Source organism: Rhinatrema bivittatum, chromosome 13 (assembly GCF_901001135.1).
Source record: "Rhinatrema bivittatum chromosome 13, aRhiBiv1.1, whole genome shotgun sequence".
In the NCBI taxonomy this organism is placed as follows: domain Eukaryota; kingdom Metazoa; phylum Chordata; class Amphibia; order Gymnophiona; family Rhinatrematidae; genus Rhinatrema; species Rhinatrema bivittatum.
The window spans coordinates 23,670,151-23,814,329 of NC_042627.1; the positions used below are offsets into that span (position 1 = coordinate 23,670,151).

Sequence of the window (144,179 nt, forward strand, 5' to 3'; positions counted from 1 at the left end):
TATGCGCATACCCCCCCCCCCCCCCGAAAACCTACCCCAAACCCCCCCTGCGCGCGCCAAGCCTATTTTGCATAGGCTTGGCGGCGCGCACAAGCCCCGGGACGCGCGTAAGTCCCGGGGCTTGCATGGAGGGGTGTGTCGGGGGGCGTGCCGCGAGTGACGTGGCGTTTCGGGGGCGGCGCTGCGGGAGTGGTTTCGGCCCGGGGGCATGGCCGCGGCCTCCAGACCAGCCCCCGGACCGGACCTCGGAGCGCTGCAGCCAGCCCAGCGCGCGCAAAGTTACACCGACAAAGGTAGGGGGGAGGTTTAGATAGGGCCGGGGGGGGGGTGGGTGGGTTAGGTAGGGGAAGGTGGGGGGAGGTGGGGGGAGGGCGAAGGAAAGTTCCCTCTGAGGCCGCTCCGAAATTGGAGCGGCCTCGGAGGGAACGGAGGCAGGCTGCGCGGCTCGGCGCGTGCAGGCTGCCGATTTTGGGCAGCCTTGCGCGCGCCGACCCCGGATTTTAATGGCTACGCGCATATCTTTTGAAATCCCACGTACTCTTGTTCGTGCCTGGTGCGCAAACAAAAGTACGGCGCGTCCCGTGGCTTGCACGCAGGTTTATAAAATCTGCCTCAAAGAGCCTAATACCAAAATATAGGAGATATCTTCTCAGCAGTAAACCCCTCAGAGTTAGGCAATGGGTGAAGGGTGAAAAACACCTTGCACCCCAAATGCCAAACAAAGTAGCCAAAATCAGCCACTTTGGGTTAATCATGTGTGCTGTGAGGGCCCTGGAATATCACTACTCTGGGGTTTACCATTACAGTGGGCCCTCTCGATCCGCAAGGCACCATGAGTGTCTGTTAGGCTTGAATGAGCCAGGCTTCCAACCACAGCCCTAAATCCCTGTCTGGAATAGAGTCAGGAATCCCTATGAGCTGCAAATTGTTCCTGCATGTCCTGTTTTCTAGGTCATCTACTTTAAACTGCAGTGAATCGCACTGAGATTTCAACTGCTTTATGTCGCATACCACGGAGGTGGTCTTGTCCTCTGCATCAGAGATCCACTGTTTGCGGATTATAACTGCTGCTGAATTTGAGCCACATCAGAGGCCAACGGGTCCAGGTTTTCAGCAGCGGCAGAAAGATCAGGTGCATTGTCCATCTCGGCACTGCCCGCCCTTCGCCTTGACCTTCTCCGCTTTTGCCGCCATCATTGCGGGTAAATAGCAAGGCTTACCATGCTCCGTCTCTCCCAGCTGAGGGGAATGTAAGGTGGTGAAATCAAAGCAGGTAGGCAGGAAGCCCTGCAGAATGAAGGAAAGGAAAGGAGAGGGGGCCCTCGGCGAGATCTGTTAGAGCATCTGCTCTCCCTCACTCACATGACCACCCCCTAATCATTTTAATTAATAGTTTATAGACTTCTCCAGAAACTTGTCCAAACCATTTTTAAACCTAGCTGGTTAACTGCCTTAACCACATCCTCTGGCAATGAATTCCAAAGCTTAATTGTGCATTGAATGAAAAAGAATTTGCTACGATTTGTTTTATATGTGCTACACACTAACTTCATGGAATGCCCCCTAGTCCTTGTGTTTTCTGAAAGAGTAAATAACCAATTCACATTTACCTGTTTTACTCCTCTCCTGATTTTATACACTTCTGTCATTTCATCCCTCAACCATCTGTTCTCCATGAAGAACAGCCCTAACCTCTTTAGCCTTAGCTCATAGGGGAGCCGTTCCATCCCATTTATCATTTTGGTCACCCTTCTCTGAACCTTTTCCAGTGTATCAATATAGTTTTGGAGGTGCAGCAACCGACCAGGAGTACACACATTATTTAAGATGCAGAACACTATGGAGCGATGCAGAGGCATTATGGCATTCTCCATTTTATTCACTATTCCCTTCCTAATAATTCCTAACATTGTTTGATTTTTTTTTTGACCGCAGAAGCACACTTAACCGTTGATTTATGTCTTGTCCACTGTGATGCCTAGATCTTTTTCCTGGGTGGTAACCATTAATTTCCATATTAACATCATGTAACTACAACAGGGGTTATTTTTCCCTGGGTGCATCACTTTGCACTTGTCCACATTAAATTTCATCTGCCATTTGGATGTCCAATCTCATAAGGTCCAAATGCATTTTATCTCAATCCACTTCTAATTTAACTACTCTAAATAATTGTGTGACATCTGCAAATTTGATCACTTCACTTCTCTCTCAAGAATCGCTTCATTAAATTAAGAAAACACATAGCTGCATTCATACAACTAAGCACTAGAGGGCAGCACTGTTGCGTGTAATATAAAAGTCAAGTTTGTTACCATTTGGGGGTGGTTTTTTGTTTTCATAATTTAGTGTTGTACATTTCCAAGATTGTCAAAGAAAAATGGACTTCTGGTCTTTCAACCAACCAAACTAGAGCCCTTCTGCTGGAAAATTATTAGTTTAAATAGCATGTGTTACACAGCTGCTATCACCTGAACTGTCATGCAGTTACTCTTACTGGTTCCAGCATAGTGCACACATGCGTGAACTAGGATAGGATGATTCACCACTTTGCCTATTTTAATCATTTGTTTATTATTTGGCAATTTTTATTTTTTTTAAAGGTCAAAAGTTGCAAATGAAGCCTTCCTGTTTGACTAAATGCACATATGGCTAACTTCAGAGCTTTCTACTCTTTCGGCAGGAACATTTTAGTTTTGGCGCAGACCTGATAAAGGGAATATAATTGTGAAGAAAGGAGTGGTAAAGTAGGTTAGCCACCCCTGGTCCTGTTTACTTGCCTCTTCCAATGGCTCTCTCACAGTTTGTGCTCTGGCACCTCCCTCCTCCCACAACTGAGGACTCCACAGCCCTAAGGGCCTGCCCTGCTTGAAAGTTAAGTTGCAAATCCAGCAGTTACTCCAATAAAAAGGTATTACCTACAGCTTATTTACTGTTAGATAATTGGAAATGCTAGCATTAAATCACTTCTAGAGCATTACTCGACATCATCACTACTGTCTAATAACACATACAAGACAATCCCTGCTCCATACAGCTTGTCCTCTTTACAAGATCATCAATAAGGGCAAAAGACAATTTGGGATTTCCTAGCAAGTAGACAGATGGACTCAGGACCAGTGGGTTATGCACCTCTGCCAGCAGATGGAGACAGAACAAGCAGATGTCACTATCTCTATCTATATCTATATATCTATATATCTATATATATATTCCTGCAGCAACAGCAGCCCACCAGTATTCTCCATCTCCATGCATCTCCCTATGAAGATTCTCCCAAAATCTGAAGCAATTATATTTAAAAAAAAAAAAAGCCCCACTCTCCTGCAGTGATACCAAATGGCCCCTCCCCCACCTTCCTGAGGTGATTTCTGTGGGCCCTCACGTATGTGCCTTGGGCCAACAGCATGGACTTATCTGATTGTACAGCTTAAAGGCAGCAGGCTGCAAGAGAGCATTAGCCACACAGTCGAGACCACGTGACCAGCTAGACCGGCCCATCAGGGGAAGCCCGATAGGCCAATCCACCCCTGCTGATAGGAGAATTGAGGCCACTCTCAAACAAGTATTTGAAGCAGTGGCAATGACAGTGCAGATAGCTTCCTGTTGTGCCCTGGTGGTTCTCTCTTGTCTGCTCCTCTCTCAGGAGGTCGATGAATCTGGGGTAAACTCTAGAGCAGTTTAGTACCCACCACTGCCTTTTTAGCAGATGCAGACCACGATTTGGTCCATACTTCAGCTAGGGGAGTGGCTTTGGTAAGAGTGGCCAAACATCAATTATGGCTGCGGAATTGGTCAGCCAACACAACCTCCAAAGCTAGTCTTACAAAAGGTTCCCTCTTGTTCAGGAGCAAGATGGAGAAACTGGCCCGTAAATGGGGCAAATCCCCAGTTCCTTGGTTGCCAGAGGATAAGAAGTTGCAGAGCCCCTTTCGTATGAGGGGTTGTCTTAGGAGTTCCAAGCAGTTTCTGATAGGTTGTGACCCTATCAGAAGACTCAGCCTTGCGGTAGGGATGTGCAATAGGGACGGATTCGTCCCAGTCAGGATTCAGATTTGTAGGGCCCCAAATCCGTTGCATCCATTCTGGGAGGGGGGGCCCGCTCTGTTCATATGTCAAAAATATTCAATCCCCCCAAAAAACCTCATCACAACCTTTTAAAGTTATCTACAAGCCCTCACCCTCCTGAACCCCCCCCCCAAGACTTGCCAAGATTACCTGGTGGTCCAGCAGGGTTCCTGGAGCAATCTCCTGCACTCGGGCTGTCAGCATTCAAAATGGCACCTATAGCCTTAGCCCCTGTGACATAGTAAGGGCAATCGGCACCATTTTGAATACCGGCAGCCGACAGCCTGAGTGCAGGAGATCGCTCCAGGAACCCCACTGGACCACCACATACTTTTAGCAAGTCTTGTGTGTGTGTGTGGGGGGGGGGGGGGGGGCAGAAGGGTGGGGGGCCTATTTATTGGTGATCCATTGTATTCATGGGAGTTCGCCATAAGTTTCGGAACCCCCATGAATGCAACAAAGATGGCATATATGTTGTGAATTCAATATGTCAAAAACGACCGCACACCCCTACCTTTTGGCAGTTGTCAGTCCTTTCATCCCAGACAGCCCAAGTGGCAGATCCTCCCAAGCCTCACAATGAAGGTTTGCTGACCCACTCTTGGAGACAAGAGATAAGGGGAACATGTCTGTCTCAGAGGTGGGTCAAAATCATATCTGATCAGGGGGTCCTGGAGGTGATATGAGAAGGATATGCGTTGGCATTTTGCAGTGTTTCCCAGAACATGTTCATGGTGTCTCCTTGCCACTTCCCACAGAAGAAGCAGGCAGTGGAATCTATCCTGTCAAGGATCCTCAGTCTGAGGACTATGGTTCCAGTGCCTACATCTCAGGAAAGTATGGGGTGATATTCCATTTGTTTTGTTGCACCCAAGAAGGGTTCCTTTCATCCCATCCTGGATCTCAAAGGAGTCAATCAGCATTTGTAGGAGACTCATTTTCATATGGAAACCTTGTACGCTGTGATAATGGCTGGAGGTAAGGGGAATATCTGAGCTCTCTGGATCTGTCAGAGGCCTACCTCCATATTCCCATCCAGTTTGAGTACCAACATTTTCTGCATTGCGCAGTTCTAGGGCATCATTATCAGTTTCAGGCAATGCCCTTTGGTCTAGCCACTGGTCCCAGAACTTTTTCCAAGGTTATGGTGGTAGCAGAGTTGAGAAAGAATGGGATCCTAGTGCACCTGTGTTTGGACGACTGGCTGATTCAAGGCAAGTCTCTGGAAGAGAGCTGCCTGGTGACCCACAAGGTGATCTCCTGTTGCAGGAACTTGGTTGGGTAGTGAACTTAATCAAGAGCAGTCTTCCACCTTCTAAGTCATTAGAGTAGCTGGGTATTCAGTTCAGCAAGGTAGGGCAAAGCTTTTTCACCAAAAGCTCAGATTCAGACGTTGGCACAGGTGAGTCTTTTGGTGAACACTATACACCCAACCGTGTGGTCCTATCTTCAGGTACTCTGTTTGATGGCGGCAACCCTGGAAGTGGTGCCATGGGCAAGAGCACATATGCATCTTCTTCTGCGCTCCGTGCTGGCTCGTTGGGACCCACAGTCGCAGGACTATTCGGTTCAGCTCCAGGGAAGTTTGTTTGAATATGTGACAGATGTGAAAGAGCAATTGTTTAAGTGAGAAATTGCATGTATTGTTTGAGAAATGAGGGATACCGGTTGTTGATGTGATATACTTCAATTAGTTGGCAGGCAGTGCCATGGTCATGTGATAAAATATGGTGATATCCATAACATTGTGACATCTAATCTATGTATTAAATTGGGAGTAATCCTACAAGTAAGGGGGGAACTGATATTAAAGGTGTACAAATACACATTAACCTACGGTATTTTGAGACATGTGAGAACAATGTAGAATTTGAGATTTGCTGCACTTTGATGGTAATTGTGTCATATAGTGAAGCATTGTCTTCAAGATGTGTTTTATTTTTAAATGTATGAATGTGGGGTGAGTGGTATAGTGTTTTTATGTATGTTTAAGCTGTTGTAATAAATTTGTGTATTTGTAGGAATATTTCCCATTTTAAATGCTATTTAAGTTGGGAACAACATGCAATTTTCACCCAGTGAGATATTGTTTTACCTAACAAGGGCAAGGTGATGCATATAGGGAAAAATAACCCATGCTGTAGATACATGGTTAGGTTCCATAGTAGGAGTTACTATACAGGAAAGAAAAAGAGATCTGGTAATCTGTTGATATTACATTGAAATCATTGGCTCAATGTGTTGTAGCAGTCAAAAAAAAAGCAAATGCTATTAGGCATTTAGAAGGGAATGGTAAAGTGCAGAGGATGTCATACTGCCTATAATCACTCTATGGTAAGATCACACCTTGAACACTGTGTGCAATTCTGGTCACCGCATCTCAGAAAAGATAGTTGCATTGGAGAAAGTACAGAACAGGGTGACCAAAATGATAAAGGGCATGGAGCACCTCCCCTGAGAGGAAAGGCTAAAGAGGTTAGGGCTATTCAGCTTGGAGAAGAAACAGCTGAGGGAGATGATAGAGGTCTACAACATCATGAAAAGATTTGAATGTGTAAATGTGAAACAGTTATTTACTGTAATGATACAAGGACTAGGATGTACTCATGAAGTTTGGAAGTAGCATGTTTAAAAACAGAAAATTGTTTCACTCAATGCACAATTAAGCTATGTATTCCTTGCCAGAGGATATGGTTAAGGTAGTTACTATAACTGGGTTTTAAAAAAAAAAAGTTTGCATAAGTTCCTGGAGGAGAAGTCCATAAACTGCTATTAATAGGGAATAGTGCTTTTTGCTAGCATTAATAGCATGGAATCTATTTAATGTTTAGATAATTATGACTGGCCCTGTCTGCTGTTGGAGGATACTGAGCTTTATGGACCCTTGCTCTGACCTACGATGGAAGCTCTTGGTGAACCTATATAAAAGCTTGTATAAAATTTTTGTTACTCCTTCGTGTTAATTGCAGTACATTACTTGTTATTTTGCATTTCTCTCCTCTTTCTTATGTTTCTGGCTACCTCTCGGCCTCTGTTCCTTGCCCCTCCCCCATTTCCTGTTTTATGTACTTTCTACCTTTTTAGTTCAAATGTAAACCGGTATGATGTTTCCTACTAATGTCTGTATATAAATGCTTCAAATAAATAAATTTCTTATCTTATGATAGTTTTTGTGTCTATTCTTCTTTGGTCTATTCCTTAAATTTCAACAGTTACTATAGATTAAAATACATCAGAAGTTTTGAAATACAATGAATTAGTTTAATATAACAGATTAAAAAAATGTTAACATTCAAAATGGAACATTGTGATCTACACTTGAATGAGCAATAGTATAAACAGATCAATAAATAAGAGGAAAAAAAAAAGTCTTACTGGAGTCAAAAAACACACCCATAAATGAATGCTTCTCTCAACCCCAAAGTAGTACCTGTTACAATTTAAAAAAAAAAAAGTAGTGATATTCCAAACTCCAGGCCCCTCACATACCCAGCCTATTCAATATTTGTAAGAAACTAGGCCCCTAACAAGCATTTTTGGTTTTTACACATTTATATTTCCAAGACATTCTCATAATATGTTGTAGAGAATCCACTTTGATACATCAGGTTGGACACTCATTGGCTACATGTGGAGCAAACACCTAGCAAAATATTACAGTGGCATAGTATCTGAAAGAACCCCCTCAAACTGAGGCATATTAGAGAGAATTGCGATAAAATCTTAGGGTGCATGTAAAAGTAGGTTCCTACATTAGGACACTTATTCAAGGTGGTATTGAACATCATTAACACTTTTTGGGCCAGCTACTTTGTTATCCTTAATTCACACATTTCTGAATTTGTGACATGTTGCTTAATTTACCTGTAAGGCCCTGTGGTTTAGAAGCAGTTAGTATTCAAGATTGTAGGATTTGAACTGTACTCTTTACCTCATTTTATCTTTCATGGTCCAGTTACCTTTCCAGTAGATGTTACAATTCACCTAAAAACATTCCTTTACTTTTTAATGAAAAGGTCTTGTTTGAAATCTAGCACACATTTTAAATGAATCCAATTTCTTTATTAATAATTGTGAAACTTCAGCATTGGAACACTATTCTAGTGTGAGGAAGGATGAGAAGTGTTTCACTTTACTGATTCTCATATCCAGTTCTTTTATAGTTTTCCATGCTGTAGTGGACAGAAGAGAACCAGAGAAGCAACACTGAATCCAAGTCTAACTCTCCTCAGATACTTTCTGGGAAAGTTTGCTTAACTGTAAACCGGGTGCTCTGTAGACAGGATAAGTTAGCCACATGTGGCTAAAATGGATTTTACTGAGAACATGCTGGAGCTCCACACCACTCTGATAGTGGAGTATCTCAGTATCTTCTAGAGCTTGGGCTTTAATTTAGCATTTTTATTGCCCCTACCAGGGTCAAAAGTCCCCATCAAAATGGATTACAAATAGTAAACAACTTCAAGGCAAAAACACAAATACTCATGTCCTAACTAAAATCCCTAATACAGAACCCAACATATAAAACTATCCACTAAAAGTAGGGCCTATAAGACAAAATCACCCAGACCACAGCCCAATGAGCATGAAATATTCTAACAGTTTATAAAACTAATTGCTCAGACTACCAGGTTTTCAATTGATGTAGAGCCACAGCTAATCAGAATTTTTTTTAAAGGAAGAGCATCCCACCCTATAGGAACAGAAAAGGTATAAAGCTTAACATTTCAGACTGAAATTTGACAGGCATGTAAAACTATTCAAAGAATCTCTCAATTTTTATAGATGACATGGTCACTATCACTTGAACACAAGAATTAGAATTTTAAATTGAATCTGCATAGACAGTCTCAACAGTAGAGGCCATTCCCAGCAAGCACTTGCTGATCAGCATCCTCCATCTCATTTTGCACAGACTATCTGCTTTAGCAAGGTAGTTACTCTCCAGTGAGGTGGGCAGGCAGCAAGTATGGTTAAGTCATCCTCTCTACCCTCTTTAAACCATAGCTAAAACTGAATCTCTGTTGCTTGTCCAAAAATACCTCAGATGTCAAGACAATGGGTCAAAAAGGTGAAGCTGGACATTGGGGTTAGAATGGGGTTGGGTCTAGAAGGGACCTGATTTGACAGTACTTGCTTTAGAGATGGGTAGACCCAAGCTCACCCAGAGCCCATCAAGTAATCAGATACCACAATCCAACATGGCCTGGAGCTTTGGGGGGGGGGGGCGGGGGAGATAGAAGTGACATTAGCATGGTGCATTGCTGCTTCCACCTCCCCTCTCCCATCCTATCCATGGTACATCTCAGCTGGGCAGATTGGTGATGGGGCAAGGGGGGGGGGGGGATGAGTACATCTGGGCAATAAAGGGCCAAGACAAACTGGCCCTTTGATGGAGCTGGTACTTGCCCACCCTCTGCCAGTAAGCATTTCACTAGATCTGGATGGCATCTTGGTTGGTTCTATGGGGAATTACAGGTGTTCATTTAGCATTAGATAGTTTGGAATGTCAGCTAGTCATTGCATGTGTAATATTTATTATTTTTATATACCAACATTCGATCTGAGATATATCTGTTCACAGTCAGGTATAAAAACTTAGATTGTAAGCCCTTTGGGGATAGGGAAATACCTACAGTACCTGAATGTGAACTCCTTGTTACATGAATATAGTGTGTATATATATATATGGCATAGAGCAATACTCCTTGTTACATGCATATAGTGCAGACATCAGCAAATGTTATGCAGTTAGGGGCTGATGCAATACAGTGCGCTCAGCCAAGCACACTGTATAACCCACCGGATGTGGGATTAGCACCTATTTAATGCACATCCTATGCAGAGAGAATGAGTTAGCGCGTATCACATGCAAATGCATGTGAATGAGCCTATTACTCATTCACTCTGAATGCAAAAAGATAAATGTGCAGACGACGCACATTTATCGCTCAGATATTGATGCCTGACTGGAGCAGGCGTTAATAGCTGAGCACATTGAAAAGTACAGAAAAGCAGAAAAAATGCTTTTCTGTACATTGAAGAAAAAATAAAATAACTCTGCAGACCACAAGAGTTATGAAGACAGACACCAGTAAACACAGCCTCTGTTTTCATAACCAGCATCTACCAGTAATAAGAACATGCCATACTGGGTCAGACCAAGGGTCCATCAAGCCCAGCATCCTGTTTCCAACAGTGGCCAATCCAGGCCATAAGAACCTGGCAAGTACCCAAAAACTAAGTCTATTCCATGTTACTGTTGCTAGTAATAGCAGTGGCTATTTTCTAAGTTACCTGCTATTAAGTTAATGGTCTTCTCCTCCAAGAACTTATCCAATCCTTTAATGAAAATGGCCACCCATAAACACGGCGGCCATTATTACTGGCAGACAGGCAGGTTATGAAAACAGAGGCAGAGTTTACCAGCAGTCTTCATAACCAATAGCCACGGTGGTTCTCATTAGGAAGGAGGCGCTAAGATCACCCAACTCTAGCACCTCCTACCTAGTGAGACCCCCTAATTTCCATATTGCATGGCACCCCCTTTACAGGTGCCATGTGTGCATTAAAAAAGTGGGCACTGAAAAGTCAGCATCTGCTTTCAGCACACATAATTGCATCAGCCCCTTAGTGAATGTATGGACTGTTGTCACAGCTTGGGGGAGGGGCAGGTACCCAAGCTGGTTTTGGGGGTTTCAAATGTGATGCAGGGATCATGGAAAACAGCATCAGGGTGGTGCCTTATAGCTAATGGCCAGGCATCAGTACATTTCAGGAGTGGGCCCCCCTTTGCTTGGGGCTAAGGCAGAGAGCCAATGGAGTGCCACCTTGCTTGGTTCACAGCAGGCACTAGCCCAGTTGGCTATTTGTGGGTTGGCTCAGGTACAGGTGTTGTAAAGTTTGTCTGCTGTTCAATAAAGCTATAGCCTTTTCATCCACATAATGCTCTGGGTGGTTTGCAGATATTCATGCTTAATGTTTGTGCTACTTTAAATGGATGGGGCAGTCACATTGTCATAGCTGCTAGCCTTAGAGGGAGAGCTGTCTGGTTTTAAGCCAGCATTGAAAGTTTGCACTAGCCAACTAACAAAGTTTCAACACTCACATTTCAGTACAGTTCACAAGTTGTTTCCCCTACCTGCCCAGTTTTCAGTGGCTAAAAGTTTTACCTGCTTAGCCATGGTAACATTTTCAAAGGCTTTAATCTTGTTAGCTAAGTTTACTTAGCATGGAGATCCCTTTGAAATTTTAGGGGTGCTAGTGCTGGAAATGGACTATTGAGCATAAATGCACATGATCTAGTTAGAAGTGAGAAAGGACAGGATTATCTGAGAATAGCTCAGACACTTGTAACGTACCATTGTTCAGACCTTACCTTTCCACAACCTGCACTATATTCAGTGCCTTCATTCACTTAGCCTCCCCTCATCTTGTATATGTACACATGACCTGTCCTACATTTCATGTACCTGAAGCATAGACAGGGCCTTGAAGTTTCATACCTCTATGAAGTGGTCCTTAATGTGCCACCCACCTCATTTTTTCCACACCTAACTGCTACTCTTGAAGATTTTCATTTGCAGGGTTGTCCTAACTTTCATAAAACTCATCCTATACCAAGGAATTCTCAGCTCTAGTCCATTAGGACTGCACCCAAATGCAGTTGTCAGTCACCAAGCAATGCAAGTTAATCTTGTTCTTAGCACATAGATCCAATGATTCATTGTGGATATCCTGGAAGCCAGACCAGTCATCCTCCTTGAGAACCCCTGTCCTGGATCCAAAATGGGTGGTGTATAGTTTAAAACCCTAGTAATTATTCTGTGATCAATCTCTATCCATTACTTATAGGACTAGTCAAAGCACAAGAGTCAGATTATCCCCCCTCAAGAGCAGAATACGGGTAGAAGATTGAAAAAACTTTCATACCAGGCAACTTCCTTAGGTTGGCATAATTATGGAGAAAGTTACTTGCATGCATGCATATAGAATATTGCCCTGTCATGTTGAGGCTTTGGTATTAGGTGAATTACATATCGGGATATTCCATTTTGGCCACAGACTCTTCTTGAAGGGATGCATTCTTTCAATCAGGATAACAGAAGACCAAAACTACATTGCTAAGTAAGGCAAGATCAATAGTAGCCAAGTGGAAATTAATACAGGGTCCAGGCAGTGAACTGTTCAAATAGTTTGAGTGCACCAATGGAAAAACTGCCTAAGGAAAAAAAAAAAGATTTAAAACCGGATAAAAATTGTCTGAAGAGATCTTGATATTTTTCCCATGAAAATTTTTAATTTTGGATGCTGTTCTATTTATGGTATTTGCTATATTTACAGCTTTTCTTCCCATGGATGTTCATTTTGTACAGTGCAGGGGTAATTTTCAAAGTGTTAAGACAAAAGTAGAAGTTACATAAGTCAAGTCATAGGTATGATTGCATGCTCAGTCCTGTAAAATCCTGGAGTATATGCATACACAGTCTCATGTGTAAATTTAATCAAAAATGGGATGTTCAGGGTCCCTAGGCACAGTTTGGTATATTACATACTAGTATTTCAGTTAGGGGGTGTAAAAGCATGCTTGCCTATATCCTAATTGCATGGCAGAAATTTAAATCCGGTCTTGTCTGCATTTTTTGGGTGGGAGGTGGTCTTTGTGAAGAGGGTGCAAGCCCACGTATACTTGCATACTTTACTGCAGTTCACACATGGCAGCAGATATTTTAAACACACAGTGCTTGGGGTTCATGCATAAAGTGTGCAGGTACTTCTAGAATGTGTAGAACCTTGCCGCTCCCTAACATTAAAAGGGAACCTCTAAATGTACTTTTAGGTCAAAGTAGTATTTTATAAAACTGCAACTCTTGCCAGTTTATAAAATACTCTGCAACACTCTACATAACAAGGACACTGCTCGTTATGAGGATATTTGTGCGGGCGCCGATCCTGAAGCAGTCTTATGTTCTGACTGCTCCCCTATGGTCTGCTCCCGTGTTTTATTCTTTATTATATATTCAAATCCGTATTTTATTTAGTTTTTATTATTTTACTAAAAAGTCCGCTGCCCAATTCCCTCGACAGTCTCACCCGTGTAGCAGACCGACCCTTCACCTTAAAATTGTTTAAATGTTTATATACACTTGCTGAATGAGTTTTAACAGCTAGATCCCGTGAGGTTCAGGACAGGTCTGCCAGCCCGACACGGTCCATGTTTCGGCGGTTGCCTGCTTCAGGGGCTGCGGGGACTGGACTGGAACCGGGACTTTCTATAGACCTGTGGATACCATTATTATCTCTTAACTAAGTAGAGCACTCTGGGTGCTCACACCGAGGATCGCAGGGAGACATTGTGATTGGCCCACGGTTTGACGTCAGAGGGTTATAAAACAGCTGTGTAGAGAGAGACGCCGGATTCGTAAGTGAAGGCGCCGCTCACAGGAATGAGATCACGGAGAAAAAACAGTGAGTACTTGATATAGCTCAAGATTGAGGTATCGAGATTTTCAAACAATTGTGCATGAATTTCTTAGTTAAGAGATAATAATAATGGTATCCACAGGTCTATAGAAAGTCCCGGTTCCAGTCCAGTCCCCGCAGCCCCTGAAGCAGGCAACCGCCGAAACATGGACCGTGTCGGGCTGGCAGACCTGTCCTGAACCTCACGGGATCTAGCTGTTAAAACTCATTCAGCAAGTGTATATAAACATTTAAACAATTTTAAGGTGAAGGGTCGGTCTGCTACACGGGTGAGACTGTCGAGGGAATTGGGCAGCGGACTTTTTAGTAAAATAATAAAAACTAAATAAAATACGGATTTGAATATATAATAAAGAATAAAACACGGGAGCCGACCATAGGGGAGCAGTCAGAACATAAGACTGCTTCAGGATCGGCGCCCGCACAAATATCCTCATAACGAGCAGTGTCCTTGTTATGTAGAGTGTTGCAGAGTCATTGCACAAGGCAACGAGGTTAGTTGATATATAGTTTATAAAATACAGCAGAACTGTATCCTCATCTACATGTAAATGCTGATTTACATACTTGAAAGTTACAATTTTAGTATTGTAATGAATAGCATTAAAGTTACAGTGCAAGCCATACAGTTAAGGTTCACTGTGACTTGAGCTTTGCAATGCCTCTAGCTGTCCTGCAGTTTTGGTGGGCAGGTTTATTTGAGGACAGCCTGTCTGGTGCTATACAGGATTGGGGAGAGCCAGACCAAAATGACTACTCTTGTAAACAGGCAAGGCAGAACAAGGTAAAGACAAGGCTGAGCTGCTAAGTATCAACAATGAAGACAAGAATTTGGAAACAGAAGGCAAGTAGTATGGAAAAGTCAAGGAACAAAAGCTAGTGGCCCGCAAGCTTCCATTTCAAAGTCTCACACTATAAGTTGTATTTTCAATATAATTTAGCCCAGTTCTTGTAAATTTGCTGTCATCCATATGCAGGTTTATAGAATAAAGTGTCCTACAAATCTATCATTTTTCTATCATGATTTGGGAAGGAGATAGTAAGCACTTTGGGTGTTTGAATTTCAAAAAGGAGAGATCTGCTCTGAAAGTTTGCCATAGAAGAGATATTTCTATATATTTCCTGTGTATGAAGCCAAGGGTGTGTAAACTGGGGAAGAGAGCCTGCAGAGGGACCCAGTTGCTGTGGAATAGTTGTCAAAAAAGTGATACTGTAAGAGGTAGCTGCCAGAGCAATTGGACAGTATGGAGCATAGTAGTGCACATCCCTTCTGGCTTCCTCAGCAGAAAGGGGGACGTGGGAACAATGGGATGTCAAGTGGCCCGTGCTTTTGAAAGTACATTGCATACAGCTGCATGGGCCTGAGGAGAGGTGGCCCCATGCCCACTCTGCTCAGTAGATGGAAAGTTGCATGCAGCAATAAGGATTTTTGTGGGGGAGGAATGCCCAGCCAGGCAAGCTCAACAAGCCTGGACAGAGAAAAAGCAATACAGTTTAGCTAACCCAGGCAGATGAAAAGATGGTATGGCATGGCACATGCCAGTGTGTGCATTTGTATCTTTCAGCAACTCAAAGCAAAACTGGCAGGCATTGTGGTTACCTGGTTGCTTGGCAGCTGACCAAGAATTCCAGATTGTGTCTCTATTGGTGGGGGTGGCAACCAGTTGCACAGATGGAAGGCAGAAGGACTGCAGCTAAAAAGTTCTCACCCCATATTAGGCCACAGCAAAATGACTTCTGAACTAGTATCCAGAAATTTCAGTGAGCAAGTCTTGTTGGAATGAAAAATGGTGCTTCTTCCTGCAGAGTTGAATAGATTTTTTACTAGCAGCAGATGGTGCAGCAATGGGTGAGAAACTTGAGTGATCAAAGCTGTTATCAAGTCTGAAGACTAAGACCTATACCTATGATGGTGAACTCCAATCCAAGTGGCACAAAGGCCAAGTTTTCAGGATGTCTACAATATGTATGAGAAAGACTTGCATAAAATTGAGGCAGCACATGCAAATCTCAAGCTTATTTGTTGTAGATATCCTGAAAACCTATAGCCTGTTTGTGGCACTTTAGGGGGCCAATGCAAAAAAAAAACCACTGAAAGTGCCATGCAATATTTAAATTAGAGAACACATTGTCAAATAGAGGTACTAGGGTCGATTGCTTATCCCTAGTGCCTGCGAGCAGTCAGCACCTATCTGCCGGTTAAGAAAACAGATGCTGAATTTATCGGTGTACAGCCACAGGTTCGGGAACCGGATGCTTAACTGGAGCATCTATTTCCTGAACCTGACCGCTAGCACTTAATGTTGTTGCGATATTAAGTAGGAGGAACTAAAGATTAAGGAGGATGTACAGAAGAGCAGTGTTTTCTGCTTTTTTGTACAACTTTTGGGAGTGCTCAGAAATTAACACCTGCTCTAGGCAGGCGTTAATTTGAGCACAAAAGTGTTTTGGATGCTCATCTTTTTTTGCATTTCAGGTGTGTAACTAATAGTGCTCACTGCTCATCACATGCAAATGCATGTTGATGAGGCTAATAGTTTCACCGCACATTGGACACGTGTTGTGGAGGCGCTAATCCCATTACATAAGGTGATTAAGTTCCACCTACATAACCTGCATCCAACTGTGGGGGTTAAGCAGTGTGCTCTGCCCCTAGGACTGGAGTCTGCCATCACTGACCTATACCTTACCAACCAATCACTGAGCAAATCATTTAGTCTGTCTGAACAGACTAAATGGCTTTGTGGGGTCGTCCAAGTTCGTAGATTGCCTTAGTATGAAGGGACATTGATACTCAATACCAGCTAGTGGGGAGCTTAGCTTCAGTCCAATATCCCAATAATGCTAGCTTAGTGCATTTTAAAGGCAATAACTTAAGTGGGAGCATCCAGATTCCCTGAAAGCTTGCTGATAGAACCCTTTTGCCACTTTACCATTAGCCACAAAAGCTTTAGTGCACAGGATTTTTGTGGTCATTTCATTCTGCTCTAAGTCCCATACTTGCTAACCTGCTCCCTTCCATGAAATTCCCATGCCCTACACCTCCCCCTCACCAAATCTCAGTTAAGTGTGGGCCTAGGAAACACTGTCACAGCTTCAGCAAGAAGTTTTAGTAATTTGGATATGCTGCCACTAACATGTCTGCCAAAATGTACATGTGTATATTACCTTGCACTTCAGTAGGCAGTGGAACAAAAAAAAAAAAGACAGGGAATTTTTGCATTTCATATACATATATTATCCAGTTTCACATTCTTCTAGGATCAGAAACATAACTCACTGCAGACTTAATACAAGCAAGAGCCATGGTTGTAGGTAATACTTAAGCACTTCAACAATAGAATGCGAACAAAAAAAAATTGCACAAATCTTTTATAATACGTTATATCCAACAGAATAGTTAAGAATCTAAATCTTTTCCTTCATAGGCTCTAACTAAACATTAACTTATCTTACAGATTACAGTTTTTTAATAATTAAATTGCACACAAATGCACACATTCTTTGATGTATAAATATTTCCTTATTACACATGGTACAAAAATACTCGTACTTTTGTTCTGTATTCCCATAAGGATGGCAGATATTTGGCAAGACTGGAAAGCTCTCCAAATCAGGATGTGGTGGGATGGAGAGAGACATCTTTTGACAAAATTAGATGGAACTGGAAGAAAAACTAGACTTTAACAGGATGAGAAACACGAATCAAGAAAAAAAAACCAGTGCATTTAACTTTAATTCCTCTAGTCCTACTGCAAACAGGAGTCTAGTATTTAAAAGCCAAGTCTTCACAAAAGCAAGATTTTTAAAAATGATCAATAACTAGACCAAGACCTGTTACTATGGTTGCACAAGCACTAGAAGTTGAACACAGTTTAATTCATGCCATAAAGCCATCATGCAAAGCTGGTGATTTGTTCTCCAGCAAAAAAACTGCACACATTTGGAGGGACCTGAACATTTGGTAGGCAGAAATGCCTTATCCTGCACCAGTGTCTTGGTTAGGCAAAATTGCTGCATTCTGCCAGGATTTCGCCTCAGACTAGGCTTCAGTTAGTGGAAAGCAAGAATCTGTCAAGAACATTTGTTTACATTAGGAAATTCAGTTCAAGTTGGGCATAGATTCAGTTTCAAGGAGATTTGAACAGGAGAGTCTACCACCCTTTATGGGGAGAAAGTGAGGTTATGGCACAGTTAGACACTGCTTGGTGCCTACAAAAGTTGAAGAATTGAATAGGGGTTCATCTCTGACACATCACTCCATGGAGACAAATGAGAGAACAAGCCAAGAAGAGAATCTAAAAAGAAAAATAAAGTTTGCTCATTATGCATTAAACGGTGGTGCCCATCTGAGATTAAGTGCTTACATACTGAACTTTAAGTTGTCAAGTGGGGGGGGGAAGAGGAATATCACTTCTGGTCTTTGCCCAATTCAGTATTAACTAGACCTGCCTACAGTCAGTTTTTGACAAAAGTGTGACACCTGAATCCATATGATCCTTGGTTCCTGAATTATAGACTAGTCCATGTGAGAGGACAGAGCAACATGCTCACATCCAGGAAGTGAGGGAATAAACTTGCCTCTGAGGAATATGAGAATACTTATTTACTTCTTTTCTATACCGACATTCATGACAAAGTCATCTCACACCGGTTTACATCAAACATGGGTGAGTTACAAACAAGGGGGCAATAACGATAATGTAGAACTTAAGCAGGGACAAGAAACTGGGAGAGGGTTACCAGGGGTAAGGCGATAGGAGAGGTTAGGGGTGGAGGAATAACTAAATGACAATGGTTACAGGAAAAGAAATACTTATGCGAAAATAGTCATAAAGAGAAGGTAACTAGAGCTAGGGAGAAGGAGGGGGTGGAGGGAAAAGGGAGGAACACAAGAATAGTAATAATGATTACAGCATGATGCTAAACTGATAACTACATTGTGAGTCAGTGAGTATACCACAACAGTTTAAGGAAAGGCTTGTTTGAATAGCCAAGTCTTAAGTCAGCATTGTAGTTTCCTTGCTGCCTGGGAAGAAGTGAATGAAGAGGGTAAAATCTTATGATCCAAGCCCCCCCCCCGTTTCCTATGGCAGATTTTTCAAGCTTTTCAAGCAATTAGCTAATTTTGAGCAGATTTTTCAAAATTCTGCAATTATGGCAATGTTTGCATAGATTTGTTAATTTTGATTTTTACTTTTAAAAATTCAGACATTTGTGTCCTGATAAATTTGGTTCTTTACCAGAGAAAAAGGTATCTTAGGGATGAGGACTGGGAGGAAGGAAGGAGAGGAGGGGGATCTGGAATGGGGAAGAGGAGAGGGAAAGGAGATCTCAGGACAGAAAAGGAGCAGCAGGGGTAGAAAGAAGGGAGGAGGATAAAGAATGAGGTAGAAAGTGTATTATGGATGGGGGGAGGAAGAGGGAAGATCCGGATGGGATAGGGAACACAGGAAGCCACAGCCATCCATTCATACCCCTCATGCTCTCTCTCTCCAAAGTCTGATCCCCTCAACACCCCAGTAGCCCCTTCAGTCCTCCCATTCACATCCTGCACTACCCTTCCAATCCCACACCCACTCCAGCCTGCCATATCCTCACTTTCACAACTCTCCAATGCCCCCACACTCACCCTCCTGTTAGAAGAGGGTAAGATGACTGCAACCTTGCAACGACTCAGGCTACATCCTCCTCCTGCTGCTACTACTAGGGCTTTGAAACACAGAGGTTACTATGGACATGGTTCAAAGTGTGACTTAGGCCTCAGCAGCTGTCATCCTCCTCGTCCACTCAGGAGGGTGAGTGAGGGAATGGGGCAGTAACAGGGGTGGGTGGGCACCAGAAGGGAATCTGCCATCCCACTGCCACCTCTTCTGCTTCTGGGAAGAGGGCGTGAGTAGAAAGAATATGCTATGTCCCATTGCCAACAATGCCAGCTTTCTTCCTGTAGGACCCAGGTCCTTGGTCTCCTGTGGTAGTTTGGCTATATTGCAGGAGACTGGAGGCCCTGCTTATAAATGCATAGAACATAGCTTAGCTATAAGTTCTGTTATCAGTCTGCATTAATTTATTCTTACCTTCCCCTCCCTCCCCCCCACCCAACAAAAATAGCCCAACATTAATGCATCAAGTAGTACTTACTAAACAGCTTTAGCAAAATTGACGAGATTTCCATCCTTGCTGCGTAGCTTCGGATGGAGAAGGATACCAGCGCATCTGCAAGAGATCCAAAGGTCTTTCAGTATTGGACAAAGCTTAACCAACAGGATACAGGCCTTTATACTTTGCCAACTAAAAAGATCATTAAGGTGATGTCACTAATATGAAGACCTTAGTAACCTGTACTTGCAACCTCCAGACTACTTAATTTTTCATGCCTAGCTACTTTTCACATTTCTCATGGAAGCTCACGAGGTGGTCTTTGACCCATGTCAGAAAGCTCTAGAAAAGTCAATTAGATAAGTGTTATTGACACCTGGGCTTTATATTCCATTTTCACTGCATGTATAAATTAATTTTAGCCACATACCCAAGTATTTACAAACTTGATGTAGACTTAAGGTCTCATTTTCAGTGTCCTAACATTGGAGACCATGTAACCCTATTTACCTCCCTCCCCAGTCCCATATCCAGCATTACAAGTCAATTAAATAAAAACTACATTTTAATGCTTTGCCAGACCTTTAATTGGTCCTGCATTTCCTTTCCTATAGGATGGAATTTCTCTAGTTCTGTATTCAAATATCCCCCCTCCCCCAAACCCAGTGCATCTTGGTATTCTGTTTCTAACTAAGCCTGCAGACAAAATAATAAGTGTTAGTATAAAAAAACTGGATGGGGATGAAAACCCCAAAATGAAATTTTGATCCTGCCACTTACAAAATCATCCATTGGCATTATGACAAGCAGAATACCTGCTGGCTCAAGGACTATTTTTGGGCACAGCATGAACAAGATGTGCTAGGCTTAAAGAAAACTGGACTGCACATGCTTTTAGCCTTATTAATGTTCATTCGACATCAGTAGAACCCATCATTTGTGGCATGCATTTAGAGTAAATTCTGGATGTTGATCAATGTTAGTATATTGCTTGCTGGTCTTTCAACTTTTTGCACAAATGGGCTCATGGCTCCCATTCTCCAAGTGAGGAACATGCACTAACATACAGTGGAAAACAATGCAGTGTTAATGGTGAAAACAGTGTTAACTACCCTCTGCTGAAGATCAATATTTGTCACAAACCAAAATTACATGGTCTTTAGTAAGGAAGAATTTAGTAAGGAAGAATTTTCCAGTCACTTTTTCTGCATGTTCATCCTCTAATTTGTTAATGTGAGCTTGTCATATACTAGTAAGAGAGCCTGATATGCTTGGAGGAGTTGGGTTGCACCTTCAAATGTTTCAGCTGGAGCAATCCAGATTGAATCCCTACTGAGCTTGTTTTCCCTAAAAAGAGAAAATCCATAAAGCCATGAGGCAAAGCCAAAACTTGTTTCAGCATGTTATAACCACCCTAGATCATGGTCTATAATGGTAGACTATCCTGGTTTATCTTTTGTAGATATTTGTTCAATAAAAACAAACTGCATCCTAGTAACTGTGCAGCATGCAGAGAAAACCCAAGTCTGGATTCTACCCCTCAGGCCAGCTGGGGGGGATCTTGCAGGGTGATGCTCACAGCTCTTGAGTGAGGGAGTCTCAGTCATCTGCTGGCCCAAAACTCAGAGTATGTGCACTGTGCTCCCTCGCCAGTGAGGACTGTTGCTACAATAGCTGGATGGGAAACCCCACATTTGCAAATAGAGTTCATAGTAGGGGTGTGCATTTGTTTGCAACATGCGCCATATTTGTTGTATTCGTGGGGGGTCATAAAATGTATGGCAAACCCCCACGAATACAATCACTAATGAATAAACCCCCACCCTCCTAACCCCCCCTCAAGACTTGCCAAAAGTCCCTGGTAGTCCAGCGGGGGTCCTTGAGCCATCTCCTGCACTCGGGCTGTCTGTATTCAAAATGGTGCCGATAGCCTTTGCCTTTAATGTCACAGGGGCTATCTGTGCCATTTTGAATACGGGCAGCCCGATTGCAGGAGATTGCTCCAGGACACCCGCTGGACCACTAGGGATTTTTGGCAAGTCTTTGGGGGGGGAGGGGGTTTGTAGTAAATTAAGTTTAAAGGGTTGGTATGGGTTTTTTTTTTTTGGAAACTAATACATATGTAACTAATGAACAGATCGGGGTCCCAAATACGAATACCGAATGGGATGAATCAGTCCCTACTGCACATCCCTAGTTCATAGCACCTCAGCTCTAGTAGGTGCCAATTAATCTGGTAGGTCAAAGAACACTTCCCTGGTATCACAATGGTTTCTGGAGCTTATTTAGTTACAGCAATCCAGAGTTTGAATAATGTAGTGGCAAAGATTTGTTTTAATCCATAAAGGAAGTAAGTTGCAGTTAAATTTGTAAAGCAAATTGGAAGATTGTGTAAGAATATGCCCCTCATAAGTGTGTAAAAAAAAAAGAAAGCCAGGGTCCTGGGTTAACTGTCAGAACTGAATTTCACTGGGTAAGCAAGCACCAGTGCAGAACGCAGAGTCCAAGGATAGAGAGCAGGGGTTTCCTTCAAAAGTTTAAAAAACAGGACTCCGCCTACCTGACTAAGCGCCCTGCCAAATTCAGGCGTTATATGTATTCCTCTGTTTCACTGCACTATTTAGTTTATTCTGTCATGCTGCCCTTTGCCTCCGGCTAACCTAGCCCCCAAGTTAATACCTCCTTGTTATATGTAACTTTCGCCTCTGGTTAAATGGTTGATTAAGTTATACCCCTTGTTACATGTAAACCGATCTGATATGAATTTTATTCATGAAGGTCGGTATATAAAAGTGTTAAATAAAAGTTAACTGGTGCTAGTTCAAAATCAGCACATTCAAGACAATGCTGCAGGAACAGTTATACGGTTGTTACTGCATTGGCTGGGAAGGGTTATGCGTAAGTTATCCAATGTATTTTTGGAATTCAAATCTTTCCAAAACTTTGTACAAGGGTTATGTACACTTTTTTCCTGCCCAGGAGTCATTTAATGGGCTTTTTGGCTAGACATAAGATTTGATATTAGTATTATACATCTGGCATATTAAGGATATTATATGCTCAGATCATATAGTATGTTAAATTCAGCATACAACAAAATGTAACTACATTTTTCTTTGAACTTAAAATATAATCCACCTGTTCTAGGCAGATAGTTCAATATAAAAAATGAAACCAGCTTTAAAAAACAGAGCCAACAGCACCCCAGCTTTAGGGCAAATATTCAGTTATTCACAAAAGAAACCAGATATTATGGGTAAAAGTGGAATATAAGTATCCATTTACATTATCAGAACAGCAATTAAACTTTCCCCCAGGAAGCAGTCTTCCAGCCAAAATTAAGTAATCACATTTATATTTAAAAGATTTTCAATAGGCCAACACATGCTCATGGTTGCCATTTCATTACAATTTGTGTCTGCGTTCCATAGCATCAGCCTCACCACAACACTTCTAGATATATCAGCCTCTAGTTGCAGAAACTTGGTCAAGAGCTCCTGTCTATAAATTCCAAATATGTTCCCCTAAGTAGCTCTGGGATTCCTGCAAAGATTACATTTTGAACCTGAAGAGAGCAAAGCCACCAGACAGCAAACTCTGCATATAAATGGCTAAACCAGTGCAAAATTCATCTGACAGGATGTGAATCCACCTTAAATCTTCCAGCACTGCTCTTCTCCTTAGGACTTCAGTGTAGTCTATGTACAAGTTGACAAATGATATACAAATAGAAGCATCTGAAAATGTCAAATAGTTCAATGTTGCAAGCAATTTCTCTCAACTCACACTCCAATTAGTTTATCCATCCTTCCTCATTAAAGATAGGCATAAATGTATATTACTACCTATTGCCGTCATAGCCACTCCTAGAATTTTGGTAGTGTATCAAACTGCCATTGCTATTGTATGTGCCCAAAGCCTAGTCAGTGCTGCTCTGATAATTCCTTTAATCAGTGTCCACTGGTATTTCATAAAACACCAATTGCACCTGTAATCCTACAGTTTTATAGGAGCTCAAACCAAGTAACCGGTCACAACTGATTTGAGTTCATATTCAATTGTACTTTCAGGAAGGGTTTACCGAACTTTGGAGTAGCAAGTCATAGCTATTGTAGCCAGCAACCTGGCATTTTAATCTATTTATTGTATGTTGGGCAGCCTTGCCAAATTCATAGCATGTTATGTAACTGAGCAGTTAAGGGTTATTGGATGCGTGCAGTTCTACCATGCTGAACATAGGCAGCTGTATTATAAATGACAAAAAGGAATTGTAGAATTTGACATTTTAACTGGGGTCACTATCATGTATTTTTTGTAAACAAATCTTGCTGTGCTGTTTTATGGTAGAACTTTAGCTTCATTGTTTCTATGACTAGTCTAGCTACAGCAATCCTTCCCCTGCCCCAAGACTCCCAAATTAATTTAGTAGCTCTGCATCTCTATGAACAGTCCAATAAACTGCCTCACCAGGAGAGGGTACTAAAGCACATCTGTTTGTAAACCTGTTGGGGCTATTACAACAGCAATGGTTTGGGTGTTTTGGCTATGAAGCTTTCTAATAATCTGTGATTCTGTTGACGTACAACTACTCTCCAGAGCAGATTAAAAAGGAGAACCGGTGCCAATTCAGATCATGTGGTGCTGTAACAAAAATAGCAACATCTGTTCAAACTTTAAAGAATCCAGTATCACATCTTTAATATACAACCCTAATATGGCAAGCAATTTTAGGCCGCAGAAGCCATCACATCACACTTCAGTACTAGAACACTAAAATAGACCTGCTGCTTTCTGTTATATGAACCTCCAGATCAAGAGCAGCAGCAGTCGAAAAGTAAAATGTTTCCTGAAGGAGAATGCACATGTGCTAGGTTTTTTGTCTTTAGGGCTGCATTTGAGATCAGACAGTGCACACTGAAGAAAATTGGGGCAATGTTCTTCTAATCAAGTTTATACATGAGATAGCAACCAGATATGTAGGGCAGCTATCTCGGCACCTCCCTTCCCCACAACAGAAGGCTAGGAGGTGAATCTGCTGGTTGGCAACCCCTTAGCCACATCCTTCCCCGAGTGCAAGTTTATGATATCCAAGTACATCCCCCCCAGGTGTTCAGGATGTTCTGGTCCATGAACTTTTAGAAAGTTATATACCCATCTACTTATGACTCCCAATTACAACACTTCTGCCAAGATTCAGCCACAGAGAACCAAATAAATGGCTGATTTAACAGTTTAGTGAGAAACTAGGTAGGAGGCCACAAAAAGGTAACTGGGAAAGTTTGTAAGGAAGTTTACCTAAATGTTAGATACTGGTGTGTTTTGTTTTTTTTTAGGGAGAGGGTGACCAGACTTGAGTGCACATGTTCCAAGACCTGAACAGAACTGTGCTCTGTGGGCCCCAAGCAAAAAAAAAAAAAAAAAAAGAAGTTGGTCATTGCTGGCCCAAGTTCAAAGCAAGGATAAAAGGAAGGAAAAGTTAAGGGGGTGAGGGAGAAGAACCCTGAATAGTTATGAAGACTCATGACACCAAAGCTCCAGTGGAAGAGGGCAGTTTACTGAGCTGAAGACACTACTGGGCCAGAAAGCAGTGGGCTATAATATCCAACCACCTTATTTGAGACATCGAAGTGTTTTAGTGGAAACATTAGGACCCAGACAATCATATCCTCCCAACATGCATGCTGGAGAATCTACAATATAGCTTAGCTACAGTCATAGTTATTGTAAGATCATTTTGCTCATACCTCTTCCCATTCAACACATCCCCTTCCCTATTTGCACACCATTTTAAGATGTCTTGTGCCATTTTAATCTACCAAATTGTTTTAATATCCTTGATACACAATTATCCAATTATGTCTTGTTAGAAGAAGGATACCAGTACTAGTCCTGACATTCTATAAAAATGAAATAGAAGATGGTCAGTTTGTGCACCTATTTAGCCATATTAGCTGGGTGAAAATTAGGAATAGTGTGCTTTCCCCTCTGGCATTAGCCAGCCTTGCTCTAGAGATGTGTACCAAGCCATTAAGTCAACTCCCTGCCTACCCTTTTAATAATGCAGGCTCTTTCTAGTTAAAGTATTCCATTTGGGCTAAAACTATTGCAGTAGCAATAGACAAACTGCAAATAAAAGGGCAGCTAGCCCAGTAGGGAAAAACCCAACGTAACGCAAAATGTAATTCAATAAACCAAAGTGTCAACTCTACAGTCCAGTGCAGATTTATTGGAAGTCTTGTCCAGGTCTCTCCCTTTCTTCCTCCCCTTAAAAAATAATCAAATGAACTGTCATTGCTCCTTTTCCTTTCATCTACTACAATTTTGTTTCAATGAACTTATGAAAATGTAGCCATCAGGATAACTGAAGTTGGCACAGGTGCGAGCATTTCTCGCACAGAGGTCGGAGAAGAGGCCATTCACAGACCCAGTGCAGCCAGCATGGGTGGATTTCATATGATCATGCTGCCAGACTGCTACAGGAGTCATTTAAAGGCTTAAGCCTCTTGATTTGGTAGAGGTCCTAATGTAATCAAGTGTTAACCCTTCCACATAAGGTTTGTCTCCACCTAAATGCCAAGACACCACTTGGCTGATAGCTTAGATCCTATGCCAATATTTCAGTCAAGAAAAAAAAAATGGATGTCTAATTTTTGTATTTTTAAAGAAAAAAAAAAAAAAGAGTTAGTTCATACTGCAGTATAAGCCTATACCAGAGGACATGCAAAGCCCAAAACTATTCTTCTGTACAATGTGGGGCGTGCTTTTACAGTCTGCTACAGTGGCATGTCTTTAGGCATCCCTGGGATTGGTATGCTAAAGGCAGATGAAAGCAAGGAGAAAGAATTGAACTCTCATTAGTTAAGACTGATAGTATCTAGCAGGAACTTGCTGGTCTGGTCTGAACACTGGTATCTGGATGATAGTGTGCAGGAGTAGTTTAGTGTTTAGAGTAGCAGGCTAAGAACCAGGGAAAACAGTTCAAATCCTACTGCTCCTTGTGACCTTGGGCAAGTCACTTCATCCTCTGTTGAAGGGAAATACCTACAGCATCTGAACATAATCTGCTCTGAAGTGTCAGAAGAGGTAGAATATAAAATTGTCTTTACTAGATTGTAGACTCAATGGACAGTCTCAACCCCATGAAGTGTCTACAGTGCTGCAAAGATATGGTATTGCCATACAAAAGATGGCAAAACTAAACCCATTATTAGATCCTCTTTATGAAGTTGTTGATTGCTGTTTTGGGAGTGAACACTCACATCCCTGTAGTATAATTGTACTGTGCTCTTAGGGGGCACCTGCCAACTGATAAATGGAGCACAATCATAGCAAAGATGCAACATTCAAATTCACTGCATATTAATACAAAGCTCTGTTTCAAAAGAATGCTTCCAGGAAAAAGATCTAAATATAACATGCCATAAAAAGAGATTTGAGTGTATATGGTCTAACTACAGAATCTTAGTTTCACAAATCATGTCTATTGTAGAAGCTTAAGAATAGTATTTCAAGGAGGCCTATCTCCCATCTTTCATAAAATGTTTCCATATTTGCAGCCAGAAGCCTCATTAAAAGCTTATGGAAAAATTGAGTGACTTAGACAAGAAATTGTTCTTACAAGCTCTAATCAGGAGGTCACACTAATCACAAATATACCATCCTTCCTACAGGATAGTATGCTGTGCTTGGAAATTCTAGATGGGAGTTTGAATCCTGCTACAAAATCCACAATTTATCCCATTTATAAATACTAAGCACAGCTTTCCATTTAGTTTTGCAGTTAAGTTTGAGTCTCTCAACTGATCTTAACAGCAAACAAATGTCATTTCAAGTAATATGGTTTTTAAAGGCAATTAAGATAACTGTCAAACTCTGCAGTCCCATTCTTGCACTTCTAGACATTTCAGCAGCCTTCGACACCATAAATCACAACGTGCTCCTTGATCGGCTATCCGAAATCGGTATCACTGGAACCCCCCTCCACTGGTTCACCTCTTTAAGAAACAGACAATAAGAAGTTAGAATAGGCAACCAAGAATCCAAAGCATTCAATCTACAAGGAGTCCCAAGGCTCCTCACTCTCAACCCTATTCAACATTTATCTTCTGCCCCTCTGCAATTTTCTTTCAAATCTTGGTCTCAATCACTACATATATGCAGACGATGTACAAATAGTCATCCCAATCACAGACTCACTACCTAAAACCATAAAAACATGGGAAACCTCACTTGCAGCCATCAGTAACTTCCTCTCCAGTCTCAACTTGGCACTCAACACTGCAAAAACAGAAACCTTAATAACTCATCCACTGAACCAAGTCAACCCCAACCAAAGAAACAATCCCCCTATCGCAAGCCTTACACCTCAGCTTCCTCAAAACTCAATCACTACATCTCAACATGCAAGAAATCTAGGCGTCATCATAGACTATCAACTCAAACATTTCATTAAGAATTCCTTCAAGGAATGCTACTTCAAACTGCAAACTAAAAAAAACTGAAGCCACTCTTACATTTCAACCATTTCCCAACAGTACTCCAGTCCACAATTTTCATAAAAATAGATTACTGCAACTCTACTTTTTGGCCTTCCAAAAAACACACTCTCACCCCTCCAACTGCTGCAGAATGCAGTTGCACGCATTCTCACAAACACGCGCAGGAACGAACACATAACCCCTATCCTCAAATAATTACATTGTTACCTATCCAACGCATACATTTCAAAACCCTCAACCATAATACACAAATCCTTACACAACCCAGCTATGAAGTGGTCATACAGCACCTTCTTCTGCAAGACAGACCTACTCAATCACACTATCTAGCAACTCTAAACATTCCTACATCCAGGCTCACCCATTACACCACCAGGGAATGCGCCCTATCGATTGCTGGCCCCACTCTGGAACTCCTTACCCGCTGACATTCACCAAGAACCCTGCCTACAAAAATTAAAAAAACCCCCAAAAACATGGCTTTTCACACAAGCATACTCAATTACAAGAATTCTACTCCACAGCCTACAACACATACCACCTAACTCCAAGCCCCGTATTTACGCACGCCCACCACACATACCCAAACAATTCAACACAAAGTAGCCTCCATGCAAAAAACACACTAGATAGACTAACATATGGGAGGTGTTTAAAGTACCACAGCCCTAACACAAAATTGTAGCATTCCTGATTAAATTGATACCTAATTAGATTAAACCAAATCTCTACTTACATGCCATTCCAACGCAAAGCCTATTGATAAATACACCAAGTGATACTCTACCAGGATCAGTTTGGTAGAGCCTGCTATGCAAACTGTTAAATTGCCATTTTAGTTACGCTGTAAATATTGTAAGATAACCGTGCTTAGCAGCATAACCTACCAGCTACATGTTGCATGTAAACTTAAAAAATGTCATTATAGTTACTCTTGTTAAACTGTTATATTGGTTACACTGTAAAGCACTGTTGCTGATCACTTATTTGTAAACCGATCTGATGTCCAACAACGAAGGTCGGTTTAGAAAAACCTTACATATACACATATATGGCTACACAGAGTACTATTATATTTTATAGCCTGCATGTATCAGGTATGTGCAGATTATGAAATATGCATGTGTCCATACCCCAATACTCTTCCTATTTTAGGGACATTTTCCATGTGAAAAGCTTGCTTGCATAAATCAGTTTTATATTACTTTCTGATGTATGTGTTATTTTAATTTTTGTGTACTGTTGTAACCCACCCTGAACTTCACATAGTGTGGGATATAAATATAATTAAATAAAGTTGATATATTTTTAAAAATAGTGTAATTTACTTCCCCCCCCCCCCCCCACCCACCACCAATTCCTCAACTAATCCTCCTCCAGGTCGAGACCCTGCTAGTTCTTCAGCCAACCAGTTAACAGCACACACTGGGGTATATAAGTAACCCCTCTTCCCAGGGACAATAGGGACCCATGGGTCACCCTTAGCACTCAGGCTTAGGGAGTCATCTTCCTCTCCCGCTCGACGAAATCCAGGCCTTGAAAAGAAGAAACTGTGCAACAGCTAGTCTGAGACGGTACCATCCCTGAAGTGTTATACAAACAACTTTATGGCCTCACTGGGTGGCAATCTGTACCCAGGGATGGGGTTACAGTCATTGTCTAAAAATCAAGCTGTGCAACAGTGGTGAACTGAGATCATGCTAAGAAACTAGCATCATCAGTGGAGTGGCCTCAGGGATCCATCTTGGGTCCATCTTTTGTTGCTTTTGTAAGAGGGGCTAGCAGCTAAGTAGTATCTTTTTGTTCCAGATTTCAGCAAATAAGATGAAATGCAAAACATGAGTCTTGCATTTGGGGGAATGCAATCAAGCAGGCAGGCAACTGAAGGATATTAAGTCTTTAGGTAACACCATAATAAGGTGGTGCACGCCAGCGGTATGCAGGCCTGGATTTACACACAAGTTTACACCTAAAGTGGCAAAATCTGGAGCTGTAAGGTTCCTGCCCCTTCCAGACCTTCCAATTCCATTTCTCTCCCTTTTGGGCCGATAGAGTAAAGTCCGCGGGAGAGCGGGCATTCGCCCGCTCTCCTGGTGCACGCACAGGACACTCCTTTGCGCACAATTCAGTATTCAAATTAGGCCCAGCGGTAAAAACAGGCAAAAGAAGGTGCTAAGGACACTAGCGCGTCCCTAGTGCCTCCTTTTGGACCGGAGTGGCGGCTGTCAGCGGTTTGACAGCAGACGCTCAATTTTGCTGGCGTCGGTTCGAGCCTGCTGACAGCCACGGGCTCAGAAACCGGACGCCGGCAAAATTGAGCGTCCGGTTTTTGACCTGACAGCCACGGGCCAGCTTCAAAATTTTTATTTTTACTTTTGGAAACTTTTGGGACCTCCGACTTAATATCGCCATGATATTAAGTCGGAGGGTGCACAGAAAAGCAGTTTTTACTGCTTTTCTGTGCACTTTCCTGGTGCCCGAAGAAATTAGCGCCTACCTTTGGGTAGGCACTAATTTCTGAAAGCAAAATGTATGGCTTGGCTGCATATTGTTTTCTGAATCGCACGGGAATACCTAATAGGGCCATCAACCTGCATTTGCATGTTGCAGGTGCTATTAGGTTCGGGGGGTTGGATGCGCGTTTTCGGCCCCCTTAATGAATAAGGGATAACGCTAGCGCGTCAAAAACGCGTGTCCAATAGAGGGTTAATGCGCTGCGGAGCGCACTGTACTGTATTGGCCCGTTTGAAAAGTCTCCAATTGCATTTCCTATCTGCAGGCCTGACTCCATCACCACCTCCCCTACAGACCTCAGATACCTGATCCCTACCCTGCCTATAAAGCTCCAGCTGCACTGAATAGAAGAGGGCAGCAGGGCCCAAGTCAACGTATCCCACACCTACAAGAACCAGTGGCCCTGCTGCTGGGCTTCCAGTCAGAGAATTAAGGGTTAAGGAATTGGATTTTTAGGTCAGGGAGGAGTGACCGTGTCTAGAGGCAAATAAAGACATTTGTTACCATATGGTGATATTTATCTTCAGAAATAAAGGGATAACATCTGTGTTAAACAAGTCTTCATCTAAAGGATCTGTTTCCCTGTTTTGGAGCAATCTCTCTATAAGGATAGACTAGAGGCAGTTCAGGGAGGGCTACTGAAGTGAGAGATTAAGGCATAATCATGTCTATTTACCCGGTTTTATACCAGATTTTTCATTCAAAGTTACTTCCTCCACCTCCAAAATCAGATCTCTGTAGATCTCTACCAACAGCATTAGGTTGCCAGGAAAAATTCTCCCCCATAATCACTTTTATGTGTACCATGCAACAGAAAATGTGGTAGATGGGCATGATTTCCAGCTGACTGAAATAGTTGCATTTCCCATCCCACCCCCCCACCCTTTGTTTTTTAAAGCCATCTGGAATTTGTTTTTTATCCTACCAAACAGCTGAGTGGGAACAGGAAACTCTTCATTTGTCAGCCTGTGTAATGCTCTTTAACCCTGGAAGCTTGCCTCAACTGGGAACTTAAGCAAAAAAAAAAAAAAAAAAAAAAAAAAGGCACTGCATGCAAGATTCAGGGCACAAAAATCGGTCTCTAACCTTGCCTTAAACAAGGATTGAAGGCTCGACAGTAACCAAAGGCTCAAATCCACAAAAAACTTACTTTGCATGTGATTAATATAAAAATGCACAGCTTCCAGAAACACTGGTAAACAAGTTGGAAAATAGCTTATGTTTGAGTGCCTCCTGCATGCTAATCTCTGCTCTTCAGTTCCACTCCAGACAGGATCTAGTTTTAACCCTAGAAGAACTTCCTGCTCATTATCCGTACTCTGAATGGTTCCCTCTCCAGATACTGGCTTTACTGGAGATTAAAAGTGTAGGGCCATTTAATCGTTTGGTAGTTAGATCAGCATACTGTTCAGTCATGGTTAGGTTCCAGGACAGATGTTTCTGAAAGTTCCTCAAAAAAATAAAGTTACTAGACTGCATTCTAGTCTCTCAACTCTGATAACAAAAATGTACAATAAAGACTATAGAAATGAAGGCGAACCGGGCCCGTCCCGTGTTCGCCGAGGGTAACACGGGATCGGGCAGAGGCAGGGCGGGCGGAGAGGGAGAGCTAGGAGCAAAGGGGGCCAATGGCAGTGCAGCATTTTTTGAAAGGCTGCACTGTCATTGGGGCAAGGGAAAAGGAGCACGGTGCTAGATGGGAGCAGCCATTAAGGGATCGGGCAGCGAAGCAGGCAGAGGTGTTTGCTTCCCTCTCTCCCGCCCATCAGTTCTTTTGTGTGTTCTTTGCTGTGGTGGTTGTCGCAGTAGGCGGAAACCCGAGCCATATTTGAGTGGTAAGGGTGAAGGGCACGTTGCTGGGGGGGGTAATGCTCGTGCAGTTTGGGGCTGCTGCACGAGAAGGCCTAAAGAGCAAGGGGGGGCCGATGCTCAGGCCGCAAGCTTACCCTCGCCGACGGCGTGGCGGGGTAAGGAAAAAGGGGGGGCTCCGAGCTGCTTACCATTGGGCCGCGATGGTAAGTGAAGAATGGCACGCGGCAGGTGGTGGAGGTGGAGGGAGTTAATTTTGGAATATTGTTAAAAGTGGCTCGGGTTAGGTTTAATAAACTGCGGCCTTATTTGTTATCCCATACAGTTGTCATGTCTAATTTGTGGAGGGTAAAGGGAGCAAAGGCTGAGTGCCTGCCTGTCGACAGGTCACGAGTACCTGTGTTAAATATTGAACAGCATTATACAGCTGATTGTTACCATCCTACAGCTACTAGAATCTCAACCAGTTTATCTGTCCAAACAGTGTTTACCATTTAAAAGCACATGTGATGCCAACCACCCTCTTCATAAGGCAGGCAAGCTCAGATGGGGAAGATTGATCTCAAATATGGGCCTTAATGGAAGTCTTCTCCTTCCACCCCTCTCCAATTGCAAGGATCTACCAGCACCAGTCTCTTGAGTTTCTGACTCAAGCATTGCACACTATGGGAAGTTGCTACATTAAATTACAGGCCAGGTATCTTCAGCAATCAGCTGCAAGTTTAGGAATTTTGCCTACCAGATGGTTTCAGTTGAGGGCTGTGTTTTGTTTGAGATGCAGAAGATGGATAAGATTCCTCAGTTCTAATTTAAAAGGAATTGTGCAAGGTAAGAGGCAGTGTGAGGAAAGTTTCTCCTCATTCCTTTTATATAGGACAGATGAGGGTAAAAAGATTGCACAAATTAAGGTTCAATAGCAGCCTCAATGAAAGTATCTTACAGATTTCACATTACCCTAACAATAAATGATCTCATGTGATTTAGCACATAATTGGGAGGGGGAACACTATAGGCCAATTAAATTATTGTCATAGCTGAAAAAAGTTGCAGAAGCTTGTGGTACATAAGAAGATAAGAAATTGCCATGCTGGGTCAGACCAAGGGTCCATCAAGCCCAGCATCCCGCCTCCAACAGAGGCCAAAACCAGGCCACAAGAACCTGGCAACTACCCAAACACCAAGAAGAACCCATGCCACTGATGCAATTAACAGCAGTGGCTATTCCCTAACGGGCGGATTTTCAATGTCAGTTCAACACTGCAACCATAACTAACAGTCAGCTGTGATCACTATCAATGCCCTCTTCCCCCTCATCCCCCAAAGACCCCAATCTGAAGCAATAAGTGAGCCATTAGTGGATCTTAAAAGGCAGCAGCTTTATTTAAAAGTTAAGCTACCACTTTTGCATCCAAGCCAATAACATGTCTAAGAACATAATTGCCATGCTGGGTCAGACCAAGGGTCCATCAAGCCCAGCATCCTGTTTCCAACAGAGGCCAAAACCAGGCAACAAGAACCTGGCAAGTACCCAAACACTAAGAAGATCCCATGCTACTGATGCAATTAATAGCAGTGGCTATTCCCTAAGTAAAATTGATTAGCCATTAATGGTCTTCTCCTCCAAGAGCTTATCCAAATCTTTTTTGAACCCAGCTACACTAACTGCACTAACCACATCCTCTGGCAACAAATTCCAGAGCTTGTGCTGCCTATGGCTTGTCTGCCTGCTATGGCTTAGCTGGGCAGTCCAGAATTCCCAGGCCTACCAGCCCACTGTAATAGCTAGGCCAATACCTACAAGTTTTGGGTCATTGCTGTTTTTTCAAGCTAGAATGGTTCTTTATGCACTGTACCCCTAGCTCATGGCTTCAAGGCACACTGGATGTAATACCAGGCCACCTGCCCCAGGTACCACCTCAACCACAAACCTGTGTTGTCAGATGCAATTCCTGTGAGGGTTCCCCATTTTCCATGGGAAAGGGAACATACCGTTTCCCAGGTAAGGGTGCTGGGCATGGCAATTATAACTTTGAGTACACTCAAGAGGCTTGGACACACCTTTCTCCCTAGAGAGTCACATTGCCCTAGTGTCCTTCTCCCCCATACACACAAAATTAAACTAGGGCATAACCCAGAGAAGCTAATGCTTCCACCATTGACTATTTAAAAGGTTTTATGCTGTGGCCTACAAGATGAACACTATCCTGCCTGTATATAGTTGCAATTGCTTAAGAAGCCCTCTTACCTAGTCTACTGCATGTGTGGAGGACTCTGCATTGTTTCTGCTGGTAATCTTCACAATGCTGTGGCTCTAATTTAAGGCATCCAACACCAGTGAGGTAAACATCCCATAGGCTATGCACCTCAGCTGGAGCAGAGATGCACTATCCTCAATGTATGTGGATTAGGTGTATTAGTTTTGCCTTCTCTCCCAGATGCAGTGAGGTGGTATTTGGTTGCACCCAAGCTGCATTACTGCCATGTGAATGGAATGGCGTGGCCTGTGGTTATACTGCAGTTGTCCAGCTACTGGGCCCAAATTCTGTGTGGAACCCTCACAAGTTGGTTGTCATCCTGCTAGTTCTCCTTCCTAAGATAAAGGACTACTAGATTGTCTTGACAATCCTTTGCCAAGGCCAATTTGGTTTAAAAAAGTTGATCTTGCTGGCGATGGACCTTAAAATCTCCAGTGTGCCTCTGGTACTATTGTCTTGAACTTCTCTGCTGCAGAGACTGATCAGAACAAGTGTCACCGACAGTAGTAATGCTAAATGCTTGAAGTGTGCCTTGCCGCATCAAGAGTACACATGCTCTTGCTGAGCTTAGCCACACAGAGGAGCTCCACTTGGTAAGCAATGACCCAAACCACCCTACTGCCCCCCAAATTCCATTAGTAAGGGGCAGTTGAGACAAGGCTCTCGGGGCAGGACTATGTTCTTGCGCACCATTATTTTAATAAGTTAAAGTGTTAGAAAAGGTATTTCACAAGGTCCTGAATGGCACAGGGATTTATGCAATTCACATTACTAGGCTTGGTCCTGTCCTTTTGCAAAAACCCACTTTGCTGTTTACTGATAGGATTCTGAAAATGCTTAGGCCAAATGCTTTATTTTTAACCCCTGGGCTTATAATAGTTGCCAAGGAGATGGCCTGTTTCAAACCAGTTTACAATCAATTGCTCATGCTTCAAATTGAGTTTTGATACAGACCAGTTGCTTCAGACACATTATACATGCTGTATACAGCATTCAAAGATGGACATTAGCTGTACAACTTCTTCCCATCCCTCAGCAAAATACTCCAGATTTAATGTGGCCTTAGAGCTTGGAGACAGACATCCCCCACCACCCTCACTTAATTCTTACCTATAAGGCCGTGGATGGTAGCACTTCACCTCCACATGCTCAAATTTTGATAACAAGCTCTTCAAGGCAGAACATGATCTCATACTGATGCTGTATAGTACACACCAGAAAGGTCAATATGCATTTTAATGCTCATTGATATTCAGAAGCGTTCCCCTTACCTATTTTACATCCCATCCCTCTCTTCTAGACTGCCCTCAGGAAAGTCACATGGTGGGAGCTTGTGGTTGCAGAATAGAGTTGAAAGGTACTTAACCTGAAGGCCACCTACAAGCATTTAAAAAACCCCACAGGAGTCTAAAAAGGGATCAGATTGTGCTGAGACTACTACAATTGTAGCAGTGATGTGGCATCCAGTAATAGTGTAAAGTATCTGAAATAATCCTGGTGAATTCAAGGTTAAAAGAATATTTTACTGGAAAAGGCTTATATGTTTGCAGATTTTTTTGTATGAGATCCATTTGGTTATGAACAAGGTTTAGAAAAGACTGCAGCAAGATAGAAGGGTGTAGCATATGCAACCTAGTAGAAAGCTGGTGTTTCCACCTTGGCAACATCTTCCACTGCTAATAGGCCAATGCAGTAAGACTTATCCAAAATGATTTTTTTTTTTAAAACATGCACAGCCACCTCTCCTGGGCGCCCGATGCTATATTTAAATGAGCTAGTGTGTTAAAAAGGACATGCTAGGGAGAGTGTGTGCCCCCACTGTCCAGGAGACAAGACAGTGTGCTTGCTGCTATGGGCACTTGATACAAACCAGGGAACACTAAAGATCCACTAATCAACTAAAGAATTAATGAAATGTAGCAGTTTAAAAAAAATTTTCTGGATGTACAACAACAAGGGGTAAAATCAGCCTGGAACATGGTTATTGTGTATCCATCTAATTCTTGAGTAGATCTATTCTGTGGTTCCTCCCCTGCAGGGGAAGGAAAGAATAGTTTATTTTTCATAAGCTCTGACTTGCCGAGTTAAGTGTGCACTAGATACCCAGGGGTTATATACTCATCTACATGGAATTTACATGCTTTATTTGGACCCACATTTTAGACATGCTAATCCCTTTATTGTACTGGGTGTTATGCTAGTGTCCAAAATGTGCATCCAGCCACATGTGAACCCGTGCACTGGGCTGTATGCACTTTATTGCATCGGCCCTTAAGCTTCCTTTCCCAACCATGCTAAACAGAGGTTAGGTTAATATATGTTGAACAGCTTGGAGAAAGTTGTATCATGTTCCAGATACACATGTGACAAACATTAAAATGCATCACCTGTAGTGTTAATAGGCTGAATTTGGGAAGTAAATCTCATTTCTTGGACTTTAATTTACATGTAGTCTTTTGCAGAATGGAATTCACCCCGGGAAGATCTGATAGTGATATTGTTCCAAACTAGAACATACATAGACATGCAAATTGTTTTAAAGTGGTAGTTCTAGACCTTTAAGTGTATGGACTGGTCAGGACTGGAACTGTAGTCTAGCCATTAGAGTTTATTTTTAAATTTTTATACACATGTAATTTGTAACCAGCACTTACAATTTGAGGTGAGGAACAAGAAAAAAATATATTCAACTCATAAAATGAACCCAAAATGACTAAAAATCTGCCTTGATGTCACAAGCCAAACTCCACTGGCCTTAGAGCATGGAGCTTAGTAAAATATGCCAAACAGTATCTGCTCCCTCCTAGAATATAAATATAGCACAAACAGTATCTGATTTACTCACAATACCATTTCCCACTTAAGATACACCTTTACCCTCTGAATTAGAGCTCTTGCTAGAAATATAAGTTTACAGAACGATAGAGGGCCTACATGCCCCCATTCTTATCTGCATACTGCCCAAACCAGGGCTGGATATAAGCAGCCCCTTAAGGGCTATCTATGACAAAGCCATTATCTAAATAGCAGGATGTCCCAAGTCCTGCTCTACATTTTAAGTGACCGATAGGCTTCTACTCGCAGTAATCAAAGGATATCACCAGCTGCCATTTCCTATAAAAACATTTAGCTTCTGAAAGGTCATGATTGCAACAGTATGGATCTGCATATAGTCATGCAATTTTCTGCTGTCATCACCTGTTCACAAGCCAAAACTCCCACCTCAAACATTCATCCTCTTTCAAGTTATAACCTCTTTCTGATTTCTGTTTTCCTGGCAAAGCCATAATTCCTGCCTCCCCAGGCAGGTCTAATGAAATAAGGACACGACTTGTCCATCCAGCACTGCAACACTAACAGCCAGGGAGCTCACCGAAGAGTAATGTAATGTTTAACTCCATAAACAATTTATAGGTAACACATTTACCCCTTGAGTCAAGGGACATCTACAACTTCGTCAAAAGAGAAGGAAAGCAAGAAAAGGCAAGAGCAGTCACCCCTTCAAAGCAACCAATTCAAGTAAAGGAAAAACCATCCCAGTTTGCAATCATTTAATTCCATTTCAATGTTATCCTTTGCCATCTCCCCCCACCTCACTAACTAGCAAAATCGAGACAGCAGCAGTGCTGCATCCTCTGCAGAAAAGTTGCAAGTTTACCATCTGAAAGTCTTAAGTAGCAGGAAGAATCGGGATAAAAAAATAATCAGTGGTTCTTAAAATGCCCCTACCAAACTCTAAATAAAACTAGGGACCCAAAGCAGATAAGTCATTAATAGTGCAGTGTTCATACTGCACATGGCCTCTACACAAAGCTTTATCAATAAGGGCCAATAACTATTTGTATACACATGCAGGGAGATGTCATGCATAAAGTGTACAATGACCCCATTTCCACCAGGCTTTTCTGATTAAAGAGACTGGGGGGGGGGGGGGTCTGACTACTTTAGAAGCACCATGCCTTCCATTTTACACCAATGTCTTCATGGCAAACCCTGCCCCCTTTCGTTTCAAGCAGGTGAATGCTTTTAGTGTGGTACAGAGGGCATGATTAACCAGTTTTGTGTTTCAGTTTGAGGAAGCGTTCCCAGAGCATTCCCAACTTTAGAAGCCAATGCTGTGCTAGGTCAGACCAAGAAGTTCCATCAAGCTCAGCATCCAGGCTGACCATGGCCAGCCCAGGTCACAATTGCCCAGAAGAATTGTAAAAAGGTCCATTCCTCCTTGCTCATAACCAGGGATAAGTAACTGCTTTCCTGAGCCTACACTGCCAATAATGGTTTGACTTCCCGGCTGCATTGTTTTTACCACACTGGCAAGAAATGCTATAGTTTAATTGTGCACAGATTAAAGACTCCAGTTTTAAACCTGTTTTATGGCATGTCCCCTAGTCCTGTTTTAAAAGGACTAGGGGACATACCATTACCCATTCCACTCTACTCAAGATTTTAGACATTTGTCATCTCCTCAGCTGTCCCTTCTCCAGTATGAAGAGCCCTAATCTGTTTAGCCTTTACTCTTAAGGAAGCTATTCCTTGCCCTTTAATCATTTGCCGCCCTTCTCTGTCCCTTTCCTAGTTTCGTTATAATTGTGGCCAGAGCTGCTCACAACTCAAAGTACAGTCGCACCATGGACCTTCCGATATTTTGTTTTATATTCCTCTTAATACTTAGCATTCTATTTGAAATCTTCAGCCTGGTGTGCAGCAGTCAAAAGCAAAGTATCATTCACAATAACCCAATCTTTTCCTTGAGTGGCTGTGTCTTAATATGGAACCCAGCATCATGTGCCCATAGCTTGGATTATTCTTCCTTCTATGTATTTTGCACTTGGAATGGAGTAGCCACCTGGTGGTTAGAGCAGTGGGCTAGAACCAGGGATGCCAGGGTTCAAATACCACTGCTGCTCCTTGTGACCTTGGGGAAGTCACTTCACCCTCCATTTCCTTAGGTACAAACTTAAGACCTGATTTTAAGGCTTTTCCCCCATTCTGTCTATAGAAAAAAGATAGAATAAATCAGGCCTTTTGATTGTAATCCCTCTGGGGATAGGGAAATACCTATGGTCCCTGAATGTAAACCAGCTTTGAAGTGTCAAAAAGCAGAATATAACTCAAATGATGCCCATATTAAATTTTATCTGCTATGGAGGTGCCTAGTCCTAGTCTCGCAAAGTCCTTTTGCAATTACTCAACTGTCATCTGCAATCACATTCCCTTTTACAGAGCATTTATAAATGCCTGGGGTATGTCACTTTGTTCATTTCTCTTAATGAAGAAAGGAAACTGAGGTGGACTGAACACTTCTTTAAACTAGTTACCAATCCACAGACATTGCCTCCATGACTAGTTTCCTGAGTCTCAGTTTTTCAAAGTCTTTCTGAAAATCCAAATACACTATATATAGTATTTCCAGACTTTCCCTTGTCAATGTTTTGCTCCTTCAAAAAAAAAAAAAAAAAATGGATTTGTAAGGCACGATTTCCTTTTACTAAGCCCTGTGGTTCTGCCCAGTCTATCCAGATAGCCAATAATTTTGCTCTTCAGAATAGCTTCTACCATTTTGCCCAGCACTGTAGTTTCTTGGATTACCCCCTGAGCCCTTTTTAAATATGGGTGTTGGCCATTCTGCAATATGCAGATACCATAGCTGATTTGAATGAACAGATACTAGCAAGAAGTCTATCATTTTGTTTTAGTGTAGGACTCTTGAAGGTGTATACCATCAATTCCTGGTTATGTGTTACTCTGGTTGATTTTCTTTATTACATTGTCCTGTTTCACCATTTGATTCAGTCCTCAGAATGTTTCCAGCACAAATCTCCAATACCCTCAGTAAAGGCTAAAACAAAGCATCTAGGTTTTTGCACTCATCTAGTGGTCTAACCAACAATTCACAGACTTCTTCAAATACACTTGAAAGTTTATATTTTCTGGTTTTTTTTGCTTATGACCAACCTTCCTTTCAAATTGTAGTGGCCAAGGATACAGGAATAAGCTAATACATTCTAAAGGCAAAAAGACAGGAATAACCTATACCACAATCTCTGCCAAGCTTTAAGTCACAAAAATTTCCTAGCAAAGCAATACTTGCAGGTTTGTTTGTTTTTTTTAAATCACTAGTATAGGTAGCTTCTGCTCAGTACTCCCTTAGAATTAGGAATTGTTTACCTCTCCATTCATAAAGGCTGAATAACTCAAATCTGGTCATGAGATAGCAGCAGAGTTAGATGAAAAAAGTTGCTTTCCTCAAAAAGCAAGAGCATGTTTATATTGTGTTGCATTACTAGTTTTGAAATCTGCTATACAGTGTAAGAGAGGCTTATAGCCTGTGCCTGAACATCTTTACATACCAGAACTCAAGCCATGGGTAATAGAATTCAGTCCCTTCATGTATGCACCGTATTCCACAAAAAAATTGTTAATGTGGAGTCAAAATGGTGACAGTATGTAAGAACAAGGTGTGAAACCAATAGGTAATGCTGTTACAAGTAGACAAAGGTAACAATCCAATAAAGTCTTCAAAAACAGCATTTGTTTTGATCAAAGAGATTTCAGAGAAATCCAGCCCAGACATGGTTATGTTTTGCCATAGGTGCTGCATCATGAGGGACCCACAGAGCAATTCCCATATAGTTGAAAGCATCTATACAGAAAGCTCAATCAGAACAGTGGCAAGTTTACAGCTAAACAGAAAATTCACATAAACATACCAGATTAAAGCTCCAATGACTGTACTTTTATAATCTGTCCAAGAATAGTCATTGAACTTCAGTTTGGTATGTTTTGTGAATTTGTGTGTTTCTGATTGGGAATTGCTCCCTGAGGGTTCCTCTTGACAGCCCCTATGGCAAAACATGGCTATGTCTGGGTATTGCATTTCTTTGAAAGTTTGCTTTGTTCCTCAAAATGCTGTTTTTGAAGACTTTATTGGACACTGCTGTTCTCGCACCTTGTTCTCTCTTGCATTGTATTCCAAACAGCTAGCAGCATTAAACCCCGTTTCTGTAACGCATTGGCCTAAGAATGTGCATGAATGCACTCTCTGCAGAAGCATTACATAGACATTAAGACACAAGTACTTAACAGGAGAGGAAAATTTTGAATCAGTACTCACAATACTAGATTAGCCTTTGACAGGTCATTAAGGACACTAGAGTAACTACAGCTAGCCACCTAGCATTTTATTGTATTAATATTTGTGTTTTGCTTCATTCAAACTGTGCTTGAAACAGTTGCAGCTAACATGAACAGTATTTGATAAAAATGGACAAAAAAAAGTTACAGGTTTGTAATAAAGCCAGTCTTATAGGCCACTCAGCCCCAACATCCCTCCTTAAAAAAAGGGAACACTTTTAGCCCTTGTTACACTAAATTCATTCCATGATTACATCAAATTATCCAATTTGATAATGGTGGTCCAAAGGGACCACCATTGGTTAGTGCCCTCTCCTAGAAATCCCATGCTAAATCATTAGTTATTACCCCTCAATACAGAGGTGCATAGGCTTAACTTCTGTTGTCTTAGTACTGGAATTTAACGCTTGGTCAGAGGTGCTGTGCACTCGTTTTAACATCCATATTATACAAGTTTTTCTTCCTTGAAAACAGCACATAGGCTGGAGCCTATTCCTAGATCTTTTGAGACTGAATCACTTGAGTTCCCAGGCAGGAGGAAAGGAAAGGAAAATCTCTAAACAGTGATAACGTTCCCTGCTAGCACAAAGGCAATCAAGAAGTTGAAGTTTGGTTTTCTTGCTGGCTAAGGTTTGAAGGAAAACTGAATCACCCACACTTCCATCTGGGCAAGGGAGAAGGGTAAGACCCACGAGATGGGACTGAGAAAGTGGAAGCAAATAGGGATGTCCCTACTCTGGGAAAACAAAATGAACCAAGTGTCAGCCTTGTAAGCTGTATATGGACTAGCTGGATCAAGAGTTGCAATTTGATAAGTCATTTGTTAATTGTTATACCCAAAACTATTTAAGGCCTATTCTGCTGTTAACATTACAGCCCATACTGAACAAGTAGCTCTAACAGTATCAATTTGGATTTTTAGACTTAAGTGAGGCATTTAGTTTATCATTAAGTTTCCCCCATCTCACAGAAGACACCCTAAAAAAAAGGGTGCATACCACCAGTCTGAGGGCCACAAACTGCTCTCATTTCCAGAATAACCACAAGCAGTTTGCATAGCCTGAAACAGTCTGCAGGGTTCCAAAGCTGGGGTAGTGCACCCCTGTCCTGAGACAATACTTCAAGACCCACCATAATTCCCCACAAACTGGTCCGACTTCCAGAATATCTAAATATTCTTGCAATGTCTAGACCAGGTCAAACTGCATGTTTGGGCCTCCCTAACATCCAGACCTATATGGAAAAATACTTTTGATCTATTTGTTAGTACTGATCACATAAATCCCAATAAATTAGATATGTCAGCACAAAGTCAAAAGCAATCTGGTTTCTACTGTATTTAGCTGTATGAACATGTTAATGTAAAGAGACTTAAACCCAAATGGAACATCCCTGCCCTTTGACTAAAAGTGTCTGCTTTCCAGGTTATCCATGAATGACTATTCAGATGTATTTGCATATGCTTGGTCTGAGAATTCACCACATTTGTGGTATTTAAGGACTAGGATTATACTCCTCTAATTTAAGTGCCCACTCAGTGGATTTTGACCATGGGTCTGGATCCAGGACTTGCAGCTTGTGTCAGCCCCTTGCAAGAGTTTTGCTGAAGTAGTAATCTGAGTAAAGTAAGGAGCTTTTTCCAGCTTCATACTGCCTATTGGTGGGATCTATACCAAGCTCTCCTGGAAGCCTGCTGCTGTAACCGCTAGTTAGAAAAGGGGCACAGTAAGGAAAAACTGGTCTTTGTACCTCAGCTTTGACCTCTTCCCTTCCAAATAGCAAGCAGAGTAGAACTTAGCAGGAAGCTTGAAGGTGAAAGTAGGTGTTGGACCAAATGTTCCCATTCCTTCCTTATAGTACTGCTTACCCAAGGTCTCAAAAATCAGAATTGGAGTCAAGCTTCCAGTCTTGACTTCAGATTGGCTCCTGCTCTTAGTGAGGGTATCACAAAAGGGTGCCTACAATAGCCATTAGACCACGATGAGTAACCCTGGTCTTATTTTACCATAAAAGGGTATTCCAGCGTTGTCACTTCCAGACTAGCTTAGTACACACTTATGGATGAAAAATGCAATAGGATATTTTAGTCTAAGCTAGTTTGTCTAAAGTGTTAACTCCTATTTCTACTTTGAATACTCCTATCCCCATCTCCTAAAAAATAAACATGTAGGCTCAGACAAGAATTCTGTGACCAATCAAAAGTGACAACTAGAAAAGCAAGTGTTGATTATAGTGAGCAATGGCATGCTAGCATTAGGTGATGTGCAGAGTGTGCTACCTAAGTACCTGGGATGTGGGGAGGCCTGTGAAAGGGATGTGGTAAGCAGGGTGCAGGGCAGACTCACCTGAGCGTGAAGTGCCGCAGCAGCTGCAGCAGCTGCTGGGTAAGTGAACGCAGCATGGGGAATGGCTGGGGTCAGTTCCGTGGTGTATAGTGGATAGGGAGCCCAGGCCTCTGGGGATGCAGGGATGATAGCTGCTCCTGTCAGGTCATCTAAACATTAAGAAAAGAGTTTATAGTACAACATTTTTGTGATAAAAAAAAGTTTCCCCATATGCAACAATATGGTAAGTAGCCTAGTGGATAGAGCAGCAGGCTATGAACAAGGGTTCAAGTCCTGGTACCTCTGACCTTTGACAAGTCACTTCACCCTCAGATACAGAGTGTAAGCCCTCTGGGGACAGGGAAACACCTAGAGTACTTGCTTTGAAAGTACCTGAAAAGTGGAATACCAAGTCAGTCACCTTTTTAAAATTCTATTTTTGATACTCCTCCCCCTCCAGGAGCTATTCCATAGACTACATCTAACATGCAGCTAGGTTTTACAATAAGATTTCTCAATCCACAGTTTACAGGAACAGCTTTACAAATTTCTACTTCTAGAAACTTAGAAACAAACATGATGGCCCATTATGTCTACCCATACTCAGTCCACGAATATCTGAGGTTGGGGCAAAGAGTAAGTGCTATAACCTTGTATTAAATATAAACTAGAACAGTATTATAGCTAGTTTATTAAAATTCTAAACACAAATTTAGGTTGTTCAAATGAAACCTCAAACTTATTGTATTACTTTCTACAATTATCTAATACAAAAAGCCTTATATGAATTGAAAAAAGTTTATCCAATAAAATAGCCCTAAATTTAACTAGTTAAACTTTAATTGGTCTCATGTTCTGGAAGATGCTAATCTCAAATATAGCCCTGGATCATATTTCCAGAACCCTATACCAGGAACGCTTGTAACTAGGACAGAGCTGCCTGTCCAGGCCTAGATCCTGGACACAGTATGCACATTCCACCTGTAGAGGACAGATCTTGTGGGAAGGTGGCTAGATCTTTCCCAGGACAGTAAGGAGGATCATGTAGCATTCTCCTTTAGTCAGTGGCAAGGACAGAGACTGCCATGTGGATTGTGATTATTAGAGTATTGAACCTGACTGATACCAGAATTGTAAATAGACTCCTTATGGGAAAAGTTGTTACAACTCAGCCCATACTTGTACTCCTGTGGGAAAGGGCATTCTAGGTTTTTCCCACTTGTGGGATGAAGAGGCCAGCTTATTTGAAGTGACGGTGGGTAGGTAGCCATTGGGAGCCTGTGATTTTTAACTCCAGTATTGATGTGGAGACCAATGAATGGTATTCTTGTACCTTAGAATAAGATGCTTGAGTAATGCATGAATACAATTTGTTAGGAAGGCTGCTTAAGGGGGGGGGGGGGGGGGGAGTTGACAGTCCACTTGGGCACAAGTGATCTGGCTAGTAGGACAGTCTTAGGCAAAGACAGTATTACCTGGATGCTAATGGGGAGCAAAGCATCTCAAATTTTGACATGTTCAAAGTCAGAGAGTACATAAGGCCCCCATCTTTGATGAAAGTGACCCTAGGTGAGATTCAGATCATAAACTAAGGGGGGGGGGGGGTAGATGAAAGCCAATTTGTTTGGGCCATCACCACTAAAAATGACTGAAAAATACAGAAGTGAGGTACTCACTAGGGTACCATTGAGCAATAGGTTAGATGGGCAGTAGGTATAAGGATATCAGATGCCAAGGATGGTCCCTCCCAATGGAGTGACTGTAGGCCAGAGTACATCTAGGGCAGCAATTCTCAACTATGTTGCGACAGGTGTCACACTTCCCAGTCCTCCAATGGCCCAGCTGCTCCCCCTGTCCCAGCTAGATGCAAACCCCTCTGCCCAGGCTTGAAATGCTGATAGCCTGAGCAAGACGGCGGAAGAACTGGAAGCAGCATGGTCTTCCCACCCCCATGGCCTGGAAGAGAAAAGTGGTGTGCAGCCACATGCATAAAGAGGAGACCATACTAAGGTACAAGTGTATGCAGCATTGGTCCAAAAGAATGTCATCCCCAGTGGCCAACGGGACTGAGGTCATGAGGATTGTAAGAGGTAGCTACTGCTGCCACTAGCTGCTCTTTGGTGGTAAGGGGAGTGGGCATATAATTAAGAAATAGCATTTATGTAACTTAGTGTGTGACAGAGCCTGTGTGTATGAGAGCACATGTAGGTGTGATTGAGAACATGTGTGAAAAAGCATGTGTGATTGAGAACCTGTATGTATGTGAAAGAGCCTGTGTAAGAGACCTTGTGTGACGGGAGAAAGTTGCTAGCAAACCCCCTTGTGCTAATTCACAGAAATCTCAGGATACCTGCATATCCAGTGTTCCCAGGTATGGAAGACAGAGCATTTTTCTTTTTAATTGGTCTGTGTGTTTGAAATATCTAAAAAAAATTTAAACTTAAACTTTAAGTGGTTATTCCATTCATCAGCTGTTTTGAAATCTTTATGGTTTTATTGCTACTGATTTTATTTTTCTTGATTTGAGGACTGGTTATGTTTTTTTCTTTTGTTGCACTGCATAGTCTCTGGCTTGTTACAGTTTCCAGTTCAGTTTTTGTCTGCATGTTTCTAGTTATGCTTTATAGTGACTATTTGTTAGGTGAGGGTCTGCACATGAGAGAGGTATTCTGCTGGCATGTAGTTTGTGTAGGGCTCTAGCGCAGCCTGGCTTATTCTGTTTTCCTAATAGGAGTATTGGGGTTTTAAAGCCTAATGTAATATTTTAGGTGTTTCCTTTTAATTGGAAAGGTGGATACTGTTTGAGTGCTGAAAGTTGGTGCTGTTCTAGTATGGGAGGTTTACTATAATCTTTCCCTTGTGTCACTTAATACAGGGCTTTAAAAACAATTACCACCGTGGATTGTAATGAGCAATGTGTCACGTGAGCATTGTTCAACAGGTATGTCATAATAGAAACACAGAAATGACGGCAGAAGACCAAACGGCCCATCCAGTCTGCCCAGCAAGCTTTTGCACTTTTTTTTCTCACATTCTTCTGTTTCTCTTGGCTCTTAGTAACCTTTTTTATTCTATTTCCTTTCCACCCCTGCTATTAATGTAGAGAACAGTGTTGGAACTGCATCTAAGTAAAATAGCTTAGTTAGGGGTATTAACCACAGCAACAAACAAGCTACACCCATGCTTATCTGTTTATCCAGACTATAATTCAGTCCTTGATTGATGCCTGAATATATATCCACCTTTCTTCATTCCCCCTGCCGTTGAAGCAGAAAGCCATGCTGGATATGCATTGAAAGTGAAGTATCAGGCTTATTTAGTTTGGGGTAGTAACCTCCATAACAAGCAAGCTACTCCCCACTTTTTTGTGAATGCAAATCCTTTCCACATTTCCTCATTGCCGCTGAAGCTTAGAGCAATGTTGGAGTCGCATTAACCATGTGTATGTTTATTGACTAAGGGTATTATCAGCAGGCAGTAGCCATCGTTCCTGTGAGCCACCCACTCTTCATTCACATCCTCTAGACTTTATGGATCCACAGAGTTTATCCCACACCCCTTTGAAGTCCTTTACAGTTTTGGTCTTCACCACTTCCTCCGGAAGGTCATTCCAGGCATCTACCACCCTCTGTGAAGAAATACTTCTTGACATTGGTTCTGAGTCTTCCTCCCTGGAGTTTCAAATCGTGACCCCTGGTTCTGCTGATTTTTTTCCAACGGAAAAGGTTTGTCATTATAACCTTTCAAGTATCTGAAAGTATCACCTCTGCTCCTCCTTTCTTCCAGGGTGTACATATTTAGATTCTTCACTCTCTCAAGTCATTCGATGAAGACCATCCACCTTTTTGGTTGCCCTTCTCTGGACTGCCTCCATCCTGTCTCGTAGATACCGTCTCCAGAACTGAGCGCAGTACTCCAGGTGAGGCCTCACCAAGGACCTGTACAAGGGGATCACTTCCCTTTTCTTACTTGACATTCCTCTCTATGCAGCCCAGCATTCTTCTGGCTTTAGCTATCACCTTGTCACATAGTGTCTAATCTGAAGTCAGTGAAACAATCACCCCAAGGTCTCTCCTGCTGTGTACATCAGCCTTCCCCCCCCCCCAATCGAATACAGTTATTCCGGATTTCCACACCCGATATGCATGACTCTGCACTTCTTGGGGGAAGAAAGGTATAAGAGCCACTGGTCTATGGTATAAATTGACCTCTTGAACCCTCTGGGCTGCAGATGGCATTTGCCTGCACTGCTGTGGTGTTAATCAGAAAACCCAAAGACATTTGTTACAATAGGCCTCATGCCATATAGGTTACTTGTATGGGAGCTTGGCCTTTCAGAAAGCCATGAACAAAATTTCAGTTACAATATAGTATAAATCTTCCATACAGCACTAACACCAAGCTCTCAAATAGTGACCCTAACTATGAAAATGCAACACTGCAAATGTTACAGCAGACTATAAACAAATGCACTTCCTATTAGGAAGACAGAATGTGTCAGGCTGCTATACATCCCTACAAGTGCTACATACTAGCAGAATACTTTAGTCACATACAGAACAGAGATCCCCAAACACAAAATTAAGCAACCATAGACATTTGTAGACAAAAACTGTACAGGAAGCCACAATCCAGACAATGCATGCAATAGAAAAAGCACCTTTCCTCAAAAGCAAAGAATCAAAAAATATAAGCAAAACTATACTAATCAGAAGAATACTTGTCAAAACAGATTAGTGTATTATCCATTAAACTATTGGCATTTTTAACTTCTAAAAATGAAGTTTCAAACCAGTAGATAATCAGGACAAAAAGTCCCCATCTATATACCTGAGCTTTTGATTTCAGGTCAACCTGTGATTGTTGTGGGTAGGGTAGATGTGGGAAAGGGAACACTCATACGTCTCCTACACATACACATGGGTGACAAGCACCATGTTCCCACCCCCAATAGGCTCACACAGGTCCTCTTCAGGCAGTGGAAGGATGCAGTCTGCTGTGGCCTTGCCAAGCCTCTTGTTACTGATGGGCAGAGGCTTATGCTAATTGACACCCCTGCTCCCAGTGGCCCAAATGTTGAGGGGGATCACAGCATGAGACCCCTGATGCACAAGTCTCATGTTTAATGCCTAAGACTTGGCATGTCTACTATATTACAAGTGTGGCCAACTCCCATCCTCCAGAGCCACAAACAGGCCTGGGTTTCATAGATACATGATGAAAAAAAAAAGTCTATTATGGCCCATCCACACCAACTATTTAGAGATGCCACAGGATATCCATGAAGAGATTTGCATACAAGGGAAGCAGTGCATGAAAGTCTTATGCATATTCATTGTGGATATCCTGAAAACGAGCCTGTTTGTAGCTCATGAGGATAACTGGCCACCCCTGCTGTATGGAGATAAGGAAAGGAGTAAATAGCTCAGCAACTATAAGTAGAGACATTGAGCTAGTTCTCAACTCAGTCCAAGATTCATGCAGCCAGGCTCTCAGGGTATCCACAATGAATATGCATGATAAATTTGCATGCAACTCATTCATATTTGTGGATATCCTGTAAACCCAGCTGGCTCAATGTCATGAGGACTGGGTCAAGAAATAGTCTATACAATAACACTTCCAATCTACAAGCCCTAATGGTGGACACAAACCTAGATATTGTTTCTATGAGAAGTGTCCCATTCATGGATCATACCAGGATATAATCTATTCAGGAAGGATAGTAGGATAGCAAGGTTAAACTGGGGGAAAGCTTTAAGGTTAAAAAAAGCTCAAAGCAATTTAAATGTGACATGGAAAAAAAGGAATCTGTGGCACTCTGGACCATCCTGGAAAAGGAAGATGGTTCTCATTTACATTAGTGCAGTCTACCTGATTCAGATAACTGGACAGATCTGATCAAAGACATCCAAAAGGTGCGAATGAAGGATATTTTAACCTGATGGAAGCGAATTAGTTTCCAATCTGCAGAAATCCCCTCAAGGGGCTCTCCTCTGTCAAATGGTAACAAATTCACACAGAAAGACAGTACTGGACCAGATGCAAATTGAGGGTTTCTAATATCCTGATAAGCAGTGCTCAGGTGATTGCCTATCCAATGGTATGGTTTGATACACGTACTCAAAAACTAGCAGCACAGGCTAGTTTAGACAAAAAAGTAAGGTATTTAACACAAACAGCACCAAACATGTATATACTGACAACTGAATCATTCAATCACAATGCCATCTTTGATATCACCAGCTCAAATTTATAATTGAGACAGTTTACAATTGGTCAGACTAACTTTATGACACTGGTGTTTCAGTAGATAATGCCTTCCTCAGAAGTTCAATCATGCATATAGATGCTTGGACTACCCTTACCATTATAAGCTTGAGCTGGTGAGAGTCTGAAAAGATGACATGTGATTGAATATGATACTGCTAGTATATGAAAAATTTGTGCTGTTTAGATTACCTCTGGTTTGATATAACCAGGAGAGGCATCAAGAGTCAGTTCTAGATTTCAGAACTAACCAGTTTTGTAAAAAAAAAAAAAAAAAAAAAAAAGATGTATTTTAAGGGTAGAAGGATTTAGATTAAGTGAAAACTGAGCTAAAAGCTATAGAAAGTAACAAGTTCATGAAAAAGGAAAAATGTTTTGCAAGCAATGTATCAGATGGCACAAAAATATCAGCATTCAGAACAGGGGATCTCAGCACCAGGAAGAATATCTGAAAGCTGAATGAGGCAGTGGAAGTATGGTCAGGATGGCAAAGATGAAAGTTGGAGAGAAAAGTACAGTAACCAGGCTTGAGGCGACAGCAAGAGGAAAGAATAGGAATAGCATGACAAGATTAGAAGTGTTATGGTGAACACCACAAATGCTAAATATTTCTGTTCAGTATCCATTGTTGGCAAGGATATGGAAGAACTATCCATGGATGCCATGCAGACACCTGACAAACCTGAACATGGACAAAGCTATGAGGCTGGATGAGACATTCCAAGATATTGAAAGATCTGAAGGACCTGTCAATTAATCTCTGGAGATGGGGAATGGGTCTACAGGTCTAAAAAACAAAACCAGATTAAATCTTTTTATAAAAATGTAATCCCTGGGCTAGTGTCCCACAGGACCCCAGAGATTTCACCTTACAACAGTTTAAAGCTATGTAACTTCTGATGTTAAATCTCTGAAGGCCAAGATTCCCTGTCAGGGGGGAGGGGGTGGGTGGGAATTACTACCTAGACCATTCAATTCAGCATTTAAATGTCTTATACAGCAGTAATCACACTGAAAGCTGATTTGTTTCCAACAACTTTACTGATGGAAAGTTGATGGCAGAGACATCCTGGATCCTAAAAGGGTCAACTCAAAATCCACATCCTAAAGTAGGAGTATGGGTGTATATACTCTGGGGACTCTACAACCCACAAAGTTTGTTCCCCCTATAATAGGACATTTCTTTTTAGTAAAGATCCTGTAGATTCTCTACATAAAAGCAGTAGGAGACAGGTTAATTTGACTTTAGTGATGGGAAAGTTAAAGACTTTTGAAAGAAATAGCAAAATCTTAAATCCAACAGGTTACATGATCTTAGGTAGCATGTTTTGTTTTTTTTGGGGGGGGTTTACACGAGGGAGATCACTGATTGGCATCAGAATTAGATCAAAGGCACTGTTGTGTGCTTGGATTCCCACAAAGCATTTGATGCTGCTCAATGTGGTCATCTAGGCCAGTGGTTCTCAGCAGGTGACAGGATACACTGCCTCATCAGCCCAGGTGGGAATTTGACTTCCTCCTACATTGGGCCTAACGGGAGGCTACTCAGTTCCTTCTCTTTCTGGCCCAGTGGGAGGCTCTTTCCTCCTTTACCCAGATCAGAGCTAGGCATTTCCAGCTCCTGTTCTGGGCCTGATGGGACACAAACTTTCTTCCCCTGCTGAGTTGACCTTTTCACTCTGGAGGGTGGGGATGCTGGGAAAATGAAGGAGAAACAGAGGGAGTGTGGGGGCTGCTGAGCAGGAAGGGGTGGGAAGCAGGGGAGTCAGGAATATGAGTGAGGATAATTGAAAGGAGTAATTGGGAAAAGGATGGAGGCATGGAAGGAGAGTGATGGGGATGCAAGAACCATAATGTCAGTTTTGGGAATGTGCATTTCTTTTATGTTTCTACTTTGTTCAGAGTAGGAGGAAATGTGTTTCTAGCTCTCCAGTTTTGCACTGCATGTAGAGTGGCTTTGAGGTTTCTGTCTCCACATTTGTAGTCTTTTATTCTGTATTTGGTCAAGGTTTGATCTGCATGTGTGAGGTGAAGTATTTTACTAGTAGGTAGGGATTGGTATCCCTTTGTTGCATTTTATTGGTGTTGCACTGTTGCCTTTGAAAGGAAGGGCTATTGCTGTTTGAGTTTTTGGGATTAGTGTTGCAATGGTAATGAATGTTTGCTACATGTGTTCAGTTTTTCCCCCAGGTTTTGTATTTTACAATGTGCCTGGTAGTAAAGGAGTTTGTTACTGAGATAGCACTAGAATCAGAATCTTATATAGCAAGTTGTATTTGAAATATCTAGCTCTGCATCCATTGTTTGGGGGTGCAGGGGAGTTCCTGTGAATGCAGAGTATGTTTTATATTTAGCCCCATGATTGTCAAGTGTTCGTGTGTCATGCCTGTAAGAATCTGCCAGGTGTATCCCAATAGAAAAAAGGTTGAGAACCACTGGTCTTGGATGTGAAACCTATGGTGGCTGACCGTTACAAGCTTCTGGAGGGACAGATGACTGAGCACAGTGGCAAGAGATCACTGAAAAAAAGGTGATGAGTGGAATGCTTCATTGACAGTTCAAGACTAGTTCTATTTGTTATAGCAGAAGAGTGGTTGTACAGAATATACAAAAGAGATAACGTCATTAAGGGACCAAATGAAAGTGTATTTTGCAGTTTTGGTTCTGTATGGCACCAAAATGATTTTACTATTGCCAAATATTGTACGTGAAAGGAACAAGTTAAATGGTGAGTCGAAGGTAAAATCTGGTTTAAGATCAAACAATTGAAAACAGTATGTCTTTTGTACAATAAAGGGCATACCTCAACCCTTATACTTGGCCTGGGAAGGGCACAACATGGACATGTGAGTAGCAGCACCCTGGGCTCATTTCCTCCCTTTGAGGGACTAGCCAAGGTCCAAAGCCTTGGCAGATAACAGATCACCATACTTAAGCATAGGGATGAAGACAACCAAATTAACTGGACAATGAAGGGAGTAGCCAAAGAGTTTAAAATGTTTAAAGGGATTTTATGTTTTTGCCCCACAGTTGCATTAAGCACTTGAAGTGCCTGTTTTAAGCAAATGTAAGTTTGCTTTATAAAAAAAGCTTAATACCAGCATTGCTTGGTTTTTACAGTGTAAAGAATTCCAATGGCTTTAAACAAAGTCTCTACCCAGTGAGCCTCCATAAGATCAACCAGCCCACTTTCATCCCTTCTATCTCAACCCAAAACTGGCTTCATTCCTTGCCCTAATACATACATATGAGTATACAAAGCTTTATCAAAATTTGCATAACATTTACAATGAAACATGTACAAATGGCATGGAATCACACACTTATCCACATTCATTCTTCAATGTTAAAAGTTATATAATGCTTAAGTACTGTTATACAAAACAGCAAACATAATCTGCTCTCTTCTAACATTGGTGATTATACTACACACCCTTATGGCTTTCATTCCTTGCCCACCACTTACCCAAAGTGGTTTTGAGGTGAGATACTATAATTGGTCAAAACGGGATTAGTCAAGTCTCCATAGCATGTAGTTTCCTGAGAAAGAGTCACTATCCCTTTTTGTTTTGAAATAGATACATGATTGCATAGATAGTCCCAGTCTGATCACAAGTTATGTTCCACAGTCTTGCATTCAGCAATGCCATGTCTCAGACTGGGGATATCTGCATTTGCATCCACAGGAACTCGACAGACAATGGGTGCAGAACAGAACTAGGGTATTACCCATTCAACTCACCATACAAAAAAAATTTCTGGTTCTGATGGCATCCCACTAAAAGCAAAGCTTCCTCTACCACCAGGCACAATGGCCCTTATGAAAAGACTAACATTAATGCATCTCCCATTGAGAAAAAACAAATGAGAGATACAAATTCCTACATGCTAGTAAGATACCTCACCTCAGTCACAGAGTCAACCTTCACTAAATACAGAAAGACCGAAAACTAAATATGGAGACCAACTGGAATGGAAACCCAAAAAAGTCATTCATGCGGTGCAAACCTGGAGAAATGGAAACAGATATAGCACCTAACACTCCCAGGATCTGCAATAGTTTGTGTGCATTAATGCGTAAAAGTCACACCTGCATTATGGAATGCACTGAATAACCCTACCTATAGGTCCTAAACACCAATACACTTCCTATTAGGAAAACAGAATAAGCCAAGCTGCTATATATATCCCCACACAAATTGTAAAACTATATTAAAATGTTAGTAAACTGGTGAACAGAACATCCAATTAAACTCAAATTAAAATTGTCCAAATAAATGAAATATTTCAAGACATACATCACATACCAATTAAAATAGTAGTCAATCCAGAAAAATAAACTTAAGTCACCTTTACTTACCCCTCCTCCAGCACCTAACGCCTTTCCCTTGAAGACTAAAAGCAGAAAGCACACACCAGAAGTGGCAGTGGCTGCTGAAACTGACATGGTCCACAACCAGTCACTCACAGAAACACATCACCTCCCTGACCAGTCTCACATGCCTGAGTGCAGGCATTTGTGTGGTAGAATGGGAAGCTTGAGTGCGTGAGAGCTTCTGGCTGCTGGGATCGGTGCACAGTGCAAGTTATGTTGCACAAATTGCAGGTAGCATTATCAGGTCAGAACATTATTGCTCAGGCAGATAATGGGTAAGCAACTTCTGCACAGTTCAAACTAAGTTTTACAGTTACTGAAAAACGCAAGTGCAACAATTGCAATATAGGCATGTTAGGGACCTAGATGGAGAGTTTTGTTTAGTTTTATTCTTTGCATATATGTCTGGGACTGGACCTCCCCAGTGAGAAATGCAATCATTTATAATTCAGAAAACAATTGAATTTCATCCAGTCCCCAGGCTCCCACAGCCCTCATCTGCCTGCTTTTATGGCCACTGGGAGCTCCAATGGCCTCATCTATAACCAGCACAGCTGAGTGCCACTTTAATTGCAGCTCTGCAGTGCTTACTGTTGCATATTGGGGTGGGGGGGGAGGAGGAATCCCCAGAACTGGCCTCTTGCTTGCAGCTCACTGCTGCATTGGGGGATCCCTGCTCCATTGTGGCTCCCTACCTCTTTAGGGGAGGGAAATCCTGGCATGGCTGGCCTCTTTTTGCAGCTCACTGCTTGAGTTTTATTTCAGCAAGGCCAGCCTGAGCTTCTTTGCAACCAATCCTCCCAGCCCCCCTTCCTGCCCCACCAGCCAGAGGCTTCCTCCCTTCTAGGAAGGTGGTAGTTTCCCATTGGGAGCAGGAAAAAGGGAAGGGAAGCACAGCCAGGCAGTGGGATGCTTGGCAACATACTGGTTGAGAATTACTGTTCTAGAGTATTGCAATTTCATGTACATCCCTATGCTTTTACATCAAGGAAGCCTCATAGTAATATCACTATTTAACACCTGATGTTCATGCTTCCTGTCACTGTAGACCCTACCCTACCATGTTTAATGACCTATGAAGTTATGTTCACTGGGAAGCAATTCCAGGCATCAGCTAGCTTCAGTAGAAGTAGTTCTTGCACTTCTCCTAGGCTCCCTCATTTTTTAAGTTACTTTATCCCTTTTCTATAGGGAATCTCATCTTGTACTTTGAATATGCTAGAAATTGGTTTCCAGCCATCTGCACCCCCACCCATTTCACTTTTCTTCTAGGGCATCGCCTTCCTTCTAAGATTATATAAAGCTTGCACTGCAGTCCCCATACTATTTGCAATGAAGTTCTCCTCCCCATGTAACACTGAACCCCTTAGCATACCTGCTCTCAGGGTACAACTACACTACATCTTCCCAATATGCTTGAACCCTGCTAGCCATGAACAAGATGTGCTATCCTAAGTATCAAGACATTTTTCCTCCAATCTCTGAATTTTCTAAAGTTTGAATTCCTATTTAACACAAGTGTCCTCTGTCACACAAGGCCCCTCAATTCCTTTATAAATTTGAGTGAAAGATGGCTGTTTGCAGTGCTTGTGATGGTGGAGCAAGCTGTGTGAGGAAGAAAGCAAGTTTACAGTCTAATATCTGTGACCATTTTCATGTCTAAGTTAAAAAGTATTACAAATTTGTTCTAAATATTTAATTTGGAAGTTACAGTACACCTGTGCATATAAGTATCAGTAAATGTGTAGTTCTCATGAGGTAAGTCTCATTGGGAATTCTGTTTACAAGCTTTTGGGCTGTCCTTGGGTAAACACTTTACCAAGTCATGCCACAAAACCAGTCAGCTCTTCTCATCTGCAGGGCCCTGAACAGATGCTTTGAGATATTCATTAGGTCTAGAATGCTGTTGATGGCAAAGATCATCTTAATAGGAAAGGAACCACATTCATATCTAAACTCATTGTTGACTTGACATGCTATCCAATGCTTCAAATTTGGGTTGATGCATGTAATTTAGAGAGCAATTCATGTATTTGCTTACAATAGAAAATGGAATTTTGTTTCTAAAAGCAAAGGGTGAGAAGAATCTACATCACCAGTACTACCCTGTGCTCTGAGAAAGTAGACTTAAATACTCTAAAAAGGGGGAGCAGGAAAAATCAGGTTAATGTATATTCTCAATTCAGGTTCAACCTAACCATCCTAGAAATCCCTTCTCTCCCCAAAATAAAGTCAACTGTCCTGAGTTTGTAATGTTGGTTCAATGAAGAACTGCAATTAAGACCATGTCACTGAGAACCCTTCACCTGTCTAGGGTGTTCTCTTAAAATGTATCATATTTAAGGGTATGCCATCAGATCTGATGACCAGTAAAAGCTATTTACTGGGTCTGTGCTAGGAGATGCTATAAAGGATGGACCTGAAATTAAGCTCACTTCTAGATAAGAGAGTCAAGTTGACCATACATTTGTTCTGTCAGATGTAAATTTGGTACTCCTGAGTCATTCCTTCATGCCATTTGATATAGTTACTTTACATACACTAAAACTTGCAACACCATCTACTCACAGGGGTCCCGTGCGATGAAGTGTGCTCCCAGGGCAGGGTGGATATTGGTGGGGTTCGGTGTGGCCATTAGCTTGCTTTTTGCCATCTTTGTATTGGCTTTTGCAAACTCTAGCCGCAGGGTCTGTGGGTTCTCTGGGTCAAAGCGAATGCCCTACGAGATGAGAAATTTAAAGATGGATACCAAGAAATTTAAACACATTAAGCTGTTATGCCAGTCAAATTATGATGATTAATCTGGCAAACATACCAAGAGCCAAAAAATTAGGTTTTAAACATTTGTAAGTATTGTCTTTGGAATGAGATTCTTGTAGTGATTACTGAAAAAGCTGACACGATTTGGTACAATATACAAGGGCTAGCACTAGTCTAGTATGTACTGTAGAACAGGTGATTTTAGCAAGTCTGCCTGCACTGTCCAGCTCTAACCAGTCAGTAATCCTTCACTTCCATTCTAAATAGAGTTAAGATTCCTCTGGATGGTTTTAAAAATATCTATTGCTTGCTGATAAGTATATCCCCATAGTAATATTTTCCATCCTGATCAGGGGGGGGATAGGGTTACTCTAAATCTGAAAAGTTCTCTTTCTATGGATATCCAACCCTATTTCTTTATTTGGTTTCTCATTAAAGGGACTTATATACTAAAGTTCTCTACCATTGTGTATCTACGAAAAATGCTTAATATATTAAGGTCCTAAAATGGTGTTAGGGTTGCCATAACATCTGTTCACAGCTCCTGAGCTTAAGAGCCCCCAGACTGACACTAGGCTAGGGCTTCTGCATTTACACATACTAAGTTCCCAAGGAAGCTATGCCTGTGGCCCCCTACTGAAGATGGTCACTGATGGCTGAATTATAAAAAGGGTATAAATATGGAGGCACACACCATGTAGCTGCAGATGAAAGCTCATGGCATTGTAGCCTCAGGACAGGCTCTGAATACCAAAGAAGGGTGAAGGTGCTGGGCAGAGAAAAAAAGTTTTAGTTTCTGGACTGAGATATCAGCATCTTGTATATGGAGCTGAAAGTTCTGATCAGGTTAGCAATTCATGCAGAACAGGAATAGGCATGAGTGTTGAATTTTGAAAGGGAACTTAGGTGTAACAAGACATGAGTGAATCAAGAATTAGAGTAGCAGGAGACACCTTTGGCCAATGTTGGCATGTGAATAAGCTTCCATGGATCTAATGAATGTGTATTAAGATTTGCATGCAGTAGACCTAGAGTTGCAATTAGTATAATTCTTGCTTTATCTGAATCCTCCTGAAGGTCACTTGATTAGAGTTGCTTTGAGAAAAAAAAGCAATGAACAAGATACCAAAAATTAAAGATGAAATCTTGACCAAGTGCATCACCATTGCATATATAAAATCTGAAACTTAATCGGAAAAGCACTACAGGAGTGGAATTTGTTCTGGACATCTTACACAAGCTATTTTAGAGAATGGACAATCTACTGGGGTAGAAGTAGCCAAAGAAAATCCTAAACTGGTTAGTCTGATGTCTACTTAAGCATTCATCCCCAAATCTCACTTCACAAGGAGTACTCACATTTAAGGCATTCTTTGCTGCTTCAGCACCAGCCCGATTATCAAATGTAACAAAACCAACCGGCTGGAAGGAAAAACAAGACATTTTAAAAGCACTTTAAATATAAAAAGATTGCAGCTTTCAGGATAGTCCATGTGATGAATATGAGAAAATCTGGTACAAAAACTGAACATGCACTCAAGGATCACTCAAGATGTTCTTAAGAAAAAGCTTATAGTATTAACAGCTTGCGTCAAGCTACAAATTGCCATGCCCCCCATGGTAAAAATCTGAAAGAACACTGAATTGTTAATAGGAAAATTTAGAGTATCAAGCAATCTGAGCCTATGACCTACTTCTTATCCCCCTCCCCCCCCCCATCCCAAAGCTGTTTGTGGGGGGACGGGGCCAGGACTGTTGTGCAGCAGTTTTCTCCTGCTCCTTTAGTCATCCAATAATCAAAACTGGTTTCTGAACTACAGAAGCCAAAGCATGCACCTTTCACAGCGTCCCTGGGAGAATGGCTGGGCCTCTAGTCTATATCCCCCTCAACTCATTGTGGAAATCATTTCCAGCTGAGGACCATGCAGAGCTCCTGTCCTAACTCTGTAACCAAGGGCCCCAGGTCTGGTCATCAAGTGCTGCTGTTGTGATAACGAGGCTGTGGAATGCTCTACAGCTAGCCCAGGAGTCCAACCAAGGCTCTGCATAACTACACCAGGCCAGCCCTTTAGCAGCTAAGCCATAAGTAGTCATGGCAAATGTAAAGTTGACAGCAATGACCTTAAAAGCAGAACAAACATCACTCCAAAACTTGGTTTTCATTTTGCTATCTGATCAACTAGTGGCCTTAGTTTATGGAATGAACAGCCAGCAAGGGAGGCTGCCAAACAAAGTCGTGGGGGGGCAATGATACAAAATTAGCAGCCAAATGTCCAAACAGGAATTCTTTATTGAATGGAGACAGATTGATAAACAAGCCCGACTCAGGCAGAGTTTCGCCCTCTTTCAATGGGGCTGCATCAGGGGCTAAAATATACAATACATACTAAATAAATACATAAACATAATTAAAACATACAATGGACATAAAATGGTAACATGAAAATGTGTGGTGTAAAAGTATATTTACTGTGAGTCTTAATAAAAATGAAACAATGCCAATGCAAAGTGCATATTGCCTTTACCTCTAATCATTTAGGAATTTCTGAGTATTGATCAAATTATCACAATCATAGGATTCTATTTTTTATTTATTTATTTTTAATTTTTATGTACCGAGGTTCTTAGAGACTACAAATCACTCCGGTTTACATAACAATAAACTGCCCAACAGAGATAAGGGGCTTTACATAGAACAGTGGCACATATGTAACAATATAACTGGATGACAATATAACATAATAATTATAGATTAACATTGTAATTAATAAAATTATGTAATATAATCTGTATAATTTAACTATTTAACTTGGATAGTGACATAGTAACCATGCCAGATGTAAATAAGATAAAATGAGTTTTTTAATTTTTGAACTTAGATATTGTAGTCCAGTTGCAGAGGAAAATATAAATAAAAAATAAGACGAATTTTTAGAACTCAAAGATTGTAGTCCAGTTGCAGATTCTAAAGAGATTCTAAGGATTCTAAAGATTCTAAGGATTCTAAAGAGACCAAAGTGAATAGTGAACAGGGTTTCCTGAAGTCTCATTTCTCCTTAGTGTCTACATTCTCCCTTAATGCTAACTTCTAAAAAAGTGTAAGACTGCCCTTAGGAAAAAAAAAAAGTGTAGGCTCCATGGCTTTAGCAAGGCAACAATGACCTGTCAAAGCCATGTGAATAAATGACCTAACTAGCCACTATATTACTCTGCCAATTACATATTAAAGTTATCAAGTAAAGATTTATAGACTATGTTTATTCACCATTCTCTATTGCCTCCTCCAAAAAGTGTTTGAGTGATAAATTGTTAGAGGTATCAAAGTATAAAGTGAATATATAAGAAAATTGCACAACTATAGAAAGCACTTTATAACTCCATATTAAACAAAAGTCTAGGATAGTAGAGTCCTATTAACTCAGCTGGTTAGAGAATGAAAGTAGAACAAGATAAGGCTGCCAGATTAAGCTTTCACCTTAAAATTTCTTCAGTTTTATCCAGGGGCTCTTTCCAACTCACTGAGATACTGTTTAACTTAACATGAGGCTCCTGAATAGGCTTGCTCTGATAGGCCTAACTTATCTTTCTCCCTAAGTTAGGCCTTTGTTTACCATCATGTGCAAAACCCAATTTACCTCAATTTGTTTCATTCAATGTTGATTGGGTTGCTTCTTTGACGTGCACAGTTTTAGATCTTTTGGGGGGGGGGGGGGCGGGAAGGAGGTCTGGATACATTTGATGCCCCAGAAGATATGGCGCAAGTGAAAGTCTAGGCTCTCAGATTCTGTATGGTTTTGCTCGTGAGTTAGAGGCATGTGCAGACTGTTAAAGTGGTATCTCCGGGTTGTTTTAGGTTTCTGTTTGTCTTTTCCATGCCAAGCAGTTGCTCAAAGTTCTCTCCATGTTGGAAAAGCCTGACAAATCCCATACCTGCAATTTGTCCACCAGCTTTGACTCCACTTTAGGAATCAAATTAACAGAACATATTGGAAGATGATTTGGGTGATCAGCAGCTGCCAGTTAATGACCATCTTTCAAAAGCAAACTATGACAAGTATACAAGAGTGTTTGAGAAGCCTAATGCTTTAGAGGAATTGTGTAAGTATGACCAATCTACAACCCCAAGGACCATGCAGGTTTTGGGGCAGGGAAGAAAATACCTGAACCAGTTGTGAATTTGGAATCAATTTTGGAGAAGTGTGCAGGAGAATGTTTAAATGCTATTTACTTTTCATCATTGGTATGAGTCAATATCAATGACTGAACATTACATTAAGAGCTATACTAACCTTGAAATTTGAGAAAAAAGACTTTATAGAAGGGCAATTTAAACAGGACTAGTCTATACACTTGATTAAAGTTTTCCCAAAGATACCTAATTGGACAGATCAGCAATTGACTTATGTAAGTGGTTTGATTATATAAAATCAAAGACTTTTGTAGATCACCAAGGGAAAACTGTACTAGTTCCCCCATGTGGGAAGACTACAATGGTGGATTCCACAGATTATAAAACCTAGAGCCAACATTGTTGAATGAAGATTTTCAGTTAACCCTTTCAAGAGGCAGGATATGTCTATGCCTGTTCCTGGGAAAAGGACCCTCGGGATGAGCTAAAGGAAAGTGCCTCCCTCCCCCACCTGAAAAGTCATTTTTGCCTTTTGGATTTGGAAGGAGTTATGTATCCATCTTTTGGGTTTTCCTGTAACAGAGTATCCCAGGATCCAGGGACTCTTATGAAGGAGGAGTTTAGGGTCTCAGAGGTCCACTTGATCACTGGAAGTCCTATAGGGGTAATGAGTCTACATTCCTTGAGAGAAGGATAAAATGAATAGAGGATACTAGTTAATACCTGATGGGTGCCACTATCAGGATATTGAAGTAGTGAGAAGATACCCTCCAGATAACTAACATGGAATTAACGAATAAGAACATCTGAACTGGACAAAATAGCACAAGGTATGGAACATATCTAAATTGGGAATAGTCATCCTAGCCACCAATCTCATGAAAATTTTAAAGCCATCCCTTTATTAATTGGACATGATCAGGAAAGAATCAACTAACATTTAATGAAGACTGGAAGTCAAGATTTATTGGAACTAAAGCAATAAATGGACTGTGGAAATCAAGACCTTGTAACTGGATATTTTCCAAATTACCATCACTAAACATTAACTTAAAACCATTACTTGTTTCCTATGTGCTTATTGGTGTTTACAAAGGATGTACGCTCAAGAGTGAAATAATCTCCTTCCTGCTCCCTCAACAGGGAATCACTGGACGCACTCAGGGGGGCCTATAATCAGAGGAAGCTTTAACCAATAAGAGTCCTTAGGGAGGATCATAGTCCAGGATTACACTTTAAAGAGCAAACCCCACATTTACTTTAGTCCTTTTGTAGATTCAAAACAAGTTACAAACATTGGGTTATCTGAAAGATTCTTTCAAAGGATGTCCAATGGAATAGAATCTATAATATCCAGACATATGTAGTTTAAGTCTCAGTATTTAATCCAGTTTCTAGTGTGAAAACTTCTTTAGGATCCAATAAGGAAATAAGTTATGAGAAGTTAGTACTTACCTGAATTCTTTTCTTTAGGTCAAACAGATGAATCGAGAACCAGTGGATTATGCACTTCTACCAGATGTGATTGAGCAAAGCTGATGTCGCAGTATCTATATAGACCCCTGCAGTGACATCAGCCTGCCAGTCTGCTCTTCAAAAGCCAACTGTGGACAGTCTAGCAAATACTTGATTAAAACAGATAACCATTTCAGTACTCAGCCAACAGGAAACAAAGAATGTATGATCACTAATCTAGGAACAGGATGAACACTTATCAGTCACCCCTGGAACACGTAGCCACACAGGAGGACCATAGCACAATTATTCAGCAGACAAAGGCAGGAAGCTGGATTCAGTCTGTCCTAAAGAAAAAAAATTCAGGCAAGTTAGTTTTTGTTTCCAGACAGCTGAATCCAGAACCAGTGGGATGCACCCAGGCTACTCCCAAATAGGGCAGGAAGCTGCCCATGATCCAGTCAAAGACACATGCAAAAGGATGCATTCTCCTGGGCCTGCACATCCAAGCGACAATATCTGGTAAAGGTGTGTAAGGACCACCATGTTTCAGTTCAGCAAATGTCAAGTGGAGACCATGTAACTTCCACCCATGACACTGCCTGAGCCCTAGTGGAATAAGCCCTAACATTAGGCAATAGCTGTCCAACATCCATATATGCAGCCATGACTACCTCCTTAATCCAGCAAGCTATTGTAGCCCAAAGCCAGCTCACCCCATATAACTCCGTGGTGGACAAACAGGTGATCTGTCTTCCAGAAAGCATGAGGTATCTGGAGGTTTTGAAACATGTGTCTCAACATCCAGTGATCACAACAGGCACTATTCCTCTGAATCTTTCCCTATCCAGGTAAAAATAGAGACCACTTTTGGTAAAACGAAACTGCAACAGTATGCAGCTGTATCACCCCTGGAATCACTTGTACAGCTCCTAACAAGACCAGGCCTGCAGCTCTGATATTCTACACAGAACAAGTCACCTCAAGAAACACCATTTTCAGTGTCAGCAACTGCAAGGAAAGGTTACGTGTTGGTTGAAACTTAGAACCTGGTAAGAAATCCAAAACCAGATTAAAACACCACAGTGGAGGATACGATGAGCAAAAATGTTTCACTCCTTTCAAGAAAGTGGACACATCAGGATGAGCCAACAAGGGTCTACCATTCACCTGACCTCTGAAACAGGCAAGAGCTGCTACCTGTGCCTTTAAGGAATTAAGGGCCAACCCTTTATTCAATCAATCCTGCAAAAATTCCAAAATGAGTGGGATCTTAACTGCACGAGGAAGAGCCCCCCCCCCCCTCACTCATAGCAAGGAGACAATCACACTTCAGCAAGTGAGCCCTCAAGGACCATACCATAAGACAAAATAGATTGATCTTCATGAAGAATAGGCCCCTGCCACAACATTTCCCTGTGTGCCAGACCCCAATGGAGGAGTCTACCAGGTGCCTTCTCAGATCTGCATACCATGGTCTCCTGGGCCAGTCTGGTGCCACCAAAAGCACCATCCCTCTGACTTGACCCTATGAACAATTCTGCCCAAGAGGGGCCACAGGGGAAAGATATACAGCAGCTAGTCCTCCAGTCATTCCTGCACAAAAAGCATTGATACCCAATGACTGATCTCTCCTGCAAATGAAGAATTGAGGAACTTTTGCATTGCAAGAAGTCTCCAGCAGGTCCAGAAATAGGCCTCAGTGATCCACAGCTGAAATGCCTTGTCTGACAATTCCCATTCTCCTAGGTCCAGACTGTCTGTTGAGAAAGTCTGCTCAGTCTTTTCCTACAGTGTGCAAAGCTGAGATCTCCTGAAGATGCACTTCTGCCTATTCCATAAGTTGGTCTATTTCCTGCAAAACTTGCTGGCTCTTGGTTCTTCCCTGCCAATTGATGTACGCCACTGTTGCATTGTCAGGCATTATCCGAACTGCTCAACCCTGCAGCCAAACTGCAAGCATGCCAACTAGACTACCTAGGCTTCCAGCCAATTGATGTTCCAGTAACTTCTGCACTAGTGCCCTTGTTCCATCAATTCCCAACAGTGAGCTCCCCAATCCTGGAGGCTTGCATCTGTTGTAAGTACTATCTAGTCTGGTGATTTTAAGGAAACCCTCAGATCTACTTGTAACCATTGTAGTTGAAGGTAGACCTCCATCGGCAGGTGGAGCTGAACTGAATAGTCCTGAGACTGTGGGTGCCAACGAGACAGCAGGGAGTGCTGAAGAGAATGCATCTGCACCCTTGCCCATGGTACCACTTCCAGGGTCTCCATCAAGCCAAGCACCTATAGATGGGACCACACTGATGTATTGTGTTTGGATGCACCTGCACCAACTGAATATAATCTGGCAGGAAAACTCTGCCCTGCTTCACAGTAAGTTAAATACCAAGATATTCTAGCAATTGATATGATTGGAGACTGCTCTTGGCCAGGTTCACCACCCAACCAAGCTCCTGCAACAAGATGATCACCTTGTGCGACACCAAGATGCTCTCTTCCAAAAGACTTAGCTGAATCAGCCAGTTGTACCATAATCCCATTCTCTCAACTGCTTCTGCCACCACTACCATAAAATTGGAAAAGTTCTGGGCACAGTGGCCAGACCAAAAGGCAGCACTCAAAACTGATAATGTCCTAAAATCGTGAATTGCAGAAAACTGCTGTAGCTGAATGGAAATATGCAGATACGCTTTGGACAGATCCAAGGTCAGAAACTCCCAACTACAAGACCATCACTGCATGCAAGGTTTCCATTAAAAAATGAGTCACCTGCAAATGACGGCTGACCCCTTTGAGATCCAGGATGAGATGAAAGAGCCCTCCTTGGGCACAACAAAATTAATGGAATATCAGCCTGTATTTTCTTGAAACATGGGCACTGGAACCACAGCCCTCAGACTGAGGAGCCTTGACAATGTACTTACATAGAAATGACGGCAGAAGAAGACCAAATGGCCCATCTAGTCTGCCCAGCAAGCTTCACACATTTTCTCTCATACTTATCTGTTTCTCTTAGCTCTTGGTTCTATTTCCCTTCCACCCCCACCTTTAATGTAGAGAGCAGTGATGGAGCTGCATCCAAGTGAAATATCTAGCTTGATTCGTTAGGGGTAGTAGCCACCGCAATAAGCAAGCTGCACCCATGCTTATTTGTTTTACCCAGACTATGTTATTAGCCCTTATTGGTTGTTTTTCTTCTCCCCTGCCATTGAAGCAGGGAGCTATGCTGGATATGCGTGACGTATAAGTCTTCTCCCCTGCCGTTGAAGCAGAGAGCCATGCTGGATGTGCATCGAAAGTGAAGTATCAGGCACATTTGGTTTGGGGTAGTAACCGCCGTAACAAGCCAGCTACTCCCCTCTTTGTGAGTGCGAACCCTCTTTTCTTCTCCCCTGCCGTTGAAGCAGAGAGCTCTGCTGTATATGCATTGAAAGTGAAGTATCAGGCTTATTTGATTTGGGGTAGTAACCGCCGTAACAAGCCAGCTACTCCCCTCTTTGTGAGTGTGAATCCTTTTTTCCACATTTCCTCTTGCTGTTGAAGCTTAGAGCGATGTTGGAGTCACCGTAAGCCGTACTCTACCTGCCTCTTCTGCAGGGAGTAGCAAGGAGACACCAAGAACACATCCAGAGGAACACTGCAAAACTCCAGTGCCCATCCATCTCATATCACCTCCATGAGCCACTGGTATATATGATTATGATCTTGCCCGACCTCTGATAGGGGGTTGCCTCTTATCTCCTGTTCCTGAGAGTGGGTCAGCACCTTTATAAGGGCGGCTTGGGGGCTCCACTACCTAAGCCTGTGCCCTGTCTGGGACTAAAGGACTAAGACCTACCAAAAGGTAGATTCCTCTGAAAGGGTTGAACACACTGATCCCCTAGTAGGACCTCATACTAAAGGAGCATAGCTTCTGCTTATCTTCTGGCAACTGAGGAACTGGGGACTCACCCCACTTATTGGCCATTTTCTCCAACTCTCTCCCAAAGAGTGAGCCTTTAAAAAGGCAACTTTGTGAAGGTTAGCCTTAAGAGGTTGCATTAGCTGACCAATTTCTCAGCCATAACTTGACACCTGACCACTATTACCGAAGCCAATCCTCTGGGAGATGTGCCAGTATGCTTAGGCAACTGAAAGGTGTGCATCCAGCTGAATGTGTGTCAAATTTAGGTGCATAATCCTGTTTAAGTGCCCAAGAACTATGCACCCTCAACATCTGTCCAGATTGTGTGTTCAGTAAAGCACATGCCCAAGTTAGACACTGCTACCAACTAGATGCCCAAGCAGGCATCCAAAGACTGCACAACTGGATGCACTCAGACAGTCCTAAAGAGGGCAGCCTAATAGGAAAAATGTGCTAACACATCACCATGGCCTACCATGCAGCACACAGAAAAGCCTAATAGCAGGGCCTAGCCCAGGGGTCGGGAACCTATGGCTCACGAGCCAGATGTGGCTCTTTTGATGGCTGCATCTGGTTTGCAGACAAATCTTTAATAAAAAAGTAAAAATCTAACACCCCACCATCCTGATGCCCCCCCCCCCCCCCAAGACCTCCAAAAGTCCCTGGTGGTCCAGCGGGGATCCAGGAGCAGTCAGGGAGTGATCTCCTGGACTTGGGCTGTCTGCTGCCAGTCATTGCCATGCTCTGCTTCCAGGAAGCAGCTGAAAGGCAGCAGGGTAAACAGCTACATCCATGCCGGCTAAAAACCAGCTACCACACAAAGGCACTCATTTGAGGGACCATGGAAAGCACCTCAGGAATTCTCAACTGGAGAGGAACCATTTGGTATCACTGAAGGATAGCAGGGCGAATTAAGTTTCTCTAAAACTTGAAGCAATCCTCAGTAGAGATTCACAGCCACTATCTGCTGGAAACAGAATACTAGCAGGCTGTCACTGCAGGGGTATATATACTGTGATGTAAGCTTTGCTCCATCTGCTGGTAGAGGTGCATAATGCATCTGTTCTGGATTTGTCTGGTTGCTTAAAAAAGCCACACACACTTACATTGAAGCTAGAGTTACTTTCCTGAACTAGGGCTACACATTGGGAAGTCAGTTCGTTAAAGGTTTGTCATAAGAAGTTAGAAATACTTTGCTAAGCCAGTATTTATGATCACATTACATCTTTTTGGATAGTGAACTTGGGAAAGCCAGGAGAGAAACAGTTGAGAACTATGAATCATTCTTCATAAAGTTAGATTTAGGTAGCTCAATATTTTGTATAGGGATTTTTGTAATGTTTGATGGTTTTACTTCCAGGAGGTGCCAACATTCACATGTGAGTTGGCATGTTAAGACTGTAGATATTTAACTTTTCTAAGTGTTTAGAAGTACAGGATTTAACTGAGTTTAGAGCCTTTTCCATCTTCCTTCCAAAAAGGAAACAGGAATTTATGAAAATAGGAATTTGATTGATCACTGAAAGTTCTGGTACATGTACATTTGTGACCTCTTAAGAGATTTTGTTAATCACAAGGGGCTCTTGGGAGCATCATACTGCTATGCCTGTGCACCAGCTTTCCCCATTAGGAGGAAGGAGTTATGCCAACACCCAGATCAGCAAGGCCATGCATTCAGTAAGGGGGGTGAGGGGGTGTGAAGGAGCCAGTGACATTCAAAGAAAAGCTAAACGTTTTACATTCTGAAGTTGCCTAAAGGAATTACCTATTGATTTTAGATTAAGTATTGATATCCTATGATCTATGCAAGCAATAAATTGTCATTTGCTAGTACAACATGCCACATACACACTTTCAGCAGTGGGTAAACCCCATTCAAGGAATTGGATTATAACTACAAAACTAAATCTGAATTGTCAACTGTTCATTTTTCTTCTAACTGAAACTCAAAGCCAGCTACAATGTATAAGCCAAAGCACAGTACCTGTTTTGATGTTAACTTGATCAGTGAACCTTCATACCCCTGAAGGGGAGGGAAAAACAAGAGTAAGCATATTATGAAAAAAAAATCCTTAAGACAAAAATACAGGTAGCTAAATTCAGTTCTTACCCAGAAAGCTTATATTACAAAGATCTAGCAGATACCTTGTGTACTTTGATGGCCATAACCATGTGTCATGATGTGATACAGCCAGCTGTCATTCACTGGCAATATCTAGTAGTCCGATGTGGAGACCATGGTTGTAAGATTAAGGGAGCCTTGGTGCATGACTCCCAAATAGGTCACTCTAATGGATTGTAAGTGAGAAAGAAGTGGGATAACTGCAGAGCCAAAGATTTTGACACCTGTGGGCAGTATGCCAGAATGGAGCCCCTTTGCTTCTCAGTCATGTGCCAGCAGAGCTTCAGGCAGGCTCCTCTTTGGCCTGGAAATGGCACCCTAGGCTCTTGCCAATGTTGCCTACACTTAAATCTGGGCCTGGCTAGTTGCAAAGGATCACTGCAATAGCCCAACAGGCAGCTCCAATTTGAATTGGAAGCCAGGTCAAAAAACAGAAAATTGAGGGGGATAAAACTCCTCCCCTGGGTATCTCAAAAAAATCAGTAACCCTTGTTCCCAGGGGAGCATTTGATTAGTTCTTACAGGGTAAGGAGAAGGCTCAGAGCATAGGCTAGGGACAGGTTTCCCTGTAAGGCCAAACCAGCTGCAGACACCTTCAAACAATCCATGAAGTCTAGTGTCCACATGTCACTTGTGTAAAACAAAAAAAAAAAAACTAAGGTACAAAAAAAATAGCTTCTTGAAATCAGTCCATTGTCTTTACTTCAGTAATCTTGGCCAGCTCAAAGTCACAGTTCACCACTGTTTCCCATTGTCTCACTTGAATCCCCAGAACTCCTAGGGTTTATGCTCCCAGTCTCCCACGACACCCTTAGGGGGTCCTGATATGTTACAGAAGTCACCAATTTACACTTCAGAAGCAGCTCCAGGGTCTGTACTAGGGATGTGAATCCGGCTTCGGACGATTGAAAATTTGATATTTTCAAAATAGTCAGAAATCAGGGCTCCCCCAAAACGATAGGAAAACCCCACGATATTGTTCATGGGGGGGTTCTCTTATCGTTTTGGGGGAGGGTGGTAAAAACAGCACAAAAATAACCCCTAAACCCACCCTGACCCTTTAAAACTAATCCCTTAGCTTCCCCCACCCAAAAACTTTACAGGTACCTGGTGGTCCCGGGAGCGATCTCCCGCACTCAGGCCGTCAGCTGCCACTAATCAAAATGACGCTGATGGCCCTTTGCCCTTACCATGTGACAGGGTATCCGTGCCATTGGCCGGCCCCTGTCACATGGTAGGAGCACTGGATGGCCGGCGCCATCTTTAAAGATGGCGCCAGCCATCTAGTGCTCCTTCCATGTGACAAGGGCCGGCCAATGGCACGGATACCCTGTCACACGGTAAGGGCAAAGGGGCATTGGTGCCATTTTATTTTAGCGCAGCTGATGCCTGGGAATGGGAAATCATCCCCCAAGGCCCCCCTGGACCACCAGGTAATGTTAAAGGTTTTGGGGGGGTCAGGAGGGTGGGGGAGGCTAAGTGGGGGTCGATTTAAAGGGTCAGGTGGGGTTTTTTTTTTTTTTTTTTTTTTTTTTTTTTTTTTTTAAATCGGGCCATCAGTGCCATTTTAATTAGTGGCAGCCAAAATGGCACAGATGGCCCAAGAGCGGGAGATCGTGCCGGGACCACCCCCCATTGGACCACCAGGTAATTTAACATTTTGGGGGGGTTTGGGAGGGTGGGGGAGGGTAAGGAATTGGTTTTAAAGGGTTGGGGTGGGTTTAGGGGTTGTTTTGGTGTGCCGGTTTTCCCGCCCTCCCCCAAATAATTCCCGTGCCCTATTTAATGATTTATGATAAATCGGGGGCATTTGTATTGTATCATGCACTCTGACGATTTAGGACGATTTTAAAATTATCTGACTAATTTTAATTGTTCAAAAATGATTCACACCCCTAATATTTATAACCACTGGGCACAGTTGATACCCTACCTTGAACGGTCGAAAAAGTAGGTAAAGTTCTCTGGGCTTAATATCCACAGGAAGGCCACTGACAAATAGTGTTCGTACCTACAAGAGAAGCATTTGCTTAGTGTTACTTTAAAGCCTTACCACTGCATAGTTGACAATGGTACAACAGATTGTAAGTTGCATGTAAAAATCAAAGTTATTGTATACATCACTAAAAGAAAGTTTCCTGTCTCTTCCAGAGTCCTCATTCATGTTTCAAGCCACATAGAGTCTAGTGCCATCGGATGTCCCAGGCTGCATTAGTTTTAGGTTTACAATAAAGTCTCAAACTAAGGTTTTGAAATTCCATAACTTGTACAGTTAACTGACAACTCACAATAGCAAAATACAGAATCAATCATTAAACAGACAAGACAAGAATACTCAAGGCAGTTAAAATCAAACTGCTTAGATGTCAAAGCTTTCTCTTGTGTCACCTAGTTAAAAAAACATAAGGTGTTCAGGTTTGAGTCTTCATGACAGCCATAACAGGAGCATGGGAGATGTGATGTGCAGGGAAGGGAGGTAATCCATTCTGCCATACCTGGGAACTTGAGTTGTGGTCACCCTGAGAATGCCATTATCAGATGGTGGTGGTGGGAAGGGGGAAGTAATGGAATATGTATTAGCTCTTCTACCCCCTACCATTGCCTTCCCCTCAGGTGCAGCCGCAAAGGTTAAAAGTATTCAGGCATGGATATTGTTTAAAAATACAATCCTAGAGGTGCAGTCCATATGTATTCCATGCATTAAGGTGGAAGGAAGGCAAAAAGATTACCGTCATGGCTAAAAGGTGAGGTAAAAGGCTATTTTAGCCAAAAAACATTAAAATACTGGAAGAAGGATCCATCTGAAGAAAATAGGATAAAACAAGTATTGTCAGGTTAAGTGTAAAAACATTGATAAGACAGGCAAAGAGAATTTGAAAAGTTGGCCATAGAGGCAAAAACTCATAATAAAAACTTTAAGTCTCAGATCATTGGGGTGGATCTCACTTTGTTCACCACCCCAATGATGGCTCAAGTTTTATTTTTCAGCTCTGGTGTGTAGCTTGTGGTTTGTTATGATCCTATAGGTCTATTGTATTATAGCATGTAGAGTTGCTGTGATCAGTCATGAATTCCTTTTGAATTGGATAAATATTTTAAATAAAATCATGCTTAGATACCCTAAATGATCCTTAAGGGCCACAAAATAAGGTTCTGACTAACCCTAATGATTATGTATAAAAGATCTGCATGCAAATCTTGTATGCTTAATTAGGGATATCCTGAAAATCCAATTGGTTCTTTGCTCTAAAGGCCTGAAGTTGCCCACCTCTAGCCCAGTAAACCTCCATTGAAATACAGAGGCAAGGCTTGTCAATCTTTTGGAGGCCCTACGTCAAACTGCTTCTGGCAGTCAGGACTAGAGGGGATAGGTTTACCAAGCCCAACACAAAGAAATGAGCTTAAAATTAGTTCTAGAGTTAGACACCCCATTAGTGAGGTATGATAAAAGCCCAAGGTGTACTAAGGCTGACAATGCAAGTTACATTTCTTTATCCAGAATGTTACTAAGCACACATTGAAACCTGGAGCAAGAATTTTGGAACATGCAGTTCTTACTCATGGCAGGGTTTAAGCCAAATTGGATCCTCAAATTTAGTAACTAGTAGAAATGTTTTCCAGGAAAATGTTTACAGTATTATAAAAGTCAGTGTCAGCATGGATAGGAAGAGTTCATTCTGGCTCAGAACTATGAAGCTCAGATTTCTCAGTTTAAGAGAAAAACACAGGCTTTAATACTATTTCTTAAGATCCTAATCTGTATTTGCATTTTCACAGCATGTGGGAGAAAATGCTCAAGATCTGAAAAGGTGACACCTAAAAATTGAATTATAGCCATAAAGAGAAGCAGTGTGGATCACGGTGCTGCGATCATAACCGGGGAAAAGCAGGCGAGCGGGAACAGTGTAGAAATAAGGGTAGGTTAGAAGGTTCGAGAAAGAGTAGTGGGGTAGCAACAGGGGGAGGAGTTAGGAGCAACCAGAGTATTCAAACCCAGGCTCTGGATAGGGTAGAAAGGTAGCGAGTCAGAGGGAGCGGAGGCAGAAGCGGGAGAGAGAGGATAAGGAGCTCACCAAGTTTGTTAGTGGGGAGTTGCGGTTTGTCAGGGCAAGGATGAGAAAAAAGTAAGGCGGGAGGAGGTAAGCTTAGTGCAAAAAGTAAAGGAAATAAGAAACCGGGGATGAAGGCATAGTGGCCTGTTTTTTCCAGCCACCCCCCCCCCCCCCAGGAGTGCAGCACGCCGTCGCAGGCTGCGAATCAGGAGGGCCTTGAGGAGCGTCGGGTGGCGAGTTCGGGCTGGAAGCGGCTGAGGACAGTCCGGCCAGCACAGCGGGTCCAGAATGAGCGGTAGGGGATTCCTTGTATGAGTTGTCTTTGCAAGCGTCAGGGTCGGACCTCGAACCAGTCACGGAAGGTGGTGAGGAAGCGGGTCAGAGTGAGGGTGGGGATGAGGCGTGAAGAGCCTCTGCGGTGCACGTGGCCAGAGGCGGAGGACAGCCCCAGCTTGGGGCTTCGCAGGAAGGAGGGCCTGAGAGGTGCTGTCGGGGAGAAGTCTAGTGACGGCACGACAGTTGAAGGGCAGCGGTGAGGTCGGGCGCTCAAGAGGCAAGGCAGAAGCGGAAGGCGAGTGAGTTGGTCGGACAGAGGCGAGGCGGACACTGGAGATGCCAGGGCAGCTTGGGAAAGGGAAAGTAGAGAGAGCGGAATCGGGGAAGGAAGGGTGAAGGGATTCGAGCAGGCTAGGAGGCCCGGGCGGCTGGGATTTGGGGGTTGGAGGGAGTGGGGTTCAGGGGATTACAGGGCACCTCCTCCCAGTGGGCAGGAGGCAGGCCGTGGGAGGGGAGGGGAGGGGGAGAGCGGTGGAGCGAGCTAGGACGAGAAATGGTCTGCAGGGACAGCAGAGGGATGGGGGTGGTGAGAGCATGGGGGAGGGATGATGGTACTGCTGCCAGTTTGTTCCAACAGACAGAGCGGTGGCAATTGATGGATCTCTGAGGATGGGCGGCTATGCCGGAAGGACGAGGTGGAGTGACAGTGGAGAAGAGGAGCAACAGTGGAAATGGGGACGAAACCCCGGCGAGTCATGCGGTTGGAGCAGGTAGGGAGGATCGGTGGGGTAAGTCAAGCAGGAGGTCTAAGAGGAAGAGGGACACCTCGAGCTCCTCAGATAGCGATTTCCACCTCGGACTCGTCCGGGGGCTCCAGTGAGGAAGAAAGGACCAAGCGGGAGCAAGGGTTAGGGCCAGCACAAGATATGGGGCACCCGGCTCTGGCATCACAGAGCTGTGGGAAGGAGTGCCTGGGAAGTTAAGGAGAATTAAGAAGCAGAAGTACGTAAACATTTTTCAGTTAGTGGCAGGGAGGAGGGGGCTTTCATGGCGCAGAAAACAGAGAAAGAGTGGGAAGGATAAAGAACTGGGGAATAAGATCCCTAAGAATAGTCAATTGGATGAGAGGATTCCTCAGGCTGGCGAGTGTAGTGAGTCATTACTACCCGGACCAGTACGCAGCGTTATTGGCATACTGCGATAGTATCTTAGGAGCATTCAAGGATTACGAAGGTTGGGTGTGGCTTAATTACGATGAGAAGTTCCGGGAGAAAATGGAGGGAAACAGGTTCATGTCGTGGGGTACGCAAGACATCCATTTATGGTTGACACAAATGACGAACAAAGGTATGCATCTGGGGTCAGGAGCCGCCAGGGTGGGACATATGGGTCAGGCAGGTCAATCGGGAGCTACTGTCCCTGTGCGTGGGGAAGCAGGAGGGGGAAGTGGAGGGACAGGGAGTAAGGACCAGAGAGGGGCCGCGGTTGGAAGAGACGTGTGTTGGCGGTACAATAAAGCCACATGTCTTGTTTCCTGAATGCAAATTCAGGCATGCGTGCTCAGGTTGTAACGGGGCCCACCCCAGCATTAAGTGTCCACAAGTGGGAACTAAGGTTATGGGAAAGAGCGTTTGAACATAGGGGAGAGAAAAAAAAACACTCAAACCAAACACTTACAGGGTAATATTAGGGTAGGGATGGGGAGTTTGTTGCGAACGTGTGTTAAAAAACCAAACCAAACGTTTAGGTCTAGACGGTTTAGTAGACAATTGTGTTATCACTCAGGGGTGTAGGATGTGGGTGGGAAGCTGGCAGGGAGATAGGTGAGAAGTAGTGTGCCTGTGAAGATACTGGGGAGGTGTATGGTAACTTGAAGGTAATGAGTCTCTTTTATACAAGATCAGAGACAGAGGAGCTTGGTGGATGGCAGGCGAGGACAGTGGAAGAGTGGAAATTGATCCAGGCTTCGGTAGCCCCGCACACATGGAAAGCATACAGAGGAAATGCAATGATGGTGCAATATTTTGAATCCAGAGGATGGGTGGGGGCATAGTGGGGGATGAGTTGATAGTGGACTTCGTGGTGTGGGCTAAGCAGGAGGGATACTCTGTGGCGACAGGAGCCATTTGGCGGGATTTGCTTTTTCCCCCACAGACTTAAGGGATTCCAAAGTCCCATGACTAGCTTTCGGCTTAGGAAAATACTGGGTGGGTGGAAAAAAGCAGAAGGCAGGGACAGAGACAGCAGGCTGCCCATACGATACAGCGACCTGGTGTGTTGGGCATCTACGCTGGGGCAGGTTTGCTGGTCTGCATTTGAGGTCTTTCAGCTAGCGTTTTCATGGGCATTCTTTGGGGCAATGAGGGTTAGCGAGTTAGTGGCGGCATCGTGGAATAGTGTAGAGGGCAGAGGGTTGTTATGGAATTGCGTGAGGATAGGTGACAATGCGGTACAGCTGTTTATTACCAGGTCCAAGACTGATCAGGGTGGCCACGGGTCCACCATTATGTTGATACCTGCAGAATGCCCACAGGTGTGTGTCCCATCAGGGTGGCGCAGGCATATATGAGGGTGCGTCCAGCTTGTTTCGGTTCTCTCTTGGTGCACGAGGATGGGTCGGCGTTGAGGTACCAGTTTTCGGTGTTGCGGAGGGTGGCCGAACTAGAGGGCAAGGAAGCCAGACAGTTCAGTTCCCATTCTTTCAGGATTGGGGCAGAGACATCGGCAGCAGGTTGAGTGGGGAAAGCATACAGAGGATTGGAAGATGGAAATCAGGGGTTTTTAGGAGGTACATCCGTTCTGGGGATGGGGAATGATGAGGGGGTACTCAAAAAGATAAAAATAGAGGGTGAGAAGGGTTGACATGGGAAAGGAGAACGGGAAGGGGGAGGGGATTGTTAACGTAATGTGTTCTCATTTCAGAGCTAGTTGGGTTGTGGAGAGGGTCGGGATGTGCCTGGATTGTGGGCCATTGTTTCATTCACAGAGCTCAGAGGAGAGCATTGAGGCGCCCATACGGTGAAGATCTAGAAATGGAGAGACTGGGATGGCAGCTGGCTTGGTTTAGTCGCCGCGGAATGTTATGGGATGAGCTGCTGCCTTTTCTGCAAGAACGAATAGAGATGTGGGGAGTTCCGAATGTATTATTAATCCATCTCGGGGGCAATGATGTGGGTGAGATCCCTTGTCGCAGGTTGTTGACCAACATGAAGGACTAGCACAAATTATGATCAGGTGGCCAACCATCTGGGTAGGATGGTCAGACATCATAAGGTTCAAAAACAGGACGGAAACCCTGTGGCAAGTAGGGGTGAAAGTGAACAGGCAGTTAGGAAAGTGGATGGGGTGGGAAGGAGGTTTCTGGGTTCGGCACCAGTGGTCGTGGGGGTGGAACCGGAGCTGTTTAGCGGGGACGGGGTCCATCTGTCAGAGGTGGGAATGTACCTATTTAATAACAGCCTGCAGGAAGGTTTAGAAAAGGTGATTGCCAGTGGGTAAATAGGACCACAGTTGGGGGGTACAAGCCGAAGTGGGCTTGTCCTGTGGCGGAACACCTGAGCCTGGTTGATGTATTGTGAGGGGGAGTTGGAGGGGGCGGAGGGGGAGGACCCTGTGTAGCTGGAGGGGCTGCTACATGGGAAGACCGGAGAACCGGAGAGTGTAGGTTCTCTGTGGAGCTTGCTCTCGTGGGGTGGAAGCAGAGCGAGCATAAGTGGGGGCGGGTCATCTCCACCATTAGGGTTCAAGGTGGTGGGGAAAAGGAGGGGTAGTTGTGGGAAGACACTGTTTACTTGTTAATGTTAAGAAGGCTCGGGTGAGGGTAAACTGCGGCCTATTTTAACGCCATTGCGGTGTCTGAGTGGTTTTTCAGGAGGGGAGGTAGGGTACGGAGCAAGCCTAGGTCTTTTCTCCCTGAGTTATTAAACAGGAGGTCTGAGGCTATTTCAGTCATTGGAATATATGTGGGGGACAATATTCAATGCAAGAAAATATAGCAAATTGAAAAGCACAAAAAAGAAAAGGACTCTGAAGTATTGCATGTCATGAGTTGTCTTAGGTATAATTAGGGCTCTTTAGTACAGAGCTGACATTTGTGATAACCTAAGTAAGGAGGTATGCATCACTAAGAAAAAAAACTGGAGCCAGATTACATAAATGGGATACAGGAGACCTTCATATAGTCTGACATTAGCAGAGCACCAAAGCATTGTAACTTTGCCTAAAGTCAACCACTATAAGGCTTGATCTGATTTGTAATTCTATGTATCTTTATGAATTATTGCAAATAAAATGAGCATATACCAGAGCCTTAAAAAAAAAAACCAAAAAACTAAGACACATGTATTATTCCATTTAAGAGTCCAATGTTAAAATTGAGATATCCCAGCCTGACATGGTACGTTTCATTTACTTCCATCCGGGTCTGAGATGGAACATTATACCTGTGGTTGAGCCATCTACAAGCAGCTGCCCACTAATACCCCATCACTGAAAGGGTTTTCTGTGTGCAGCCGTTTGTGGATGGACTGTCCCAGAATTAATACTGCATATTCCTAAATGGAAGTCAAAGTATCTTACAGTTTGAGGCTCTAGTATATGCTCAATTTGCAATGATAGTTCATAGAAATTTAGGAGACAAATCAGATTAGAAACATTTTAGCAGTTGAGTGAGTTTAAAGCAAAGTTCCAATGCTTTAGTGCTCCACTAATAACCAGCTATATAAAGATCTTATATCCCATTTAATGTGGCTGTCCCAATTTGTTTTCACAAAAGACTAACCTTCAGTCCTTACTTAGTTAAGTAGCAATACTGCTACTTAACATGCTGCCCATGGTTTTGGGAGTTTTAAAATGAATAAGTGATATTTGTCAGAATAAGAAAGATAGAAAAATTAAGATATTGAAGCCATTTGTAGTGTTAGTCTTTACCCTTTGTATTTGGCAGGCAGTTAAGCATGTGTTACATGGCAATGAAGTGACCTGTTTAAAACCATTATTGCTACACAACTGGGAAGTTACATATTTCTATGCTATTTGAACTCAAAGTTAAGCAATTGTTAGCACAGCACGAATTACATTGCATGTAGCTAGAAAAAGTAAAAAATTGTTCTCTGCAGATTATAGGGGGGATATGATAGAGGTCTTTAAGATCATGAGAGGTCTTGAACGAGTAGATGTGACTTATTTACACTTTCAAATAGGACTAGGGGGCATTCCATGAAGTTAGCAAGTAACACATTTAAGACTAATCGGAGAAAATTTTTTCACTCCATGCACAATAAAGCTCTGGAATTTGTTGCCAGAGAAGGTAGTTAGTGCAGTTAGTGTAGCTGGGTTCAAAAAAGGTTTGGATAAGTTCGTGGAGGGGAAGTCCATTAATGGCTATTAATCAATTATACTTAGGGAATAGCCACTGCTATTAATTGCATCAGTAGCATGGGTTCTTCTTAGTGTTTGGGTAATTGCCAGGTTCTTGTGGCCTGGTTTGGCCTCTGTTGGAAACAGGATGCTGGGCTTGATGGACCCTTGGTCTGTCCCAGCATGGCAATTTCTTATGTTCTTATAGAAAACATTCCTATAAGTGTTAAAGAGTAGTACAGACTGTGCTTGATGTACTAGTTCCAATGCAGTTGATTGGAAACTTGGATACCCCATAGCCTAGAGTCACTGGATTAAAAGTCCAATTGTCATGGAGCAAGCTCTATTTGGAGCATGAGGTGGCTCTTGGCAAGAATGTCTGATGCAGAGAAGCCTCCAAGAGTCTTTAGTTCCTTACCGGCTTTTGTAAGGACTATACAACAGTCTGGTGAGTTCTGTATTTCCTTGACATGCAGTCCCTGTATTATCCATAACCTTCAATAATTCCTGTGCAAGAGGGTAATTCCAGAACAGGTGAGTCATTGTCTTCAGCAATGCCAGACCTCGATAGTGCTTCAGACCCTTTTCTATATGAATGCAATGACCAGGCCAGTGTATGGTGATGTGTTTCCTCATCTTCTGATGGATCTGCCATACCACAGTACAGGTGGCTTCTACTAGGTTGCTCATGGGTTCCATACTGTCCTTTTGCATAAATCTGGCATCTATGAGGCTGGTGTGATGTGTTACAGTCCAGTGATATAATTCAATTGTAGGCCAGTGAGCTCTGCCCCTTCTTCCAGGTTGGTCTTTGCTCCTCAGCACAATTGATGCCCTTGCAGGCAGACATTCTACGCATGACGAGGCCAAAGGACTTTCCCTGCTTTAGGTGTGAAAACACACAATCCATCTTGAGTGCCAAATGAAACTAATTTTGGCTAGAATCTAAGCAATCAAGTCCAAAAAGTACAGCAGAAACTGTCAAGTGTAAATCATTCCTCTGAACTAAAGTATCTTGAGAGCATTTTAGTCAACACAAAAATGTTTTGCTTTAGTTATAAGGTATAGCACTGAAAGCTGTGCTATAGTACAGAGGTTGGCAACTCTGGTCTTCAAGTGCCACAAACAAGTCTGGTTTTCAGGATATCCATAATGAAATGAGAATTGCATACAGTGTAGGTAGTGCATGCAGATCTCATGTATATTTATTGCAGATAGCCTGAAACCCCCCCCCCAAAAAAACAGACCCATTTGCAGACCTCAGCTGGAATTGCCTACCCCTTCTCTAGTATCACAATCCTCTAATGCTACCTGACATGAGTCTTACACCAAGTCTTCCTCAAGCATGTGAATTTGCATCTTGCATGTGGCACCATATCAGTAGCATTGTGCTTGAGAACTAAGTTAAATTAGGCTGGCAGATGTTAAAAAAACCAAAAATCAAGCATTCAAGAAAAATGGTTTAAGTAAAAAAAAGTTGCAGTTATACCAGTGACCAAGACTGCATATTCTGTTCCAAACTAACATGCTGAACACTGAACAGTATGATATGGAAACCATATGGCATGTAGATACATTTTCTGCCCTTTAGGTGAGCACTGAAAGCCCATTGAGAAATAAGTTCTGTATTAGCTTTGTGAATAACCACTTCCTGTAAAGATCAGATCTACAGAATTGCCCAGTGGCCCTTTGTGATTTCTAGTTTGTCCCACATAAGTACACATTTTAAAATAGCAGCTCTGATAAAGGGTGCATACATGGTTTAGAAAATGTAGGTCAAATAGGATGACTGGGGACACTGCAAGCAGGTAGAAACTATACTTACTCCAGTGTCAATTCTAGCAGAAAGTTAGTAATACGTATGTACAGAGAATATCACTTACTTTGCTAACTGGAGAAGACTAGCTATTAAGTGTCCTATTCTAGCCTGATGACCTAGGACTAAAAGGTTAACAGAACAAAAATAAGATGGGCCCTTGAAATTTTGTACTTCCAAAAAGCAAATTAGAAAAAAGGTGAAAATCTGGCACTATCAGGGCTTCCCAAGTCTGTTCTTGTGAACCCAGTTATATCAAGATATCCACACCAAAAAAAGATTTGTATATTTGGCGTCTCCAGAGACAAGACTACAAATAAAACAATTTAAAGTGAGTCTGCACAATTTGGAAACTATGTTGAGATTTTTACCTATTTCCATTAAGTTGAACTTAATAGTACCGAAAGGTTACTGGCAGCAGTACATTGATAAGTTTCCCACTTTCAAAAAGGCTCATGCAGTTTGTCCAGTACAGAAGAGTTAGAATATTTAGAGGTGGCTGCATTTCATGCTGAATGTTGGCAAGTCTGATATATCTAAAGTACAACTAGAGCACAAAAATTGCATGAGGACCGAGATCCAACCAGATTGGCTTGTTATGCAAAACACAATAACCCTTTCAATTTGAAAATATAAAGGAGCAGGCTAAATATGAAAATATAGAAATGGAGTTTGCAGGATTGCTGATCGTATGCTGGTTAAACATTACTATAAATACCAGTGTATTTGCTCCTTCATGCATAGTTTTAAAAAGCTCTCTTTAGAATAGTTTTACAGTGGAGAATAGCCAGAAAGTAAAACACCTGAAGTCTGTCAATACAGTAAACGTCGTGGGCGAGCACAGGTCACTTCCTGTGCGTGCGATAAATTAATTTACTGTATTTAAATTAGGGCCAATGGTAAAAAAAAAAGGCGCTAGGGACACTAGCACATCCCTAGTGCCTCTTTTTGGACAGGAGCTGCTGCTGTCAGCGGGTTTGACAGCTGCTCAATTTTGCAGGCGTCTGTTTGAGCCTGCTGACAGCCACAGGTTTGGAAACCAGATGCCTGCAAAATTGAGCATCCAGTTTTCAACCTGCGGGCCTATTTCAAATTTTTCCCCCACTTTTTTTTTAAACTTTCGGGACCTCCTACTTAATATCGCCATGATATTAAGTTGGGGTGCACAGAGAAATTAATGCCTACCTTCGGGTAGGTGCTAATTTCTGAAAGTAAAATGTGCAGCTTGACTGCACATTTTGCTTTCTGAATCGTGCAGGAATACCTAATAGGGCCATCAACATGCATTTGCATGTGGCGGGCGCTATTAGATTTGGGGGGTTTTGGATGCACATTTGACACACTATTACCCCTTACTGAATAAGGGGTAAAGCTAGCACGTCAAAAATGTGTCCAATCGCGGGTTAACAATGCGCTCTGCTGGAGTGCACTGTACTGTATTGGCCTGATAGAAAAAGATAGAGGCCATATAGCCCAATAAAAGTCGGCCCATCCACACTATCTGCCAACTTTTCAGTCTCTGCCTCAGAGATCCTCTGCTTGTCCCATAATCTTGAATTTAGATACACATACACAGCAGACATCCCTCTTTATCAAGTATAGGTTCCACCCTCTTAGAAGAGGTAAACAGATTGAACTTCTCTTGGAAGCAAGATAAATCTAGACAAGTCATATCTTGGGCACTGCAGGTCCCAGCCCAGCATGGCACTGCCTTTCTTCTCACCCTGAACCTGTTCCCTCCCTCAAATGACACCCTATAAGCACAAAGTCAGCAGCCAGTCTTTGTGGAAGACTTCTGGTCACAGGTTTACAGTTCAAGAGTAATTATAGCTTTTATACATCCTACCTGAGGTAGGGCTCTTGCAACATAAAATTGTCAGTCATCCTAGATTGTTGCTTGCAGATGGTATGCCTGCCTCAGTCAGGGACCCCATAGCTAACAGCTGACCTGGCCACACCTGCCCTCAATTGCTTTAAACACATTGGGACTGATTCAATACTGTGCTAGCCACTGCACAGCCTAAAGATTAGAAGCATGTTTTGATACATATCCATAACCCCCAATCCAAAAATATGTATCCAAATCTCCATGTAGCTAATAGTACTCATATGGACATTCTTTGAAAAAAATATTTTGGACATCCAATACACAAGATACATGGTCCAGACCATGTATTGTGTGTATGGTGGTAGCAGGAGAAGACTGACACTTGCTCAATCTGCATCTGTTTTCCCAACAGGCTTGACAGCCCATTTGACAGCCACTTTTCCTGTGCACCCAGTTTCAAGGAGGTGCTAGGGATGCACATTTGTCCCTAGCACTTTTAGCATGACCCCTCATTTTAATATTTGATCAAGAGCCTAAGAGGTGGCTGAGCATGTGTTAAGAAAAACAGGTGCTCAACACTGAGCACCCTTTTTCTGTGCACATTTATTGCATCGGCCCCTGTGAGCACAGCCTCTCAGATTAACCCAGCTGCTTTTCTGCTTGCATTTACTGTGCAAACAGCCTGCTGGACTGACCTGGCTGTATTCAATTGAATTAGCCTTTATACCACATTCTCTGGCCTAATTCATGGAAGCCTTAGAGTACTGGTATATCCCGGTATCATGCCAAATCTGATTTGTGCCATCTCCCAAGGGATAAGACAAGCAAAGATTCTGTCCTATCTCCTACTTGCTGTGGATGAATTCCAGGTATGTAGAGCTGCCTGCACAATGTCCTCCAATGTGCTCAAAACAAACATCCACATCAGATGCATGCCATCCAGCCTATATAGCCCATTGAAAGATCTCAGGGCCAAATTACCTAAAAGGGAAAAGCTTGGAGCTTTCCCCAATTAACTTCTCTCTTCTTGATCCCTTTTGACACATGAAGCACCACACCCTCCTTGAGATAAGACCAAAGGATTCGAGGCATGGGAAATAATCGCAACCTGTGCCATGGCCTGAATACTCCCATCCAGGAGGTGGCTACCCAGGTACATCTGTATAGCAAACTGTGGCTATTTGGTTACTCTTGACAGATTCATGCAGCTACCACCAATCTCATTCTGCAGTCACTCATCTGCTAAATCTTAACTCCCTCAGTGAAATCTAAATGCTCCCCTTGAGGTTGTTCTAATGCTCTTTCCTGCCCATAATTTATGAGTGGCAGCATATCCACATCCAACTCAGTGACCTAACAAGTCAGATGAACCAAATCTTATGGCATCTGCTTTATTAAAATACCTACCCATACCACTTGCCTGGGCATTGGCCCTATTGCTACATTTTTATCCCCCCCCCCCCCCCTTTAACTTCCCACTAACTCATTAGTGCCCTCTGGCCTTTAGTTCCTAAGCCTGCCTGACCACCTCCTGATCCTTGAGCTCATCAAAAGAGGCACCCCCTGTGTTGTGAGCATTGCCATAGACATGTATACCAAAAGTAGACATAGTAAACATTAACACATCTGACCTGAAATCTGGATAGAGCAGACTCATCTTGAACCAAGGTGACCCTCATGCCCTCCTAATCTTCATGAAAAGCCTTGTGTTGACTATGGGGCAGGTGACCAACCCACATACAGCCTTAGACCTTCTGATCCTAACCTTTAAACTCCTTGTGTAAGAGTACATAGTTTTCCCATATGCACCTTTCACCCCAGTCATCTGGAGGACTGTACTAATTTGCTAACCTGCAAGGCTACAAAAAAAAAAAAAAAAAAAGGTGCAGCCCAAAATATCATTTGGTGTAGGAGAAATATACAACTGCTAATACCCTCCAAATCTTTTCCAAGATCTGGTGGACTATGATAGCTCTTGTGCTTTGCCTGGATGCCTTCCCTGCATCATGCTTGGGAGGATCTTCCACACCAGAAAGGAGTCTGTTGGGTTGGCTGCTCCTGTAGCTTGAAGAATGCCATACCTGCCAAGTTAGTCCGACACCTACTGCAATCCCCAATTTCAGTACCTGAATTAAATTACTCCTCACAGATTAAGACTAGGGTGGACCAATCTTCTCTTGTGCAGAAGGACCAAGAAAGCTGCCATACTCTGTATTGCTGTCTTGTATCATAAGATGAGAACTGTTGTATACTTGAGTAGGGATGTGAATCTGGCTTCGGATGATTGAAAATATAGTAGATATTTTCAAAATAGTCAGAAACCGGGGGCTCCCCCAAAACAATAGAAAAACCCCACGATATTGATCGTGGGGGTTCCCTTATCGTTTTGGGGAGGGCAGGAAAATGGCACTCAAAAATAACCCCTAAACCCACCCCTTGGCTTCCCCCCACCCTCCCAACACCCCCCAAAACATTTTACAGGTACCTGGTGGTCCAGTGGGGGTCCCGGGAGCGATCTCCCGCTCCGGGCTGTCGCTAATCAAAATAGCACCGATGGCCCTTTGCCCTTACCATGTGACAGGGTATCCATGTCATTGGCCAGACCCTGTCACATGGTAGGAGCACTGGATGGCTGGTGCAGTCTTGTGCTCCTACCATGTGACAGGGGCTGACCAATGGCACTGGTAGCCCCTGACATAGTAAGGGCAAAGGCTATCTGCACCATTTTGATTACTGGCAGCCGATGGCCCAAGTGCAGGAGGTCACTCCCAGACCCCCACTGGACTTTTGGCAAGTCTTGTGGGGGTCAGGAGGGTCCCCCCAAGACTTGCCAAAAGCCCCTGGTGGTCCAACAGGGTCTGGGAGCGATCTCCTGCACTCAGGCTGTCGGCTGCCAGTAATCAAAATGGCGCAGATAGCCTTTGCCCTTACTATGTCACAGGGGCTACCGGTGCCATTGGTCAGCCCCTGTCACATGGTAGGAGCACAAGACTGTGCCAGCCATCCAGTACTCCTACCATGTGACAGGGTCTGGCCAATGACAGATACCCTAACATGGTAAGGGCAAAGGGCCATCGGTGCTATTTTGATTAGCGGCAGCCGACGGCCCGGAGCGGGAGATCGCTCCCGGGACCCCCACTGGACCACCAGGTACCTGTAAAATGTTTTTTTGGGGGGGGGGTCGTCGGGTTTTTGTTTGTTGGCTCGGGCGCAGCCGATAAACAAAACTACGATTGGGCCAGATGCAAAAAACCCACATGTGAATCGGAACCCGAACAAATTCCAGTTCACACCATTTCATGTAAGAATATGCCATACTGGGTCAGACCAAGGGTCCATCAAGCCCAGCATCCTGTTTCCAACAGTGGCCAATCCAGGCCATAAGAACCTGGCAAGTACCCAAAAACTAAGTCTATTCCATGTTACTGTTGCTAGTAATAGCGGTGGTTATTATTTAAGTCAACTTAATAGCAGGTAATGGACTTCTCCAAGAACTTATCCAAACCTTTTTAAAACACAGCTATACTAACCACATATTCTGGCAACAAATTCCAGAGTTTAATTGTGCGTTGAGTGAAAATGAATTTTCTTCAATTAGTCTTAAATGTGCCTCATGCTAACTTCATGGAGTGCCCCCTAGTCTAATATCCGAAAGAGTAAATAACTGATTCACATCTACCTGTTCTAGACCTCTCATGATTTTAAACACCTCTATCATATCCCTCCTCAGCTGTCTTCTCCAAGCTGAAAAGTCTAACCTCTTTAGTCTTTCCTCAGAGGAGCTGTTCCATGCCCCTTATTTTGGTCACCCTTCTCTGTACCTTCTCCATTGCAATTATCTGAGATGCGGAGACCAGAATTGTACACAGTATTCAAGGTGCGGTCTCACCATGGAGCGATACAGAGGCATTGACATTTTCCGTTTTATTCACCATTCCCAACATAGTTTGCTTTTGACTGCTGCTGCACACTGAACTGACGATTTCAATGTGTTATCCACTATGACGCCTAGATCTTTCTTGGGTAGTAGCACCTAATATGGAATCTAACTGTGTAACTATAGCATGGGTTATTTTTCCTTATATGCATCACCTTGCACTTGTCCACATTAATCCACGAAAGGACATTGCCACCTATCCTATGACTTACTTTTCCTAGAAGCCTCTGAGGAACTTTGTCAAATGCCTTCTGAAAATCCAAGTACACTACGTCTACAGGTTCACCTTTATCCACATGTTTATTAACTCCTTCAAAAACGTGAAGCAGATTTTTGAGGCAAGACTTGTCTTTGGTAAAGCCATGTTGACTGTGTTCCATTAAACCATATCTTTCTATATATTCTGTGATTTTGATGTTTAGAACACTTTCCACTATTTTTCCTGGCACTAAAGTCAGGCTAACTGGTCTGTAGTTTCCTGATCGCCCCTGGAGCCCTTTTTAAAAATGGGGGTTACATTAGCTATCCTCTAGTCTTCAGGGACAATGGATGATTTTAATGACAGGTTACAAATTTTTACTAATAGGTCTGAAATTTCATTTAGTTCCTTCAGAACTCTGGGGTGTATACCATCCGGTCCAGGTGATTTACTACTCTTAAGTAGTAAACCACTAATACAGGGCTGTGTCCTCAGCACAATACTAAGACTATGAAAGCATCAATGTCAAGACAAAAACCCATAGCAGCAATTACAACACATTAGAACCTGGCAAAAATTGGACAAATCCTGCTCATAGGAGGACAGGTCACACCAGTCAACAAGAGAAGAGATATGGAACCAGGCTGAAAAGCACAAGTAGAAGAACATCTTTCCTTCAGAAGCAGCTTCAATCCACCACCCTATGGTGGTGCTAGCAGGCAGATACCACACGTTCATTTACAGGTCTCCAAATGATATTTAAGTGGGTATTAAATCTTCCCAGAGGATCATAACTTGACAGTAGTGTCAGGTATGAAGACATTAAAGGTAATAAGAGTCAAGCCTATGGATAGTAGGGATGTGCTGAGGCAAAACTTGATTTGGCTTTTGTAGGCCACAATCATTTGTTCTAAACAAAAAAAATTGTTTTAATCTTTCCTTTGTTTCCCATTAAAGACCAAAGGGAGAGCAATATAGCTTATGTTGGGTTACCAAATTGGGATTTGTTTTTAAATGAAACTTGTGGGTAGATAGGATATCATAAGGACCCATAATGGGGCAAAACACTACCAACAGTGGTAGGAGTAGCTCAAGGCACCATGATGGGGGGGGGGGGGGGGGGGGTGGAAGAAAGCACCAAAAGAATGTCAGGAAGACTCAAGGCAGCAATAGTCAAAACAGCATAAACACTGCAAATCAGCCATCCACAGCGGCACCACTACAAGATTCCAACTACGTATAAAGCCCTAAGCAGGAAGTAGCCAGAGGAAATACCTGGCGGTGTTATTTTATATTTCCTCTTCCTCCTTTACAATGTTGATTGTGAACCGGCATGATATGTCCTATGAATGTTGGTATATTTTAAAAGCATTTAAATAAATAAATAAAAATAAATAAATAATATGGCACCATTATGGGATGGTATTGTCTAAAGGCTTGGAGTTAACTCTTCCCTTTTGCTGGATAGAATCTCAGCCCTGTTCTGCCTCCTCACTGGCGGTTAAGATGCTGACTAGAGATCCCAAAATCTTTTCAGCCACTTCAATATCCTGATATTCAGGAAATCCAGGACACTATTCTTCTGACTCAGTTGTTGCAAATACTGCCTCCATTACCTAAAAAGCAGTATTGAGAAACTACTGGTTTTGGGTGCTGTAGTTGTGCTGCTCCTGCCTTTTGCTGTGATATAATCACAAACTAAAATACCTTGAAATCATAAGTTGCCTTATTGGGTCAGACTGAGGGTCCATGAAGCCCAGCATCCTGGTTTCCAACAGTGGCCAATACAGGTTACAAGTGTCCAAACAGTAAATGTTACCCGGCATCAGTAGCAAGGAATTTAAGTAATGGTTATTCTCTAAAATCAACTAATAATTTATGAACTTCTCCTGGAACTTATCCAAATTTTTTTTTAAACCCATCCTTTGGCAATGAATTAGAGCTTGTGTGCAGTGGAAAAAAATTCTGCGATTGTTATAAAATGTGCTACTTAATATGAGGACTAGTGAGCACTCCATGAAGTTATCTGAAAGAGTAAACAGATTCACATTTACTTGTTCTCCAGGGCCTGGGCATCTTCAGCTGCCAGTGGGTTCTTTGTGGTGTGTGGCAGGAGTCACATTTAACCAAAACAAAAAGTCATCTACTGCCATGGGGCAGGTCTTGTGAGAGCTGCTAGACTGGCCCCATGGCAGCAGATGTTTGGTTGAATGTGATTGTTGCCAGCTTCTACCCCTTCCCCCCTTTACAGCTGTTTCTCCGTGTAGGAATATATACAGATTGGGAAATAGTGGAGTGCAATCTTCAAGCTGCTTGGTTGTGCCATAGTTGCAAAGGCCCAGACCAAACTTCAGTCCGGCTCAGAGCTCGGCAATAATCTGTGTTGCGCTGCCTCCCGCAAGCCTGCCCCGTGCTGAGATCATGGAGTCCTGCAGTTAAAGCCCTTCTTCCAGCAGGCTCAGAGCTGTTATTGCTACAATCCTGCGTGCACTTCCTAATATGGAACCTAGCATTGTCTAACTAAAGCATGGATTACTTTTCCCTATGTGCATCACTTTAAATTTAACCTGGACAAATGCAGTCTGCCATTTGGATGCCCAGTCTGTCTTTGCAAGGTCCTCCTGCAATTTCACAATCCATTTGTGATTTAACTACTGAATAACTTGTGTCATCTAAATTTGGCCACCTCATCTTTCCAGATCATTTATAGATATGTTAAAAAGCACTAGTCACAAATCAGATCAAGACATGTCACTGAAAGCTAACCATTTGATCCAGTTTCATCTCTTAACCAGTTTGCAATCCAAATGGACATTGCCTTCTATCCCATGACTTAATTCTTAGTCTTGTGGGACTTTAGATTTTCAGAAGATGTTTGAGAAAGATTAAGTCTAGTGGCTCACTTATCCATGTTTAACCCCTTCAAAAAAAATTGAGGCAAGACCTCCCTTGGGTAAATCCATGCTGGCTAAGTACCATTAAACCACATCTATTGTGATTTTGTTCTTTAAAATAGTTTGATTTTTCCCATTCCTGAAGTCAGGCTCACTGGGTTATGTAGCTTCCCAGATTACCCCTGGAGTTTTTTAAACCAGGATTCCATAAGGGAAAAACTTTTTTGGGGGGAGGGGGTTAAACAAATCTTGACAGCTGGAGCAGAGGAACCACGTAAAGGTAGCAAGAATAGCAGTAGCACCAGCCATTAAAATCAGAACAGTAGGTACACAGAGCAATACAGCAGGAGGAGTGGCTGTGCTTAGCAAGCAGAGTTAGAATACTTGGCAGTGGCACAAACTCTACTGGTTGGCTATGCCTATGTAGTGTTATACTTGTACAGTAGAATGTTACACCCAGTAACTATGTATGGTATGTTGACTTCTTGTGCATGCACAGAGGCAGAGAAGAAAAACAGGCTCAGGGTGGTGTTCACTGTAATCTACCTCTGAAGTTAATAGGTGCAGATTAGAAAACAGACAGCGGGGAACAGAAGCATCAACCCTTCCCCCACCAAGGGATAACGTGTGGGGAATCAGACAGCACAGATGCATCAAAACCCCCAAGGCAACATTAGAGGAGCAAAGAACCATAGCCCAAGGCAGTGAGAGCAACAAAAGAGCAAGGGAACAGTTGCATGAATAATCTAAAATCCAGCAAAATGGTATCCCTAGTATCATGTGTTGTCAAATGCATCATGAGAGCTAAAAGCAGGCAGGACAGCAAACTGTTGAACCAAAAAGATGTGAGGGAAGGAAGGAAAAGTTTGCATTTTCATAATTTTGGGGATAAAGCACCCCAGTATAACCAAGAAAGTAGGGTGGGAAAACTAGGGTAGGATCCAAACAAAAAGGCATAGAACCGCCAAGATGTAGTGTCAGGGCATGCCAGTTAGGTCTTTCTGCTGCTCTGCCTAAGCTGTAGCATCAGGGGCAGGGGATTTGTTAAGGGAATGCACCATGAAAGGAGCTAGAGTAATTCAGATTTATATCTGTACCCTTTTTCCCCCAACCAATATTTGTACATCTGGCCCTTTAAAAGAATACTTTTTTCTTAAGTTTGACACTAACAATCCTGATTAACTGCCTGCTATTTAGAAATTCTAGTACATTTAGCTGTCAGACATGTTGCTGGTACACCAGCTCTGGGGAAGGAGGCCATTGATAGGCCCTGCTCATAAGCAGCATCAGCCTCAAGCACCCACCATGGTGCAGCTGAGGCCATTTGATACTCTGATGCAGAAGGTAGCTTAGAAAATCTAGTATTTAAGGTACAGAACAGAGGCAGTTAAGTAAACTGCAGAACTAGTGCACTGCACACCTGTACAGAAGTCTAGAATTGTAATTTGATCAGTTTAACTGAATTGTGTCAAATCCTTCCTTCTACCTTTGCTAGAAGTATAAATCAGTTACTATACAGCCGTTAAATGAAAAACTAAGCCACTTGTCTCCATTAGTACAAAAGTTGCATATTCAGCTCTGCCTATTTCTCAACCCAGATTAAAAGAAACACACATGTGCACCCAGGAAGTTCTGAAGAATGAGTTTTGATTATACTGCAAGACTGTAGAAACGGGGCTATTTTTGCTAGCTTGTGTGAAACATTGTTGTGCTGCCCTCCCCACCCCCACCCCCATTTTGTTTTTTAAACACATTGCTTACTCCAATGACCAACAATGCATCTGATGAAGTGAACTATCCTCAAAACCTCATGCTTTAGTCTAAGTTGCCATCTGACTCCTGTCATTTCAGCACAATATCCCAGTCCCCCTTTTGTTGCCAAAAAGCCCTGCTCCCTCTGGCAAAACAGAGAGTCACTCCTCCAAACCTATTTTACCTGATCCAAGATTTCTAAATTGATTGATGCTACCTGGGCCCTGTAGCTGGTACAATTTGGTTGCTTTTTTTTTGGTAGTGTTTTCTGGTTGGCCTCACAGCAGTGCATGTCTTTCTATACAACAGACTAAGCCCATATAGTACTAAGCCTATTGTGTCATAGGTGTGGATTTGGCCCTTGGGCAGCCAATATAGTAAAGTCCCATACCAAGACAGAACTGCAAGCACTCACAGGAACAACCCTATCTATGAAGAGGCAAGTTACACCAGGCCCCAACTCCTATAAGAAAGCAGAAGAAACCAGTCTGCTCTAAATTCCTACATAGAAGCTATACATATGCAGAACAAACAACCTGACCAGAGGATAGAGACCATAGTGTGTAGACAAACCGAACTGGAAACTCCAAGTTAGATTCTATATTATATACAAAGCAATGGAAAAAGAAGATCAATCCTCAAAACAAGAAACAACCATAAGCCATACTAAGAATATTGCCAAAAAATGACTATAGCATCCAATATTAAGAACCAACCTAAAAGTTTTGAAAATTCCCAAACTGCTATTTTGAAATTTTAAAACAATTTTAAAGACAAGAGAAAAATACCTTGCTTCCCATACCTGAAAACCTTTGATTTTAAGACACCTTGAGCTTGTTGTGGATTAGTGGGGCTGGCAAATGTTTCACTCCCTCCCCCTAAAGGCAGGCTCCCATTTGGACAAGCCCATTTCCCCCCCAGCAGACTCCCATTCTCATCCACCCATCCTGGACAGGATCTTATTCACACCCAGCTACCCACCTCAGGCAGGCTCCCATTCACAACCAGTCTACCCAACCATCCATCCCAGGCAGGCAGGCTCTCATTCATGACCAGCCTGGCTCCTAAACACAAGCACTCATTCCAGGCAGGCTTCATTTACAGTCTATATAGGTAGGGTCCACGAGTTTCCCACTGCTGCCAATGCCTCATTCCTTGGAAGAGAGGATTTGTTGCATAGTAGAGCTATTAGTGTCCTTCCTGCTGCTCTTCCACATAAACACTTGCAGTCCTAGTACTTCCTATATGCTCATCTTGTGCATTGTGAGATAGTGCTAATTAGGAAGTAGTAGCATTGTATTGAGTACTGTGAGGCTGGCCAGCACAAGTTTCCTGTTTTCTTCTGCCTGCAGAGACTGCACAGCCTTTGGCTGATCCCTTTCCCGGGCCCCTCTCAGCCCCCTGCAATTGCACACCTGGTCATGCTGGGGCCTGTGTAGAAGTGAGATGTTTAGATGGCCAATGTATGGCAGCTATGATTTCTGCTGCACTTCTAAATAGCCTATTCCTGAAGACAAGTGGGGAAAGTCATCTTATCTAATATCACCATATTTGCAGAACTAGAGGAAATCTAGTGAGTACAGCAAAGCTGATGAGGCCAGATAGGAATCCACTTCCTTTCACTGCTACTAGCGCTTACAGAAGTGTTACAGAGACCACAAAGAGGCTGACTGGCTATCAGTTTAGCTTTGCAAAAAGGGACAGTGAACAAAAAAAAAAAAAAAAAAAAAGAGGGGGATGTAAGCATTACTGTACTCTGTGCCTGCTTAAACTGACATGCCACTTACCCAATACTGTTACAAGTGAGAAGCCAGAGTTGAAGCAATCCATTTTGATAGTGCAAAGAGAATGCACAGAACAGGTCTCATTTAAAATAGCAGTAGTGGATTTCCAGCTCACACCTGCTTCACGTGTAACACTTGTTATTGCATAGCATTTATAAGCCACTTTATGAAGGACTCCTAAATTGCACCCAGCCTATAAGTTTAAAAACCTCTGCTGCAAATTGTTGTTAGAGAAAAAGCAGACATAAGGAAGCCTGAACTACAAGTTTTAGAAAGCACCGATTTTAAACAGAGGCATTTCTATACCTTAACTTCCAGGCAAGGTTCTTTAACCATGGAGTATGATCTAGTCTGTTTTAAAAACAGAATTTAAGCACTTAAATGGTATCAAAACATGACCCTCTCAGCAGGTGGACACTCAGCGGATCCATCAACCTACTCCAGCCAAGATGCGTACCTTCCCAATCCCCATCTGCAACCATTTCAGAAACTACAAACCCTCCACCGTGCCTAACATTCAACCAAAGGGGCTGATCCCCATCATGATCTCCCCACTCACTCAACTTCTGGGCCTTTGTTCTCACTACCACTTTTTAATACCCAATCTCACGAAAAAACCCACATAGACTATCTACTGGATGCCAAACCTGACATTTGCACAATTACAAAAACATGGATGAAACCCACTGATTCTGTGCTGATCAACCAACTTCCCACTCAGATGTAAGACATTTTCTCAATCCCAAGACAAAAAAAAAAAAAAAAAAAAAAAGAGGCAGCAGCCTCCTAATAGCAAAAAGAGATCTAAGACTTTCACTTCACTCAAACGCAGCTGCACATCTTGAATTCGCAGTCTTTAAATCCACCCAGCTTCAAATATGTCTAATTTATGCCCCCCCAGGGCTCCTAGAATCAGACCCCTCCCCTCTTATTGAACGAATCGCCAAACATTAACTACGACACCCCATCTATAATACTGGGAGACTTTAACCTTCATGTTGATGCTTCTCCCCATTTCCCCCCCCCCAACTGTGAAATTTCTCTCCTCACTTAAATACCTGGGTTTCAAACAGATCATAGATAGTCCAGCACAAAGCAGGTCACACTCTGGATCTAATATTCCTAAATGAAAGCCTCTCCTCTGCTACTAAACCCTTTTGCATACCCACCCTGTGGTCAGACCACCGGTTGATTACGACGACCCTAGAGTTCACCAAAACCACAATCCAATTCAGGAAACTGCACTTTAGACAACCTCAGCGCCCACCTCTCTAAAGAATTAGATCTTGATCTCTCAGATGCAGCCATCACCTCATGGTTCAAGATAACCAAAGTAGCAGATCTAACCTGCCCTACAAAAACCAAAGTACTACACCGGAACAGGAAACCTTGGTTCACATCTGAACTGAAATCCCTTAAACAAGAATTAAGAAGCAAACACAGATGGTGGAAAAATCCTTCCACAATGACGCAAGCAGCCTTCATAGATACTATGCACCGTTATAGGAACACGATCCTCCAAACAAAGATTTCTTCGCACAAAAAATTCACTTTATCTTTGACTCCAAAGCTCTGTTCTTACGTCTCATCTTACAAAATCTTCCCCACCTACTATTCCAGATGACCAAGCTTTAACTAAGGCTACTGAATTAGCTATATACTTTGAAAAAAAAAAAAACTCTCCAACCTGGTAGCACCGCTTATTTCCAGCAATAATCAACCCCATCTCCCTTACAACTCCACAATTCAGCAAAGCTCTAGACTTGAAAACATTCAAGCCCACTTTTTCATTGGAGATTGAAATCCTGCTCAAGAAGCTCAAGCCATCCTCTCACCCCTCGGACCCAATACAGTCAAATCTCATCTCTATCCCAAAAATCATTGCCAAGCCGATTTTGGAAATAAACTGCTCACTCACACAAGGCCTAGTACCAGATGCTCTAAAGATTGTGATTCTCAAGCAGCTTTTAAAAAACCAAACCTGTCACCAGCAGACCCAGCCAACTTGCTGCTCATTGCAAAACTATTAGAAAAAATTGTCAACAAGCAACTCTCAGAATACCTGGAAGATCACAAGATTCTTGCTCCAGCACAATTCGGTTTTCACAAATTGCTAAATATGGAATCCCTTTTAATCTCAGACTCCATCATCCTCAGCCTAGAAAAAAAAAAGACAACTGTACCTTCTTGCTCTTCTAGATCTTTCTTTGGCTTTTGATACAGTGAACCACTCAATTCTATTAGATTACCTCTCAGACATTGATATCTCTGGTATGGCACACAGATGGTTCAAGTCATTCCTGAACAGATGCTCTAAGGTCAAAATTAAAGAATCTCACTCCATCTGCTACACCCTGGGTGATCCACAAGGTTCATCTCTCCAACATTTACCTTCCCCTCTGCCAGCTTCTTACCAATCTTAAGCTAACCCACTACATCTACACTGACTACGTTCAGGTACTCATCCCCATCAAGGACTCCCTAACCAAAACCCTCAATATCTGGAACAATTGCCTCCAAGCAATCAGCCACCTACTCACTAGCCTTAACCTAGTCCTTAACACCAATAAGAGAGATTCTTATCTCCCAAGATGACAAGAATGGTCTAACATACTAATCACTTCCCAATTGAATTTCTCCCCACATGTCAGACCTGGGCGTAATTCTGGATAATCAGCTTAACCTAAAAAAAATGTCAACACTACAACAAAGGACTGTTTCTTCAAATTACAGATTCTGAAAAAGCTAAGACCCCTCCTCCACTTCCATGACTACTGCACGGTGCTGCAATCCATCATTTTTTCAGAACTTGACTACTGTAACTCTCTCCTCCTAGGTCTCCCAGCAAATACAATCAGACCTCTGCATATGGTACAGAACTCTGCCATGAGGATCCTGACCAACACCAACAGAAGAGCACATCACGCCCATACTTCGTGACTTAACATTGGCTACCAATTAAATTTAGAATTCTTTATAAAGTCCTTATGATAATTCACAAAGCCATGCACAATGTAATACCTCTTGATCTTATCTCGTTTCCACAAATCCTCCAGACCTGTAAGATCTGCCTACAAAGGCTCTCTACACCCCTCCCCAATTAAGACCACCCTAAGGAAGTGTGCCCTATCCACTGCTGGTCCCTTTCAATGGAACACTCTTCCCCCAGATCTCTGGCTAGAATCATGCCCACTAACTTTCAAAAAAAAAAAAAAACCAAAACTTTAAACAAGCCTTTCCTCATCCAGATGATCCCCCTGGAAATCAGGAAGATCCATCCCGGAACACTAATCGATAATACTTCACACTCACAAGTTCGTGCTCCCTCTCTAGGTCATTCGTGCTCCATTCTTGCCTGGAATGGACTGCCATCTGGCTTGGTCTAGACTGAACATACTTTCTGACTTCAAGGCCTTATTGTATATTTATTCTCATTGCTTTAGTATATAATTTGATACTACTATTTGTTTACCTTATACGCTTTTTATCATTGCGTCTTTATCATATGTTTTTCTCTTGATTTGATATTGTTTGAGTCATTCTAATCCTCATGTGGCTCACTGTCATTGTTTACCTTTGTTTTTGATCCCTTTTTCCCAGTTCCATGTCACCCTGTTCTACATAATGTTATTTGCAACTTTTGTGTTTACTGTAAACAGATATGATATGCAAATTTTTTACATGAATGTCAGTATATAAAAGTCCAAAATAAATTAAGTTTACAGAACATACAATAAGAGTCCTATGCTGGTCAGACCAAAGTCAGCCAAGGTTTTTGGCTGTCTTCTGTAACAGCATTTAAACACTTTTCCATTACAGGAGGCATCCTACCACCTCAGCACATCAAATCAGTTGGTATGTGTGTCTGACTTTTGGAGGTTTAGTGAGATCCACCAATGAGTGGTTTTATAGGAAGGGGCATTGGCATCTTGTTTTAGTAAAAGTTCACTAAAGACTAGTACATTTTACCCCTGCTGAGCTTATGTCTTTCCTCTGGTGACTTCATGTTATTCCTATGTTGCAGGATGCCTAATACTTGAATACCTTGAGAACTGTTAGTTTATGCATGATTTTTATAATTGTCTTCCAGCTGTAAATTGTCTCACTGTTCTCACTGTCTGGCCGATACAGTGCAGTGCACTCTGACAGCACACTTAACCCGCCATTGGACACGTGTTTTCCCTTACCCCTTATTCAGTAAGGGGCCGAAAACACGTGTCCAACCCACCGAATCAAATGCATGTTGATGGCCCTATTAGGTATTCCCACGCGATTCAGAAAACAAAATGTGCAGCCAAGCTGCACATTTTGCTTTCAGAAATTAGCGCCTGCCCAAAGGTAGGTACTAATTTAGTCGGGCACTGGGAAAGTGCACAGAAAAGCAGTAAAAACTGCTTTTCTGTGCACCCTCAGACTTATCATGGTGATATTAAGTCAGAGGTCCCTAAGGGTAAAAAGTAAAAAAAGTGTGAAGTCTGCCCATGGCTGTCTGGTCGAAAACCGGATGCTCAGTTTTGCCGGCATCCAGTTTGAGTGTGGCTGTCAGCGGGATCAAGAACAGATGCCAGCAAAATTGAGCATCAGCTGTCAAACCCACTGGCACCTGGCAAGTACCCAAAAAACTAGGTCTATTTCATGTTACCATTGCTAGTAATAGCAGTGGCTATTTTCTAAGTCAACTTAATAGCAAGTAATGGACTTCTCCAAGAACTTATCCAATCCTTTTTTAAACACAGCTATACTAATTGCACTATCCACGTCCTCTGGCAACAAATTCCAGAGTAGTTGTGTGGAGTGAAGAACTTTCTCCGATTAGTTTTAAATGTGCCACATGCTAGCTTCATGGAGTTACCCCTAGTCTATTATCTGAAAGAGTAAACTATTCACATCTACCTGTTCTAGACCTCATGATTTTAAACACCTCTATCATATCCCCCCTCAGCCGTCTTCTCCAAGCTGAAGAGTCCTAACCTCTTTAGTCTTTCCTGTTCCATTCCCCTTATTTTGGTTGCCCTTCTCTATTGCAATTATATCTTTTCAGATGTGGTGACCAGAATTGTACACAGTATTCATTGTGGGGTCTCACCATGGAGCGAAAGAGGCATGGACATTCTGTTTTATTCACCATTCCCTTCCTAATAATTCCCAACATAGTTTGCTTTTTTGACTGCCACAGCACACTGAGCCAACGATTTCAATGTATTATCCACTATGATGCCTAGATCTTTCTTGAATGGTAGCTCCTAATATGGACCCTAACATTGTTAACTATAGCATGGGTTATTTTTCCCTATATGCATCACCTTGCACTTATCCATATTAAATTTCACTCACAAGGTCTTCCTGCAATTTATCTACTCTGAATAATTTTGTATCTGCAAATTGGATTACCTCACTTATTCCTTTCTAGATCATTTATAAATATTGAAGAGTACAGATCCGAGACACTCCTGTCCACTCCCCTCCATTGAGAAAATTGCCCATTTAATCCTACTGTTTCCTGTCTTAGCCAGTTTGTAATCCACAAAAGGACATCGCCACCTATCCCATGATTTTTCACTTTTCCTAGAAGCCTCTTTTGAAGAGAATCCTCCATGTCCACATTGCCGGCACTATGGAGGTTGATCTGCTACACAAAATGTTTAACCTTTAATTCCAAGGCATGTCTACTTTGAGAAACTTTCTGAAGTTAATATTGGCAGCTATGACACCTTCTCCTTGTCCTTCAACTCTAAATTTTGAAGAGTTGAAGACTGTGGCTATCAAATATTTGACTCTTCAACATGTATTCTGAGCCAAACACTGCCCTCTAGCCACCTGCCTACTATAAGTAGGCTAGGTAGCCTGTGAATGCCACCAAGCCTGCTATAAATGTGCTAGGCTGGTTCCAGGGCCCTCACCTGGCATAGCTACACCCATGTGGCATTCTAAGATTCTAATGCTATGCCAAGTCACCTCAAATGCAGATATATACCCCAAAGTACCTGTCTGAAAGTGCACCCTTAGCCTGATTATGCCACCTGTCATGGCTGTGAAAACTTCTTAAAGTATAGAAACCCTCAAATAAGGAAGCACAGTAGAACTAAGCAAGCAATTGCACAATACACAAGGTGGTGCAAAGGCCTGCTAACATGAATCTAGGTGAAATGGCTGCTCTGAGGCCTAAACTGTTTATAGCCCTGCCCCCTTTCAATATTACCTCCTCACCCTGCAAGCTACAGCAAATTCATACAGCAGCTCAATTTACCCCAAACTGGGGTGGAGGCAGGCACAGATTCAAATGCAGGGGTTGTTGCCCCTGGAAAAATCAGAACTCCCTATGCTGCACTGTTTTGGGTGCCTTCTGAATTTGGCCCCAAGTAATGGGGCAAGCTGGGACTTTCCCAATCAAGGATTCTGTAATATATAAATTTTGATTTACAGAATACATTCCATCTGGCAGTTAACTGCAATGTATGGCCAATATTGAATGGCTAACAGGTACTTAAGGGAGGCAACTTAAAGTGTCTGCATCAGGACAGGCCATGTGTACTTATCCATGGGCTTTACACCAATTTTCGATGCCAAAAGTACACATTTACTCACTTTGAAAGTTGCAGTGGGTGTAGAGTGCATGCAGTTACTTGCATTTGTTCTCTTTTGGAAAAGGTGTGCAGATTTCCTCCCCTAACCTACATCCTCCCTGCCAAGAATGCACAGTGCAACTTTATCCTCACTGAGGCAGGGGTAGCAATAAGCATTCACAGGTCAAAGATGCTTCTAACCAATATAAATCAGAAAGTTGTCCAAGACAGATCACCTCATCTTTGCTTAGGTTGTAAGCAATTACATTTTAATAATTTCCATATAGCAACATACACCATTCAAAATAGATAAAAACAGCATGTAAGATATCCTTAAATATAATTTGGTAAAACTAAAATGGCCAGTTAGAACAAACAAGTCTAACTATAAATAAGCCTAATGGTATAAAGTGTTTTTAGCAGCAATTTAAAGGATTTAGCACATTCACATAAAACAAGACTCAGCAAGAGTTCCACAAAGATGAAACAGCAACCAAAAAGGCACTTACTGAAAAAAAAAAGCATGCGTGCAACAGAAGGCACATCTAAGATCACAATGAGAAGACCTCAGCGAATCTATTGATAAATCCTCAAAAAAGGGTATCAGCCCATGGCCAAAACTATTAATCAATTTAATAACCACAGCAGCAATTTTATTTTCTATGTATTGTGGCACTGATACCTATACTTATGGATCTTCAGTGGTTATGTCATTACAATATGCTGCTGATATTAAACGAGCTGCAGATTTTAGCTACAATGGCTTCATTGAAGAGGCAGGTAAGCCAAAATATATTGCATTGGTTGACCAGTGGTAGTATGAAAGCCAGCCTTTTCTAACAAACGTTTCAGTCCAGAGATGCATGGCTTATAAAAGCCAGTTTTAATAGATTTGGTTAGGGTTTGAATCTAGACAGATATTAAGTTATGAAAGAAATGGCAAACGTGTTACCTGTTTACGAACTGCACAAAGCCACATTAGCCTGTAACATAAGCTAGATAGCAAGGGCAAATTTAGAGTAAGGAACAGAAGTTAGACAGTTCTGAGAATTTGTTACACAGGATAACCAAGTAGAAGCATACCTGGACTTAATTCAGCTACCATCAATTCAAAACTAAGATTGGAATTAGACTTTCTACACACTTCAGGCAACAGACCCTTAAAAGCCAAGTATGGTACCAGGGCATAATTACCAGTTGAGTTTTACAAGTCCTTTGCTGGACAACTGGCTGACATAACACTCAAGGATGGGGGGCAAAATCTTGTCCTATGAAAAATCATATGGATACCAAAGGCAAATAGGAATGAAAATAAACTGTGCTAGATCCACAAGTACACCAAGATATTATCTGCCAGACTTGCAGATGTATTGCCATCCCTCATTCGTTATGATCAGATTAAATTTATTCCTAGAAACTCTGAACACATGCAGAGTTACATTTCCTTCTATGGTACTGGAAGTAGATGCCAAGGCTGCCTTTGATAGGCTTCACTCAAATATCTGGAACTGTTCCTTACAATTGGAATAGGTCCAAAATAATTTGGCTTGCAAGTTAAAAAAAAATCACCTAATGTCTGCAAGAGGAGAATAGTGGAAAATACTTCAAAGTGAGAGGTACCAGGCAAGGTTGGCCACTTTCTCCACTCCTCTTTGTATTAGCAATGGGGCCATTACACAAGGCATTAGAACTAACAAGTCATGCAATAGTTCTGGACAAAGACCAGAAGATTAAAGATTCATTTGATTGTTATTCCACTCATAATACTGCCATGAGGTGTATTAATGCAAGTGTCTACCTTTAAATATTTTTAAAAAAAGTGTAATCTACACAGCTGTTAGTAGATAAAAATCCATGAAGTTACACAAAAGTACACAAGAAAAGGTTTTACAGCTAGCAGCCTATAGAAAATAGCTGTCAAATCTGAGATGCGAGGTCAGACCTATGCTACTGCAAGTAGATGGGATTGTAACTGACTCAACTGCATAGGGCAGATAATTGCCACATCAGCTGGCAGAGAATTTGAAAAAAAAATGGGACTGGCAATGAAGAGGTCCGAATCTCACCAAGCTGTGCATAATACACAGATGGAATTTAACAATCCCTTGTCAGACTTGAATGATCTACCTATATGATAACATGGAAATCAAAACTGACCTCAACAAGAGTGGTGCTATCATGAAGCAGGGTGAGGCAACCACCTCAGGCAGCAACATTTTGGGAATGGCAAAGAGTACCCCCCCAAAATGGTCCTGTGGCAACCACCCCACCTTGCCAGGAGACAAGAATCTGCCAGATTTAGAACCCACAAATGGAGCTAGAGGGGGGGGGGGGGAGCAAGCAAGAAAGTACTGCTAGCCCGTTGAACTGGTTACCTCACCTTGCAACAATAAAAAGCTCCAACTGCATTAATCTAAAACATTCTAATACAGCCAAGCCTTCCCTACATTCAACAGCTCCCTGTGATCTCCACTAGATGGCCTTTGTTTAAAAAACATGGTACTAAGGAGTATACTGTACTAGTAACATAGTAAATGACATATCTAAAAAGGCCCATCAAGTCTTCCCAGCAGAATGTTTAGGGTTGTTACCATAGGCACCAATTCTGTGGGTGCCTGAGCACCCCCAAGTGTCTCTTGCACACCTATAGCTTGGAAGCAGGATGTGGAGAAACACAGTAATGAGTGTCTCCTTGCTATTGCTCCTGCCTCCCCCTGCAGCCTATTGGCTGGTTGCTCAGTGTCTGACCAATGGGCTGTTGGGGGGGAGGGGGGACACCTAGAGAGCAGTAGCAGTGTATGATAGGCTTCCTGAGGTGTGGTGGAGTTGGAGAGCAAGGGAGCTGAGAACATTGCTGGAAATATAGTTTAAAATGGGATACTAGCAGGGAGAATGACTACTGCATGAGGGTCAGAGGAGAACTGAAAGGAATGGCGAGAGGAGCAAAGGCTGTGAGGGAAGAGGCTAAGTTAGCAGAGAGCACCAAGAAGGGACATGGACTGATAAGACAAGAAAGGATGAGAGGTTAGAAGGGAACTTAGAGGTAAACAAGAAGGGATCATGGTAGAGATGCAAAATGTTGAGAAATGGGAAGTGGCAGCTGGGTTTAATTTGGTGTGGAAGACCAACCTAGAACAGATACTCTACTTTCAGGCTTAATAGGAACAGTAGTAGGGGTGTTCTCCCTCCCCCCAGGCAGCTACAGAGAAAAGGGGACAGGATGAGCCTGGCACAGAGAACAGCAACTGCTACCAGATCCAGCTCTTCCACTCCTATTCTGCAGGGAAGAGATCCTGAAGCAGACACTGCAGAGTAAACAAACAAAAAAAACCAAAAAAAAAGTTGAATCAGCACAAGATTAAAATTAAAGCAGAAATGCCAGTTAAGGTAGGCTTCAGCTCTGGCCTTCAGCTAGTGTTCACAAGGTCCAAATCTGAAAAACTTCAACCCTTTGTGTGCATTACCCCAGGGCTTAATTTCTAGCAGAATGACTGAGAACACGTTCTCATTTCCTGGACCTGATGAAGCAGAGCAGAACTAGTGGTGTAAGTCAGTTGTGGTTCCCCCATAGGAGTGAAGTGAGAATTGTTCACATGCGTATAAGATTGTTTTGGGGGGTGGGGGGGTAATTCATACCCAGCCTTGGTCCCACCTTTGCTCCTTAATTTGTATACAAAAGTAAACCTAAGTCCCAAGTGGCAGGACAGGGTGAGAAGATAATGGGACTGTGCAGAGCCAAGGGATAGAATAAGATGCACATGGAAGAAAAGTAAATGATAAAGAAACAAGAGCAGAAAATAAACTTAAGGCAGAAAGGAAAGAAAAAGTCAAGTGCTAGCAGAGATAAGGAGAGATTGAAATTAAAGGCTAGAAGTTTTCATAGGAGGGAGTGGAAGGATGGGAAGAGGAACAGAGGATGGACAGTAAGGGAAAATGGGTGTGGAGCTTCAAGTGACAAACCCCTACCCCCCCAAAAAAAATGCAATATCCCCCCCAAAGCTTGCCTACAGATACTGCATCTATCTTTCAATATTCCTATCTTCTTAAAATTAGAAAAACTAGATATGGCCATTTTATAATAATTTATGTTTGTAAGAAGTTGCACAGTAGAACAGAGTAAAATGGAGACAAGTCTTCATGCCACTTTCCAATTAGCAGCTAAGAAAATAAGCTAGTTATTTAGTTCGCAGGAAGACAGTAGCTAATGAACACTAGGGAGTCTAAATCCACATTAAAGTAACTTTAAACCAGATATGTTGAACTCAACCATATAAAATGACCTTGTGAATGTTTGCCATTGTTTTAACAGCAATTTATATTTTATATCCTGCTTTTTGGCACTTCAAAGTAAGATACATTCAGATACTGTTTTTCCCTATTGCTCCTTAATGCATCTTATCTAGATTTTGATAGCCACAAACATGTGCTCCATGTATTCAAGCCAAGAAAAAAAGTTTACTACATTAAACATTGAAAATGACCAGGAAAGATGAACAGTAGGAGAAGTGTTTGGCCCACCCACCCAATGTTAATTCTTTCATTTTTCTTCCTTTTAATTGTACTTTTCCTAGTTCTGATTAAGTGTCATTCCCCCCCAGTAGCCATGGTACCTACATTTTAACCAGATCACGTCAAAACCTCACTATGTATCTTATATTTTGTTTTATAATTGTACATCACTTTGGGTATTAAACAGTAAAGCAGTTGATAAATCTAATTATACCAACAAGAATTCACCAACCAAGTTCATTCCACAGTACTACTGTGGAATTGATTACCTAGTATCAGCTTAATACAAGTGTAACCAGGTACAGGAAGCATTGTAATTGGTAGGAATAGGTAATGAGCAGATAGCATTTTAGGCATCCCCATTCCAGGGTTCTTAGATATTGACTCAATTCTGGTCAGTTGACTAGCACCCAAGCAGCAGTGTGTAGAGCAGTGGATACACACAAGGGCTGTAGCTCAGTTTCTGGTTGCATTTTAGAAGATAAGATGCTAGTAGGTTGAGGATTCCAGTTTCTATTTTCTTTTTCCCTGTGCGTATTCTTTGGGCTGTGGAGGTTTGCCCAACAGGACCTTGAAGATTTGAGGGAAAAAAAAAAAAGCTTATGTGAATTAATCTAGTACTTATACCAGGTGCCTTAAATCTGTCTTGGGAGAAAGGAGAGGATACCAACCAGGTACTTACATCAAGAGTCAAAAGGGAGAAATCTAGAAACAGCTTCACATTGTAGTACAGGTACCAGGGATTATCTCAGATTAAGGGACCCCTTCCATATGTTTAGTATGCTCAGAGTTGAACATGCTGACCTTAAATAATGGAAAAGTCCACTCCTGTATTCCAAGGCATTCTGGGATTTATAGTGCTAATGATTAAAGCAGAGCGCCATGAATGTAGAGAGTTTCAGTTCTTCCTACCACTCACTTAAGTGAGCAAGTCACTTAAATTCCCTGTTCTCAAACTTAAATTGTAAGCTCTTTAGGGCAGAGAATTATGACTTTTGTACAGCACTGTATGTTCACTATGGCTGTTAATTATAAATTCATTTCAGAAGATGGGAAAGACATTGTCAGAGAGGTGGACATAACATAAGAAAATGCCATACTGGATCAGACCAAGGGTCCATCAAGCCCAGCATCCTGTTTCCAACTGTGGCCAATCCAAGCCATAAGAACCTGGCAAGTACCCAAAAACTAAGTCTATTCCATGTTACCATTGCTAGTAATAGCGGTGGCTATTCTCTAAGTGAACTTAATAGCAGGTAATGGACTTCTCCTCCAAGAACTTATCCAATCTTTTTTTTAAACACAGCTATACTAACTGCACTAACCACATCCTCTGGCAACAAATTCCAGGGTTTAATTGTGCATTGAGTAAAAAAGAATTCTCCGATTAGTTTTAAATGTGCCACATGCTAACTTCATGGAGTGCCCCCTAGTCTATCCGAAAGAGTAAACAGATCACATCTACCCGTTCTAGACCTCCCATAATTTTAAACATCTATCATATCCCCCCTCAGCCGTCTCTTCTCCAAGCTGAAAAGTCCTAACCTCTTTAGTCTTTCCTCTTAGGGGAGCTGTTCCATTCCCCTTATTTTGGTAGCCCTTCTCTACCTTCTCCATCGCAATTATATCTTTGAGATGCGGTGACCAGAATTATATACAGTATTCAAGGTGCGGTCTCACCATGGAGCAATACAGAGGCATTATGACATTTTCCATTTTATTCACCATTCCCTAATAATTCCCAACATTGTTTGCTTTGACTGCTGCAGCACACTGAACTGACGATTGCAACAGACTTCCAGCAGAGGTGATAGAAACCAAAATAAAGAAGAATTCAAACATTTCCATTTGGGGCTCTGAACAATGATGTATGCATAGGACAGAATTTAATTTTTGCCTCTTAACCAGCTATGTCATTTGAATATAGCCAGTTAAAGCAGAGGTATCTAGGTATGTCTCTAATCTGCTATATTCAAGCATAGCTGGTTGGGTTTGAAAGGTATCTGGGAAACATCCAGATAGTTATTCATGTACATGCGTTAGCATATTTATCCTACTGAATATTCTTAAGTTTAAGACCTGAGTGAAAACATTTTCAGATTAACTCACTGCAAATGGTAGAGACTTGAAAGATCCACAATTTCTAGAAGTCACTAGGATGACAACTAAAAGAAGCAGAACTGATTCAGTTGTTCCTGCTGGCCAGGATCCTTGTGTTTTGGTATCCTGCCAGAGTTGTCAGATAGAGATGAACACAAACCAGGCTGGTTTTAGTCTGAAAGAATTTTCTGGTTTCCATCACATCCTTTGAGGAAATCCTTCAGAATTTTACTGGTGGATTTAAGAAAAATTGGAAAGAAATTTTAAGATTCCAAAATTGACAGACAATCAGATGGAAACTGCTTTAAATAATTTTAAAATCTGTAGCAAATTTTCCAAACCCACTGAATTTTGAAGCTCAGTTAAGCTTCAGACATTTTCCAGTTTCAGTTAGTTTACAACCATGCTCCAGGGTCCCTGAACTGCTTGTCAGCACTTTTAGGTCTCTACTTAACATGGAATTATGCTGGGTTTTGGCCCCTGTATGTCACTCCACTTTGATTACCCAAATGAACAGATTCTGTAATCCCAGCTTCTGATTTTCTAAACAATGCCTCAACCATAGGATGCACTTCACATGAACAATGAGTCAGTACTCAGTGTCATTTCAGATTATAGAAAAGTGCTCTAGTCTAATATTTCTGGAAACTTATAATAAAAAGCCCCAAAAATAGTCATAACATAATACCAAAAGGTGAACCATAAAAAACACCTTTTCCAGTATCTTTCATCTTTAGTAGTATTATCCATATGGGAGAGCTTAATATTTGAGAAGTATACTTCAGCAGAGGCTATTTTAGGAGCTCTGGAATAACTACCTTTTGATAGCCAGAAGGTTAATGTCCCACCAAACTCACATTTCCATATGTTATTGGTAAAAACCTAACATAAGATGCCATACTGGGTCAGACTGAGGGTCCATCAAGCCCAGCGTCCTGTTTCCAACAGTGGTAAATCCAAGTCACAAGTATCCAAACATTAGATTCCAAGCTACTATTCTTTTGATTAATAGCAGTTTATGGACTTCTCTAGAAAGTTATCCAAACCTTTTAAAACCAGATATACTGCCTTAAAACACATCCTCTGGCAATTAACTCCAGAGCTTAATTATACATTGAGTGAAAATTTTGTGGTTTTAAATTAGTTACTTGCTAACTTCATGGTGTGCCCCTAGTCCTTTTATTGTCTAAGTAGCTGATTTATATTTACCTGTTAAAGTCCTTTCATGATTTTGTAGATCATACCTACCCCTCAGTCTCTTCTCCAAGCTGAACCCCAACACCTCTTTAGCCTTTACTTATAGGGCAGCTGTTCCTTGCACCTCATTGTGGTTGCCCTTTGAACTTTGCAAGCTTGGAGAATTTATTCTAGTTTTCAGAGCCATCAACTCCTGCAGGTGTTAGTTTATCAATTTGATCTATTGCATCCTCCATTACAGAAGTTGAATTTGCTCAGAATCAAATATCTGCATGCTCTTTCCCTGCAACATGCAATATTCATTTAGTTTGTCCTTTAATATGTCCTTTACTCTTGGCTATGTAGTGGGTCTGACCCACATTGGGGTTTTTCTTCCACTTCAAATGTATTTGAAAAAAGTTTGCTTTTTCTCTATGACAAGCTTTTCAAGTTCTCTTGGCCTACCTTATATCCGTATGCTCTTCCCTATTTGTTTGGGTCTGCTTTCCATTTTTGAAGTATACCCTTTTGGATGCCTCTCATCACCATTAAACCATGCTAGTTATCTTCCTTTGACCTTTAATGGATGGAATACCATCTTGGAAGCCCAGATTAAATGTGTTTAAATAGCCATACCTCATGCAAACTTAAAAAGCTGTTGGCAAGGTTTTTCTAATTTCCTCATTGTAACTTTTTTTAAGTTAAAAATGCTACTGCAGTAGTTAATATCCATTCTCCAGTGATGGCTCAAATAATTACATTATGTTTTGTCCTTGTGGTTGAGCACTACTTTCCATCTATATAAATCCTACAGACAATTGTATTCGAAACCTGTTGGAAGTACCTACTATTAAAGTAGCAAAACTGGATCTCACATGATAAGAGCAATATTCATAACTGGGCTACAATTATAGAACATTTCTGGGGTGGTTAATCAGTGCCCCCTCCAGAGACTTTAAAAAGCTACTTAAATTCTCAAGTTTTGAAAAGCAACCTACTGGATTGAGCAGTGATTTCATTTCACATTTAGGTGAGATGTTTTAAGTCTTTATCCTTTAATTCTCTGTTATGTGAGCCTCCTTGCATGACTAAAAAGTGTCAAGATTATACATTTAAATAATCACTATTGCTAAGTGGATCCACCATGGTCCTGCATTCGCAAACTAGATCTAAAATTGTTTTCATGACCAGTTGCTGTATGAAGCTGGTTTATAGCATCCAGGAAGTTTACCTCTAGCATGTCCTAGAGTGATATTTAGGAATACTTCTAAGTCACATTACACTGGGAATTTTACCAGTCTGTTTAATCTTAGCTTTTTACAGTTTTCTCATCCTTGCCAAATAAATTGTACTTGTCACATTAGAACCACTGGGATAGAAATTCCCAGAGTGCTATTTCATGCAGAAGTTTTATCCAGCTCTGCCATCCTTAACATGGTGCCACTTGTTTGCCAGTTTGATCTTCCTTAGTATCCCATTGCTTATTCTTCCACCGGTCAGATGCCTGTTAGGTCTATATCTTCACTGAGCAAACAATGTTAACATTTCTCAGAATTCTGGCATTCATACACATGATGTTTTTAAAGTATTTGTATTCACAACTTAATTACAGGCATTCGTATCTGTTCACTATTCTGTTTTAAAAAGAATTTTGAAATTGTTCCTCATGAACACTAGTTCCTGCAGCTGTACCTGATAGTGATACCAAAGCTGTGGTCAAATAGCTGTTCTAGCATCAGTACCTGTAATTTACTATTCCTAAATCATGTAGCATTTGCCCATCAAGGGTTATCCAAGTCAAATCACTCACCATCATTCACAAATCGCTCCACAACGAAGATATGCGTTGGGTCAACGAGCACCTCCATTTCCGCTCCTCTGACAGACCAACCAGAAAGCAATACCTTGCAACTCTGCACACTCCCTCACCCAAACTTACTAAGCTAGTGACCAGAGAACGTGCCCTCTCCCTCGCAGGACCTTCTCTTTGAAAGATGGCTCTGCCAAGAACCACATCCAAGAAAATTCAAGCAGAATCTCAAGACATGGTTTTTTTTAAAAAGCATTCACCTGAACCCTATCACCTACCCTTCCACCTCCTCAGTGGTCGCATCCCCTGCCAATGTCTCCCTCCTAATATTAGCTTAGAAATCTTCCCTCCCGTTACTCTTTTTCCCCTCTGAACTCCCCCCCCCCCCCCCAAATATCCCCTCACTGTCATATTGCTATTCCCCTATTTCTTTACTGTACATAATTCCATTGGTTAGTTCACTTCCTGTTACTATATTTGTTTACTGTGTAATGCCTGTTGCTATATTTCCCTTGTGTTATTTGTAAAGCCTGTCGCTGCATTATTGTTACATGAAAACTGAGGTGATGTCCCGAACATGCCGTGGTATATAATACATAAAGTTGACTACACTATAGATAATATCCAGGATGCATGATAATCACTTAACTGAAATTAGTGAAGACCTTCAGTTAAAGACTAGAGAAGCAAGACAGACCTAAGGGTGCAAAAGAAAAAAGCTGCATGTTTTAGTCAAGAGATTAGATATACTGATTTGCATATTACTTGCTATGAGAGATCATGCAGGGACAGGCCAGTTGCAGCTGGCAGTGCTGTATACAGCTGAGCATGAGACCTGGGTTGTATTCTACAACCAGTCCCTGCTGCTTGGACTGGTCTGTAACAAGTGGGTGGGTGGAGAAGAATGACTATAGGGGTGACACCTAGTGGCCAAATTCACAACAGTGGGTTTCAAGAGAACCTGCAATCTGTCCTCTGCGGATGGTTATTCATGGCTGGTTTTAGACACTACAGAAAAACCATGGATAGCTGCAAATTAAGTTCAGTGCAATTAGAACTGGTTATGTTATGAAGTCCAAAAAGGAATAGTGAAATAAATACCTCATGCAAGCCAATTCTCCTGTAGTTTTGACACTTTAAAATGTAAGAACACCAGATTTAGTTTACATGTTAATATTTGTGGAGAGGGGCAAGAAGATTAAATAGATGAACTTATCCCCTGTGCTGCGTTACTACCAAAGTGCCACACCATTGCACTGGAACAGCCAAGATGCTGTAACTAGAGAAAGTTACTAGAAAAGCTGGTGTGAATTTCTCATCTGCATAACAAAGTCTGAGATCTCTTCACTAAGTCAAACTGATCTTCAGCTGTGTGGCTCTGGATTAAGGTAAGAGTTTACTTTTATTTCTATTTGTATTATGTAAATATGAACTAAGCAATGCAAAAGCCTCCCATAAAATATAAAGTCAAAAATCTCTGCAATAAGGAATGAATGATTGTATAGCTGAAGGTGTCTGGTCACGTCATTCCCACCAAGTGTTGGGCTTAAGCTGTCATTTGATATCACAAGAACCACTCAGACTTACAAGAAAGTCTCCAAATGCTTGCTGAGTCATAAAGAAACAGGATTTGTGGCATGAGCACCAATTCCCACTGAACTAGAACAAATGTAGATTTATACAGCAGTTGAGGTCTAAGTACATCATGACAATTTAAAGTGTGGAATGAGTCAATTCCAGTTAGTTTTGGTCATGTCTTAAGGCACTCATATCGATTCCAGGTTCATCAAGGGAAGAAAAATCCCTACAAACTCTGAATAATGAACAGTTATGTCAGCTGCTGCGTCACCAGCACCCATCTACCAAGAAGATTCACAGGAGCCAACTTTTGAAGCTAATAGTAACCAATGTCCAAGATCAGAAAATATCTGCTTTAACAGAATTTTGCAGGCTTATATGATGTTTTAGTGACAGCACTATCATACCTACGGCCCAGGATTTGATTTGTAGCTTGGCTGGAACTAGGGAGGCTGCCTCTGAAGCATTCACAATCCCTTGGGGGGGGGGGGGGGGGGGGGAGAGAACTAGTCATCCAAAGGCAACACCTACAGACTAGGTTTTGGGTCTGATTATGGATTGCAGAAGCAGCTCTAGTTTTCGGCCAGGAGCCATGCACTGTCACTGCTATGACAGGCAAGGTGAGTTGAGAGGTTAGAATAAGTCGCCAGGTAGTTGTGACAAGGTTCATGGCACCAGATCCCAGCCCCAATGATGCAGAAGTAGTCCAGGTCTCCTAGTTGAGTTGTAAGATATTAGCACAGAAGTGGACCATTAATTAGAAGGGCTGCTGGAATTAGTGTGCTTGAGTACATGTGATTTCTCCTCAACTTATCCTAATTTGACAAATTTGGCATTTAGAAGCCTTTGTTATTTTGTGTCTCAAAATGTTACTTAAGAAATTTAGTCTAAAAAACCCAACTTTAGATGGGGGGTTGTGCATCTTTCAAATCAATGCTGTTTTTGGAACAGAGAATGTTTATTCATTTGAAATGAAACGAACTAATGACTTACAAGTTCTTGGATATTTTTGGTTACTGAACAAAAAGCCTCCCTACCCCCTTACTACTGGGGACTGAAGACTTCAGCCTTCCACCCTCCTGAAGATACAGCATGGCCTACCCAGGACCCACTTACCCCTTCCATAAGGTCATTGACTCAAAAGGAGCCCAATAATCTCCAGTTGCTCCTGCTCTACCAGTTTCCTTTTAAAGAGATAGTACCCACCTCAGGGGTAGTAAGCACTATATTGTTTTGTGGTAGTAAAGGTTATGGCTATATTGCTTTAACAGCTGTAAAATATAGTATCAGCTGGACCCAAGGCTCTGCAAATTTTAAAGTTAAACTGGAGGGGCAGGAGCAGCTATGAATCATTACTGCCTTTTTCCAGCTAGTGGCCCCTACAGAATGGGTAAGTAGGGGTCAGGTAGGCCCTGGTGTATTTGCAGGGGTAGGGTTAATTTTAAGTGTTTCAGCTTGGCAAAAAAGCCAGAACAAGTATCCCCCCAGTGTAAAAAAAGTTAATCTGACAATGCTCAGAACTTTTACAGTTCTGGTCCTCCCATCTCAAAAAGATATAGCTCAATTAGAAAGAGGTACAGAGGTAAAGGACATTGATATATCCCCTTAAGGACTCAGATCAGGGCTTTTCAACTTGGGGAAGAGATTTATATACAGTTTTTACATATCAAGATCACAATGGTTTACAAAACATTCATAATTTTAGAACTGAAGTGAAAAGCTCCAATACAAATTCTGCTAGCTAATACATAAAACAGAATACAACTAATCCATCTTCGTAGTTGTACATTGTAATGTTTCATTGCATCTGTCCTACTTGCTTCCAGTCCAAGGAGTTCTCACTTAGTATTGAAGTTACCTCACTTCTCAATTTATGCCTGTTTCAAAATTAAACCCTCACCCATGATATGGTTCTTACACTTGATTTTAGGTAAGATTATATGCGTTTTTAAACAGCCATGTTTTTAGCTCACATTTAAATCTGGTATTGGATATAACATCTCAGGTAGTTAATTCCAAAGCTTTGGACCCACTATAAAAAAAATGTACGGTCTCACTTGGGTCAGGTGTGCGCTCTGTTGGAACTAGATGTCCTCTATTTTGGAATCTTAGTGCTTGCTGAGAGGTGTGAAATTACAACTACACAGACCAGAATCACTAGAATGAATTTTGAATATTAGCATTAATATTTTGTAATATATTCAAGATTGTACTGGTAGCCAGTGCAGTGAAATCAGAGTGGCTGTAATGTGATCAAATTCCTTTGTTCTTAAGGACTCTAGCTAAGGTGTTTTGTAATTGTAGGGGTTTTAACACATGAGAAGACTCAGTAATAGTCTAGGTTTGAGAAAATGCTTGCAATACTGTATGAAAATCCTCAGAGGTTTCAGCTGTTGTAAAACACACAACTTGGCATAACCTATGTTGACTAATTTATTGATGTGCTTTTTCAAAGTAAGATTTTCATCTAACTGGATCCCTAAGTCACATACTTTGTGAGAGACTAATTTGATGGGTCCCAAATCCAGAACCAGTGGTTGGTTTTATCAGAAATTTCTCCTTAGCCAAGTTGTCTTATTGGGGTTTAATGTTAGTTTAAGTTGAGACTGGATTTGCTGAATAGCTTTCATATAGTCTTGATATAGTGTCACTATGTTCAAGTGATTTGGAAGTAGAATCTAGAATTATGTCATCAGCATACAAGAATTAAGTTTCTAGACACCAGTAACTTACACAGGGGAAGTATATGAAATAATGTTGCCAATAGGGATGAATCTTGAGGGACTCCTGTATCTATATGGAAAATTTCAGATGTGATTGGCCAGTTTAATTTGGAATGACCTATTAGATGGTTCTCTTCCTTCCTGAGTACACTTCCACCAATCCCAATGTTGATCAACTGGTATAACAGGGTATGATCCACAGTATCAAAGGCTGCAGTTAAATCAATTAGCACAAGAAAATAAGATTCACCAGAATCAAATACTCATAAATCATCCGTTAAGGAGTAGAGTCAGTTGATGTTTCCTAAATCAAAATTTGGAAAGAATCTTGGTCTTCCAAGGGGTTCACAGTTTAAGAACCTTTGAGAGAAAAGACAAGTTGGAAATAGGATAAAAGCTATCCCAATCAATTCTAGTGGTTTTATTTTTCAGTATTAGCTTTATCAGTTTGATTTAACCCAGATGGAATGAATCCTTCAGAAAGTGAGAGATTAAGGTAGTGATTTTAGAAGTAACAATAGTTTACTTCTTTCAGTGAACCAACTGGATTGGGTAATGTGGATGAATAGCTGGTTTAATTTTGGTGATAATTTGACAGATGGCAGGAGATAGAATAAAATCAGTACAAAAACATTTACCCTTTCAGTTAGCACTAAGGACAATCCATAAACTGGCAGCATATTTATAACATTAAAATGGTATTTTATAGTCCATGCATCTTCTGGCAAAGATTAGATTAACAGTATAGATGGGTTAAAAAATAAAAAAGGTTGACCAGATCTACATTAGTCAGACTTGGAAACTGCCATCCTTGTTTGAAAATAGGAAAGTCCCATTTCTTGTTGCCTATTAGCCACTGCCAGATACTAGCTATTGACCTGGGTTGACAGTGGACAATGGTATGACCTCAAAACGCTAGGCATATTATAATACTGCCAAATACAATATTATGTAATACACAATATGATCATGAAGAAAGGAAATATTAAAGGTAGGATCTTTAGATTGAGTGATAGTGGAAGTAGTAAGAACCACAACCAAAGTTATTCCATGCTGCATGCACGGAGAAGCCATTGCTTCAGATGGGTCAGAAAGCCACATTGCCAGTATGACTTAGTGAAACATGTCATGTGTTTATCCATTCAACTACCAATTCAAAAGGGAGGCAGAGCTCCATGTCATCTACAGTTTTATTGAACATGTTTGTGCAGAACAGCAATGGTATTGCATGCTTTTCCAGTTAGTAGCCCTAACACTGGTTTGAGGTGCAAGGGATGCAGTTGACATTTAGATATATTGGAAAGGAAACTAAGTGTTATTTACAGTTACATCAGGTGAGTTATACATTGTCAGAAGTAGATGCACAAGATAAAAATAGATGTACATAAAAGCCTTAAAACAAACGTGAAATCAAGAGGGCTATTCATGTAGATCTGTCAATTTAAAGACAAAAAGATAGTCCCCTTTTAAACTGCTTAGCCTTGGGTGGGGGGAAAGGAACAAGTTCCAGACTACCACAATGCATCTTAGCGCTATATGGACCCCACAGTTCTTACAAATTCACATTTGTGAATAAGCTAGCTTCTCCAGATCTCTTAACAGTTATGGCCAAGTTTTATGAGCTGAGCTAGGGGATGCATTAACACCAGATTTTAAAATGTTTCCCCAATTAAAAGTCCTCATTTTTACAATCCCTGGCCCCAGTACCTTCAGCTGCTGGGGAGTAGATCATGCAAGAATTTCAAGTTAGTACTGAACTCCTGTTACTAGGAGTCACTAATCAGACCAAAATGCAGCCCTCAGAGGGAGAAATGCTACAGCATCTGGCGAGGGAGCTAGAGAGGAGCCCAGAGTTAGAACTGTTCCCGTTTCCAACCCCTAGGATGCTCAGGTGTACAAATCAGCCAGGAGAGGGAAGGCAGCTTTTTGTACTTTATAAAGAAAAAAGTGAGCCAGCAGCACTGAAGCTAGGAAAGTATTCGGTCTCCAAGACCCCTTTTGCCATATTGTCTCAAATAAGAATGACCTAGAAACGAGGTTTATTGTTAGTAAGGAGAGTTCAGGATCTGGGGGAGCTTACTCAACCTTTAGGAAGTGTTTCTAGGAGAGATTTAAATAGCTACCCACATGGTATTAAAATACCCCCCCCGACAAAGTATACCTACCTAGCTAGTCTTTAGAAGAAAGTATCATCCTAGATAAGCTTGGCCCAATTTCTATCTCCAGGCTGCGGAGGCCAAACGCCGAATCATGTTAAGGCCGTTTCAGTAACAAAGTCTCGCTGTTTAAGACCGTGACAAATTAAACACAAAACTCCGAACCCGAGAAGGTCCCTCTTGCCTGAAATCCTACATAAGACTTCGGCAGTGTACAAGGCCACATTAACAGCTTAAACAGCTGCTCCAATGGCTTCATTACAGTACAAACAAACCAGGGAAGTCCCTCGTCCCCTTAGGAGGCGTCCTGCCCACAGCCCGTTCCGCCGTACGATGCTAAAGCTTACGCGCACGTTAGGCTCGCTTTGGTTTGGTGTAGTTTCCCGAGCAAGTCTTCTCCTTTAAACCGTGTTTCCCACCATAGCGCGAGACCTGTACGTGAAAATTAAGTTACGCACTTTTTACACGCACACAGACCCACGCGCCCTTTCTGCAGCCCGCGCGCTGCACCAGGGACCTGGGAACAGCTCGCGGCCCGAGGCATCGGAGAGAGAAGGCTGCGGACCCCCCCCCCCCCCCATAACTGCGAGGGACCGTGCCATTCTGTTTCCAAGGACTGGTTTAGGTGAGGCTGGCTCCAGTGTTACTCTTTACATTACACCTCAGCCCCCCAAACGTTACGAGAACTCGCTCTTTAATATATCAGAGCCAAACTCACTCGGCCGTTTCCGTAACCAGAAACACGAGAGAGAGAGAAGAAAAAAAAAAAAGTCCACCTATCTCATCCCAAATCTCTCACTTCCTCTTCCCCCGCAAGGCTCAAGAAGCGACTCTAACTTGCTTCTAAACATTAAAGTTAACCATGTCAAAAGTGCTAGTACAGACAAAAAGACCAGTATTTTAAGACAAAAATTAACTTCTTGCTTTGCAAACAGCAAGCAAGGAAAGAAGTGTGAGAAACCCAGCGCTGAACTCACCTCTTCCTCGCTGTTAGTGCTGTGCTCAGTGTCCTGCTGCTGCTTGAGGTTGCTCATGTTGGAAAGTTTCACAACTGCTTCGTCCACAGATTCCACAATCTTTTTTTTTTTTATGGTTTTTTTCCTTCCTCTTGGAGCGTGTTGTCTTAGAAGGTATTTTCTTCCCTCCTTTATTTTAAAGATGTGTTTTAATAAGGGAAAAAAAAAGCTTAGTGCTTAACTGTGGAAAGAATTGACAGAAGTGTCCCAAGTGAAACTCCAAGAGGATTTACTTAGCTTTTCCTTTCTAAGAAAACAAAAAAAAAGAAAGGTGAAACAGTGGACAAGGTGCGCTGTGAAAGTGAAAAAGAGTGAAGGGGAAGTGTCTTTATATACTCTGTGGCTTCACATGTAGCTTGCTGGTATTAGATATTTAATTAAGAAAATAAAAGTGAAAATTAGGTAAAGGGAAAGCGGATCCAAATGAAGTCCTAATCCCGTTTCTCCTCCTTTTCAATTCGATCATCAATTAAAGTTTAAAAAAAAAAAAAACAACCCCCGATAGGGGCTGGAGGGGGAGAGAGAGCGTTGCTGTAATTGTTGGAAATGGGACTCAGCTGGAATCAGGTCCGGCCCCCTCACCACTGCATCACCGTCGCCCTGGGAAACCGCCCGGCCAATTACTGCCCAGCTGCAAACTTTTTTTTTTTTTGCATGAAAAGTTTTTAAACTTTGATGAACTTGCATGATTGAACTTTCTTAAAGCGGCAGGAATCTATTTCAGTTTCTTGAAAACATTACGTTTGGAAGTGACTGACTCCTGCTTTGCAGGAGGGCTGCCTAAATAAGAAGGCAGTTCCCTTGTTTGTTTTGCTTCGGAATCCAAAAAAGCATGCTCTGGTCTGGAGCATGTATTTTGTTTTGTTTTTTTAAAGAAGATTACAAGTTGACTAATTCAGCTGTTAATATAAGTGAGACAGCTTCATTCTCCTTATCTGATTTGTATTGAGCTAGTACAATAAAAAGATATCACCTTATATAATTTTAAAGTTTTGTTAAACTTTGTATCTCTGATTTCTATTGCATGGTATTCCAAGGTGAACCAGCCCCTCCCCCTCCGTGATTTTGTACTTTACCAAGCACACTACTATGGACATAAATAAATTAGGGTGCTGTTGTACTATTTATCATTAAAACATTTTGTTTTAGCAGTAGGGTTGCCAATTGGCTCCATTTTTTTTAGGGTACGTTGATCCAGTCCAGATTTTACCCCACTGGGAGGCTGTATTTACATCCGCTCCTGCAGTAGGATTTTAAAACATTGGTTTTTCTTTTGCTTATCCCTGTTGAGGCATTAACAAGATTTGGCAGCGTGTCTGGTTATCAGTTGAATGTGGATAAATCTGAATTTTTGAACATTACTTTACCAGGGGATCAGGTGGCTGAGATAAAAAGGAAATACCCTTTTAAAATAATTACTTCAGGGGTAAAGGTTGGTGCCCACTTGGATGGCCTCTTTGTCCTAAAGTATGAAGCAGTGTGGCAAAAGACTGTAGATGATATCCAAAAGTAGGAAAGGGGCAATTTATCTTGGGAGGGCAGAATTTCAGCTATAAAACCGAATATTCTACATAGGCTTAGCTATCTGTTTCAAACTTTGCCAATAGCTGTTCCTGATGCGTGTCTCTCTTTGTGGCAACGTAAACGTTTTCATTTTATCTGGAAGAGGATAAAATATATATAAAGTCTTATATTTACCTAAGGATTGGGGCAGTCTTGGGGTCCCCTGCCTTCACTGGTATTATGTGGCATCGCAGCTGAGGGCAGTATTGGACTGGCATAAGGGGGCGAGGGAAAGGTGGATAGTCCTGGAAAGATCTTTCATGAAGGATATTTCTCCAGATCATCTGGCATGGTTATCACCCAAGGCGCACATGGGACCTGAATCTTTGCCGCCATCCCTGGCTCTCACTTTAAAAATCTGGGACCGGCGGAAGAGTTGTCTGGTGGGAGATGGGCAATACAACTACAGATCTTCTGTCTTCATGAATAAGGGTTTTCTCCCAGGGTGCTCTGTAGTGTTAGCAAAAAGATGGGAAGGTAAGGGTTGCTATAGGTTGGGGCATTTTTGGGATGGCAAGGGCCCAAAGGCTTTTCACGAGATGATGCACACTTTTAGTTCAACTTCTTCCGATTATTATTTTTATTTACAGATGTGTCATTTCTTTGGCGCAGTTGGATGTAAGCGGGTGGGGGGACGATGACTCTTAATCAGGGGAAGTCTCTTTTTGAAGGATTTTGTGATAAAGCACAACTTGTGACAGAATTTATAGTCTGTTAAATAGGGATTTTAAAGTCCCTCCTTCTCATATTGTGGGATGGGAGAAAGATCTGAACTGTGTAGGGAAAGGAGGTGGGACCTTTGCTTCCTTTAAAAGAAGCTCTACTTCAGCGCTGATGGTTGAAAATGGGTATGAATTACTCTATAGGTGGTACCTTACTCCAGCTCGGCTACACATGCTTTATCCCAGCCTAGATGGGCTTTGCTGGCGGGGGTGTGGTAGGTCTGGACCTTTCATGCATATGTAGTGGGATTGCCCGACGATAGTTTCCTTTTGGGATGAGGTGACTCAACTGATGTTTGATATTGCAGAAGAATGGGTACCCAGGGATCCCCAGTTTTTTCTTTTACACATACCATATACAGATCGGGTTAGTGCTGTCGTATTGTTATCCCAACAAATAATTTCAGCAGCTAGGGGGGAGATTGCATATTTCTGGAAAATAGCTTCTGCTCCGTCACTTCAAAGAATGATCCAAAGGTTGACCAACGCTTTATTATTTGAACAAATTAACTGTGGTTAAGCGAAAACAGTTGGCTAAACTCAATGGGAAGCACGTGACGCCGCGTGACTCTGACGTGGCACCGACGTCACGTGATTCCCCTCGGGTTCGCTCCCGGAACCCTCGTTGGGCCCAAAAGGCACTTTTGGCCAGCTTGGGGGGGTCAGGAGGCCCCCCCAAGCTGGCCAAAAGTTCCTTTTGAGCCCAACGAGGGGTCCGGGAGCGAACCTGAGGGGAATCACGTGACGCCGCGTGACTCTGACGTGGCGCCGACGTCACGTGATTCCCCTCGGGTTCACTCCCGGACCCCTCGTTGGGCCCAAAAGGCACTTTTGGCCAGCTTGGGGGGGTCAGGAGGCCCCCCCAAGCTGGCCAAAAGTTCCTTTTGAGCCCAACGAGGGGTCCGGGAGCGAACCCGAGGGGAATCACGTGACGCCGCGTCACTCCGACGTGACGCCGACGTCACGTGCTCCTTGCAAAGGAGTTCAGGAATGGCGTCCTGACCCCGCTGGACCACCAGGGAGTTTTGGTAAGTCTTGGGGGGGGGGATTAAGGCGGGTGAGGGGTTTAAATTTTTATTTGCACATATGGACATAGACTCAACTTATGGAATTCTCCATATGTCCATATTGACCGCAAATGGGACCCCCTTTCGACTTATGGACTTATGAACTTAAACGTTTGGTCTGCACATCCCTAGCCCACAGTAACTCGCACCCCACAACTTTGTTTCCCTCACTCATTCTCTTTCCCCTAACACAACCCACAGCCCCACCAATCCTCTCATATACTTGCCCTCCAGCCATTCTTCTCATTCACCCTCTTTTTTTCCTCTGATGCCTTTATTCATGTTCCTGCCCCCCTCATCCCCTCATCCTTTCACTCTCTCTCTTGCCTCTTCCCCCTCCCCTAGTGAGGTCATCACCAGCAACAGAAACAGCAGGGCCTGGGAAGCCAGCATGGTAAGCAGCAAACTGGCCAGCAACACAGCACTCCCAGTAGCGGCAGAAGCAGTGGGGCTGACAGGAATTCACCTTATGAATCTTTGACCTTGAACATAATCCCTCAGGGCCTCCTCAGTTGTGCCAGGAAACTGCCCAATAATCAAGGCCATGTGGTTGCCCCATTTCAGGGTAAGCAGCTCCAACACACTCTGCACGTAGTCAGAGGCATTGGAACTGATTTATATTGCTAGTTCTGCTGTGCCTCCTTTAGTCCCGGTAAAAAGGTGACAGAACGCAATTCTGGGCTGTTCCACCACAACTTAAGCCCTAGGTAACAGACAAAAAAGGGGTTGAATTAGTATAAGTTTGAAACGAGTGAGCTGTAGTGCCAATCATCAAGGCCAAGGTTGATGCCTTGATGACTGGCACTATTTCTCATAAAGTTTCAAATAAGTGCTAATTCAAACCCTTTTTGTGTCCGTTCTTTGCTCTGCAGTTTCTGCTGCAGTGATATCCCTTCTCTTCTTATTCCCTGTAAAACAGGAGGGGAGGGCTGAAACAGGGAGCAGAATGGCTCTACTGTCCACTGCAGCTCACCCTCTCCTCTTCCCTGCAGGCTGCCGGAAAGGGAGGAGCTGGAGAAGAACACCCCTGCTGCTCTGCCTTTTAAGTCTGAAAAGAAGTGCCGGAACTGCGTTCCAGGCCGTTCCCCCACACATTAAGCCGTGATGGTTCTCCAGCTCAAGTCTCTTGGAAAGTTGTCCACCACGGATCCTCGCCTTCAGCTGATGAGTGGGCTTCCTGTTATATGGCACCTGGATGGGAGATGAGGGTGAGGACGTGCATGGTGTACAGCACAAGTGAGTAAAGGTTCTGCCTCGATATGGAGCAGACCTATGTTGGGGCAAACTTAGACTACCTGGAGAAGTTTATTTTTATTTATTTACTTACTAACAAAAAGTGCCCAGGGTTGCTTGGGTAGTCTGGTCTATAACAAACTGTGTGTGTACATGGGTGCCTCTGCCTGTGCATGCATGTGTATGTTTGGGAGAGCATTTGCAGATATTCTGACTTGTTTCAGAATTGGTACACAGTAAAACAGTGCCTCATGTAATTCATTACACATCTGTCCAACCTCATGCATGCATACATCATCATTACTAAGATTAACAAGATTACAGGGGAGATTAAAGAATCATGGGGGTATGACATTGCCAGATTTGCAGGCCTACTACTGGATGGCCAGTAACTGGTGTCTTTGCGTGGCTACATAAGGACTTTTCAGTACTATGGCTTTCTATATAAGAATACTTAGCTAAAGGGACAGATTTCCCCTTATTATTGTTACAGTCAGAACAATCTCTACCGGCTAGAGAGACCAGGCACACCAGACTTCCCCTATCAAACACAGGTGAAGGTGTGGAAGGCTGTGCGTAGAAATCTGGGATTCCAATGCACGCACCATCTCCTATAATCTCTCGCGGCATAATCCAGAGCTTTTGATACACACATTCAGAATGGAGACTATAGATTGGTGGGAACTTAGATTGAAATTATTGGGTCAGCTGTGAGAGAATAATAGTATTCATCTCAAGTATTTTAGGGTACTTAGATCCAAATATGGAATGGGGGGGGGGGGGAGACTCACTGACCTTTTACACGAGAATGGTTGAGGTGCTACAACAGCAAAGAGAAGAGGGATGGGAACTTATAATATAATGAGCATTCATACAGGAAGACATTCTACCAAAGGCTATATTGTGAGTATATAAGACCATTTTAAGATGTCGAGTGGAGTGGAGTGGAGTGGGACGACACCCCCCCCCCCACACACACACACACACACACAGTTGCTATTATAACACACTGGAATAGGGATTTACAACTGGAGTTGGATGAGAAGGATTGGAAAAGGATATAGAAATGAAATGACGGCAGAAGAAGACCAATCGGCCCATCCAGTCTGCCCAGCAAGCCTCACACTTGTTTTTTTCTCATACTTATCTGTTTCTCTTGGCTCCTAGTAACCTTTGGTTCTATTTCCCTTTCACTCCCACCATTAATGCAGAGAGCCGTGATGGAGCTGCATCCAAGTGAAATATCAAGCTTGATTAGTTAGGGGTAGTAACCGCCACAATAAGCAAGATACACCCATGCTTATTTGTTTTACCCAGACTATGTTATTCAGCCCTTATTGGTTGTTTTTATTCTCCCCTGCCATTGAAGCAGAGAGCTATGCTGGATATGCGTGAAGTATTAGTTTTACTTCTCCCCTGCCGTTGAAGCAGAGAGCTATGCTGGATATGCGTGAAGTATTAGTTTTACTTCTCCCCTGCCGTTGAAGCAGAGAGCTATGCTGGATATGCGTGAAGTATTAGTTTTTCTTCTCCCCTGCTGTTGAAGCAGAGAGCTATGTTGGATATGTATTGAAAGTGAAGTATGCATTGAAAGCCACATTATCTATCAACAAATACTGAATAAGCCTAATAATTGGTAATATCTATAGCTTATGAACTCTTTGTTAATTTTACATACTCTTGCCCACCCCTGGTTTTTTTTTGTTTTTTTTTTGTTTTTAAATATGGAGATGGCAGGCCTCCATCCTTCTGCTCCGTGAAGGTGGAACACCAACCACTGGCCACTGGCATCCCGCTCCGTGAATGCCTCTGTGGCTACTGCCGCTCCATGCAGTGTTTTGCTGCCTCCTCTTTATACACTTCCTCTAGACCTGATGGATCCACAGTGTTTATCCCACGCCCCTTTGAAGTCCCTCACAGTTTTGGACCTCACCACCTCCTCCGGAAGGGCATTCCAGGCATCCACCACTCTCTCCGTGAAGAAATATTTCCTGACATTGGTTCTTAGTCTTCCTACCTGGAGCCTCAGCTCGTGACCTCTGGTTCTGCTGATTTTTTTCTGAGGGAAAAGGTTTGTCGTTGTCTTTGGATCGTTAAAGTTTTTCAAGTATCTGAAGGTCTGAATCATATCACCCCTGTTCCTCCTTTCCTCCAGGGTGTACATATTTAGATTCTTCAATCTCTCTTCATATGACATCTGATGAAGACCCTCCACCTTTTTGGTCGCTCTTCTCTGTACCGCTTCCATCTTGTCTCTGTCTCTTTGTAGATACGATCTTCAGAACTGAACACAGTACTCTAGGTGAGGCCTCACCAAGGACCTGTATAAGGGGATAATCACTTCCTTTTTCTTACTCGATATTCCTCTCTCTATGCAGCCCAGCATTCTTCTGGCTTTTGCTATCGCCTTGTCGCATTGTTTTGCAGACTTCATATCATTAGACACTATAACCCCTAGGTCCCTCTCCTGCTCCGTGCACATCAGCCTTTCCCCCCCGCCATCGAATACAGTTCATTCGGATTTCCACTCCCCATATGCATGACTTTGCACTTCTTGGCATTGAATCTCAGCTGCCATATCTTCGACCACTCTTCCAGTTTCCTTAAATCCCATCTCATTCTCTCCACTCCTTCCGGCATGTCCACTCTGTTGCAGATCTTAGTGTCATCCGCAAAAAGACAAATCTTACCTTCTATCCCGTCCACAATGTCGCTCACAAAGATATTGAACAGGACCGGTCCCAACACCGATCCTTGTGGTACACCACTTAAAACCGCTCTCTCTTCAGAGAGAGTTCCATTTACCATCACACATTGTCTTCCGTCCGTCAACCAGTTTGCAATCCAGGCCACCATCTCAGCACTCACTCCTAAGCAGTACATAAAATTTCAATAGAACTTTCGATAAAACTTGTACATCTACATATAGATTTCCTCTCTTCTTTGCCAAGTTTTCTCCTTGGTCATCTAGGTTGTGCTGGAGAGGGTGCAGAGTCAAGGGATCATACCTGCAGGTTTGGTGGACGTGCCCAAAGGTAGTTGATTTATGGAAGAGAGTTAGATGGGAGCTGGTCTCTATTTTAGGTGAGGAAATTGTACTTATGCCAAACCTATGCTTACTTCTACAGTGGGTAGAGTAGTTATTGAGCATAACAAAAAAGTATTTAGTGGATCAATTAATCCATGTTGCATGATTTATTATAGCAATTATGTGGAAATTATTGCCTACTATTGGACCATTCTAATTCTATATTTAATTGGTATAAGCAGGTCCGCAAAATAGCAATGATTGAAAATGATTGGCAATATCATAAAAGAATGATGCAAGATGCATAGTACATTAAACTGCTTTCCTTTAAATAATTTAATGTATTACAGCTGTTCTCCTTACATGCTATAGAAAATACCAGGAGAGATGATGGTTAATAACCTAAATGATACTATGTCATTTCTACAGAGCTTAAGAAATAAAAAGTTAAAAAAAACAAACAAACCTCCCAAAAGAATAATCCAGGATTATTTGGAGTTCATCATAGACTGTGCACTCTTGAGTATCACAGCATAGACTTCTAAATGGGAATCTTAAGATTTTAGTCTTTAACTTTCTGCTTCCAATGCAGGGACTCTAGCACTGAGCTAATGGAGCAGATCCCTTAGGTGGGCTAAGAGGAGAACCCTCGTACCTGCTGAAGGCCAGGCTGCTCATATTTTTCTTTTACTGTTTTACTCTACCTTCTCAGTCAGGGACACAATGAAGAATGTAGCACAAGCTGAACAGGTTCAGTAGTTCAAGGTGTTCCCTGCTAAAGAGAGTTTACAATTTAATTACAAACTAACCTGACATCATCTGATGGTGACCTGCACATGGCACACCAGATTATCTTCTGCATCAAAGCATTTTCCAGCACTGACTGTTAATGATGTTTTATGCTTCTAGGACAGAATCCGTCTGGTGTGAGGCTGCTTGTGCCAAAGTTGTGTGGGTTTCCTTGAAATCAGCACAAGCCTAGAGAATGTTATTCACCTGAGGGATTACGACAGAGAAATATATGGCAAAATCCTGCGAGTTAGCAGCTGTGACCATACATATATAATGTTTGAATTTGTTTCCTAAGGGATCAGTGTTACAAAGGCCGTAAAAGCAGATAAATCTCTTCCTTCCAGTCAATGAACCTTAAGCCTTCAAAGTCTGCTATGCTGTCTCCCTATGCGGAGTAGGAAAACTCTGATTAGGAAATATCTGTCTTGTATTCTCTTTTGCGAGGGAGAGGGGTAAAATTGGAAAAGGACGAACTTTAGTGCGTCTGTATCTGTAAGTTGTTTTGGAGAAAAGTAGATACATGATACTTGATGTATTGTTGGCAGTACAGTTCAAATAAAAAAATAATATAAAACACTTTAGGTAGAACTTAAAAAGATATTTTCCTATTCTACAAAATGGGAGGCTTTTTGGCATCTTTGGATAGTGACAGGATGCGCAGAACATCTCTGCAATGCCCTATATATAAGGTGACCCACCTATATCCTACGTGCTTTGAGGATATTGCAAAATTCAGCTGCTCGATTAGAAAGGAGAGGTTTGCCCTGGGAAGATGTCAGCCCTCTGTTAGGAGAGCAGCACTGCTTTCCCCCACGTCAGTGAATTCAGTTTAATGTTTTGATTTTAATCTTTAAATCAGTGAAAATGTCTGGTCATGCTTATTTGTCTGGGCTTTTAAACCCCTCTACTCCTCAAGACTCGGGCCTTTTGGAAGTTCCCTGTATTAAGATAGCATTCCTAAAGGAAAGCAGAACGTGGGCATTTTGCATCCATACGGAACTCCCTACCTAATGCTATCAGAGCCAGGGTTAAAGCAACGCTGTCTCAACAAGCATTTGGGAGATCAGAAGGTAAACTGTTTTACTCTGCTATGGAAGCATTTTTTTTAAATCTTTTTTTATGTATTTCTATTGTCTCTTTGTATTACTTTATTTTTAAAGTAGTTTGTATAATCGTTGTACTTTTATTGTGCTCTAACCTGCTTAGCACAACTGGTTCGCTATAAGCAGGCTATAAATATTTTAAATAAATAAATAGATGTTGGATAAAACCAATTAAGACCAGCCCTTGACATTTTAGTATCCTCGGTTCTGGGCATGTTTTGATCTCTTGTGGTAGACTAGAAAAGGACTGTCTTACTGTATTGTGGTGTGCATGATTTGCTGTCCATTTACAAAATAAACACAGAAAATCACCTATGAATGTAAAAATCCAAGGAAAAGCAGTAGAGGCCTGTGGTTGCCCAGGGAAAAAAATCACTGCATGGCTCTATATATTTATTTGAAATATTTGTATTCCACCAATACACAAATCGTGGTGAATAATAGTACATACATAGTTAAAACAAATAGCATTACAAAACAAAACAAGTTATACATTAAAACAGATAGAATTCATAACATTCATAGCATTATACATAACTTAACAAACAAATCAAAATATATTGCTCTCAAAGGCTAATGCACTTTATATTCCAACTTCTCAGTCGCTAAAAACAAATATGCGTACAGCCCTGGGTGTACTATATGGATAGTGCCCTGAATTTTAAAAGCCTGGCACATGCCAAAACCGGGAGATACGTGAGTATATCCGGCTGGCGCACGCTGAGCAGATTTTAAAAGCCACCCGTGTACGCACATATCTCCCAGTATGCACACAAGTGACAAAGCCCAAAAAAGGGGTGGAGTATGGGCGTGGTCTGGGTGGAGAAAGGGTGAGACATAGGTGCTCCGGGACTTTAACATGAAATGTGTGCACAAGTATTTACACGCACAAGCAGTGCACCAGGATCCCCTGCCACGTGACATTACTACTGCTATATGGATGGCGTGTAAGTAACAAAATAAAAAATATCTAGGCTGGTCAGCGGGGTTTTAAGGGTCGGAGCTAACAAGAGGAAAGGGAAACTATTACACTAGGGGGGTTGGGAAGTCCTATCCCTTAACTGGGCAAACTGGGAACAAACTGGAAAACGCCCTATGGCTTCGGATTGTGTCCCTTATAAAATTCCCCCACTTATGCGGTAGAGGCGGCATTTGCGTGCACATCTGTTTAAAATCATGCACACGCGTTCAGCCTACGTGATACCATGCGCACATATTTGCATGTATGTTATATAATGGCCGTGTCCTTTGGCGCGAGCCAGCCTACGTGCATACATGTGCACCCGCTTGCCGGTATCAAAGTTACCGCCATACTGAGGATGATTTTCACGGAGATTTGTGATCTCATTAGAATACAAGTTTGTTTAAATAAATAAACAGCCTGCTTGGGCACTTCTGGCACATATACTTTACCCTCGTTCTCAAAGAGAGATAATGGTTAGTTTCCCTTTAAGAATGAGAGTTAAGGGACATGCATTAAAAGCAACCGTGTATTTTGCGCCCGTTCTGTTGTGCGTGCAGCGGGGGCAGGGGGAAACATAATTGCGCATATTTGTGAAAACGTCATGTACCTGTGCTGTTTCCTCCACCTGACCCAAACACTCCTCCAGGAAAAGTGCATGCGCTTTTAGCCAGCCAGAGGGGCTTTACCGGGCAAATGGCTTTGAACCAGGCCCTCCTCGTATACATCCACATGCCACTCAGAGGCATGTAGTATATGTTGTTGATGAGCAGGGCATGGAAATGTACATGCCTGCAAATAATCACATACAGAAACATATATATATATATATATATATACCTATGTAATTACATACAGTGTCAATTTTCAAAACTGTGCAAGTAGGTGCAAAGTCCACAGGTACTTGTCCCCGCAGGTTTTGCATCTGTTCTCAAACGAATAATACGACCATACTTTTGCTTTGAAAATTGCCAAGAGATAAGGCTGGTGCAAGGGCAGTACATTCAGGGTTCAATGAAGCATCTCGACTGGGCTTTGAAAGATTACAATGAGATATATTATCCTGTGGATGTTATAATCCCCTGTTACTGTATCTATCTGTATCTAAATATAGATAGAAGGAATTATGCGGTATATATATTATCTATACCCAGAACTACTATTTCCAAACATCCACAGATCCAGATATGCAAATACACACAGAACTCCATACATTCATTGAATCACACTTAGATCTTCATGAACTAATATGGAAGCACATTCACCCATTCTAACATGCACCTCAACCTATGTACAATAATATCTATGTTCCTGAATCCCAAACTACTGTAATACAGTAGCTATAGGCCAAATTAGATGTTTAAAAGAAAGGAAAGGAAGTCAGTAAAGAGAAGCGTGCCCTTTAATACCTGCTGACGGTCACTGACTGATTGTATGGGAGCTGCTAAATGTTTACCAGCAACTTTTATGAGATCTACCCTGATTGAGCGAAGATCACAGAAGGTCTGTCCTTATAATTCTATGCGCGCGCGAACAAAAGTACGCCGGATTTGATAAGATATGCACGTAGCCGCGCGTATCTTATAAAATCCGGGGTCGGCGCACACAAGGGGGTGCACAGTGAAATGCTAAGAGAAATTAGGGAAGCTAACCAAATTGGTAGTGCAGTAATAATGGGAGACTTCAATTACCCCAATATAGACTGGGTAAATGTATCATCGGGTCACGCTAGAGAGATAACGTTCCTGGATGGAATAAATGATAGCTTTATGGAGCAATTGGTTCAGGAACCGACGAGAGAGGGAGCAATTTTAGATCTAATTCTCAGTGGAGCACAGGACTTGGTGAGAGAGGTAACGGTGGTGGGGCCGCTTGGCAATAGTGATCATAATATGATCAAATTTGATTTAATGACTGGAAAAGGAACAGTGTGCAAATCCAAGGCTCTCGTGCTAAACTTTCAAAAGGGAAACTTTGATAAAATGAGAAAAATTGTTAGAAAAAACTGAAAGGAGCAGCTACAAAAGTAAAAAATGTCCAAGAGGCGTGGTCATTGTTAAAAAATACCATTCTAGAAGCACAGTCCAGATGTATTCCACACATTAAGAAAGGTGGAAAGAAGGCAAAACGATTACCGGCATGGTTAAAAGGGGAGGTGAAAGAAGCTATTTTAGCCAAAAGATCTTCATTCAAAAATTGGAAGAAGGATCCAACAGAAGAAAATAGGATAAAGCATAAACATTGGCAAGTTAAATGTAAGACATTGATAAGACAGGCTAAGAGAGAATTTGAAAAGAAGTTGGCTGTAGAGGCAAAAACTCACAGTAAAAACTTTTTAAAATATATCCGAAGCAGAAATGAGGGAGTCAGTTGGACCGTTAGATGATCGAGGGGTTAAAGGGGCACTTAGAGAAGATAAGGCCATCGCGGAAAGATTAAATGATTTCTTTGCTTCGGTGTTTACTGAAGAGGATGTTGGGGAGGTACCCCTACCAGAGAAGGTTTTCATGGGTAATGATTCAGATGGACTGAATCAAATCACGGTGAACCTAGAAGATGTGGTAGGCCTGATTGACAAACTGAAGAGTAGTAAATCACCTGGACCGGATGGTATACACCCCAGAGTTCTGAAGGAACTAAAAAATGAAATTTCAGGCCTATTAGTAAAAATTTGTAACTTATCATTAAAATCATCCATTGTACCTGAAGACCGGAGGATAGCAAATGTAACCCCAATATTTAAAAAGGGCTCCAGGGGCGATCCGGGAAACTACAGACCGGTTAGCCTGACTTCAGTGCCAGGAAAAATAGTGGAAAGTGTTCTAAACATCAAAATCACAGAACATATAGAAAGACATGGTTTAATGGAACAAAGTCAGCATGGCTTTACCCAGGGCAAGTCTTGCCTCACAAATCTGCTTCACTTTTTTGAAGGAGTTAATAAACATGTGGATAAAGGTGAACCGGTAGATATAGTATACTTGGATTTTCAGAAGGCGTTTGACAAAGTTCCTCATGAGAGGCTTCTAGGAAAAGTAAAAAGTCATGGGATAGGTGGCGATGTCCTTTCGTGGATTGCAAACTGGCTAAAAGACAGGAAACAGAGAGTAGGATTAAATGGGCAATTTTCTCAGTGGAAGGGAGTGGACAGTGGAGTGCCTCAGGGATCTGTATTGGGACCCTTACTGTTCAATATATTTATAAATGATCTGGAAAGAAATACGACGAGTGAGATAATCAAATTTGCAGATGACACAAAATTGTGCAGAGTAGTTAAATCACAAGCAGATTGTGATAAATTGCAGGAAGACCTTGTGAGACTGGAAAACTGGGCATCCAAATGGCAGATGAAATTTAATGTGGATAAGTGCAAGGTGATGCATATAGGGAAAAATAACCCATGCTATAATTACACAATGTTGGGTTCCATATTAGGTGCTACAACCCAAGAAAGAGATCTAGGTGTCATAGTGGATAACACATTGAAATCGTCGGTTCAGTGTGCTGCGGCAGTCAAAAAAGCAAACAGAATGTTGGGAATTATTAGAAAAGGAATGATGAATAAAACGGAAAATGTCATAATGCCTCTGTATCGCTCCATGGTGAGACCACACCTTGAATACTGTGTACAATTCTGGTCGCCGCATCTCAAAAAAGATATAATTGCGATGGAGAAGGTACAGAGAAGGGCTACCAAAATGATAAGGGGAATGGAACAACTCCCCTATGAGGAAAGACTAAAGAGGTTAGGACTTTTCAGCTTGGAGAAGAGACGGCTGAGGGGGGATATGATAGAGGTGTTTAAAATCATGAGAGGTCTAGAACGGGTAGATGTGAATCGGTTATTTACTCTTTCGGATAATAGAAAGACTAGGGGGCACTCCATGAAGTTAGCATGGGGCACATTTAAAACTAATCGGAGAAAGTTCTTTTTTACTCAACGCACAATTAAACTCTGGAATTTGTTGCCAGAGGATGTGGTTAGTGCAGTTAGTATAGCTGTGTTTAAAAAAGGATTGGATAAGTTCTTGGAGGAGAAGTCCATTACCTGCTATTAAGTTCACTTAGAGAATAGCCACTGCCATTAGCAATGGTTACATGGAATAGACTTAGTTTTTGGGTACTTGCCAGGTTCTTATGGCCTGGATTGGCCACTGTTGGAAACAGGATGCTGGGCTTGATGGACCCTTGGTCTGACCCAGTAAGGCATTTTCTTATGTTCTTATGTTCTTATGTGCAACTTGTGCGCGCCGAGCCCAGCGCGCGCTGCCCGTTCCCTCTGCCTCCCCCCACCTTCCCCTCCCTAACCCACCCCCCGGCCCTATCTAAACCCCCCCTACCTCTGTCGCAGAAGTTACGCCTGCCGGGCTGGCTGCCGCGCGCCGTGTTCCGGTCTGGGGGCTGGTCCGGAGGCCGCGGCCATGCCCCCGGAATGCCCCTGGGCCGAAACCACGCCCGCAGCACCGCCCCCAGATGACGCGCCGACCACGTCATGCCCCCGACACGCCCCCCGATGTCGCCCTGTCCGCGTCACGCCCACCCCAAGAAAGCCCCGGGACTTCCGCGCGTCCCGGGGCTTTGTGCGTGCCGGAAGCCTATGCAATATAGGCTCGGCGCGCGCAGGGGGGGTGTTTAAAAGGGTTACGCGTGTACCTTATGCGCATAACCCTTTTAAAATCCAGCCCTGTATGGCTAAACACTTGCATATGTCACATGTACATGCCCAGGTGCCAAGCTTAGGAATGGTAGAATTTGTGCAGTCCTCATACCATCTCTACCTGTTGATTAGAGATGTATTTATTCTCGTTGCCATCTTGCAGGCTCAAGCAGCCTGACATATGCATCCTGCAAGGAAAGAGAGCCTTTAAATTTGCAGTCCCAGAGAGTAGAAATAAAGTGGCTGTAAAGGTTACCTGCATGAGTAACTCCCTTCCCCCACAACCCTTGGGGGAAATGAACTAACTTGAGCGAGAACAGCAAAAGTGACAGGCTTGGGATGCTGAGAAAGATTTATAGTGTAACCAGAGGTTAAAAGACGAAAATAAGGGGGTAAAGAATTCTATTTCTGACCTGAGTCCTGGGGCTGTAAAAAAAGCATTGCTGGGATGTGGCATGCTTTTTCCTTTCTCTCACTGAGTATGTTACTGCACGGGAGAAGATGTGCAGGCAGCTGCGAGATCTCTTTTTCCCCTCCTCCCTCCAGCTAAGAAGAGAGGGGGGGGGGGGGGGGAGAGAGAGACAGGACTGAAAAAAGAGTGAGCTAAGAAGGAGGAGCAGAGCTGTCCAGGTTTTCACTTTCATTTTACAAAGGCAGCAATGCTATTGCTGTGGAAAATTCCTGCCAGTGTGCATGCAAATGAGCGTCATGTGTGCACATGCTGAAAAGATAACTGTGAAGAGCCTGGTGGAAAAGCACATTTGAGTTCCCCACGAATAAGTAAATAAATCCAAACCTCATTCAGATATGTTAGGTTCAAAAATCCTCTTCCTCCAAATTCATACAAAGAAAGGGGGGAGTTTATGGACTAAAATTTGTTCTAAAGCACCCTTGGGAACTATTCAAGATAGGACATCCCTAGAGTGCTGCTGTCACTGAAGGGTAGCAGGTGGGATGTCAGTCAGACTGGCTTTGATTGAGTGAGGGAGCAGAAGGTGTCAGACGTTCTCCTCAGAGACTGCACTAAAGTGCAGGAAAACCACTGAAGTTGAGCACAGAGAGGACAGACAGACAGACGACACTGAGGAAGAGTTCTGAGTGAATGTGTAGAAAAAAAAAAGTGTGCCTCAGAAATTGGAGTTCAAGGTAAGCAATAAGTTCAGAAAGGTCAGTTGCTTGTTAAAATTTTGGTGGACACACAGGATTTGATAGACAGAGATTAAGAGAGTGTTCGTTATGAGATGGATTTATTACTTACGCTCTCATTCTCACTGCAGTGAAATGTGAGATCTTTCCTTTGCTTAAATACTGTAAGGGTTAAATTAACATTCTCCCTGAAAAGAAACAAATTATAAATAAGAGAAGAGTTATCTGTGAAAGGGGTCACGGGTTTTAGATGCCAGATTCCTTAATATTGAAAGCTGTGTAAAAAAATTACAGTGTGGATTTGAGAATAATTCTGAACCTAAGGATGATCCTTGACAACAAGCAGGAGAATGCACAGTGGGTATGGGAAAGAGATAGAATTGTGACTGTGCTTACAATTCTGCGACAGTACAGTGAGAACAAATTCAGCATAAGAGAGCTGTTCCTAGCAGAGCATTCAAAAGGGACACTTACAGACTCCAAGTGGTCCATACATGTTCATCTACAGCAGCAGTTAAATCAAAGGGACTGGGGCAGATTTATTAATAGAAAGGAAAGTGTGCGAATGGGAGAGTTTCTTTGCTTCTCCTACATTAATTTCCAAATTTTCTTTGTGCTCTACTTAGAAGAGAGAAATTTAATTTTTTTTTTTTTAAACAAAATTAGCTAGCCACGTTCCAAAAAGCCTTTCAGGATACACATTTAGGAAACTCCTGCTTAGTACATCTTTGGAAGATAAGCGGGGATAGAGTATTGGAGGAACACTATTATAATTTTAATTAAAGCTTAGAGAGGTTCAGAAGCAAGCCAAGGAGATGACGTTCCCCACACAGACCTTGGAGAAAGAGTCCATTCAGCTACTTCAACTGCACCTCCTACCAGCATATCGCCAGCCCACTGGATCAATGTCGGTAGAGGGGACAAGGATTGGTTTTCACCATCTTGTGTCAGCTAGGTTTTTACGCACCTCAAGGTCTAGCCAAACTGCAACACTGACGACATTTCAGAGGAAGAGAGAGAGACAAATAAAAACACAGGGACGGATATAAGTAGCTGTGTTACTACAGTAGAGGAGAACTCAAGACTCACAAAGACTGAAAAACACTGAAAAGAGCCTGTGAGGAAGAGAAAGGAGTAACTGAGAACATACAGACACAGACAAAGAAATACACCTTGCCTTTACCTACCTGAAATTCCCTCTGAAATCAGTGCTCAGCTGCACCTGAAAGACAAAAACGTAACACAAGGACTCCTATTTCTTAAGAAACCTTAAGTAGTGTTCCAGTTACAAGTAAAGCACCACAGATTATAGTAAAACTGTACTTATCTGATTGGTTATACAATAGTTGAAAGAATGAGTTCTCTTCTTAGTCAGGTTTATATTGTCACCTATATCAGCATAGGGAAAAGTGTTAAACGTTGATGTTGAAATAGTTAATACAAATTTATTGATAATTTTGCCAATATTTTCAGGTTGTTAAAAAAATAACAAATAAAACTGAACACCTAAAGTTATTTTAAATACAATTGTAATCCATCTGATTATTGCTTTCAAGACTCTGTCTTCCCTCTCTAACCCTGGGTGTTATGCTCAGGCTTGTGGACCCTTGGCCGGCGAGAGGATGGTATACCTTTCGGAGGGTCCATAGGCTCTCTCGTCGGGTGGCGAGGCAGAACAGGAGGCAGGACCAGCTGACCCTTGGTACTGGAGACTGAGGCGAACACGGAGACGATGAAGAGAGGAGATAAGGTGCTGTGTCTTCACCACTGGTGGTCTGCGGTCCACCCGGGAGAGGAGCCCGTAGGGACCCGACCGCTGGGACTTAGGTGGACCTAGGGAGGTCAGGGTAACGGTGCAAAGGCCAACTGGAGCTTCGCCCTGGAAGCCCACGGTCCCTCCAGGAGGAGCCCGTCGGGACCCGGGCCGCTGGGACTTAGGTGGGCCCTTGGAGACGGAGTCTTGAAGGAGTCCTAGGTCGAGTGCCAGAGGGTCGTCGCTCACCAATCTGAAGTCGTGTACCAGAGAATCACCGCTCGCCAATCCGAAGTCAGGAACCAGGAACACCAAGATGGAACAGGATCCAAAGCTCAAGGACTCACCGAAGCAAGCAGACTGGACAGCGCTGGAGGACGTTGCCAAGTCGAGAAATGAGCAGAGGAAGCCTCCTTAAATACTTCCTCTGCTTGGAATATTGGAAGCAGGTGAGTATCATTAAAGGGATCAGGTCCCTTTAAATCCAGCAGGGGGGCGTGGCCTCGTGCCTAAAGATGGCGGTGGCCATCTTGGATTTCCTCCGAGGAGGAAAGCCAGCTGAGCTCCGCAAGGGAGGCGCGGGGACGGCTCCCCAGCGGGCGACCAGACCGCGGACCACCCCCGGGGCGATGGGCACCGGCCCCGGGGAGCATGCCAGGAGTTTGCCACGGCGGGTCGCCGCTGTGGTAGAGGTAGGGGGCCGCGCCCGTGGACAGCCACGGGCGCGGAACACAACACTGGGAGACTGCCTGGGTGGATTCAGTCCCTTGTTTCCTTTGAGAAGAGCAACCAGGTCTTCACATTGGGGTAGATTTTCAAATGGTTATGCACGTAAGATACACACGTAACCCCCGAAAACCTACCCCTGTGCGCGCCGAGACTATTTTGCATAGGCTCGGCGGCGCAAGCAAGCCCTGGGATGCACATATGTCCCGGGGCTTCAAAAAAAGACGGGCCGGGGGCGGGGCCTGTGTTGGGGCCTGGTGCGCCGGCAGCCAGCTGGCGTGCGTAACAACGAAATAAGGTGGGGGGATGGGTTAGATAGGGGAAGGGAGGGAAAGGTGGGGGGGGGGGGGACCAAAAAAAAAGTTCCCTCCAAGGCCGCTCCGATTTCGGAGCGGCCTTGGAGGGAACGGGAAAAGCCATCAGCCTCCCCTAGGGCTCGGCGCGTGCAAGGTGCACAAGTGTGCACCCCCTTGCACACGCCGACCCTGGATTTTGTAACATGCGTGGGGCAGTGAGCACATGTTATAAAATCGGGTGTACATTTGTGTGCGCCGGGTAGCGGGCACAAATGTACCCCACTCGCGTAATATTAAAAATCTGCCCCATTGGGTAACATCTTACAGTGACTTCACTGAAGCGGGAGTGTCATTACCTCAAAGCGTCTGATTGGTCAGAACAGGATGACTGCTTCCACAATAGTTCCTGGAATGGTTCTTGTTTGAGCAGAAATACAGGGCAGGCAGTCCTAGAGAGATTACAGATGTGCTGTATAAGTGGTGGTGCCTTCCTAGAGATGTAGCCAAACTCTTGCATTTCCACAGGTTTTTTTGTTTGGATTTTTTTTAACGCTTCTTAGTTTGAGAGAGGTTGTGTTTTCCTTTTCCTGGTCAGCCCTATAGGTTCTTCTGCTGCCAGGCTTCTTTCTCTGACACCGCCCAGTTCATTTGCAATATTCCAGTGCTTTTTCTCCATGATGTTTATCCAGTAGGAACATGCATTCCATCGTGCTAAAGGATAGATGTGGTTGCAAAGTGGAAAAATCTGAGAGGTATACCTGCAAGCCATTTTGAAATGGATTTTCAACAATTATTCTCAAAAGCATTTTTTTTTCTGCTAATTCGAGTGTATTAACCTAATTGTAAAGTAGAGGTAGACCTTTATCCCATGGACCATGCTGCTCTGTTCTGCAGCACAGGAAGCTTCAGTTTCATTCTTCTGTCCAATGGGACTGGCAGGGGTTGGGCATGACGATGTTGGCGACACACTTGAGTTCTGGGAAAACGACTGCTGCTGCAACTATGGCAAACCCTACTGGCCAAGATGGAACAGTGCTGAGGTTTAATCTTAAAGGAGACTTCTCTCCACTGTTAGGAATGTGGAACCTTAAGTTGGCTGAGACGGATGGTGATGCACTGTGGGAACCCACAGTGGACGTCACAGCCAGGAGGCGGCAATGAGAAGGCCCTGGAAGGCTTCACCCTTGGAAGCCCGCGGTCCCCCTGGGAGGAGCCCATGAGGACCCAAGCTGCTGGGACTTAGGCGAGATCCTCTGCGACAGAGGACCAAAGGAGATAGGCCCATGAAGCAGCCGGCACCAGGAGGTCGATGAAGACTTCACCCTTGGAAGCCCGTGGTCCTCCCGGGAGGAGCCCGTGAGGACCTGAGCCGCTGGGACTTAGGCGAGGCCCCCCTGGTGGGCAAAGAACCGGATACCTGTGGATGGAGAGAAGCCAGAAGCCGGAGTCCAGCCGGGGGCGGAAGCTGAAGCCAGAAGTCAGTGGACGAGCCAAGGTCGGAAGCCAGGAGTCAGAAGCCAAAGTCAAAGCCAAGGATGGAAGCTGAATCGGAAGTTCAGGAACAGAAGCCGGAGTCAAAAACCAGAAGTCAGAAGCCGAAGACAAGATCAGGGATCCGAAGCAGCAACTAGTGGCTCTAACCAGAGTGAACCTCGTTGCAAGGCAAGGTAAGAGCCTAGCTGCAGGGTTTAAATATCCCTGCAGCGTCTGACGTCATCTGGAGGCAGTCCTCTGGTTTCCCGCGCTGGCCCCTTTAAATTCTGAGCCCCTGCGCGCATGCCTAGGGGGCGGGGCCAGACGCGGCAGATTGCCGGCGTCTCCCTCGAGGAGGGAGCACCGCGGCTGAGGCCAGGACGGGCCTTGTCGTCGTTTCAGCGCCTGGGCCGGCCCGGCACCGTAACATCCAGCCAGCAAGGACAAATGTGTCATCTAGAAATGCCGTCTGGGATGTGGCAGGGGTACATAGAAAGGGTAACAAAGACATTTTAAAAAGTCTGGGGGCAGTATATGGAAAATGTAGGGTTTGGTTTTTTTTACTTTTGTTAAAGTTTTACATTAGGGCTGGCTGGATATCTATGTTTGTTCAAATATTACTGTACTTTTATGAATCAATTTGTTTACAATTGGCTGAAATAAAACCTGTGCTGTACCTTTATGAGATGGATTCTTTTGTTGGGTTGAGCTTCGGTTTTTATGAGTACTTAAGTGTGGGTATGTTAGTAATCTGATTGAGCAACAGAGATTTCACGAAGGGATTAATGCCAAGCAGTAGCTAGATACAACTCTATTTCAATACATAGGAAATAAATGTGAAGGTGGAGCCAAGATACTTACAGTATTCATTTGCCCTATTCCATTGGATCAGTGGCATTTGGCCCAATAGCATTTCACCCATAGAAATCGGGACTTTGGTTATTGCTCAAACTGCTCACATATAAAAGTGCATGCTTTATTCAATAACATGCATGTTTTTAGCTGTGGACTGAAGAGGCAGACCCAGGAACAGAGAGATGGCAAGGATTGGAACAGCACGTGTATCTGATCATACAAAAGTATATGCATTATTTCCAATGGAAAAATTACCTGCAAGAGAAAGCTGCGCAAATATATGTGGGAAATCTCTCTTTAGGCAATTATGAAAGCCAAGCTACTTGATTAGATTTCTTTCATCATTGCAGCAAACCCCAGGGGTTAAAATGACTTACAGTTTGCCAAACAGTGCACACACTCATTTACCCCTACATGAATTTACAAAATAAAACTATTTTGTGAGATCTAGGGAGTGAAAGTCAGCTGCAAATTGCTTATGTTGTCAGCTGAAATAGATTTGCCCAAGATTTATTCATGTACATTGTGATTCCTTCCAGGCTTACTGGTTCACATTCAGCTTTGTTTTCCGTAATTCAAATCAAATCAACCCCACCAGTTCCACTACTACCCTGAATTTAATTTGATGTAGTTTGACCATCCCTAGTGGGATCCAGCAGCCATTTTGAAAGCAGTTTACAGCAAGATGCGGTTGCAGTTCATTGGTTGTGCTGACTCCCACTACTGAAAAAAGAGATTCTGATTGGCAAGACAGCATCAGAGCTTTAACCAATCAGAAGCATACATCTTAGAAATGAACACATTCCTTTTCAAATAGTATCACATTTATGTGCTCTGTTTAGATTGATTTCTCTGTTTGTTCAAAATTTGCTGTACTTTTAGATCAGTTTTCTGCGTCCTGAAAAGTAGATATTTAGTTTCAGCTCCTATATATATCAACCTGATAGAGGATGATTTACACAAAACACAATGAATTTTTTTAATGTACTTGAAAGAACTTTAGCAAAACAGGGTCAATGAAGAATAAAGTCTCTAGATAACCCTCACCACTGAAATCTTCAACAACAGTTTTTTTCAACAAAATGGTAGTTAACACCCAACTCTCCAACTTCCTTGAGGACCACAATATCCTCCATCCCTCCGAAAAGGCCGTAACACTGAAAATCTCCTTCTAGCAATTTCTGACACCATCCTCATAGGCATGGACCAAGGGAAATCATACCTCCTTGCCATCCTTGATATATCTGCAGCCTTTGATACCGTCAATCACCAAATCCTCCTCTCCCGGCTTGCAGAAATCGGTATCTCTGGCACGGCCTTATCCTGGTTCTCCTCGTATCTCACCCACAGAGAATACGTCGTACAAATTGATAAGTGTGAATCCTCACACATTCCACTGACACAAGGTATCCCCCAAGGATCTTCCCTATCCTCCACACTTTTCAATATCTATCTCCTCCCCCTGTGCCATCTTCTCTCTGACATAGGTCTGCATTTTTTCCTGTACGCTGACGATGTACAAATCTTCATCCCCATACAAACATCACTCAAGGCCTCCTTACAATATTGGGAATCCTGCCTTTCCACTATTAACTCCCTACTAGCCGACCTCCACCTTGCACTCAATGCAGCAAAAACTGAAATCCTCGTCATCTCCAATCAACCCGAATACACATATCCTTCCACCATTTCTGCCCCCCCCCCCCCCCAACCCACCCAACCTTTTCCTCTGTAAAAGTCCTCGGAGTCCTTTTAGACCAACACCTCAACTTCAAACCACACATTCAGTCCCTACTAAAAGGAGGCTTTTACAAACTCCACATACTCAAAAAACTGAAGCCACTCCTCCATGCCCAAGACTTCCGATTAGTCCTGCAGACGACCATCCTTTCCAAACTGGACTATTGCAACGCCCTTCTGTTAGGCCTCCCTTCCTCCACCATCAAACCGCTACAAATCTTGCAGAATGCTATGGCAAGAATAATAACCAATACCCGCAAGACTGAACACATAACCCCCATTCTAAAGGACTTGCACTGGCTCCCGATCCCTTTCCGTATTCAATATAAAACCCTCACCATCCTGCATAATACACTGCACAAAAATAACACCACATGGCTCAAGGACATGCCTCGCTTCCGAATCTCAAACCACCCCACTAGAACCACCCTCGCCGGCACCCTGCACACCCCACCCCTCAGAACCGCCCACCTTACCAATACCAGGGAGAGAGCTTTCACTATCGCCGGCCCCACACTCTGGAACTCTCTCCCTCCCCACCTACGACTTGAACCCTCCTTATACACTTTCAAAAAAGGCATCAAGACATGGCTCTTCAGACAAGCCTACCCAGACAGCAATCAAACATAGCCCATCCTCCCTGTCTCATCCACCTCTCCCCCCTATCCCCCTTTCCCTCCCTGCCCTCGGTTTTGTTCCTTGTGTTTTTCTTCCCCCCCCCCCCCCCCCCCCCCCCCCCCCCCCCCGTACTCTGCCTGCCTTGGACTTGTGCCAAGGAAATTATGTAAAATAGGTTATTTATTTATTTATTTTTATATACCGACATTCATCTCAATTGAGATATCACACCGGTTTACATTCAGGTACTGTAGGTATTTCTCTATCCCCAGAGGACTTACAATCTAAGTTTTTTTTGTACTGTTTTTTTTACTGTTCATCATTATTAATTCCTGTCTTTTCTCGCTCGGCTGCCTCTATATTTCCAGCTGTCATTACCCCTTACCCCCTCTTTCCCCTTCTCGCCTGCTCCCCTTACCTTCCTCCCTTTGTTCAATGTATTTTCTACCTGCTTCAGTTATTTGTAAACCGGCGTGATGTGCCCTACGAACGTCGGTATAGTAAAAGTTCTTAAATAAATAAATAAATAAATAAATAAAATAAATAAAATAAACTTTATTGATAAAAAATATATATATATACATTTTACATTAGTGATAACTGATGCAGCATCAGACATTGCAAGGCTTTGAAACTGTTGAAACTGCTGAAATAAAAATTTAAGAAACTTCTAGCATGCCATACCCCAGTTAAAGAAAATCAATTCCGTATTTGTTGTGTATGGCCTATTCTATAGAAAGTATTTACATATTGTAGATTAACATGTTAATTAAGGAGTAGACATTCAAACTACCCATATTTTGGAAAACCCTGCAGTTTTTACTTCAGAGCTTGCCAATATAATCAAGTGTAGAGAGCTTTACCGAGTTTCTACTAAAAGCAGCATACCAAGTAACTAACAAGTAAATTTTAAATGGGCTATGCGCTTAAATTTCAGGGTTTACGCACGTGGCCTGGCCTTGTGTGTGCCGCGTGCATTTTACAACAGGCCCAGCCACACACATTCCCTCACTTAATTGGAGCAGACTGGGAGGGAACTGGGAAAAAGGCTGATCGCGTTGCCGCATGTAATTGGAAAATTCCCTCCCCGCGTGCACGAGTCACAGGCCACCTGCACATGTGTGCGCTGGCGTGTGCATGTTATAAAATCAGTGCTTTCATGTGCGTGTGCCAGGAATCGTGTGCACATGGACACAAACGCGCTGCTTTTAAAATCGACCCTAAGTGAGTGGAGAAAAGAGACAGTGTTGGGTTCTAGCTCCCCCACGTGAGAAAATTTAATGGTGGAGTCCTTGCCTAGAAAATCCCAAGACACCATTCTGTTGATGTGGATTTTGAGTTTAACTTTCTAGTGGCAGCATGCGTTCTTGCTTGCTCCTTGCTTTTGTTTGTTTTTGGGAAGAGGACCTCTGGATTTCTTAGAAAGAAATTCAGGGTATGGAGTGCAAGAAATAAGAACATAAGAAAATGCCATACTGAGTCAGACCAAGGGTCCATCAAGCCCAGCATCCTATTTCCAACAGTGGCCAATCCAGGCCATAAGAACCTGGCAAGTACCCAAAAACTAAGTCTATTCCATGTTACCATTGCTAATGGCAGTGGCTATTCTCTAAGTGAACTTAATAGCAGGTAATGGACTTCTCCTCCAAGAACTTATCCAATCCTTTTTTAAACACAGCTATACTAACTGCACTAACCACATCCTCTGGCAACAAACTTGTCTTCCATTATACTTATTCCTTTTGTTTGGAGGAAGAAGTTCTAGCCAACCTTCTTTCCTCATTTTGGGTTACCTTTTAGAAACTTGTTTATTTTTATCCTATGCCTGAGTTCCCGAGGATACAGGGACTGCATTCTAACCTCTATTACGATCTTAAAGACCACCAGAAAATGTTGAAGGTCCCCGAAGAATGGAGTCGGAATGGTCCCACAAGGGAGAGGCCCAGGCTAGAGCCTTGCCATCCAGAAGGGAGAGAATATAGGTCGTCTTCACGGAGTCATCTAGAAACAGCGCTGATTGGAGCCAAAATGCATATTGCAGTGATTGATGAACCCTTGGCATAGTTGAGGCTCCTTGGAATAGTGGGGAGGAGCTGGTAGCTGTATGACGGAGCATGGAGGAGCCAAGGGAATGGCAGGAGACAGCGTAGAAGGTGACGGTGCTCCCATTGAGACTGAGGAGTCTAGGCAGGCTGCTGAGACACTCCATAGATACCGCTAGAGCTTGGAGAAAGCATTGCTGTTTCTGAATCTTCTGGGCCAGGACTGGAATGGCCTGAAAAGCAGAGGCCTCCGCTGGTTCCATGGCCTTGGCAATCTGTTGTGATGGTGGTACCTTGGATCGAGGGGGAGTTCACATTACCTGTGGGGAAGAGCCTCATAGGTCCCCACTTGGCAGATGGAGCTGGTGGAAGCAGAGGCTCAACTAGAGTTTCACCAATACCAGCCCTCATTCCCCTTAGGTGAGCCCTCGGGGACCAGGGCCGGCTGGTCTTAGGTGGGGGCATTGCAGTAGTGGAAGTCCAGGCAGACAGGAAATGTTGCAGGCCAGCACACTGAGGGGTCAGCGGAGGGACATGCCAGGGTTGAGTGATGATCAAAGCAGGTGGAACACAGCAATATCTGAATACAGGTCGTGGTCGGAGGCAGGCAGCAAAATGCAAGGACAGCGACTAACCATTGGTCGAGGCAGACGATGAGAAGTTATATCTTAGTCCAGGCAGTGATCAAGGCAGGTGGCGAGAAGCAAGGCCGAAGTCCAAGCAGTAGTCGAGGCAGGTGGACTCTGACCTCGCTTCTCGCCAAACAGTGGTCAAGGCAGGTGGCAAGAAGCAAAGTCAAAGTCCAGTCCAGAGTCAAAGCCAGAAGATCTATCCAAAAGGGGGACAAAGAGGAGGAGGACAAGGGCCCCAAGAACACGAATACACTGAAGACAAATGAGAGGAACTGACCACGGAGGAGGAAATCCAAGGACAACCAGAGAAGGGAACCACTGACAGGAAGCATGGACTCAGGAACCATGGGAAGCAGGATCCAAGAATCGAGGACAGGAATGCAGTCAATCCACTACTCCCTAAGGAGTTGACCCATTGCCAAGACAAAGACTGGAAGTTGGAGCCAGCCTGAAATAGTAGGCCTGAAATAGTCCTCCGGTGGTGATGTCATCGATGGACGCTGGGCAGTTTCCCATCACTGGCCCTTTAAGAAGGGCAGGATCGGGCACGTGCCTGCCTAGGCGAGTAGCATGTTGGAGCAGGGGAGATCGTGACGGCAGACGTGCAAGCAGGAGGAAGGCTGTGTTCAGCGGAGAGGAGCACTCTGGAACCCTGTCGAGAGGATTTCCCTGGCATCCGGGATCATTGAGGTGAATATGGCGGCTTGTGGGAGGCCGCAAGCCACCAAGTGCAACAACTATCAACTGGATAGTGAAGAGAGGAGTTTCAACTGGGTCAAAAGTACATTCTGTTCATCTGAACCAAGGTATGCCTTATAGACCTTTAAAGTGTATCAACTGAAGTGGATTATAGAACCCTGAATCCTAAAATTTGGGAGGGAGCTTCTAAACTATCTTTATAATTGGCCAAGGATTAGGAATGGACTACAAGGTTTATTAAGACTGATTATTGAAGAGGCAAACATGTAAATGGATTGGATTGTATAAGGAGTTGTAAATGGTCATTTTCACTGTTCTTTTATCAATTGTCAGGAAAGGTA

General features: G+C 42.6%; 1 protein-coding gene across 4 annotated transcripts; it reads right to left on the reverse strand.

Annotated features, from left to right (window-relative positions):
• Nucleotides 1-16,765: 16,765 nt before the first annotated feature.
• Nucleotides 16,766-117,239, reverse strand: RBPMS2 (RNA binding protein, mRNA processing factor 2). Of its 4 annotated transcripts, none has more exons than XM_029574987.1 (8): nucleotides 116,694-117,226; nucleotides 71,139-71,216; nucleotides 69,068-69,106; nucleotides 58,949-59,011; nucleotides 57,398-57,548; nucleotides 44,206-44,354; nucleotides 19,693-19,767; nucleotides 17,077-17,215 (listed from the first exon to the last, which is right to left on the reverse strand). In XM_029574987.1, exons 1-7 carry the CDS (start codon nucleotides 116,748-116,750, stop codon nucleotides 19,702-19,704), a joined length of 603 nt encoding a protein of 200 aa, XP_029430847.1. In that variant the 5' UTR covers nucleotides 116,751-117,226; the 3' UTR covers nucleotides 17,077-17,215; nucleotides 19,693-19,701. The 4 variants fall into 4 exon arrangements, with proteins under 4 accessions (XP_029430845.1, XP_029430847.1, XP_029430846.1 ...); XM_029574986.1 differs by lacking the exon at nucleotides 17,077-17,215 and adding an exon at nucleotides 17,270-17,849 and having other exon boundaries at nucleotides 116,694-117,224; XM_029574985.1 differs by lacking the exon at nucleotides 44,206-44,354 and having other exon boundaries at nucleotides 16,766-17,215; nucleotides 116,694-117,239.
• Between the last annotated feature and the right edge of the window lie 26,940 nt (nucleotides 117,240-144,179).

Bases quoted from the DNA above. Each gene is read 5' to 3' on its own strand.
- RBPMS2 (XM_029574985.1), bottom strand. From the start codon at position 116,750: ATGAGCAACCTCAAGCAGCAGCAGGACACTGAGCACAGCACTAACAGC. The intron at 59,012-69,067 runs GTACTGTGCTTT...TTTTCCTTCCAG, and splicing joins TCAAGTTAACATCAAAACAG to CCGGTTGGTTTTGTTACATT. The intron at 17,216-19,692 runs GTAAGTACTACT...TTTTTCTTCCAG, and splicing joins AATTTTGCTAAAGCTGTTTA to TTCCATCTAATTTTGTCAAA.